At 37.3% G+C, this 144179-nt stretch overlaps 2 protein-coding genes across 2 annotated transcripts in view; both read left to right on the top strand.

The window, feature by feature from the left end:
• The first annotated feature begins 33982 nt into the window (after positions 1-33982).
• Positions 33983-94803, top strand: LOC149844900 (DEAD-box ATP-dependent RNA helicase 53, mitochondrial-like). The gene is made up of 8 exons (XM_089997384.1): positions 33983-34745; positions 50435-50562; positions 50702-51113; positions 51392-51490; positions 53097-53321; positions 77818-77979; positions 78263-78798; positions 94591-94803. The coding sequence occupies exons 1-7, from the start codon at positions 34335-34337 to the stop codon at positions 78794-78796; spliced, it is 1971 nt and encodes a 656-aa protein (XP_089853510.1). The 5' UTR covers positions 33983-34334; the 3' UTR covers positions 78797-78798; positions 94591-94803.
• Positions 94804-143319: 48516 nt separating this feature from the next.
• Positions 143320-144179, top strand: part of LOC149844899 (Protein kinase superfamily protein) — a 24096-nt gene continuing 23236 nt past the window's right edge. The window contains exon 1 of the mRNA XM_089995354.1: positions 143320-143451. The gene's annotated coding sequence lies outside the window, so the exon portion shown is untranslated. The remainder of the gene's footprint in view (positions 143452-144179) is intronic.

The following is a 144179-nucleotide window of genomic DNA, read 5'->3' as shown; positions in this document are numbered from 1 at the left end:
CTTGTTTTCATCGTGTCGAACTTTATTTGCATGCCATCTCATGTGTTTAGCTGTCTTTGAAGACATATACAATCGCTGCAATCTAGGAGTGATAGGAAAGTAGCGGAGCGACTTGTATGAAACTTCCTTTGATCTCGTGCTACCATTGCCTCTTGTCTTTGGCTTGAACCGAGGATGCCCACATGACGGGCATGATATGTCATTTTCCTGCTCCTTGAAATACAACATGCAGTGATTTGGACAAGCATCAATCTTTTTGTAACCCATACCTAGAGCGTTGACCATAACTTTCGCACGATAGAAATTTTTTGGCAATTTCTCATCTTTAGGCAACATACTCTTCACAATCATGCACAAACGGTCAAAACATGATTGACTCAAATTATACTCGGACTTCAAATTCATTAGTTGAAGAACTGCAGACAAGATAGTGTGACTCTCACAACCGTTCCAAAGTGGCTCATCAACATCTCTAAGTAAATCATAAAATCTACTAGCTGCATCGTTTGGTGATTTTTCATCTACGACAGTTCTTACATCACTAGAACTCATAGCAGAACCCAGTTCTGTTCCTGCAGCATCAAATATCAAATTCGTATATGGATTATTGTGCACCACATTCACCCGTGCATCAAAATCGTTTCTAAATTCTTCGCCATGAAACGTCCAGTTCTGATAATCACTCACAAAACCCTTCTTGTATAGGTGATGTCTAACGCCATGAGGTTCTACAAATCAATTATTCTTACAAATCTTGCAGGGACACCTAATCCGACCTGTGGGATCTACCGTACTGACACTTGCCGTTGCAAATTCAATAAAACTGTCGACACCATCCATATATTCATGCGATAACTCATTGTCCACTATCCTACGGTACATCCATTCACGGTTTGCAGTCATTCTGTCGTATGATGTTACGAATAGTATCCTAACCAGTTAAAAGAGAACCATCAGAATACTATGATGAAGAAAATATCAAATTTATCATGCAATATATGATGTCATACAATCACAAGAATTATGATGCATGCATTGATAACTTAATATTTTCATGTGCAAACTATTCATGACACGATACATTCATTTGAAGCATGCTTTCAGTATACAATTTCACATGGAAGACATAATCAAATTGAAAGTAACTACATGTAAGCATGGATACAATCACATCAAACATTGCAATACATCGAAATAATTCATATCAAACAAATATCAAACATGTACCTGCAGCAAACACACTTCAATATCCCACTAACTACTACCATGCATAGCATGGACTCCGTACTCCAAAAATAAGAACACTTCCATATTCATACATTAAAATCATGCTCAGCATGATCTCCAAACTCCAACAAAGTAGTCCTAGATATCAACAACTAAGTGAGTGTGTGAACAATAAAGTGTTATATTCAATAAATTAAATAACATGTGATGCGCTTGCATCACTTACTCACCACGGGTATTTACCCGATTTGCATTGTTTTTGTCACTTACTTACCACGGGTGGCGGGGCACAAGCGAGTTCTGTTGAGAAATCTGCAAAAAAAAATGATGTTTTAAAATGAAGTCACCATGAAATTATTCGACCATATTAAATCATAAAACCTTAAAATACAAGAAAATAAATTATAAATAAACCAAAACATCATAAACTATAAGAAAAATAAACCATAAAATTAAATAAAAAAGCCACAATTTAAACCTTAATCAAACAAGGAAAAAACCTGCCCAAATCAAATACAAAAAAATCCTTAATCAAATTAACTAAAAAGTATTAATTAAAAAAATGTGATTTAAATCCCTAATTATAGAAAATAAAAATAAAAACTCTAAATAAATAAAAAAAACCTAATCAAATTAACTATAAAAGCCTTAATTAAAAAATTTTGATTTAAAGTCCTAACCAAATTAACTAAAAATCCTTAATTAAAAAAATTACGATTCAAATCCCTAATCATAGAAAATAAAAATAAAAGCTCTAGTCAAATCCAAGAAAACCCTAATCAAATTAACTATAAAATGCCCTAATTTTTAAATTTTGATTCAAAGCCCTAATAAAACAAAATCAAATAAAAAACCCTAATTAAATTAACTACAAATAGCCTTAATTTAAGAAATTTGATTCAATTGCTTAATAAATGAAAATCAAAATAAAAAATCCTAATCAATGAAAATCAAAGAAAACTAAACAATAAAAATAAAATAAAAACCCTAATTTCTGAAAAAAGAAAAAAAAGAGCAAGAAACCAGGGGGTCGACCCCCGGCCGGACACGGCAGGGGGTCGACCCCCGGCCGGACATCAAAAGGGGTTGACCCCCTGCCGGACAAGGCAGGGGGTTGACCCCTGGCCGGACACGGCAGGGGGTCGACCCCGGCCGGACAAGGCAGGGGGTTGACCCCCTGCCGGACATCAAAAGGGGTTGACCCCCTGCCGGGGTTGACCCCCTGCCGGACACGGCGGGGGGTCGACCCCCGGCCGAACATGGCGGGGGGTCGACCCCCCCCCGGCCGGACACGGCAGGGGGTCGACCCCCTACCAGGGTTGACCCCCGGCCGGACACGGCAGGGGGTCGACCCCCGGCCGGACACGGCAGAGGGTCGATCGCCTGGCAGAGTCGACCCCCTGCCGGAAAACGCAGGGGGTCGACCTCCAATCCATTTAAGGTGAAATACGTACATGCGGTTGCTCCGGGCAGCGACGGCGGCAGCGGAAGGTTGACGGAGATCGACTTCCGGCGAACGGTGGGGGCCGGCAGAGAGGTCGACGGGATGTATAGGGCGGCCGAAGGAAGAGGGCGGCAGGAGGGAGAGGGCGGCGGGCGGGAGCAGCGAAAGGAGAAAGGAAAAAGAGGGCTGGGATTAGGGGTAATGCGACATTTAGCGACGGCTTAGCGACGGATTAATTCCGTCGCTAAGCCATCGTAATTCAAAAAACAAAAAAGGCGACAGAAAATATTTCGTCGCCTAGGCCGTCGCTATGTTGCGACGGAATTTTTAGCCGTCGCAATTCTGTCGCTAACTGTCGTATTTATTGCGACAAAATATTCTCTCGCACAATCCGTCGCTAAGTAGCGACGGATTTTGCGAGGGAATATAATCTGTCGCTAGTTTCGTAAAATTCTACAAATATAGCGATGGATTCATTTCTCTCGTTAATCTGTCGCTAAGTAGCGACGATATAACTCCGTCGCTAAATTCCGTCGCTAATCAACTATTTTTTTGTAGTGTGGTTCTATTGAATTTTTTATTTCTCCAAGCATTCAACTCGAGGAGTGGTGTCAATCAGAACAACCAATCCCATAATGACCCTAGAGGACGTTTCAACATTGAAAATAATTGATCAGCTACAACAAAATTTGGTAGAGTTTGAACTGAAGCTTGACAAACTTATACGGCATATGAGTTCGGCCAGCCACCATCCGCTAGTTGGACCCAATCATCCGACAGTCACTCTGCTCATCATGACAAATGGAGGATCTCCAACGGAACCCACCAAGGTTTCGTTGGTCTACATCGTTCATGGAAAGAACCAACCACCAGGCAGGGCCACTAGGCCGGCCAGAATCCAACTAGCATCGTCCCACCAGCTAGATCTAGGCGGCAGAATGTTGTCGGGTGGCCTTCAATGGCCGACGAAACGCTCAAAAGTTCCACCAAGTCATTCTCGTCTTGGAGAGGACAGTCGGTCGGGCGGTGCTCCAACTGTAAAACCTATAAATTTTTTATATTATAAATTAAAAAAAAAATAACTTTATTCTCGAGTTAAAAACTTATTTCTATCTTTTAAATGTCAATGATGGGTATTTTACATACTCAATTATTCATCTCTGACCAATAAGAGTAAAATAATCATTTTAAGAATTATTTCAAACAAAATATTGTTAAAATATTTAAATTATTATAAAAATATTTATTTTAGTGAGTCATAAGTCATTAAGGTATTTTCAAAGTGTTTTGAACTTAACTAGATGTATTTTGGTGGTTTATGAAAGAAATTTCATACATGGGTATTTTGGTTATAACTAATTTACATAGAATATTTTAATTAAATATAAATATTATTTTAGAAAGTACCAAAACCACAGACTATCTAGAGTTAGAATAGTTATTTTGTGTTAGCAAAATATAAGATTTTGTTTTGAGAAAAGAATTAGATTTTTAGTATGGACTTGAAGTCTATATGGGTTTGGACCCATATGGGTCAATCCAAATTAGGTTTATGGTTTTAAATAACTAAATAGAATTCGCATTTAATTCTAATTTGAATGATTAAAATAATATTAGTATACATATTACTTTTATTAGTTAATTGAGTTTTGGTTTTATTTGTTTTTAAAAGTCGTTTAGGTTGAGACCAAACTGGACTCGATTTGGGACCCGGTTTGGATTTGCACACTTAGGGTTAGGAATAGGTCATGTGGGGCCCACTAGGGCACCGATCCACCCTTAATTTGCTTTTCTTTTTAAGCCAAGGTTGACACTCCTCCATTTCACCTTCTTCTTCTTTAGTTTTTTAGAGAAATTGTATCTCTCTCCTTCCCACCTCTTCTTCCCTACTGTAACTCCTTCCTTCTGCCACACCACTGAGCTCCCGATGCTTAGAACCAAGTTCCTTCACCATGACGCCGATGCAAAGGCGAACGATGCCCTCTTTAACGACCCAGATCGTCCTTAAGAGATGCCATGTCCTTGGAGTTGTTGCCATAATTGAGGAGCTTATCTCTGGTTTCAAGTTTTCCCAATGTAGTTACCTACAAAGCCTTCTCCACCCCTGCACTTTCCGATCGGTATAATGTCATGCTTCGCTCCTCTTTTTTTGTGCCCAAATAAATCATGGGCTAACCAGTAATTGTCATCATCTCTCTGTCATGTTTCCCTCCTCCCCCCCCCCCCCCCCCCCGTTTATCAATGTATGTCGGGGTCGACCGGGAGAAGAGGGGTTGGAAATGATAGAGAGGAAGGGTAGTAGGGTTTTCTATCTCTCGGTGGCGACGATGCTCCTCTCATGTGCTTCCCTCTCAAATTAGATTCTCAACCAGAGATCACCACTCCTCTCACCAGTCTTTATCGATTGGCAGAAGGTTATTGGTTAAAGCAATCTTCGATGTCTCCATATGATGGGTCTATGTATCATGGATCTCCTTTGTTATTATCTCTTCTTGGACCTGCTTCAATTAATAGGATGCAAAGCCACCTAATAATTAGTTTGGTATATGTAGGTACAAATTTTATTTCTGCTATGCTTATTCATAGAATTGGAAAGAGGTTTTTCTTTCCATACAATCAATAGTTTATTTCTCTAAACCTTGCTAAGCCTGGCAAATTCTCAAGGATTGTAGATGTTGGTGATATTACTTGTCTTTTATACTTATTGAATCCATTGACAACACTGACATATCTGGGTTCAACAACTTCCCCTATTGAAAATTTGATTATCTTGTGCCTCTATAGAGAATGCACAAATGTTGCTTTGAACTGGTTGGCTTGTTTTCCCTTGACGACAAAGACGTTGATCTTTGATTTTTTTTTCATTAATGCACTTTCAAGTGAGGCTATTTAAGCGCTAATTCCCATTTTGGCTTATAAACCAAGTTGCTTAGATGATAGGGTTAATCCAAATGTGGTTTGTTCAAATGTTGAAAGACTATTGGTGATTTGCTTGGTTGGGTTTCAAGGAGTACGACGTATAGAAAAAGAGTGTTGCCCTTTATTCGTCATAATTGATTGTGATATCGAACTGCCTAGAAAATACAATTTGGTCTTTAAATCAAAGATGGCACAGGTGGTGAGTTCTATTCTTGATAAAGCTAGAATTGGGGCCAGATGCACTTTCTGCATAATGGTTCTTTAAACAAGTTTCTGCTCAAATTCTTGCTGAAGTTGAAGACAACACTGTAGCACTCTCCCGCTGTGAGAGGACGCCTCAACTGAACCATACTTATTGTTTTTACTTGGTGCTGCACATGCACACCAAGTGTTCGGTGAATTGCCAAAGAGACAATTTAGTGTAGAGTTTGTGAAACCCCATGAATTTTTGGATTTCGTCATACATATATTTCAAACCTACGAAGGTAAAATACCTTAACTAAACTTGTAAAGAACATGTTTAGGCATTAATTGTGTAATAAGTTATGTGCATACACTACACATAGTTGTGGATAGTTAGAGATACATTCTCAATTTTTGCCAACGATTTTGGTTTTCCATAGGCCAAGACTTCAGACCATGAGTTCATTCTCCCAACCACTGCATTAAAGGGTTGAATCACTCGAGAAAGAACCGGTTAAGATATAGAAAGACAAATAAAATACATAAAATAATAAATACTCCTATGATTGTTTTTGGATGTCTATACCCTCTTTTGTAACAAGAGAAATAATAAATTAGATTTGTAGAATCATTGCTATCATATGCATAAATATATAGATGTGAACATGTAGAGACTACTATATCATTGCATATGAATTTCATATGTGAATGAAAAAGACATATTTATGGTCATGTGATTGATTTGTTGATGCACATGAGGTGTTTGTGTGTGTGAGATACACAGGAAAGGTCAAATTGGATATGTGTATATTTTTTTTGAAGAAAAAGAATGTGAAGTTTATATTTTCATAGGTTGTTATGTCTTATTTTACTTGAAAACATGTGTGCATCAAGTACATTGGGATGGTTAATTGAGATTTTGACCTATTTGTTATATCTGTTCTTTTAGAAACATATACTATGTTTGTGAGGGACCCTAATGTCCTGAATTGTTTGAGAAGCATGTGCATGTGTTTTACGTTGGACAGGGTCAAATAGGATTTGGCTTAATTATGCTTATACAAATATGTATTAATTGTGTATTATAAAAATTTATGTAAATACCTACCATGGATATGAATAAGTGTAATATTTAATACCATGTACGAGAATGAATGCAATTTTAAATGTTATAGATGCAACTTACGCAATTATAAATGCCATGAAACGAATGATTATAAAGGTGAATGAATGTTAAGTGAATATTTCGATGTGGATTCCCTTGACCCTTTTTTTTTTGTAAATGATGGGAATCACACTCTAATTGTACTATTACAAACTTGATATGTATTCTTCAAGTTTAGTTTTTGATTTTCTACGGCCAAGTGGTTGATGCTCTAGAACATTACACATAATCTCTTGGAGAACTAAGGTGAAGTGCGGGTTGTTGCGCTGCCTAAGGCTCCAGTCTTACCTGATACGATCTATGAGAGATCCAAACAGTTTTGATAATTATAAACTTGTAACGATATAACTTTGTTATTTCTAGATCTTTAAGTTGAAGACTTTTAATATTTTAGAATGAGAATATTTGTAAATTTTGTCTTTCTATTTATGCAATGGTTGTGCATATAATTTAAAAATTTTAAACCATTATGTAACTCTTCAATTGTCTTAAACCTTTTTCTTTTTTTTTTTGCATTTTCTTACATGTGAGGATCATTAGAATAATAACCCCAACCGAGTTGTCTTTGTGGATGATTTTGTACTGGATCTGATAGTAAGAGACTAATATACGCTCGTGCTTGGGCTCAGGCGGGTTGTCCAGTATTAGTTGGAATGTAGCCATAGATGAACTCGTTGACATATTATTCTCGAGAATCATATAAAACTTTATAACGAATAAAAAGTTTTAAAAATTTTTCTCAAAAATTTGTGTTTGAAAAAGTTTTAAAAAGTTTGGATTTTTTATGGATGTTACATCAGTAATGGTCGAGATCAGACTGACAACCCTGCGTCGTCCGGATCCGGCCAGTCGAACCCCACACCATCGACAGATGGCCTACCGAGCCCATAACTGCGTGGACAATGCCAAGCCCCTGGCTCCACTATGAAGTTCTCCTTCGTGGAGGGACGATCGGTGGAATAGAGCCCCATTATTGACAGGGATCCACCCGACTAAATATGGCCAACCGACTCCTCCCTTTCCTGTCGGAGTCAACACTAGCACCAGCCATGTGGTGGTGGTGGAGGTTGAATCCTCCACCGTCGGGTTACAACAGGCTGCCATCAGGCCCACCGTTGATGGGAACATCAATGGCCCCCAGTTGTCGTGCTCTTGGACTAGCGACGTGGTCAGAAGCCCCTCCCTTGCTCCAACTCAGTCAGTGTCAGGGGGGGGGGCATTTCTTGCCCTATCGTGGGTGAGAACCTCCTCCTCGATGATAAGGGGAGGAATTTGTTTGGGATTGAACTGGTCCCTCCATCCATCTCACCTCTGTGGGGCGGTTTCAGGCCTCCAGACTTGAGTCTCACAGGTCTATCCTTGGTTCAAGCTTTCATTTACCATTTTAAATCAAGTTTGGTTTCTCATCGGATCGGGTTGAAGGTTGTGCACATCGGTTCGAACCTTCAGACCTTGATTCAATATTTAGTTGACCTAAGTTTTTCGATTTCTTTAAGTTTTTGGGTCCAGAGCCATATTCTAAACCAACGTTTGGATCGCGGGTTGACAAAGCAAGTAGTTCAGATCTCATATTCAATGATTTATTCAAGTTGAATCAAGGCTACATTGTGGTTTCTTGATCCAGATCAGTATAGGGATTTAGATACATATTGGAGCATATCTAGCTTGGTCTACTTAATTTGCGGTGTAGTACATATATTCGGTTTTTTATTGTTGACCCATAACCCACAAGGTGAAACGAGATTGAAAAAAGCGCAAGCAAGATCCAAACTTGAGGGCAAGTCTTTTTCAGTGTGGGAAGAATGATGTAGGAGCGAAGCAGAAGACTCGGGACTCGGGTCCATAAAGATTCATTTGGATCTAATTTTATTTAGATTTTTTATATAGATTTGAATTTTTTTATGTAATGGATCCATCTCAGATCTAAAGTAGAACTAGAGTTTATCCTATTTTCTTATAAATATTCATTATAGGGTTTATGTAGGGAAGAGAGAGTTGATGAATGAAAACTCTTATTTACATTGAGTTTATGCAATTTCTTTCATTATTTCTGTTTTTCTCGGTTTTCATGCATAGAAGTAGTGTAACATAATTTTATCATTAATCGAGCCCTCTAGATTTACATATACTCATGGTCAAATAAGCATGCCAACAGGTGTCTCCCTAAGCTAGACAGGGTGCTCGCGATTTGCTCTTTTATGGATATTGTCGCACGTATGTCAGAATTGGTAGCAGCTATCAAGGGAGTGGAGAGTCAGGGACAAACTTAGGTGGCAACAAAGGTCGTGGGTATCGTGGTTGCAAGGCGGGGATGATCACACACTATTTTTTCATAGCTATGCATCTGAGAGGAAGCTGGCTAACCACATTGAATCGATTTGTATTAAGGGCTCCACCCACACACAGGAACCTCGGTTTTGCCTGCTACAACTGCCTATTTTAGAGAGATTTATAGTGATAGCGACTCCACCGGTGGCTCTATCTCTTTCCATCTATTTTGAAAGCTCCCTGGTCATGCTATATCATTCTTGCAAGGGTTGTTTATGGAGGAAGAGATCAGGTTTGTTGTGTGGGGTCTGTCCAAGCTCAAGGCTCTTGGTTTAGATGGATTCTCCCCATATTTTTTTTAAGTGATTTTGGAATGAGACCAGAGCTGATCTCTCATTTTTTTAAAGAGTTTTATTGTAATTTTTGTCTGCCCAAAGCCTTAGCTAAATCACAAATCATACTTATTCTAAAATGGGCAGCTTCCAATGATATCTTTGCCTTGAGGCCGATCTTCATTCTTGGGGCTTGGTGTGGGATCTTCCTTACTAATAGATTGAGGGTGGTGGTCAATAATGTAGTCAATGAATCACAATACTAGGTAGGACGGTGCAAGAATGTGTTGTCATGGCTAATGAGGCCCTTCACAATATTGTGCACTCTAGGAGGCCCTCTTTCACGCTGAAGGTGGATCTGACGAAGGCTTTTGATTCTATATCTTAGGATGGTCTATTGAGCACCATGCAAAATATGGGTTTTGGTCAAAAGTGATGCAGGTGGATTAGGGCCATTGTCGAATCACAGGGAAAAACATAAGTTCATCCCCACCTCCATTCTCGCATGGGTTTTGATTTTAACCTCCATCCTTGTTTCATGTCCTTCATCCTCAGTCCAAACGAGATGAGGCAGGGTGGGGGCCCATTTTGTTAGAAAAGTTTTAAAATATAACTTAACTATAAAGTCTTGGTGATTTATTGTTTCCCATCAAAAGTGCTTTGAAAATGTTTAGTCTCATATCTAAGAGAGAAAAGTTTTTTTGGTGGTTTAAATAAAGGGTTTGTTCTCTATTCTTTACTTTGGTAATCCTTGAGTCTTTAGGTGGCTTGCAGACGTTGTTGTGCATCGTGCAACAATGAACGTGTCGTTCGTGCACACACGTGTGCGCGCTTGAGGCGCTTAAGGCACAATATGGCATTTTGATAGCGCACTTTGCACTTTTTGGGTTTTGAGTTGTCTGGCCATTTGAGAGGCTTTAAAATGCATTTATATAGAGATTAAGGTGCATTGTGGTTGTTGGACAGTTTTGAAGGCCTTTAATCAATAGCCAAAGGTGGGTGACCGTTCATGGACATTTTTGTTCTAATTTTAAACTGTCAGATTTATAACCATTAATCTCAATTATAGTAAAACGTTTTGGCCTTTCTAAAAGTCTATAAATCTCTTAGTTTTCCGTCTTTTGAGGCATACGAATTTCTGACTGTCCAGTTTTTCTCTTTTCTTTCTTCCCGATTTGGCTTGCAGAGTTCAAGTGTGGGAGAGGTCATCTGTTCTTGCGAAGCAGTGACTCTCTTAAGGTTCAAGCCTAGTTGTATCCTGGGAACTCAATTGTAACAAACCCCTTTTCGCATCTTCGAAATTTCTGGAGTGGGGCGATTGAAGTTCTAAAGATAGCGATCTTAAGAACGTGCCTCTAGACTTGAGATCTCCATTTCCTTAAATCCTTATTTTGTCACCTATTTGAAGTAACAATTTTAGAACTTCAATATGGCCTCTGGTTCGACATCCAACTCTATCAATCTGCTTAGCCGCGACCTTGAAAAACTCGATCGATTTGATGGGTCAAACTTCAAACAGTGACAATCAAAGGTCTCCTTCTTGTTGTCTGAGTTGCATATCGACTATGTCCTCAAAAAAGCATGTCCCACTGTTGTTGCTGGAGAAGTTGAGACAGAAGAACAGAAGAAAGAGCGAGAGAAGTGGCATATTGACAACTATCGATGCAAAGGGCATATTGTGAACACTTTAGTCGATTCTCTCTTTGACTTGTATTCTCCATTGGAGTCGTCTAGAGAGTTGTTGAATGCTCTCGAGATCAAGTACAATGCAAAAGATGGTGGTAACAAAAGGTTTATCGTAGATCAGTATGTTAATTTTTTTATTATTGATGATAAGTCTATACTTGCTCAAATTCATGAGATGCAAATATTGGCCTATAAGATCAAAGGAGAAGGTATATATCTTGATGATGACTTTCAAGTTGCTGTCATCATTGAGAAACTACCAGATTCTTGAAAAAAATATAGGAATCACCTAAAATATAAAAATGAGAAAATCACTTTAGATGGTCTTCTTAAGGATATCCGAATTGAGAAGGAGACTCGTCTTCGTGACAAAAAGACTTTGAGTCCTAAAGAGGGTTATCCTAAAGTAAATTTTATTAGTAACAACGGTGGCAAAATCATGAAAACCCAGAAAATAAAAATAAAAAATCGTGAAAGGGAAAAAGCCAACTGATAAAAAGAAAATCAGTTGCTATGTTTGTGGCAAGTTTGGCCATTTTGCTAGAGAATGCAGAGAAAGGAAGAAGACTGGTCCTAAGCCAAATGAGTCAGAGGAGAGGCTTGTTGCTGTAATCTCTGAAACCTTCATGGTGGCAGCAAATAAGAACTGGTACCTGGATATTGGAAGCATTGTTCATGTGGCAAACGACAGGAACTTGTTCAAGTTGTATGAAGTAGTGGGGGAGGGATGCAATCTCTTTATGGGAAACTCTTCCTCAACTAAAGTGCTGAGAAAATGGAGTGTGGAAATTAAGTTCACCTCTGAGAAAATTTTAACACTTGAGAATGTCCACTATGCTCCAGAAGTTCAAAAAAATTTAATCTCTACAGATCTACTGTCACAAAATAGTTTTAAGATTGTTATTGATGAAAGTGCTATAGGATCGAGCCAACGAGCACTAGAGGGGGGTGAATAGTGCTTTTAAATATCATCTTTAAAATTTTGAAGGATTTTGAGATTCGCAAGACAATCACACAAAGAACACAAGAATTTATCTTGGTTCGGTCTTCCAAACCTACTTTCAGTCCCCAAGCAAAACCCGCTTGAGATTTCCACTATCAACCTTGTGTAACTACAAGATCATACAAACCAAATCCGGTCTCACTTTCAGTAACAATCTCACTGAAAGCAAACAACTTCTTTAAACCAAAGAGTCCTTTCCTTTTACAGAAAAATGAAATAATCAACTTACAATCAACCTACGAGCTCTTCTTAAGAATGCAATTGGCTTTTGAGGTTGTTGAAATACTAAACTCACAAATTCATTGTCTCTTAAAAGAATTTGAGTGAAAATATCAAGTGAGTGAGAAAATAAATACTTGAATGAGTAGGAGTGAAAAGCAAATATTTTGATCTTTGTAATTTAATGTAATTTGATTTGATTTGATTCAATTCGATATTTTTTAGTGTGAAATGCACTCATATTTATAGTTGAAAGATTTTATACGTTGAGGGTATGAAAGGGTGTCAAAACAATTCATTTTGAATGATCAAAATGTTTGAAAATGAAAAGACACGCCTTTTAAAAGTTATAGAAAAATGGCAAAATTAGTCAATTGGAATAGTAGTTAGTCGACTGAAATCAAATATTAGCAGACTGACAGTTATCGTCAATCGACTAATGTGTTTATCATAGCTGTTTGAAAATCTAAAGTTTGAAACTTAGTCGACTAAAGAAAAAGTTAGTCGACTGATAATATCATCAATAGACTGAAAAATCTTTCAGTCGACTACTGCTAAATTTTCTGAAAACACACATTTTGTCCGGTCGACTGATAAAACCTTCAGTCGACTGCTACTAAATTTTTTAGAAAGCAAACATTTTGTTCGGTCTATTGATAAAACCTTCGATCGACTAATTTTATAAAAAATGACATTTTTGCTTAGAAAATTTGTCGCGAAAAGGTTGGTCGACTGGTGAGTCTATTGGTTGAGTACTAAACATGAAAAATTAAGTAAAGAGTTTTCTAAAATGATTTTGATGAAGGTTTCTTTTAGAAAAGTTTTTCTAAAGACTTTTTTAGGTGAAATGCAATCAAAATATGCGCTCTAAGTAAGGCGCTTACAAGAATCTAAGACATTTAATGGATTTTACATTTGCACACTAGTCTTCATAGATTCTTCATCAAATTCTTCAATTCTTGTTATCTTTCTTCATTGCCTTAGCTGAAATGCAGTTGATTCACTTGTTCATCATCAAAACCTCGTACTTGAAGTATCGTGTATGACTTATTGTCGTAACAATTGAGTCTGGGATTGTAACTATGATCAAAGGAAAAATCATTGTAGGAAAAGGATTTGTCATTGGTGGTATGTTCAAGATGAGCATAAATGAAGCTATTACTTTTGTTTATATGGTTGACTCATATTTTCTTTAGCATTCACGACTAGGACATATAAATTCTCGTTGTATTCATAATATGAATAACTTTGGTCTTCTTCCTTGTTATGTTAGAATAGAACATGATCATAAGTATGAGACATGCATTCAAACCAAGATAACTAGGCTCCCGTTTCTTAGTGTAGAAAAGAATTATAAATTGCTTGAATTAGTGTATTATGATGTATGTATGCTGGATAATGTTTTGAGTCATGGCGGTAATAGGTACTTTATTACCTTTATAGATGATTACTCAAAATTTTGTTATGTTTATTTGATGAAATATAAATCTGAAGCATTTTCAAATTTTATCATTTATCTTGCTGAAGTACAAAATAGGTTTAAAACAAAGATTATACAATAAAGAACAGATAGAGGAGGTAAATACTTAGGTGGAGAATTTGATAAATTCTGTGAAGATAATGGTATTATCCATCAAACATCTGCTTCTAAAACTCCTGAATAAAATGGAGTAGCAGAAAGAAAAAGCAGAACACTTATAAAAATGATGAATGTTATGCTTTTTAATATGGGTTTGCATTCCAACTTATGGGGCGAGGCTATACTTTCTGCTTGTTATATTCTTAACCACGTTCTTTATTCCAAATCTGAAAGATCACTTTATGAATTGTGTTTTGGTAAGAAACCTAATCTTAGTTATTTTTGTGTTTGGAGTTGTTTGGCATATGTTAAAATTCTAGAAAATAAAAGAAAGATGGTTGGACCTAAAGCTTTTAAATGTGCATTTGTTGGATATGCTGAACATAGTAAAGCATATAGATTTTTGGACATTGTTAATGATGTTATTGTAGAATCTAGAGATGCATCTTTTATAGAACATAAAATGCATTTGATTCTCTTCTTGATGACAGATATATTATAGTACATGAACATCCTGTTAATGTCACGATTGAATATTTTAATGATTGTGTTGCTGATCTAAAAACTGAAGTTAGGCACAGTAAATGCATTAGAAAACCAACTAATTTTGCTTCTGACTATTATACCTTTTTAATTGAGAATGATCGTGTGTCTTTTCGAGAGGCGATGTCTTCTCAAGATGTTGTCTTTTGAAGAGAAGCTATAAATGATGAAATTGAATCAATTATGTCTAATAATATTTGGAAATTAGTCGATTTACCTATTGGTTGTAAAACTATTTGTCGCAAATGGATTTTCAAAAAGAAATTAAAAGTTGATGGTACAATCGATAAATTTAAAGCTTGTTTGGTTGTAAAAGGATTTAAACAAAAAATGTATTGATTATTTTGATATTTTTGTTCTTGTAACTAAGATTTCTATTATTAGAATTCTGATTGCCTTGGCTGCCATATATAAGCTTCAAATTAATCAAATGGACGTGTAAACAGCCTTTTTGAATGGAGAATTAGATGAAGAGATATATATGGAGCAGCCTGAAGGATTTGTAGTGCTAGGGCAAGAGCGCAAAGTTTGCAAACTTGAGAAATCCTTATATGGATTAAAACAAGCCCCTAAGCAATGGCATACAAATTTTGATAGTTTTTTAGTAAATAATGGTTTTAAAATATATGATGCCGATAAGTGTGTCTATAGTAAAGTAGATTGTAACTCAATTATTATTATATGTTTATATGTTGATGATATGCTTATTTTGGGTTCCAATAGTGAATGCATAAATCAAACAAAAAGATTTTTATCTTCCATGTTTTGTATGAAAGATTTGGGTGTTGCAGATGTTATGTTGTTTTAGGAATCAAAATTATAAGAAATAATAATGGCTTTGCATTATGTCAATTACATTATATTGAAAAAATTCTTATATCGTTATTTTGTCACCTATTTGAAGTAACACATTTCCCCCCGGTCCACTGCCATTCTTATGGTTGAAGGTATCTCTACCTTGTTTTGCCATGTATTCGACGTCTGACTTCATTTCCACCCTAAACTTTCATGGATCATACAATTCGCGAATGATTTTGTTTTCTTAGGGGAAGCTACTGCTGAGCATATGTGCATGTTTCAATGCATCTTACAGACTTTTGGACTGATCTCTAGATTGCAAGTTAATGGAGCCAAAACTGAAGTTTTTGTCTTTAACAAGGACCCGCTTGTCACCGCCACTGCTTCCGCTATCTTCGGCTACAACATTGGCACTCTTCCCACCCGATATCTCGATCTACCACTTGATACTCAACCCTTAAGGGCGACCCATTGGCAGCCTGTACTCGAAAAAGCGGGACTTCCAATCAAAGGAAGGAACAAACCACCAAAACCACTTAGAAAATCGATTTAAAATGTATTTTTTTGGCATATATATATATATATATATATATTAACATAATAATATTCATAATTTTTATATTTAAATTATCAGAGACTTTCCCACACTTTTTCCTCAAACAAATGAAATCTTCTAAAATCTCATGAGATTTCTCACGGGGACGGGGTCGGCCTACCTAACCCCAGCTTGCCTATCAATAAAAGAAGAATCCAGGAACGAGCTTCATAATAATTCCTTTGTGAAAAAAATGTGAAAATTTCATTAGAAAATAAGAGGTCAATTCGGTCATCGGGTAAACTCAATCTTCTAATCGCCGTGTTCTTTCGGAATTTTGCCAATTCCTCGCCGGCAGCAAAGAACTCCAGCGACAACCGTGGTTAAGAGCCAAGGGGTTAGCGACGATACTTGAGGTAACCATGGTTAGTTGAGCGGTTGGTAGGACAGAATCTTCAGGAGTACCTAGCCCCGAAAGACAATCGTCTCACGCACGCTTACCTGTCGGTTGCGGACTGTTTGATCAACTCGACCCTTCACAACTGCCACGACATTTCCACATTATCACGAACGTGCCATTCCCTGCCCTGAGGACAAAGTCCCTGCAATGATTCTAACACCGCCCTTCAGTAAAGTCACATCATCATACATGTAACAAAAAGGGCTGCACCGGAACATGGTTATAAACAGGGACGGCAGCGGACGGGGGAACGGGGGGCTCCGCCCCGCCTCGTCCTGTTTTAACCGGAGATGGAGAACAAGGTTGTTAAGTGCGATGAGGCAAAGCGAGGCGTTGAGCATATTATGAAGCGGGGCGTAAGCCTCAAGGCATTGAAGCCTAGGCTTTATGATTAAAATAATAAAATATATAATATTAATAAAATAATAAATTTTGTAAATAAAAACCCCTAATTTGCTTTTAGTTATTTTAGTACAAAATCATAAGAAAATAAAATAAAGATGTTTAAAGAAAGACGAGGTAAGCAGTAAGAGGACATTGATTTTTCATTTTTAATTAATAAAACTTATTTTTGATATTTGATAGATAAACTTATATTTTTAGTGAAACACTATTAAAAAGCATCAAAATCATATTAAATATTAAAGTAATGTTTTACATTTTGAGCTTATGAAACCGTTTATCTGAGCAGATCCGTTTACATCAAGACCGAAGTCGAGTCCATATCGAATCTTGCCATCATTAGATTCATCACCGATCTCTGCATCTGCCATTAACTGATCGTGGCCGGACAAGGAGGTGACGTCAGAATCGACAGGTTAAGCTAAATTTACAAGTAAACCGGCTGAGCTGAGCAGAAACTAGGCTTGACCCATCAGAGCCCACCAAGAATCCACCTCCCTCCAAGCTCTAGGATAGCCGACCCCAGCACCCCCACAATGCATGAGCCAGTGCACCCTAGCCGTTCATCTTACCAACTCTAAGATGAACGGTCGACAGGTTCTCAAACCACAAACCTCTCCTTTTTAACACTGCACCACCCTCTCACCTGTACTCACAAGCAGGGGATGGATGTCAACGACATTTTATTATTTCTCAGGAGCATAATGATCAAATAAGCCTTTGATTGCACAACGTCGCACGTGACCCAACTACAAAAAAAACCTTCATTAAGCCACACTTTGAACTAACCTTACGCTTCAGGTATTGAGGGTGCGCCTCAGTACCTTGAGCGTGCGCCTCGCCTCTGAGGCGTACGCTTCAGGTACTGAGGCGTACGCTTCAGGTACTGAGGCGTACGCCTCTCACAACACTGATGGAGAACATGAAACGGGGATGGAGGTTAAAATTAAAACCGGTGTGGGGATGGACTTAAGTTTTCTCCTGCCCTATTCCCGCCTTGCCCCTCCATGTTCCCTCTTTTTCCCACTCTATCTTGTCCCTGATCTTTTTTTAGGGATGGCTGGGCACCGAGGGAGAATGGGGCCCCGCCCCGCCTCGACCGAGGATGGATGACATGAAAAAGAGATGGAGGTTGAAATCAAAACCTGTACGAGGTTGGAGGCGGGGATAGAGGGTAGGATTTTGAGACAGGGCGGGGGTGGAGACCTTGTCCCCCGCTCCGGTCCACTGCCATCCCTACTCATAAGACTGTCAATCGGTCAGACCTGGTTCGGACTCAGGTGAGTTCGAATCCTGCATACTTGTCACATCCATTTTGAATCGATTCTAAAAATTAGACCTGAACCCGACCCAATTTGATTTAAATCCTGTCAGGTCTGAGCATTATTGAACTTGTGGACTCATACGCGTTAATGGGTTCAGGTATAGATCAATGGGTATAAGTGAGTGGGATCTTAAATAAGCCCATTTATTAATTTGGGCTAAAAATTAGACCCAAATCCAACCTGACTTGGTTTCCGGTTTGGGCTCAGGTCTGGGTATGACTGAGATTGTAGACACAATAACAGTCAACAGCTTCAGGTAAAAATTAAGTTGTAATAATTAATAAATAAGTCCCTACCCAAATTGACTTAATTCGATCTTTCAGTTCTGGATATGACGGATTGTACACTATGATCTGGCAAATCGAGTAAAGAACGGATTTGAGTATATACCATTTTTTGGAGTTAAGTTCATTTCGGGTCCAAAACAGGTTTGGGTTCGGGTAAAGTACGAAAAAGGGTTTGAGAAAAAATTTGGGTTGAGGAGTTCAGAACTGTTAAGATACAGATTGTATAAAACTATTTGGGTAAGATATAAAAACGAAAAAAAAGTCCCAATATGAAACAGATTTAAGTACAAATCAGGTTCGGGTACGAGTCCATTCGGGTGCAAATTCTCTAGAACCATATGGGTCAGGAATAAAAAACGGGGTGAATCCGATATAACTGGATATGGAGTCGGATTAACAGTTGGGTAGGAAAAGTTACTGTGAATTCTTAATCTCGTCAGCTTAAAGCAGCTAATGGGTGCACTTTTTCCACCTGGTTGAATTCGGATATAAAACTTTAAGACTGAATCAGACAGCTTAAAACACTTTTTAGTGTACTTGGATTCGGATGTAAAACTCCAAAACCGAATAAGACCTGTTTAGCTAATGGGATATAGATGAATCCGACTGTCATGTAATCAACTGGTTGGGTTCAGACGTCAAACCTTAAAACCAAATCAGACCCATTTGTGTTAGCTAATTAATCAGATATGGAATTTGCTAGTGGGTCCGACTAAACTGTCATCAACTGGCTGGATACCCGAACCAAACCCGACACAACGATGAACATCCCTATCAGTAGCCGGGGCTTGCATGCGAGTAGGGATGTAAATGGATCAGATTCTGGGGTTGCATGCGAGTAGGAATGTAAATGGATCAAATTCAGTCAGGCCTTCAAACCAAACCCGACAAGTTATTTCTGTTTATGGATTTTAAAATAGACATAGGATCTAAAATAGGGATGGCAGTGTGGCTCAAAATCTGGAACTCCATCCCCGTTTCATGTCCTCCATCCCTGGTCCAAACGGGGCGAGGAGGAGTGGGGCTCCATTTTCCCTTGGTCCATTGTCATACTTAGAAGGACTGCGGATGGGACGGGGTAAGGCGGGGATGGGGCGGGGCGGAGGAAAGCGTAAGTCCATCACCGCACGGGTTTTGATTTTAACCTTCATCCCCACCTCCATCTCTGTTTCATGTCCTCCATCCCCGGTCCAAACGGGACAAGGCGGGGCGGGGCCCATTTCCACCTGTCCACTGCCATCCCTAGTCTAAAACCAATTTATGTGCTTGGGTATGGAAGTAATGCAACTCTTAAGGAAAATTGTGCAGCTCTTATGTATCCTAAAACCAAAAGCACTTTTGTCATTCTATTACTGTACCAGTGCACATTTAAAGTTTTCAATGATGGATGCCATTTTAGGAGTTTTAGAGATTCTCAAAATGGTTCTCAAGAAACCATAGGGCTTTATCAATCCAGTTTTATATTAATTAAACCCATCTAACTCCAACTTAGGCTTATTTTTATCAAAGCGGCAATATTTAATCATGTCCCTTCCCCAAAGCTTAGCATAAAACAAATATTGAATCAATAAAATAAACAACTTTTCATCCAACCACTTTATTCATTGAGATTTCTTTTGATTTTTTTGGTTGGTGTTATATGTAATAAAACAAAAATGGACTCAACATATTGAATGATCCTTGAGGGTCAAGGAGACAACAGTGGTCTTTCACGGAAAGGCCTTATTCTAAACTTAATGGATCATTGGTGACATTAGTTTCACCTTCGAATATGTGGAAAATCTCTAGGTTACCCTACTCCTATGCATGAAAATCAAAAGAAAGTAGAAAAATAATGAAAATTTAGAGAAAAAATAATAATGTTCATTATAGAAAAAAAAATCTTAATCTAATATGAATCCAAACTCTAGCTATAATCCAAACATAAAAAAATAAAATGGATCCTGAACCCGAATACATCTTGTGCTAGTCTTGCATCATTCTCCTAGGGTTGGCGAAGACTCACATGAGTCTAACTCGCTTCCGCTTCTTCCAATCTCTTTGAACATGTGCAAACTATTCATCTAATACAAATATTTATGTATGGATATTTGACACTGGTCGGATCCGATCCATAGAAGGGCCAAGCATGATGATCATAAAGACTTGATCCATTGGTTGTCGATCTAGGAGGGTGGCAAATGGATTTATATGTAAGATTTGGGTCAAACTAGAAGGGTTCATTTGAATATGTTTTTGGACCCAATTAGGTGGGATTGGGTCTAGATGTTCTTTAATTGGGTTTGGTATAGGACTGGTTTTAGGATGGGTTCGGATAAGGGCTCAACTAGTTTGGGTTTTAGAGCAGAGGAATCACAAGGCTTAAGTGGGTTAGGGTCTGTTTTAAGGTCCAATAGTGTGTTGGGATCTAAATCTCTTTCATTTGGATCTGGGCAACTAATAGGATTTGGTAAAGGTTCCAAATTAAATGTGTTTGGATTGGGTTCATGAGGAGTTACAACTAATTGGGTCAGGATAAACTTGGGAATCGGAGCATACAATGGATCATGAACGAAATTGGTCCTTATTAATTGCTTGAACGTGCCCTATGTTCGAATTCTTTCTTGTGTTTGACCTTCATAAGTGATCATCCACCAAACTTTGGCCAAGTCAAGGAGTGGAGCAGATGCCAAGATGACACGGTGATGGTCGGGAATTAGACATCACTAGAATATGCTTTCTAGTGCATGGATCCAATTAAAAACAAAATCTGCATCGTATTTACCCGTGAACTCTGGAAAACCCAAATTGATGGCATAAGCTTCATATGGATCTAGACCTATTGGTTACTGGCAGCAATCGATGTAGGGACCTATGGAATGTTTTGGGTTTGGGACATGGTTGAGACTTGTGGATCTTGAGTTAGGTTGCGGTTTGTATAGGTAGGAGAATAGGTTGGAATAGGACCCGGTTGGTTTGGATACAAATTTTGGTTATTTTGGACTCTTGAGGCATATTGGATAGGTGTAGGTGGATTTTGGGGTTGATTTGGATCCAAAACGAGGTTTAGTTTCGGATTTGGGTCTATACAAAAGTTTAAATGGGTTAAGGGGGTTGAAACCAGTTCTGGAACTTCGAATCCATTTCAAAAACTAGGTCAAAATGCCTGTTGACTATCATGATTGCCATTGATCCTGGCAATCGTAAGCCATAATCAATCGATGCTACTCCCAGGTTGAATACCCGGTGGATCTCCAAATCCGACAAGAATCCTCGAAAAAATTGAAGAAGTGATCACTCACTCTGATACCAAATTGAGGTACCTTCCATTTTAAAGATGCAAAAAATCTCTATGTTACCTTACTCCTATGCATAAAAATCAAATAAAAACAAAAAATAATAAAAATTTATATAAAATTCAAAGAAAAAAATAATAATGCTCAATCATCTATCTGCCCAATCCTCCCGCATAACAAGTATTTATAGAAAAAAAAAACTAATCTAATATGGATTCAAGATGAATCAAACTTTAGCTATGATCAAAACATAAAAAAAAAACAAAATAAATGCACAAATGGATCCTTGACCTAGGTGATAGGTGTCGGGGCCTAGGGTACAAATTTTTGATCTGGGGTAGGCTCGGTTAGGTTTAGTCAAGGTTAAATAGGCTAAATCGGGTCTAGGTTTTTGACAAGCTCAAAGCTAAAAAATCAGAACTCCAAAATGGTGTCATAGAAAAATTTTAAATTTCGAGGGATGTTTCTAAACACCTTAAACTTTGAAAGTTAGAGGACTCATAAAAAGGAAGATATGATTTTAGGAAGTGACAATCTTTTTAGGGTTCTGGGTTTTGAGATTGACAGACCCGAATTAAAAAATATAGTTCTTCGTGTATATATATAGTGCAAGTGGTTTGGATTTGGATTTTTAGCAAAAATCTGAATATGTTCCAAACCTTATTTCTAGTTATCTATTTAATGGATTGTGATTGGATTGGATCCAATTCCAATTCAATGTAATAGTGTTGCATTCCTTGTTGGGTTGGGTTTGAATGGACCCAAACCATATGTGAGACCCACTTTGGGCCTTGTTTGGATCTCCAATCCAAACATAGCCATTCATATATATATATATATAATTAAGTATTCATATATTTGAGAATTTGTTCATATTTCTTGATCCAATTCTAGACCCAGAATGTTTAAACATAAGGGTCTCATTTGGATCCAACTTGTTTTGAAGTTTGGATCTATCTAATTGATCCAGTCTTATGACTTAAAGGTTTTTAGTGATCCATATCTCTTCAGAGATCTGACTCTGAGTTATTCTAAACATGCACTGGGTTCATTGAATGGATCTGAATCCTTATTATGATGTTTCATAGATTCAGATCATACACTGGATCCAAACAAATTTAGGAGATTCAATGGATCCTACATATGTCAAATGTATGTCTTTGAACTGGGTTTCATGGGGGTTGATCCTCTTGGATCCTCCATCAAGATCCAGATCCAAAAGTATTTAAAAAGCTCTTATCAGTCAAATAACTTAATAATCATCCGAAAGTTCATCGATTATTAACTATCAATGAATTTCTCATAAAAATACTATAAATAATCTCTTATTATTTCTAAAAAATCCAGAAAATCCGCAGACTTTACTCCAATAGTTGTTGCTCTGGATCGATGATCCAAACTCAATACATCTCATAAGGACTGAATAAAGCAAACAGATTCTAGGCATACCCAAATTTGTTATCTGGGATCCAATAGATGGTGTTGCCTCAGCCAAAGTGGGATCGATGTTACCACCTCAACAGGCAACCACCTCAGCAAGTGGGCGCCCTTTGGATTGTGCCCTTATGAAGAGCATTGAATGGCAGTGGGGTGCCCATGGGATGTCCCTCTAGAGAGCTCTAAAAAAGGTTGTGGGCCCCACCTCCTTGGTGCCACCCAAGATAGCATTCAAGCTCTTCATGAAAACTCGTGTGACCCCTTTGGGGTGCCCTCCTTAATTGGCTTTGGTAAAACCCAAGTTGGCTTAGTGTGTTGGGCCCTCTTAAGTACCTTGAAAATGGTTTTTGCTTAAATTAGAATTAGGAGCTTAGGATTTTACAATGTGTTTTAATTAGTCTTGAGTCTTATAAGTTTGCATTAGTATTTCTTGTAATTGTGAAGTCAATTATGGAGCTCCTCTTGGCCTATATAAGAGAGTTCATATTAGTGTTTTGGGATATGAAAGAAAATTATATAGAATTGTCTCTTTCTCATTCTCAAGAAATCCCCCCCCCCTCCTACTCGGACATTTTCTCTAACTCTCTCTCTCTCTCTCTCTCTCTCTCTCACCGTCCCTTGGCTCCTAGGCCCTCACTCTCTTCCCTCTCTTCTACCCCCCTCCAAGTCCTTTCCTCTGTACTTGTTCACCTTGTCCTAGGGCTCATCCAGTTTGTGTAAGGTGGTCTCAATACTTTTGAGGATTGGAACTACGTAAAGCACTAGGTAAATCCAACTCCACTTAGTAAACTGCATCAACTCTCCCACATAATCAACTCAACTCTCACACTAAGGTGTTTGTGTGTTGCATTTGAAATGACCATACATTCCCTCAACCTTAGGACATCTGACCCAAGTTGTGGAAGTCCCTAGAACCTAGTCCCTAAGTCTCTCGAAGCCTAAAACCTCACTTAAACCCAAATCTGAAAACAACAATCTGTTGTTGTAATTTTCAAATTTTACTCTACCTTAGAATTTTAGTTTCTCTAAATATGTACCTAGTCTAGACCTGCCAATTTAACCTTAGACTGAATCATACATGAACCCAACTCATGTTCTAACTGTATTAATTTTTAAATCTCAAATCTGAATCACCGAGCCTTTAAAATTTCACTCAAATTTTTCCTAACCCATCCCCAGCCTAACCCTATTTTCTTGGATTTTTTGGAATTTTATTACGAGGGAAATAACTCACTCTCTCAAGGTCTGTCAGAAAATGAACATAATCCATATCCAAAACAGAACCCGAAGTTTGCAAAATTTTATCTCTGCAACCTGAATTCTCCTAAACCTCAACTTTTAACCCCCAGCTTCCCTGATGTGTCTTAAGTCATCCCCTAATTTTTTAGCATTTATAGAATTGTATTTGTAGGAGAAACTGATTTTTCTTTAGAACTTGTTAGCTTCATTCGAACCTATTTTCCTAGAACTTGACCTTTGACTTAACCCATGCCTACCCTAACCTAGTTTAACTCCTAAAACTGAACTTAGGGCCATTAGAATGTATCAACTTTAGTATTAAAGCAAACTTGGAGTGGACCATGCCGCATATGCAAGGCCAAGTCAGTCCACCCGCAATAAATTCCAAAGTCATCTACAAGTTTGGTGGAAAGCCTAACACCAAATCTGGTAGTATTCTTAAGGTTGAACTCGAAGCATGTTTTCAACGAGCCATTGATTTGATGTAGCAAGTCCTAGTGGACATGCAAGACACCCGACAACGATTTGAACCCTTTTGCAAAGGGGGTAAGTTTTTTGTGGTGAAGCATGATGAGCAGAAAGAGGAGAATGCACAAGGAACCGTTAATGAAGATTGTGTGAGAACGGATCTGACTCTCATGGATATAGAGCTTGATGATGGCATTGTAGATCTAGCGGAGACAAAAGTGCAGCAAGAAGGTGTTCCACTTTAACAAGCGGAACAAATTCTTTTTCTTTCTCCCTATCTCTCAGAAACAGACTCACTTGTTGAGTTAAGTGATGCAAGGCGGTGTATAAGCTTAACGAATCCTCACAAGAGGAGTTTGCAGTACACTTTTGATCACCTCAATGGCGAAAGCTTAGAGTGTAACCAATGGCTCGAGCATTGCCTTGGGACACTCATTGAGGTCGCATTGAGAAAGGCAATCCTACGAGAGTTTGGGCCCATGAACTGCAAGGACTCGTGTGTCATACACGAGGGTTGGGCTGAACCCACATCGGTAAGAGAAAGAAAACCTAGGAAAGTAGGGTGGATCGAGCTCTTGGCTCATAACCCCCAAATCCTAGAAGGGCACTTCACCAAGTCTGAAATAGAGAGGGATCAATAACAAATTTTAGCCTTCGTAAAGAGGCCTAGTCAACCCCCTGATTGGCCGAAGGTCTGTAAACCAAGAAAGGAGGTTTGCATTGAGTTTGAAACAAGTTCACCAAACTTGCCTCCTTCATATCCCCTTCAAGGAGCATGACTTCGTGACCCTATAGACCACCTGCAAAATAGGACATCCTCTAGTGTCCTATTATGACCGTGATGTGAAAGAACAAGGCAAAGGTGTAAAATTTGAGAAGACCGAGTTCATGATCTCTTGGCCTAAGCCCACACTCATCAAGTCCTTAAGAAGGTTCCTTTGACCCAACGGTGATAGTCAAAAGTTCATAAGAGGATGCAAACATAGGAATTCCCTCTCGAAAGAAATATGGGAAAAGAATGTCTATGTTTCGTCGGATAGAACCAAACTCAATTTTGTGAAAATCGAGCAAGTTGTGTGTGAGGCTTACATCCTAGCCTTGCTCAAAATTTTCAAATGGTGCATTGCTAAGTCCAAGGTGAGTGACATTGAGAATGAAGCCCATTTGATGATTGTGAATTCTGATGTGGGTGACATCGGAAATGGATCTCATTCAATAGAAGGCCACCAAATGATCTTCATAAACCTTGCCACCAAAACCTTGAACAACATAAAGGAATTAATCACCTTTACATTGGCATGTGAAAGATTGAATTCACATGGGAGGCACTATACGAGCTTTCAAAGTTGCATGGATCAACATGCCTCAACCTCACTCCAATTAAATTGGGTTGCCAAACTACCAAAATGCAATTGCAACTCTCAATACGAGGCAAGGAGGACTTCTCTACAAGAAATTTGAATCTCAATGAAAACACCAACTTAAGTGCAGAAAGCCTAAGTGGGCAAGCCCCAGTTTCTCCTACAACCCCAGTAGCATTTGTACTAGTGCACTTTCGTTGGATGGAAGTTGTCATTAGTACGAGGATCAAAGTAGCGCAACAAAAGCAGAAGATCCATCTCTCAATGCTTGTTCTTTATCCATTCACCATCTTTGATACAGGTAGAAGCTAACCACGCATCCACCACCAGTGAAGTGAGATCTCTTCTATAGAAGCTCACAATTGCATATGACTCACATATTGGAAGAAATGTGGGTATTGCATGGTGCTCAAGACTGAAAGCCAGACTGCCAAATAAGACGAATGCATCCTTCCTTCTTCGTGTTTGATTCCCTCCTTTGAGGGTTATTTCTCAAAAGTATGCCTAAGGGACTAGGCAATTCTCAATTGATCCAAATAGTATAGACCCGATCATGAGAGATCTAGTTCCAAACCTAATGCTCCAATTAATGGATAAGGATTCAAGATCCAAACTCAATCCAGCTTCTAAGGATCGAATGAAGCAAACATATTCTAAATCGACCCAGATCTATTATACGAGATCCAATGGATGGAGCCACCACAACCAAAGTGGGATCCATGTTGTCACCTCAGCAGGCAACCACCTCATCAAGTGGCCCCCCCTTGGACATCTCTCTATAAAGAGCAATTAATGCTAGTGGGGCCCCCATGAGACTTCCTTCTAGAGAGCTCTAAAGAAGGTTGTGGGCCCCACCGCCTTGGCGTCGTTCAAGAAAGCATTCAAGCTCTCCATGAAAACTCGTGTGGCCCCTTGGGGTGCCCTCCTTTATGGCATTGGTAAAACCCAAGTTGGCCTAGTATGTTGGACCCTCTTAAGTACCTTGAAAATGATTTTTACTTAAATTAGAATTAGAAGCTTGGGATTTTACAAAGTGTTTTAACTAGTCTTGAATCTTATAATTTTGCTTTAGTATTTCTTGTAATTGTAAAGTCAATTATGGAGCTCCCCTTAGCCTATATAAGGGGGTCCATATTAGTGTTTTGGGATAGGAAAGAAAATTATATGGAATTGTCTCTCTCTCATTCTCAAGAAATCGCCCCCACTATTGGGATGTTTTTCTCTAACTCTCTCATCCTCCCTTATCCACTTGGCCCTCACTCTCTTCCATCTCTTTTAACGCCTGCAAGTCCCTTCCTCTAGACTTCTTCACCCTATCCCAAAGCCCATCCAGTTTGTGTAAGGTGGTTTCAAATCTTTCGAGGATTAGAACCAATTTTTTCAGCATTTATAAAGTTGTATTTGTACGAGAAATCAATTTTTCTTTAGAACCTGTCTGGCCCATCAGAACCTATAAAAGTTGTATTTTTTTAGGATTATAAATAAATAAAGAAATCATCTTCATCATCAAGTTAGAAATGTATTTCTAGTTTTTTAATCTCATTTATTGTTATTTACATGCTCATTTGCTCATTTCTGACCAATAAGGGCATAATTGGTATTTTTAGAAAATTTTTGACAAAAAAACTATTTAAAATATTTAATTTATAATGAAAACTATACATTTTTGTGAGTTATAATTTGTCAAGGTGTTTTCACAGTGTTTTGAACATAACTAGATGCATTTTAAAAGTTTTTGAAAGAAATTCCATCAAAAGGGTATTTTGGTCATAAATAATTTAAGTAGGATATTTTAATCAAATATTATTTATTAATTCATAAGTACTAAAACAATGGACTGTTTAGAGTAGAAAAGTTATCTTTTTAGCAAAATGTGAGATTTAAATTTGGAAAAAAAGAAATAGATTTTCAATATGGACTCGAAGTCCAAAAGTTGTTGGACCCAAATGGGTCGATCCAAATTGGGCTTCATGAGATTTTTAATAACTAAAGATAATTATATTATTCTATTCTTAATCTAGGAATAAAAAACATAAGAAGTAAGATTTTAATTTTTAGTATTTAATTAAACTCATAACTTAATTTAGGTCGATTTGGATCCAACCCAGATCCAAATTAGACCCAGTTTGGAATAGGCGCACAAGGAGGCCAAAACATGGTCAGGTGGGGCCCAGTAGGGCACCCAAATCCCTTAACCCTTCTCTTTCTCTATAACGCCCAAAAAATTCTAACTCTAAATAACGTAAAATTTCAACCGAATTTCTTTTTTTTTTTTTTAAATGTAACACACCGGAATTAGTTGGGGTTCAAAGTTGGACAACTCTGGCGGGTTACAAAGATATGATGTCTAAGCTAGACTGGATCAAATTCTTACTCGAACTTGGATCTAGGTCTGCACCGAAGGTAATCTCAACGGAATAATTGCTTTCAAGAATCATAACCATACATAACTTAATGATAAATTAGACATTTTCAAAATGATAATAACATGTTCACAAGGTAAAAGAAATAAAAAACATCTCAGTCTAACTGAGATGAACAAAAGTTCCTAGGATTAGCAAGGAGTGATAGAAACATGGTTTCTGGCCTTGTCACCACATTGCACCATCGCACTTGTTCATTCATCACCTGCATTCCCATGAAACGGGGTCAGACTCTTTCAATAGGTAAGATAAACCACATATTATAAAATTTAAACAATGCCAGAACATTCATCACAACAAGATATCATAGTTGAATAGTTTAACGCAATCATGATCTCATAAAACATGACAGTTAACATAATCATGTTCTACCTTAGACAGAAGTTTTGAAACTATATAGCTCAGCATTGTCAACGGTTATAAATGGATATGCCAATGTAAGATTTGTTTCTCTTGATTACACCTCTGGGCACATGGAGGGTGAATCACATAATTTGTTGAGATCATTATGGGTGTTAGTTATGCTATATGATTTGTTTTCCCGTAATGCCTAACAAACCGGGTCTCATCCCCAAGCAGGCAGTTGGTGACTAAGAGAAAACCCGCAAGGTTCTAACATTTAACATGAATTGCAATCCAAACTATCTGCAGTAGTTGAAATATATCCCATGGACAACTCCGTCCTCCTTAACTTCGAGTGACTGGAGACCCAAGATACGTCATTGCATCCAAACAAGAAGTACAACATGTAGGTGAATCTACATATGATTGGGTCACTTGAAGTTGTACAGATCTACTTCACCAATAGACCATTAGTGTGAATGGGTTACAAGTATTTCTTAATTAATATGATTGTCAATCTAAGTACCTTCATTCATAAGGCAAACAAGGCTTAGTAACCTAAATACTCTCTTTGGGTAATAGTTATATGATGACACAATTATGTACTTAACCCATTCATGTTGCTCCAGTGCCTTTAGCCTGTATGAGTGTCTCGCCGATGAGAGTGAGGGATCAACCAAGTGTGGATGTATGCATTTGTAATTATACAACGTTGCATACCTTACGGGTCCTTAACCCACCCATGTTCTTTCCCAAGCTATCAAGCATAAATATGACATGACTCATATGCGTAATTGTAACAATTGCATATTCATAAATATTGAAAAGTTTCTTGAACCAATTACGCTTTACACAAGAAACAATCCCGTGAGCATGAATCACCAACATTGTGCATTCATAACATATTATCCTTTGGCATTTGCACCATGCACCACTCATAGCATAATCAAAATATGCAGTTTTAGTGCACATCATTCATTTTATACATGTTGCCTAAATGAACATATGGGAATGCCAAAACCCAATTTACTCTTTTGAGACTACAAGTATAAGTTCTGAACCGCATTTTCACACAAGTGTTATCCATATAAGTGAACGTGTATCATTGCACCATATGTGTATATATATATGTGCAAACATACGTGAATATGTATATATTCCTTTCCTTTAAAATCAATAACATAATTATGTATTTTTTAAAACTACATAAATGTGTAGTTTAGCACCATAGTGTTTTAAAATCATATTTTAACACCGTATGAGCTTATGTTGTTCTTTATTTTTTTTTCATAATGGATATGAGTCAAAACAATGTAGAATCATTATTAAAAACTCAAACACAACATTTTTAATCATAAGCATGTGTTAGAAAATGTTGAAATATCCTTAAAATTTAAACATCATTTTTGACAATGGCAAGAGTAAAAAATTTAGAGTCTCTTATGAAAATCCAAACACAATATTTTAATCATAGCCATGGATTCAAAAGAAAGTTGAAATCACCATTCAAATACTAATAACCATATTTTTAACTATGGCAAGAGTTAAAAATGTAGAATCTCTTATGAAAATCCAAATACCACGTTTTTAACCTTAGGCATGGGTTAGAAAATTTTGAAACACCCTTAAGATTTTATTTTAACTAAACAAGAAAGTAAATGATTTGTATATTTTTAGATTGTGGATTTTAGAATTTAATTTAAATTTAATAAATATATCTAAAATGTTATAATTAGATTTGAGTTTGATTCAAATCTAAATTAAGACTTAATTAAGTGTTAAATTAAGGTTGAAAAAATATAATAAACTATATACTTTTAAAAATTAAATATATGATTTTAAATTTAGTTCAAAAGTCATACATATGATTCTCTAGCTGGTAGAAGGTGTGGATCGGTCAAATCATGCAAAAAGAACTGTCGGATCCTACGAAAAACATTTTTGCAACAATAGGTGGGTGAATTATGATTTTATTGCAAGAACAAAGTTCTTGGCTTGAATTTCAATGTTTTTTCATGAGTTTAGACCATGATCAGACCCTCCTAACTATGGGTTTGACTTAGATCTAAAGATCCATGGAGAAAGAACATTTTTCCCAAAAGAAAACCCCTTTTGAAATCGATTTTTTTACAAAAACTGACTTCTCCGAAAAGAAATTTGTAAAATTTATAAATATTTGATTGATGCCATGATTTTATTAAAAGTATTGATTTGTATTGGTAGGATATATTGTTGTAGACCTTCTGTAAAAAATTTAAGAATTTCTATGATTGAAATCTTGAGATATTGCGGTTTTAGCAATATCAGGTTTCTCATAAAATAAATTGATAAATTTAGAAAGAGAGTGGATTTCGTGGTTGGATTCATGTAAGATTTGATGGTTTATGATAGATTATAATTTGTTAGATATTCTATGAATTTTGTAGATTTTTTAAAAAGTTTATTTCATGAAAATTACATATTTTAGTTAATTTATTGTGTATTCTTCTAAACTAATTCTTGAGAAAATAAAGCATATGCGTATCAGGCATATTTTTTGGCCAAAAGGCTGAGAAAAAATATGATCTATCTCAGATAAAATATATCAGATTTAACTATGTATCTTATTCTGGTATTTATTTAAAATATGCAAGATAAATCATGTGTGTACGGACTCGGGTGGCCCGACCTAAATGCATAGCCCAGAATTTCAATTTTTTGGCATGACCGTCGACCAATAAAATATTTGTATCTCCCTTATCCAGAAAAGTTTTGATGAACGGTTTGTTGCGTTAAAAAGCTAACAAAATTTCGCATCTATTATAAAATTTTGGGCTCTGTTCATTGACTGAGCACGACTTTGTGACAGTTAGAACAAAATATAACATGTTTGCATTAAAATATTCATAACTCTCTCATATGGAAAATTTTTTATGAACAGTTTGCGGCTACGGAAAGCTAGTGAAATTTTCTTTATACTATGAAAATATCAGGTCTGTTTACCGAATATAAAAATGATTTTGTGAGCTCTATAACAGTCTGCTAGAGTTATTGGTTTTATAAATCAAGACTGGTCTTTGGATCGAGGGTCGACCTATGCATAGTTCACATATTTTTGAGTAAATTTTTTTGTTTTGAATAACATGCAATATGTAAATAAGTATACAGGTCTGATCCTATGCAAAAGCTTATATGAATATGCCTATGAACTGAATAGTTAATAAAGCCTACACATTAAGATCAAGGATCAAAGGGTCTAATGAATGCAAGTTTATGTTTTAAATTCTGAATATGCGTTGGCTGCAAGTATGCTCATATTATGATAATGATGTGAATATTTCACTGAGATGAATGCTCATATTTATATTTCTTATTGCATTGACCATGTACATGCATATGTGTTAACAGAAGGAGGAAATTGAATAAGATTTTCATCTACGCATATGCTCAAGCTTATGTTACAAGTATGATTAAGTGAATATTTCCAATGCTTTATAAGAATGCATCCATTGCCCATAAAGTGACTAAAGTTTTGATGCTGCATGAAAAATATGTATGTAATCAAATAATCATGTGACATTAAAACTCAAGATACTTGCTAGGAGAGTGACAGGTGGTACAAAACTTCATGGGATAAGTATGTTTCGAGCACATAATGTTGCTTCTTTCCTCTCACAATTTTATGGGAAAACCTCTGCATTAAACTGCAGTGCAGAAGGCAAGGTACTCATGAGGAAAATTGGTGTATCGGGTTGAAAGATATTGGAAATCTCTCTCGTATTAACGTCCCTCACCCCATACTGGTGAATGGACCTGGCCAAACAAAAGCTACCCTTTTATGTAAAACACATCCTGAGCCATGGTTCTAATCTAAGAATACAAGACTGTGTCGTATCAACAATGCTAATAAGTGATAACTTAATATGTATGTACATTAGTTAGGCATTGCATGCATCATTTAAGAATGAAAATGTAATTAAAGATAAGAATATATGCACGCATTGAAGGGCTTCTGCATATGGTAAGTCATGCATATTAACTGCTCATACATTTTATTTCTTTAATGTATGAATTGATGTTTTTTTGTTAAAATTGTAAATTTTGAACATGAAAAATTAGTTGTGTAATTGTTTTAGTTAATTCCAAATGCTAAACTATGAAATTTCTATTGAAATTCCTGCTTTGAATCTCTATCTTACAAACTTAGCATATTTCTCTCTAGTCAGATATGTTTTGTCTGACCCTATATGGTTTAATATTTTTCAGGTAATGAGAAATAATTTACATGCGAAGGCGGGAGGTTGCGATGGGAACCGAGTCTACCATTCCTTCACATTTACAAGATTTTCACTCTCTAATTTATTATTTAATTTTTATGGCAATAGATAATTTAATTAATATTTTGCATGATTGTGAACATTGTTTTATTTTATGCAAGATGAAATATAATTATTTTAAGTTTCCACATTTGTATGGTTATGCATAAATTGAAAAAGTAGCACGCCAACTTTTAAACCTTATGAGTTTTTCTGCTGCTATTTGTTAAAATTTTTTAAAAACATTATTTTTTTTTTTACTATTTTTCAGGTTATAAAAATTAAGGTGTCACAGTGACTCACACAATCGACCCTCTTAAGGCTCTAAAGTTGGATTCTAGATCTTGACCACTAGATCTGAATATCTTCTAAATTTCAGGCCTTTACAATCTAATAAAGGTTTGATCATCCAAGTTTGAATCCACAATGTTAAAAAATAATGTCATGTTTTGGGTAAGACATCCAACCAAACCATATCCACTTCACCAAACAAAGAGATAAGACACAAGGTCAACCACACATGCTCATTTGTCAAACGAGGCCGACTGATCCCGTTAAGCAAATAAAAGAGCACATCACATGATCAGCCAAATTACAATGGAAAGATGCTCTACCACCCCCTACTTAGCTATGCAAATGGATCGGACTCTGTATTGGGTTTTTGTGATTTTTAGCTGTTCCAACTGGAGCCGGATCCGACTCTCCATTTTTGGTGATCAACAACCGCTGCTATGGGTAAAAAGGTCATGATGAAATCATCGCCTTTTTAATGGGGACCCTGCATGCGGGACAGTTGGATGAAATCAATTGAGGTGGGCATGGTTAGAGCCTTTCCCCACTGTGATATGTCCGAGATCCGATCTTCTCTTCCAAACTAACCGATCAGAGGTGGTGAGCGAGGGTCAAACTATTCAAGACTTATGTTTGACTGGATCCATATTCGGGTCGTGAAATCCAGATCCATTGAAAACCCAGCCTCGGTAAATGAAAGGGTACATCGGTAATTTCACCTTCACCCCCCGCTTCTTCCAAAACCCTTTCTTTCGCTGGCTCGGCGTTCCCAACCGCTCCCTCCATCTCTAGGGTTTTGCATGAGCATCTGCGGGGGAGCCGAAGAAGATGATGAACGCCCTCCTCCTCAGGAGAACCCTCAAACCTTCCTTCTCAGGGTCCCTCCTGAGCAAAACGCTAGCCTCTCTCATCTCTCTCGGCTCCTCCTTAGACCCTTTCCCGCCCCCCGTTGTCCCTTCTCCGAACCCTATCGGAGTTCCGAGCTTCTCTCGTTGTACGGAAACCGATGCCCTCGGATTGCGGCTCGATTACCGCGAATTTCGGACCTGCCCGGAGGTTTTGAATTTCCGGTCGTCGGTGCCTGCTTCCGCCGACTACGCCGTCGACGACCTCTCTGACGAGGAGAGGTCGAGCGGGAGGAAGGGCGATGATGGGCTGGAGATCTCGAAACTGGGGATCTCGCAGGATATCGTATCCGCACTGGCGAAGAAGGGGATCACCAAGCTGTTCCCCATTCAGGTGCGTAAATCCTGGATTTTTGCCATAGAATATACGGCCTAAGATAGTGTTTGAGGATACCTATTGGTAGTGATGAATCAAAGTTGTCAATTTGATGCGCGATATAATAGCTATTAGTTAGTGCTCAAGGTTAAAGTAAAAAATCTTCTTTTTTTCTTGAGATACTGTTTACCAGTTAAGTTTTTAAAACAAAAGCTTTTATGCTTCTATTTTTTGTGCTTCAAGGTGGTGTTTTTGTTATAATTTACATGCCTGCGCAAATTGTACCAATTCACTGTTATAGAATACCAAAAAGGGAAAAAAGTAGGAGCAAGATGGTCATCAAATGAGAAAGCATAGTCAAGTATTGTGTTCAACCTGAAGGTTTCTACATAGTCAAGTTTTAATAACATTCTTTTAAAATTATCATAGAATGGAGAATGAAAATTTTCATTCTGGACATGCCAGATCATGAATTAGTAGTGATATGCAAAGAAATTCAAGCATTTAATTTGAAGGTGGTTGTAGATGATGCCCTTAGTTTGTGAATGGGTTTTTTCTTTTTGAGTACTATGACATGACTGTTTGCTGGTTGCTCTGCTATTCATATAAGTTCCGTGGTTTTTGTTGATTTATGTGCTTCTCTTAATGATCCGAACAATCTTATTAGGAAGACCCTTGTAGTTTGTCAAAAACTGATTTATGTGCTTCTCTGCTATTCATACAATCCTAATCTCTCTCTCTCTGGCTTCAACCATCTCTCCTTTCTCTCTGGTTGTCTGACCTTCCTTTGGTCGTGGGAAGCCTCAGTTGGGTCTTTGGAAGCTGCCTAAGGTCCAGCCCAGACTTCACGCTACCAAGCTCGTAGTGGCTTATCAGACCTTATCCAGCAAGTTCAACCTCGTTGGGAAGCCTTCACGTAGTCCCTGAGGTCTGTGTAGGTCCGAGTCTCCTTCCCTAACCACCCAAACCTAGTCTAAACCCATGGTAATCAAATCCAGCTTACCTAAACCCTGCAGTCCCTAAAAAACCTGTAGGGAGTCTGGTCCTGAATTTTGGACCTAAGGTGCTTCCGAGTGTCCTTAGTCATCCCTCCAAATTTTAGAGCCGACTGAGTTCCCAATGACCAAAACCTATGTCACATAGGTGCGGGTACGGGTGCGGTTCGGCGATGCGGCACTTAAAAAAAACTTGGGTGTGAGGGTGTGGGGAGGGTATATATATATATATATAAAATTTTTAACAGTTTTAAGTTAACACTATGTTTATGTGTGTGCATTTATGTATTTATATATATAATATAGATAAAAATGGACTTGATTAGGGTTAACTGAATCTACTTTTGGATAGAAATGGACCTCAGTGTGGTCGACTTCACCTAACACAAAGGAAGCTGTGTCCAAGTGTCGCACCCGCCTGGGTGCGTGTGTGGTGCCCTGTTAGAAGAGTCCGTGTGACATAGACCAAAACCATATTTTACAAACATGACTGCCTGAACCTTAACCTGCTTGCCTCTGTCCTGTCTTGAATGTTCTAGCAACTTTAAAAATTCGTAACTCTTTTGTTCCTATGTCCTCTAACCTTGAATTTTGAATCGAACCTACCTTAAGATGTCCGAAGACACCCCACCAAATTTGTGATTTTTTTTGCTGCATCAATTGAGAGAACCAATTTTTCTCCAAGACCCTGTTGGTTTACGGTGGTTTGGACATATTCGGCGAAGGCCTAATGATGCTCCAGTTAGAAGGTTGGAGAAATGGGAAAATATATTAGTTAAAAGAGGTCGGGGTAGGCCTAGGAAGACTTGGATGGAGATGATAGGAAAGGATATGAATGCTTTGAACCTCACCGAGGACATGGCATTGGATAGAAATGATTAGAGGAAAAGGATTCTTGTGGAAGACCCAAAATGAATTTCTTTTTTGGTTCATATCGCTGACCCCAATTGTTTTGGGATGAAGGCGTAGTTGTTGTTGTTGTTGTACCCTGTTGGTACCCAGCCATCTTGAGTTGACCCAGTTTAGTCTTAACCCTTTAGGTGTCTGAACCCCTCGGCCCACGTACACATCAATTGATATTAGAGCGAAATCCCATGCGACCTAAGAAAACCAAGGACCAAACATCGGAGATGAATCTCGAGTTCATCAACAAGTTCGCCGAAGAGGTCAACACCAAGGTCAGTGGTATTGAAATCCACATATTGGGTCTCGAGGCCAACCTCCAACAAATCACGAATATGCTGCAACAACTCAAAGGGAGCTTCCAAGAAGTGCGACAACAATTCCTATCCGCTAACCATGGAAGAGGTTTCTGCGAGGAGCATGCCAATTCAGAAGACGAGGATGCACGAAAGTCCATTCTTGGACCGCACTCGGGAGAGCAGGGAATAGGCCCAAGAATGCAAAATTTTGGCGTTTCACTTTCGCGACCGATAAAAATTTTGTTTCTCACTTTCACGGGAAAGAACCTACAAGACTGGATGTATAAGGCCAAACAATACTTTGTAAGCCAATCAATTCTCCCCGCAAAACAATTAGGATGCGCCATAGCTCACCTCGATGGTGAGGCTTTAAGGTGGTTCCAGTGGTGTGAGCACTACCATGAGACACCTACTTGGTTCGAGTTCGAAAAAGAACTCTTAAGGAGGTTTGGACCCTCACCCTACGTGAATCATAATGTAAAAATAAAAGACATCAAGCAAAAGGGGTCTGTCCAAGAATATCAAGCGGAATTCAATGACCTATGTACCATGTGCTTGGATTGGTCTAAAACTGCCTTGATAGGTGCATTCGTGGGAGGACTTAGGGATGACATATAGGTCGTGCTAATGACTCTGGACCCCAGACCCTAGAAGAGTGCTTCATGAATGCTAGGGTGGTGAAAGAAAGATTAAAGAAGTCATCCTTTGTAAAAAGACCTAGTCGACCCCCCGACGGGCCGGGAAACCACAAACCAAGCAAGGAAGAGGGAGCCAAAACAAAATTCAATTCCAAAGTGAAGATTGAATTCATTAAGAAGATCCAAATGGTAGATAGGTGCAACAAGGGTTTATGCAATAATTATGACGAAAAATGGGCTTCCGGTCACAAATGTAAATCACTACGAATGTACGTGGTGTGTGAAAGCGAAGGTGAGCGAAGAAGAACAAGAGTGTGACATTGGTGAAACAAACAAAGACGAACAAGGACATGAAATCTCTTACCATGCCTTTGCTGGTGTCTCCGTCCCAAACTCCATGAGGGTAAAAGGGCGCTTGCATAAACAAGTGAAAGTGCTCATCGACACTGGGTCGACCCACAACTTTGTGCAGGATGACCTTGTGCAGGCTATGGGTTGCCATGCTAAGGAGCAACCAATTTTTGATGTTATGGTTTGGGATGATAGCCATCTCAAATACGCTAGTGTGTGCCCCAATGTGGAGTTGGATCTCCAAGGATCCAAGTTCAAATTGGATCTATATGTAGTGCCCATGAAAGGCACTTATGTGGTGCTAGGAATGAGTTGGCTTCAGAACCTTGGAAAGGTTAAGTAGAATTTTAGCAAGATGGAGATGCGTTTTGACAAGGATGTGAAAACGATGTCTAAAGGCCCATATACTTAAGGGAGGAGATGAAGTAGGCTCAGAGGAAGCTCTTAAAATTTATAGAGCTACTCAAGAGGCCTTCCTTTGCATGATCAATGCGAAGAATCAAACAAACAACGAAGGCGTGGAGGAGGTTCTTCCTGAAATGAAGGAGATTCTTGTCGAATTCGAGGTTGTGTTCGTTGAACCAACCTCCCTACCTGCCCAAAGATTTCAAAACCATCACATCACCCTCATTTCGGGTGCTGGACCGGTGAGTGCCCGACCATACCGATATGCTCATTCCCGAAAAGACAAGATCGAAAGACTTGTTCGGGAGATGCTTGATACCGTGGTGATCCGACCAAGTTTGAGCATCTATTCTTTGCTAATGCTCTTGGTGCGAAAGAAGGGCCATACATGGTGATTTTGTGTCGATTATAAGGCCTCCTATCTCAGTATCTCGCTCTCTCCTCCCTCTCAATCTCTCTTTCTTTTTCTCAGTATCTCCCTCTCTCTCCTCTCTGTCTCTCTCTACCAAAAGGAAGAAGAAGAAGACTGTTCTCGCCCTCTCCTTTCTCTCTCTCTCTCTGACGATAGGTAGTCTCTATTTTTTGTTCTGTTTTTTATATTTTTTAGGTTAGTTATTTTTTTAATATTAGCCACTATTTTTTTTTTGCTAAGTGCCAACACAAGGAGTAAGAAGAAGAACTGTTCTCTTCCTCTCCCTCTCCCTCTCTTTCTCTGCTGACATGTAATATCTTCCGGGTTCTATTTTTTTTTTGCATTCTGTTTTTATGTTAGTCATTATTTTTTTAATGTTAGCATTTATTTTTATTTTTATGAAGTACCAACACTAATTCTGAAATCTCTTTTGTCTAGATAAGAATGCATTTTGACACAAGAAGAGCCTAGGTCTTAATTCATATCATAGGACTATAGGCATTTCTATATTTTTTTGGGTCCTTAATTTGTACTTGTGAATATTGTAACACTCTCATTTTGGAGAGTTTTGGACAAATACATTAACATTTGGCTGTTAAATTGTCAGTTCTTATATGTATTTCCTAATGCGGACATGATGTTAAGAAATTTTATTGTTAGAGATTTTATCACTTACTTTTTTATTATATGTTCATATTTTATTTCTTAGATACATAGATCAAGTTGTTGCATTAATGTTACTTTTACATGTTAATCTCATATTTTTTGATATTTATTTGAGATTTTCTATTTTTTATTGGTTATTGCTTAATAAAAAAAGCATTTCTTCTATTTATTTGTATTTTAAAATATTTTTTAAAAAGTTTTTAAGTTAAAAAAATTAAAAATTTGAGGCTTACGCTTTATGCTTTCAAGATTACACTTTACACCTCGCTTTGGTTTTTGGTGGAGCGCCTCGCTACACCTCAACAATTTTCACAACATTGGGAGGATTACTTAGAGCATGTGAGTGTGGTTCTGTGCACCCTAATGGAGCACAAATTCATAGCCAAGAGGTCCAAATGCAACTTTGGACACCCTAGAGTATCCTACCTTCGCCATTTTATGGACGAAGGAGTAAGCACGGATCCCGAGAAGATCAAGGCCATGTTCTCTTGGCTTAAGCCCACATCCATCAAGTCCTTGAGAGAATTCCTTGGACTTACTGGGTATTATCGAAGGTTCGTAAGAAACTATGTTGAAGAAGAATGCATTTGCATGGTCGGAGAGGTTCAAGCTCGCTTTTGAAAAGCTCAAGCAGGCCATATGCGAGGCTCTCATGCTAGCCTTACTAGAAATTCTTAATAGTTCATTGTGGAGATTGATGCGTGTGACATCAGAATTGATGAAAAAAGGCCATTCATTGACTTTCATACATAAAAGCCTCACCAACCGTGCCAAGGCCTTCTCGACATACAAGAAGTAAATGCTTGCTATTATATTGGCGCTTGAGAAATGGAGACCCTATTTACTTGGGGGGCACTTTGTTGTCCGCACCAACCATAAGAGCCTTAAGTATCTCATGGAACAATATGTCTCGACCCCATTTCAGCAAAAATGGGTTGCCAAAATAATAAAGTACAATTTTGAACTCCAATACAAGAAATGTGTGAAAAACTATGACGTTGATGCTTTATCTCGATGAATAGAAGAAGCAAAATTGAATGTTTTTTCTGTTTGTGATGATGGCTCAACCTAGGAGTTCGACTATAACCTCCGAAAGCGATATCCTGGATTCTTGCCTAGTGGACTAGGCAAAATTCAATGAAGAGAGAATGATACAGATCAGGTAGAATCAGATCCAGGGTCCCCTGAGCTAGAGCAGTTAGGCTTGGTGGGGTCCACATATGGGGCCATCCAGGAGGCGTCATATTTTTAATCAGGCTAGAGGGGCGTGAAATCTTCTTGAAGGTGGGTTCTAAGAATAGGCAAGAAGCGATAAGAAGCTTGACTATTTCTCGAGTTGAGGATTCCAGAAATAGCCTAGTCAACTTAGAGTTTAAGTTGGCTTAACCAAAATTAGGATCTTTTTAATATTTTCTGAAATGTGTAAAGAACTTATGATGGCCTCCTATGCCTATATAAGGCCTTGTATTTTTCCTTGTTGAGCATGAATGCAAAATTGAAACTCTCTTTTTATCTCACGTCTTTCTCTCTCTCTTTCCTCTATCTCATCTTTCTCTGGCTTTCGCCTTTCTCTCATTTCTCTTTGGTTGCCTGTCCTTTTGTCCTTTTGTAGGTTGTTTGGAGCTTCACTTGGGTCTTTAGAAGCTATTCAAGGTCCAACCCACTCTTCACGCCACCAAGCTCGTAATGTCGATGTGATCCAACTGTCCCAAGCCTTCCCTGGCGTATCTGTAACGACCCCAACTCATACCCATGGAAAAGTGATTTTTTTTTTAAAACAATTGCAGAAACAAACCCAGAGACCCGGGGCCTTACAGTCATAACACATCCACAACCACCATTATCTAAACCAAAATAACTTTTATTTATCAATCAATAAAGTTTAAGAACAATAAGTAAAGAAATGTCAAGTAAAGCAAAATATAGAGACACTCTGTCCCCAAAGTAGAATGTCAAGTAGTCGCACTGTCCTCGTAGTTCTCTAAGGCAGTCCGTCTGATCACTGAGCATTAGAAGCTGTAAATAACATAAAATATACGGTGTCAGAATCATAGATTCTGCGTACGAATTCTTCTAATGAATCAAATAAACAAGAAGAACATAAATCAAATTTATGCAACATTATAGAGGAATACATGTACAACAAATTCATAATCCAATTAGCCATTTATGCATTAGAGAACAATCATCATGCAACATCAATATACTACAATGAAGAGAACAGATAAAGATGCATGATCTAATGCAGAACAAGATTATGCATGATATCTATGTACATGCATTAGTAACTTATTATCTTTTATCAGAGTTTTTTTTGTATGTATGACCCTATTAAATGCACACAATTTTAATTACACTTTTTATTAAAACCCACAGATACTAAAACACGGGCACAACCATTCTCGAGTTCAAGTTAGATTCTCAGTTGTAGATTAATACACAATTGTATCTTATTACTGCGTTCCACACTTGGCCCTCAACCGATATCAGGAATCATCACTATCCATCAGAACATTAAAATTCAGTATCTAATGTTGGGACATTAAGGAAATCAACATCCACAAATGTCATTTTCTTGGTATACCAATAACAACAGTTGTGTCTGCACACCACCTCTAGGCAAAGTAGTGGAATCACTCTAAAATCGTGACCGGGAGGTGAACCACCTAGTTGGGTTCAAGGCACAATTGCATACAGAGTTTTAGTATCTTCACGGTTCTCCAAAACCACCATCCATGATTCTCACACTGTAGAAAGAGCATACATGAAGAAACATTAATTAACTGTTTCGTTTCTTTTATCTTTTTATCAAAATACCGTTTTTTTACACAATATTCGTTTTACAAATCAACATGCAAAACACAAGATGAAACCTTGGCTCATTACCATATTTAACAGTGTAATTAGTTTAGTTTAGAAGACCAATAATTTTTTTTTTTAGATTTTGCAATGCATTCAACAAAAACGTAAAGCAACATTTGCTCGTGGCTCACCTGCAAAAGTCACAATGAGCATGCCACTTATGCAACCATTCAATTATGCTCTCAAACGCACATTCATACTCACAAAATAAGGATTTCCGTGAATAACAAATTTCATAAGTGTATGAACACAACATGTTGTATCATGCATATCATTCAAGTATGCACAGTGGATGCAACCTAAGCAACTTTCAAATATTCAAGTGTTCATACTATGCACATCTATGTCATTATTGTACTAAATCTCATGATAATTTTTGCTTTCAATGACCTTTTTACAACACAAGAGTGCATACTCTTATAGTGAAATTTCAATGCCCATGAACCATACTATGCATGATAGTCATATCAAAATATTCCTAACAATTACATGGAAATATGCATAATAATCACATGAAGGTATGCATGGGAACACACAATCTGGACAGGGGCTAAAAATACATAAGTATGACTATTCAACATGCACAAATCTGCATATTCAACAAGAATAAAACTAACCATTTATCACGTACAAATCTGAATATTTAACAAGTGCAATTGTGGACATTTAATATATAATATTCTGAACATTTATCATGTTTAAATCTGGACATACATGTAATATTTTGAACATGTAACATATAGAAATCTGAATATTTAGCATGTAATAAACAGCATATGTGACAGGTAAAAACTTGAACATTTATCCTGTGCAAATCTGGATATTTGATATGTAAAACTTTTGTACATTCATAAATCATGACAGGCCTATGTTAACACATCACAAATGGAAGTTCAAGGATTATTTGATGCTGGCTTACGTGGCAGCATCAGCGATGTTAGTTGGCCGCCCAGCCAATAACAGTCGGCTGGGCAAAAAAAAATCACTATCATCAGCTCTAGCCGATGTTTGCTGGCTGACTGAATGTATTTGCTCACAGCCCCCAGCCGATGACAGTCGGCTGGGCTGAATCTTAGATACATAATCAAGACTGCATGCACCGAAAATGAACATACTTACTAAAATCAGAATCGATGCATGATGAATCTCAAGACTGCATATATATGGAATTTAAGCACGCTCACTTTGAACAAAAACTGTGTATGCATCTTAGAATAAAAATCGGAACTCCATTCATATATATATATATATATATATATATATATATATATATATATATATATATATATATATACATGGAACCCCACGGCAGACACGGTTTGGGTCAAATCTGACCCCAACTGGTGACTGCAATCTAGGGAACCAAACCTTATATACATATACATATGTATGTATTCTCATATATATGTATATGCACATTCACCGTGCCATCACTATCAGCAGCGAGCATGGACAAAGGATTGTTCCGACCGGGTCTGCATGAGGCATCTACTCAGTAGATCTTCGTAGCTACCTATTCGAAAGAACCAAAATCACAAAATATTTTAAAAGTGCATAATCTTATATGCATATGTATCCACATGCGAAATTTAAATCAGACTAGTAAATGGTTGGCTATATGCATGTTAACGAAATTTCATTACATACAACAATATATATATATATATATATATATATATATCTGTGGCATGAACAGTAAAGATCCTTAATGCATCCATGGGTATACATGCCATACATAAGCACAAAAACATAAAAACAAAAATCGATATGCCTAAAAACATTAAATCTGAATATCGACATGTATATTCCTTTTGATTTTCTTGATGCACAAGAGGAACCTTTATTTATAAAGAAAAATAAATCTATATATACATATATAAATGTCATTCTATATTTATTTACATGTACGCACAAAATCAGATTTCCCTTTTTCTTTTCCTTACTCTTAATCTTTTTTCACCAAAACATTACATGAAACTAATTTATGCTATTTCTTCTCCATTCGAATTAAGAGAAGAAGCCCGTACCTTAGTTGGAATTAGAAAAAGATCGGAGAAATCGCCGGACGGCCGAAGAAGGAGATGGATCTTCTCCTTCTTTTCCTTTCCTCCTCCTCTCCCACGATTTCCCTCTCTCTCTTTTCCTCTTTCTTTGTTTCTCTCCTTTTTTTTTTGAGTTTATATAATAGAGGAGTCCTTAGAGGGTGACACCCCCTCTAGGGTCTCTTAAGGGGGGCTGTTCTATCTTCAATCCCGCTTTCCTACTTTTTCTCAACTTTTTTTTTGTTGACTTTTTCCAACTTCTTTATTCTTTCCTTATTCTTTAATACTTACCTTATTTTTACTTTTTATTTCATGGTAACTACGGACTCTTCTAGAAACCCTAATTAGTTAACTACCTCATCTAATAAATTTCAGAATTTATTAATTTTAATATTAAAATAATTAATTATTTAATAATTACCCAAAAATTTTCAGAGGGTGCCTTATCCCTTTGGGAGTCTTTTTAACATTAAATATCTTCAAATTAACCCTTTATTCTGATTTTAAAACTTTAATTTCATTAGGTCTGGATTTTGGATCTGGATCAAAGATCCAAATCTATATTCAAAATTCACCTGGATCCTAAGCTGGATTGGATCCTAATTAATATGGGTCTTGGATTAAGTTAAGATCCATATTAATTTGGATCATATGAATCCAGTAAGATCCAAACCCGGACCCGATCCCTTTGAGACGAGCTTTTTAAAAAAAATTGCGATTTTCGGGCCAGCCGTAGCCCGAATTCAGAAAAGTCAAATATCGTTAAACTCAGAATTTTGAGGCACATCTAACAATATATAATTCAATTTTTGCCTTTAAATTTTGCCTGAATTTAACCCGAATTTCGCTCGATTTTAAAAGTTAAAAGTAAAACTTTTTATCACTTCAGTTGGCTCGTTTAGGTCTTGTCAATGAGACTTGAGCCAAACCCAGACTCAATTATCACACCCTAACATCGAGGGTTCTACCAATATTTCTACAACACTTAGCCAAAATTTCAAGAGTATCTAAATTTAACTAAGTATAAAAACACATGATATTACAGCATCGGATCTTATCCAGCGAGTTCAACGTCGTTGAGAACTTTCACGTGGTCCCTGAGGTCTGAGTAGGTCCGAGTCCCCTTTGCTAACCACCCAAACCTAGTCTGAACCTGTGGTAACTAAATCCAACCTACCTAAACCCTATGGTCCTGAAAAACCCATCAGACTTTAAAAAATACCCTAAACAAAACCGTAGGGAGTCTAATTTTGAATTTTGGACTTAAGGTGCTTCAGTGTCCTTAGTCAACCCTCTAAAATTCAGAGCCAACTGAGTTCAGCGCCCAAAACCAAATCTTACAAACTGGATTGCTTGAACCTTAACCTGCTTGCCTCTGTCCTGTACTGAATTTTCCAGCAACTTGAAAAATCCATAACTCCCTGTTCCCATGTCTTCTGAGCCTGAAATTTGAATCGAACATACCTTAAGGTGTTTGCCCGCCCATCAAATTTCAGATTTTCTGCTGCACCAATGGGGAGAATTGGTTTTTCTCTCAGACCCTTTCTGTATCCAACTACCCTGTCTACTCGAGTTGACCTAGTTTACTCTTAACCCTTTACGTGTCTGAACCCCTCGGCCCATGCATGTATCAGAAACCTTGAAGGTACATTGAACAAGCGAATGTGAAAGGAAAAAGTTGTCCTTTTGAGACCTATATGCCCCTCTTTTAAGGGATTTCTTCCATATATTCAAGAAATGCAACTTTGTGTCTTTTTTCTCTATTAGATGCCAAGAAGATTAGGCTTGAAAGAGTGGCTACTATCACCATCTCTAACACATGCTTCTATCTCTACTTAAGGTTCACCCTCCTACCCAATGTTGTAATTATTGTATCGGAACCCGTATAGGAAGGGTCCGATACGGGTGTATTGTACTGTACCATATCATATTGCAAGATAAAAAAATCATTTTAAAAATTATAAAAAATAAAAATAAAAATAAATTAATTTTTTTTCCAAAAAATCAGAAAAATTTAGAAAAAATTATAGAATGTACTAAAAAAATCAGATTTAAGCATTATGAACAATTAAACGTACACATGTACTATTATAATATGCGAAACTGTATTGTAACAAACTAACAACTAACAAAACAATCACATAATTTAAAAATAAAATAAAATTTAAAATAACTATAAAAAAAATTAAAAATAACCACAAACAGAAATAAAACACATTTAAGTAGTCAAACATCAATATCAAGTAAACTTATGAAATAAATTGGGCATGAATAAATATGTAGCAACTGTCACTAAAGCTATAAGTATGATGTTATAATAATGTATCCATTACATATATCAAAAGAGTATGAAATTAAACATTAAAAAATAAAAAAAATGAAAGAAAGCAATAGGTCATTTCATAAGTAATAAGCATTAAAACAAAGAAGTTTCATAATGTCATTCACTAATTAGTTTCACTAATTACAATAAGCCAAAAAGTTGAATAATGTGTGCTCTTCCATAATTATACTTCTCTTCTTTCTTGTCTTCACTATTCACAATAAATTAAGAAGAAATTTCTACTTTTTTGTTCCCATAGCTTATGAAATAAGTGAATAGGACTCTACTAAAGCCTTATTTATGTAAAAATTTGTTACTAAAAGTGAAAAATGACCCAAAATAGATTATCTGTAAAATTTCAACAAAAGTTATGAAAAAATAGCTGTATCTTACGATACAGCGTGTATTGTATGATACGGTGCAATACGGTCCGATACATTGCATTTTCCTATTCAAGGGGGTATATCATATCTCATGGGCTAGCGATACTACGATGCACCACATCTTATCGTATGATACAATACGATACTGATAACATTGTCTTACCTTGTTGCTGACTTTGTATGGTTCAGAATACATATTGGATGAGGATTAGCTCAGCCTTCTAAAATCTAGAGTTAAATCCATGTCAGAATTACTGGCAATAGAAAATGGAATCATCTCACATGCATCGGGTCTTGTCACCTGAGACCAGAGTTTGCATCATTTATTGTGATCGAGTAACAATGCCCTCTTCTCCTCCATTCTCTCTTCTAGATAACAAGGCTTTATGTAATTCTTGTTTTCTGTTAGAATTTCCTCTTTAATTTAACAACTTGAACAACTATGTGATAGGTTAACATGAAGTAATACAATCATAACTTTCATCTTTTCTCTTCAGTAATTTGTAAGTTTTTGTCTTTTCCTTTCAGTAAATTTGTTGATGTATTTATATTTGGTTGTTATATGTATCCTTACTACATAAGACTACTTGCTGGAAGTTTTTATGGTGTAACGAATATCACATGGTAGTGTATGCAAGGGAGATAAATCTCATATATTTATGGAAGTGGAGCATCCAGAAAATAAGTCTTTTTTGAATGGCTCTGTCATCCTTAAAATGATCATGTGGATTATTTGTGTTAGACAACTAAGCTTTGTTTGGGTGTTTCACATATTTCACAAATGGCAATATTTGATTATTCTTTTGTTTCAAAAAGAGTAGTTTCCTAAAAATCATCTCCTCGGTTTGAATACTCTTCTATGTAGTCAAAAGCTCTAGTTGGCGCCAATGCGGTGGATTCCTAAATGGTCTAGGTGGGGGGCTAGTCGGCCTATAGTTGGTATATGCATAATTACACACAAATCTAAAGAACAGAATATATATATATATATATATAATGTATATATGTATATATATATCAGTGTCACCTATATCACAAATATTTTGAAAATATCGGGATAATATTGGCTATATCAAGTCAGCCGATATTATCTGCAATTTATCGCGATATTTTCAAAATATCGCCGATACATAAAATATCGTGATATTATTATTATCACGATAATATCATGATATTTTTGGGAACAAACTCATTTTTTAATATTTTAAGCATGCAATTTCTATTTTTGTTGTTTCTTTTATATTTTAAAACCATCTAAAACTTGATTTCCCAATTTTTGAAAATCTCTCTCTGAGAAATAGCCTCGCCGAGCAAATACCTTCAATGATATAGGTGTTATATATGCATATGATACATATGTAAAAAAGTTAAAAACAGATATATATATATATATACCTATATATATTTATATACATATATACATACATGTAACTGTCATATGAAAAAAACAAATATATAATATATATATTTATATTTATGTTTTAACATGTAAATGTATATATGTATGTACTTATATATGTATGGGTAAATATCTCGTACTAATGAAGGTAGGAAACTATTTAATAGAAATCACCTTTATTTCATATTTTTTGGACTTATTTGTAGTTCAGGCCTTATGGATGTGATCTACAATGTTTGTTTAGTAGGAAATGGGTTTTGAATCATATGATTGTGACATGTAACCGAGTTTTTCAAGGGCTTGAAAAATCAATGGCCCATAATGTACCAAAATTTCACAGCCCAAAGACTCATTTTTACATTGAAAAGACATGATCCAAGGTTCAATCTCAAGTAAACTAACCATGCTGAACATATCTATGTGGTCAGATTGTGGCGATACAGCTTGCATCTATGATTTCTAGCTCAATAGTTCCATACCTTCATTAGTACCAAATATAAACCCTATATATTATATATATGTATATATATGCATAAAAGATAGATATATAATTACAGGTGCTTCTATTGTGGTATTTAATCACCATAACCTATGGTGGTGCTCACTTGATTTTCATTTATGTTATCTCCAAAAACAAAATGGAATCTTTGGATCATGATTAGCATGCTCATTTTACTATTTTCATATATTAAAATTGATTCCAACGTGATGTTTTGTACCATTTGTGAACCACCCTTAATTTCATGAATAGTGAACTGTTGACTTTTCAACATCTCAGAAATTGAATCTTGTGGTGTATTAGGCATGATAAAACCTCCTAATATAGTAAACAAATTATGCTAAACACATCTGTACAGTTAGACCTAACATTTTGTGGCTACATCCATATAAATGATTGTGCAACACCATATGGTATCATGGTACAAAACCATCATATATTTTCTTTATAATTATAGATATATATATGCATAAAGTATATATATATATATATTTATATATATATATATATATATATATATATATATATATCTGTAAAAAACAGAGGGAGGGTGGTAGATGCAGGGGTGGGTGTTAGGGTTTTATGCCTTTTCCACCCCTCATACTAAATTAAAAAAATGCATAACTTTCCTCACCACATGGCCTAGGTGTTGAGTCTGTGCCGAGGCTGACTAGGTGACCAATCAGCTGCCTAATCCCGCTTTTGATAAGATAGGTACTCTTGTTTATCGATGCTCTTAAGAAAAAAAAATTGGTGAAGAACTAACATAACTTCATTTTTTGTCCACTCACATCACACAGACACTTCACTTATCATGCATATCTTTTGGCAACACGACACTCAGACACATCAGAACACATCATGGACACAATGCTATTTCCTTTTATGATTATGATTACTTAGTTTTTATTCACTTGTGTTCCTTTTCTTTTAAAAGTTGTCATCAATTACATTACATTTTGATTTTAACTTAGTTTTATTATTTGATGTTTTCAATTGTAGTATTTTAGAGATTGTTCAAGAGTTTGTGCTTGACATGATATTCATGTTTTATTGATTTAGATTAACAATTTTACACACATACACATGCATATATATACAATACTTAACTAAATCAATAAAACATGAATATCATCTTAATACACACACATACATAATATATATATATATATATATATATATATATGATTGTCATCTTGGGTGCAAACTCTTGAACGTGCATGTAGGTCTGGATGGCTGCCTATGTGTCCTAGTTTTTTAGAACTGCTGTGTCGTACCAAGTGTATCTGCTCCATGTCCCGTTCCCACATCGGTATCCATGTAATATAGCTGTCCACTGGTTTTGGAATTGTGGCAAGTAGTTATTTTCAGTTACTGATAAAAAAGTGTTGATGTAAGAGTTTCTAGCTATTTGGGTACCTGTCTTTATAGAATAGGGAATTACAATTATTGTTCTGTGTGTTATACTTTTCAATCCAAGTTCATCATCTTTTCTTTTCTGTTGATGTTGGCCATCTATGTGTGCATCAGAGAGCTGTTTTGGAACCGGCAATGCAAGGGCGTGACATGATTGGTCGTGCCAGAACCGGAACAGGGAAGACATTGGCTTTTGGAATCCCAATCATGGACAGGATCATACAATTCAATGCAAAACATGGGTTTGTTCCTTTCATCAATATCACATTATTATTTTTCATAGTTTCCATCACTGATTTTAGATGCTGTTTCCAATTCTTGCTGTTACTATTAGTTGCTGAGATGCTCTTTTCCTTTCTTCCCCCTTTTGCTGATCTACAGGCGTGGACGAAATCCTCTGGCCTTGGTTATGGCTCCAACAAGGGAGCTTGCTCGCCAGGTTGAAAAAGAATTCAGGGAGTCGGCACCTATCTTGGATACAATATGTGTTTATGGAGGTGTTCCCATATCTTCTCAGATGAGGACTCTTGATTATGGTGTGGATGTTGTTGTTGGGACCCCGGGACGCATTATTGATTTACTCAAGAGAGGTGCACTGAACTTGTCAGAAGTGCAATTTGTTGTCTTGGATGAGGCTGATCAGATGCTTGCAGTGGGGTTTGATGAAGATGTAGAGATAATTTTGGAAAAATTGCCCCAGAACCGTCAAAGCATGATGTTTTCTGCTACAATGCCGAGTTGGATAAGAAAGCTGTCTCAGAAGTATCTGAAGAATCCAGTTGTCATTGATCTTGTAAGCATTATATTTTGCCCCTTTTTATTCTGATTATCCTTCTATTATCATTGAACTTCTCGTGATGCCTCTTCTCTGCCTGTACCTTTAAAATAAAGTGTGCTTCTTTCTTTTTAAGTTTACATATCGGGTCCAAGGTTAAGTGTTTTGGCTCTGGAAACTAGGCTTCTTTTGAAGAGCTGTCCAATGTCTTGTATGTGCATATTCATATTTCATTTGTATGGGAAGCGGTATGATGTGTTTTGTGTGGACTTACTTGGTGTCAATTTTTCCTGCAGGTTGGTGATTCTGATCAAAAGTTGGCTGATGGAATCAGTCTATATTCCATTGCATCGGACATGTATTCAAAGCCATCAGTTCTTGGACATTTGATTACAGTATGCGTTTTGTTTTTGTTTTGGTGCACTTTTAAATTATTTGCGTTGGGAAGTTATATTTCAGTCATTTTATTACTTATAGGTTGTTTGATGACAAAGTGCTTTCTGTGTAGCGTTAGTTTTTGCCACTTTTCCAGTAAAATGACAGCATTTTCCTTTTTCTGAAGAAATTAAAAGTCACCTCCTTGTTCCACAAATATCATTTTTATAAGAATGTCCTGCATTGTGAGTAATTTGGCCAGCATCAGAATTATCTTGTGTTTGTAAAAGGAGGGTCTAAAGACTCTAAAGTTTAACCAAACACAGACCTTGTTATCAGGGCTTGAAAGCCGTATGAATTGTGGCCTAACATGTTCGGTCTTGACTGAAGACTTGGCTGAGTCAATCCAGATATTTGGTTGGCATTTTGTACATGTTATATGAACAGAAACTTTTGTATACAAGGGTTAAAACATTTAATATATGAGGAACAGTTAGGTAACATTTGGTGATATAACCAATATCCAAATATCAAAAAACATGATTTACTTAATGTCAATTCATCATATTTATGAGTCATTAAGCTAGTATATCAAGCATCACAATCAGATAATTACTACGGTTCCAATTCATCAATCAATTGTCACAAATAGACTTAGTTGTGAACTTTGTGATATTGATAGAGTAATAAAGTCTTTTGATGTAAAAACAATAACACAAATCTATAGTAAAAACTAATTATAATAGCTAGAAGACTTCGCCTTCCTGCCTATGGTTGTGCTTACCGGATGCCTGCCATTGTGCAGTTGGTGATGAGCATTTTTTCCCTTGACCTAGCCATGGAAAAAGAAGCTAGAAGACTTTATCGTAATGAAAACTGACATGAGAATAGGTTCATGTACAGATACAGCAAATAAAACTCCATCTGTACAATCATAATTCTCATATATGATGCTGATCATGTATAATTAAAACCTAAAAAAATGATTATATTAAGGTAGATGTGTGCCGTCTAGTCATCTAGGAGGTTGCTTGATGATTCCCCAGGTTTTCATAATATGCTTATTATCAATGACGTGGCATTAGCTACAGGTAATTGGTTTACCCTTGGTGGAGTATCTCATCATCATCCTGTTTTAATGTTATATTGTCAAGCTTAGGAAGTCATATCTGGCTGATGCACTCCACTAGTGTCTGTTCCCCTGGCACTGGTTGTGCCCATTTTGCTGGTTAGTGAAGACATGGAGAACATATTATGGTTCCTTTATGAATGTCACTTTGTTCACTAGGATTCTGTAGTGTAAATAATGAAAGAGGGCCGAGATACTCATGTGGATATTGCTCCATGAAATAATTGAAAAAATTTCTAAAATGATACATTAACTTGTCTAAGAAACAATTTTTACTTATGTTGCTTCTTTAGTTTATTTTGTTTTATGCTGCATCAAAAACTATTTAACCTGCAAATTTGAGCCAAGCCTATTCATTGAAAATGAATTTGCGCAGCTGTTATTTGGCCATAGTTGCAAACCTTGCTTATGTTTCTCTTTGGAATAAACTGCTTAAAAAGATTACTATGTTCCACCTTTCTCTTTACGCATCCTGCTTATGCTTTTTTACCTATTAGGAGCACGCGAAAGATGGGAAATGTATTGTCTTTACCCAAACAAAGCGTGATGCAGACAGACTCGCATATTTTATGGCTCATAATTTTAAATGTGAAACTTTGCATGGTGACATATCACAAAACCAGAGAGAAAGGACACTTTCAGGATTTCGAGATGGTCGCTTCAATATACTAGTTGCAACTGATGTTGCTGCACGTGGACTGGATATACCAAATGTTGATCTGGTAAGAACTTCTCCTCTTATTGCCATTGTTCTCATCATATTTATGTTTGTTTACTTAATATCGTTAGCACAAGGGATGCATGTTTACATCTATTTCATTTCTGTTTATTATGTCAGTATCATTTTTTTCCATATTTATGTTTGTTTATGTAATGTCACTAGCACAAGGAATGCACATTTACTTCTTTTTTATTTCTGGCTATTATGTCATTATCAATTTTTTTTCTATATGTTCCAGCCTATGAAAATGTTCTATAAATGAAACAATGATAATTTTCACTAATGTTCATTTGTGTTTTATTGATGGTTGTTTATCTTGCAGCTTGTGCATGATCTGGTGGTCTTTGTTTCATCGTGTATCATACGTGTGCATGAAGATGTAGTACACCATAGTCACCAATCTGGTCCATAATTTGAAAATATCACTTTTTTATGGGGATTTAATGGTAGCTATGAAAACATTAAAATAGTATTAATTTATCACAAAATACCTTACCTTCAGATTGTTTCATTTTTAAGATTTAAAAAAAAACTGATTTTGAGGTATTTTTCTAAAACAGCAACCAGCCCATGAAGTTTCACTTGATTTGATTTAACAACTAAAATCAAATCGAGTATATTTTTGTTAGATTTGGGTTTCTTTTCGAAACTCATTTTGATTTTAAAATATTTATAGAATCCATATTTCAAAAAAAAAAATGAAAGAATAATGGGCTATTATTCTTTAATAAAAATGACATCATTATCCAAAACTCTTGGATAATGAATGCATTCTGGAAAAGATTTTGGAAAATCCCCAAATTCTGTACTACCGAGTATTGGCGGATTTTCTTTGGAATCAGGGACATTTTCAGTATGGGAGGGAGAGGGGGCTTGATCATACGAGAGAAGACGAAAGAGGAGAAAGATGAAAAGAGAAGGAAGGAAAGGCAGAAAGAAGAGGAACCAAGGAACAGGAAGAAAGGGAGAAGGAATAGGAAGGAACATGGGAAGGAGAAATCTTTAGGGTTTTTAGTTTAGGTTTCTCTTTTTTATACAAGCCGATGTTGGATTGGTTAGGCTCCCTTGGGTCCAGTTTAATTTCTTGGTATTGGATATAACTTTGTGGTGGTGGGCACTGAAAGGAGCTAAACAAGGAATGTTTGTAGAGCAGGTAGTTAAGGAAGCTGATTGGTGTCTCGAGGAGGATTCATAATCAATATGGAATAAGATAGCGGGTGGCATGAGAAAGGTGGCTAAGGAGGTATTGAGTGAGTCTAAAGGCGGTGCACCGCTAGGTAAGGATACATCATGGTGATTTAGGATGTCAAATTAGCTATTAAGGTTAAAAGAGAGTATTATAAAAATCTAAGAGTCGTGATAATGAGAATTTGGAGAAGTATATGATAGCAAAGAAGGAAGCTAAAAAAGTAGTTCGAAACGCGAGGGATAAGGTATATAAGGAGGTTTATGACAAGTTGGATACCAAAGAGGGCGAGAAGGATATTTATAGGCTTGCAAAGATGAGAGATAGGAAATCGAGGGATCTGAGTATGGTTAGATGTATCAAAGATGAAACACAAAGGGTTTTAGTCAAAGATGAGGAGATTAATGAGAGATAGAAAGATTATTTTGATAAGCTATTTAATGGAAGTCATGCTCAGGATCTTGGAGACTTCTCCATTCTTTTTCATGAGATGAATCGTGACTTCATGCGCAAGATTCAAAAGAAAGAAATTACAGAGACTTTGAAGAAAATGAAATCAAGAAGGGCAGTTGATCAAGATGGTATACCTACCGAGGCTTGAAAATGCTTGGGTGAGAATGGTTTAGAATGGTTAACACATCTTTTTAACAAGATTTGGCGGACAAATAAGATGTCTAATGAGTGAAGGAAGAGTACTTTGGTGCCTCTATATAAGAATAAGGGCGATATATAAGATTGCACAAACTATCGTGGTATAAAACTCATGAGTCATACTATGAAACCTTGGGAGAAGGTGATTGAGTATAGGTTGAGGAAGGTTGTCATGATATCGGAGAATCACTTTGGTTTTTGGTTTTATGCTTGGAAGATCAACTATGGAAGCTATACATCTTCTTAGACAACTTATTGAGAGATATAGAGAGAGGAACAAAGATTTGCATATGGTTTTTATTGATTTAGAGAAGGCATACGATAGAGTACCCAGGGATGTTCTCTGGTGGACAATGATGAAGAAGGGTGTTTCTCTCAAGTACATTAGTATAATTAAAGATATGTACGAAGGAGTAGTAACCAATGTCCGCACTTGTGGAGAGGTGACAACCAATTTTCCTATAACGGTTGGGTTACATCAAGGATATGCATTAAGCCCTTTCCTATTTGCTATAGTGATGGATGAGCTTACGAGATCAATTCAAGAAAATGTGCCGTGGTGTATGTTGTTTGCTGATGATATTGTTTTGATTGATGAGTCTAAAGCTAAGTTAGAATTATGGAGACAGACATTGTAAGCAAGAGGTTTTAAGTTGAGTAAGAGTAAGACAAAATATATGAAATATCGGTTTAGTAAGCAACGAAGTAGTGATGAGAGTGTAGTGAAGCTTGGTGAGCAAGAAATGCCAGTGGATGACTGTTTCAAATATTTGAGATCTATCATTCAAAAGTATGGAGAAATTGATGGAGATGTAAATCATAGGATAAAGGTTGGGTGGATGAAATGAAAAAGTACATCTGGAGTGTTGTGCGATCGTAGAATGCCATTGCGGTTGAAGGGAAAGTTTTATAGGACGACAATTAGGCCCGCTTTACTATATGGTAGAGAATGTTGGGCTGCCAAGAGACATCATATTCAAAAAATGAGTGTAGCTGAGATGCGTATGCTTAGATGGATGTGTGGAAATACAATAAAAGATAAGATTCGAAACGAGGAGATACGTAAAAAGGTAGGCGTTGCATCCATTGAAAATAAGATGAGAGTGAATTGTTTACGATGGTTTGGGCATATTCGGCGAAGGCCTAATGATGCTCCAGTTAGAAGGATGGAGAAATGGGAAAATATATTAGTTAAAAGAGGTCGGGGTAGGCCTAAGAAGACTTGCATGGAGATGATAGGAAAGGATATGAATGCTTTGAACCTCATCGAGGACATGGCATTGGATAGAAATGATTGGAGGAGAAGGATTCATGTGGAAGACCCAGAACAATTTTCTTTTTTGGTTCATATTGCCGACCCCAATTGTTTTGGATGAAGGCGTAGTTGTTGTTGTTGTTTGTATTGGATCTAACTTTGTGACTTGATTTGGGTCTTTATGTAATGAAATACCCAATACACAAGTACACGCCTCTTATGGGTCCGAACAATACACATGAACAAGGACCACTTATGGGTCTAAATACAAAACTCAATCACAAATGCCTCTTATGGGCAAGAAGAACGCACAAAATATAGGAATTTATTGGATAATTGCTTGAGGACAAGCATACAACAAGATGGGGATTGCTCCCTTTTATGTAGAGAAGAGATGTTATATAGAGCTCTTGGGAACCACCCCAACAACTATAAATATAGCTGTTGAGACCTTGGGAACCACCCCAACAACTATATTTATAGCTTTCCAACAACTCTAATGACTACGTACCATTATATCCTTAGCTAGAAATAAAAAGTAAAAAGTAAAAATACTAAAGTGCCCCTAATGGGCACAACCTATTACACAAAGTGAAGTGACAACAATACCCGCAATAGGTATTGAAAAAGGTGCAAAGGATCTGACCAAGGATCCGATCCGATCCATGTAAAGATTATGTACAAAAGGATCCGAGCCATTACCGAGCCATGTAAACCTTTTTATTAATCGGGTCTGGATACACCAGACCCGGATCCATACCTCTCTAATGTAAATATAAATGCACAGTTTTAGGTCACGATTTCAATATAGAAATCGTGACAGCTGCAACCCCCTCCTATATCCTTTTCTTCGTCTCTCTCTCTCCTTTCTCAATACAGGTGCCAAGGTGGAATTCTAACATGGTATCAAAGCCGAGATCTGTCTAAGGGCCGAAAAAAGTTTTCGTCAGGTGCGACAATCGGAGTTTTGAGATTTTTCGCTTCTCCCCTTATCTACTCTTCTTCATTTCCCTTCTTCTCTCATTCTTCTCCTCTTTCCTGAATTTTTCTGTGTACCCACATCTCACGTGGGCTTGTTTCTCTCTTGGATCTGAGATTCATGTGAATCCTGTTCACGTGAACCCAGACCGTGAAAAGGAGTGGCTGTGTTTCACGTGAATCGCTGAAATCGACTCACGTGAAACACCAGACCAATCACGATCCCTATTTCATTTTTTTTTTATATTGCCTGCTTGACCTCCCTTTATTGCTATTGTCTGTTCGATCTTCCTCTGTCCAATCTTCTCCTCGCACCTATTATTGCACATTCAAATACATGTTTACTGTATAGTTCCCTTCCTGATTCTTATTTCTGCTACTTGCCTGAAAATATATTTAACGTGGGAAAGTTTATTTTATCACGTCAATCTCAGTTTTCTAGAGTGCTTAGGAAAAAGTTCAGTCCCTTTATTCTCTGAATTTGACAGCAAAAAAAAAGGCTGAGCATTTCGTGAAAACTCTTGCACCTCGTGAACACTCTTGTTGAATTTTACTCTCTATGGATCCTTATTCCTCTCAATCAAATCTTCAAGTTTTCTCAACCAACTCGTTTCTGAAAAGTTGAATACCTCAAACTTCTTGATTTGGAAGAGACAAATTATTCCTTTTATAAGGAGCCAAGGTCTCTTAGATCACCTGGATGGAACCACTCCAGTCCCACCAGAATTTGTTCCGAGAGAAGAGAAAGATGATCAAGGGGTGAGTTCGATCGTATATGTCAAAAATGTAGAATTTCTCAATTGGAAAAGGAAAGATCAATCAATTGTTGCATACATCACCTCAACTTTGTCTCAAGAGGCTCTTTTTGCCATTCCCGATAATTGTACATCACTACAACTCTGGGAACGACTGGTTCAGACATATTCGCAGGTGTCTCAAGCAAGGATGGTTTTTCTAAAAAGGGAATTTCAGTTGCTAAGAAGAGACTCCATGACCATCATGGAATATTTGAACAAGATAAAGATCATCACAAATCAACTTGCCGTTATAGGATGTGCAGTAAGTGTCAATGACATGGTGCAACAAACTCTGAGTGGATTGGGATCTGACTACAATATGATAGTCACTTCACTATTGTGCCTTCCTGTTCTCCCTACCTTTGATGAGCTACGAGCCAAATTGATCCAGTACGAAATGACTCTGAAAGGATTCTCTGAAGAATCTCACATTCACACAAATTCTCAAGAAGTTTTTGCCACAGGAGTGACTTATGGTAGAGGACGAGGACGAGGAGGACAAGGGCGAAGTGGACACAGAGGGTATGGTCTGCTTCCCACTCCAAATATGTTAGCTCATGTGCAAAGATCAAGATCCATTCCTACTTGCTTCCTTTGTAACAAAAAGGGGCATATCAAGGCGAATTGTTGGCATAATCTAGAGAATAAAGGAAAGGGTCCACAGACAGAAACCAAAAGGAAGTTCTCAAATACCGGAGACAGTGGAGAGACTAAAGATCTGCTGATATCTGCCTTGTCAGAGTTGAAATTGAAGCAGAGTGATGAAGGCACTTGGTTTATCGACTCAGGGGCATCGACTCATGTGACAGGTGATGCAGGTAAGATTTCTAACCCTATTCTTTATTTTGGAAAAAGTAAGATTGTCACTGAAGATGGATCCCACCATCCTGTTTCTCATGTTGGAAAAACTGTCATTCCCATGTCATATTCCACTCTTACTCTTTCTGACGTTCTTCATGCTCCTGACATTAAGAAAAATATTGTCTCTGTCTCCAAACTTATTGATGATAAAAATGCTTCAGTCAAATTCACTCTCTTATCTGTGCAGGTCAAGGACCTACGCACGAGGGAAACATTCGCTGAAGGAAAGAGACGAGGCAATATGTATATCTTTGAAGAAGCTCCATGTCATGCTGTTCGCCCTGTTCATCTGAATTCGAAGCCTTCATTAGAGTCGTGTTCATCCTCTTTTGCTAATGTTTTTAGTATTTCTGAATGTAATAAGCCATTCTTATGGCATAGTCGATTAGCACGTTGTGGGAGTCATTTTATTGAGAAACTTGTCTCTAATAATCTCATTCCAAAAGAAAGTCTCAATGGGGATGAGAGCAGTCACAAGTGTTCCGGTTGTCTTTTATGCAAGAGTCATGTATTGTCTTTTCATTCCATCAATAAGAGAGCTTCAAAACCTTTTGAGATAATCTGTTCTGATGTATGGGGACCCGCCCCAATTGCCTCTGGATCTGGGAGCAGATACTATCTAATCTTTGTTGATAACTATTCTCGATACACTTGGATATATTTCATAAAAAAATAAGTCGGAAGTCTTCTCTTTGTTTCAAAATTTTCTTTCCTTTGTCAAAAATCAATTTTTTGAGTCCATTCAATTTTTCCAATGTGATGGAGGTGGGGAATTCTCATCCCGTGATTTTATTTCTTTTCTTTAAAATAACAGAATAGGAAGAAGGGTGTCCTGTCCTCACACCCTTCAACAAAATGGGACTGCTGAACGAAAACATAGGCATATCGTTAAAAGTGCCATGAGTATGCTTCATGACAACAATCTTCCCATCAACCTATGAACAAAAGCTTTCCATTCTGCCGTGCATGTGATAAATAGACTGCCTATGGTTATTCTGGAAAATAAGTGTCCTTATCATTGTCTTTTTGGAGCTCATCCTAGTTATCATGATCTGCGTGTTTTTGGATGTGTCTGCTATGTGCATATTGATCAGTTCTTGAGAAACAAGTTTCAGGACAAGGCCCAGAAGTTTAGATTTGTGGGATATGCAGATGACTACAAAGGATATAGGTGTTATGATCCCACCAACAAACACATCAGAATCTCAAGAAATGTTATCTTTGATGAACAAACTTTTGATCACGGAGCCGACACAACGAATATGTCAACTGAAGTTTACTATCCTTGGCTGAGCTCAGAATTTTTTGCTGGCTCCAATGAAGCATGTTCCTCAGATTGCGTGCAGCAAGAAGAAGAGATGTTTGAGAACACTGGGACGTCAGGATCACAGAATGCAGAGGAAGTACTAGGCAAATACAAAGGCATTGTCTATTCTAGACAAAGACCGACAACATCAAGCCATTCAGATCATGTCTCAGTCGCCAATCCTATTCCTTCTCATACTCTTGAGGTCAGAAAATCAAACCGCATACGACATCCTATTGACAGGTGGGTTAGCTATAACAACTTCTCCTTGGATCTTCAACTGTTTTTAACTGCCATCAATAAGGAAGTTGAGCCCATCATGTACTATCAGGCAGCCGTTTTTACCAAATGGGTAGAAGCCATGAATGATGAAATGCAAGCCTTGCATGAATATGGAATCTGGGAAGTTGTTCCCAGATCATCAACAACAACAACAACTACGCCTTCATCCCAAAACAATTGGGGTCAGCTGGTTCATATTCATAGGGTATGACTAAGTTTTTATGCTGGCTGTCACAAGCCTACGCAACCTTCCTCCTTTATCCGGGCTTGGGACTGACAGTGTATAACTAAACAGTTATACACAGGTGGAGTTAAGTTGTTCCCAGACCACCTGACAAAAATGTTGTCGGATGCAAATGGGTCTACAAAATAAAGTACAAGCCAGATGAAACCATTGAACGATATAAGGCAAGGCTTGTGGCAAAAGGATTCACTCAAGAAGCAGGGCAAGACTATGTTGAGACCTTTAGTCCGGTTGTAAGAATGGGAACGATTCGAATTATCATTTCTCTGGCTGTTGAACATGGATGAAAGTTGAGTCAGCTTGATGTAAAAAATGCATTCTTGCATGGGGATTTGAAGGAGAAAGTATACATGGAGCAACCCCCTAGATATCAAGAACAAAATTGTAAAACCCATGTGTGCAGGTTAAAAAGAGCTATCTACGGTTTGAAGCAAACATCTTGCTCTTGGTTTGATAGCTTATCGCTAGAGATTCAGAAACATGAATTTTCACGTTCCATGCTGGACCACTCATTATTTATTTTTAAAAGTCAGCATGTGACCACTCTATTATTAATTTATGTCGATGATATTATCATCACAGGAAACTCTACGGGGCACATCCAAGAAGTAAAAGACTTACTAGGTCAGAGGTTCAAAATGAAAGATCTTGGAGTTCTACGTTATTTCCTTGGTGTAAAAGTTGATAACCAGGCTCATAGCTTGACACTCACTCAGTACAAGTACACCGTAGATGTTCTCAGCAAGACAGGCATGAAAGACTGCAAACCTCTAGGAACTCCGAGTGTGCTTCATAAAAAACTTAGCGCTCATGATGGAGATCTGCGTGATGACCCCACCAGGTATCGAAGCATAATAGGAATGTTACAATACCTCACATTCACTAGACCTGATATTGTTTATTCAGTCAATCAAGTGTCTCAATTTATGCATGCGTCACTTACTGGACATATGGAAGCGGTCAAGAGCATCCTTAGATATCTAAAAGGGACTATTGGGGATGGATTGATATATTCACCACAGTCATATGGCAAAGATGAGCACAAACTTATTGTATATTGTGATGCAGACTGTGTAGGAGATCCTGGCGAACAAAGATCTACATCAGGATATTGTGTCTTCATTGAAAGAAATTTAGTCTCTTGGAGCAGTAGAAAACAAAAGGATATTGTGTCTTCATTGAAAGAAATTTAGTCTCTTGGAGCAGTAGAAAACAAAAGGCTATTGTTAGATCAAGCACTGAGGCTGAGTATAGATCTATGGCTGCTGCTACTGCCGAAGTCACATGGATCAGGCGTCTATTAACTGAAGTAGGAGAAAAGATCTCCCACACTACCTTGCTATGTGACAACCAAAGTGCTATCAACATGTCATTCAATCCAGTACATCACAGTCGTGCCAAGCACATTGAGATCGACCAACACTTTGTGAGACAGAAGGTTGAAGAAAAAGAGATTGAGCCTGAGTTTGTCAGTACTGAAAGACAGGTTGCAGACATATTTACCAAAGGGTTAACAAATGATCATTTTTGGATGCTTAAAAGTAAGTTGTTCATGGTTCAAAACCATGATACAACCGCAACCCTCTCATGTATCCTTTTCTTCGTCTCTCTCTCTCTCTCTCCTTTCTCAATACAGGTACCAAGGTGGAATTCTAACATGTATTACCTATTACAAGCACAAGAAAATAAATAAATAAATAAATATATATATATATATATATATAACCGTATTATACACCTATATATGGATAATTTAACACTCTCCCTCAAACTTACAGTATAATCACCAAAAGTTTGTCAAGTAAGAAATGAAACTGGGGATAATGAAGCGCCTTTGTGAAAAAGTCAGCTAACTGGAATTTTCGATATGCTTAGTCTTTTCATGAAATGTGTGGTTGCTATTTATATAAATGGTGCTCTTGTTATCACAGCATAACCACGAGGGTGACTTCATCAACACTCTCATGTCTTCTAATAATCGTCTCAACCATACAATCTTGGACGTCGTGGTAGCCATGACACGATATTCAACTTCAGTTGATGACAAATAACTTTTTTGCTGCTTCTTGCACTTTCAATACACCAACAAGTCATCTATAAAGAACAAAAACCAGTGGTTGAACGTCTATCATTGGAATCTCCCCCTTAATCAGAGTCAGAATATGCAGTTAATTCAAGGGAGGAGGAAAAAGACAAAATAATTCCTTTAGAAACAAAATTTGTAAATATCTAACAATACACATAACACTCGTATGAACAGTAGTAGGAGAGTGCTGAAATTGGCTTGCTCTATGAACAACATGAGAGATGTCGGGTCAGGTAATGGTCAAGTAGGTAAGAGCCTCAATCGTTTGGCGGTACAGAGTGTGGTCATCTCGGGGTGTCCCATCTTCGATTTTCATCTTGACATTGATTACTTTAGGAGTATCCACACTCTTCTCATCTGAAATGCCGGACCTGTCAATACTCTCAGTAATAAACTTTGATTAAGTTGGAAAATATCCCCTAGCATAGTATGTTACCCCAATCCCTAAAAAATATTTAAGAAGGCCTAGATCAGTTATTTCAAAATTTTGTTTCAGAATATTTTTAATATGAATAACTCACTGATTATCTCCTCCAGTAATGATCATGTAATCAACGTAGAGAAGAAGAATCACAACACCTGCATCAGAATGCTTAACAAATATAGCAGCATCAGTATAACATTATTTAAAACCAATATTAAGCATAACAATACTGAAACGATCATACCAAGCCTTGGGGGCTCAAACCATACAAGTCTTTATGAAGATGAAGAACCTTTCTTGTAGAAATCTCATATCCTGACGGAGGATCCTTATAAACTTCTTCCTTTAACTCACCATTCAGAACGACATTTTTAACATCTATTTGGTAGATATTCCAATTTTTGCCTCTCAGATTGAAATTAAAGTGTAGATTGGAGGAATTGTGTTGTGAATTATTGATTCTGGCAATATCTTGTTATTTTTTTGGTGAATTATTGTTGTATTGATTGACCCAAGTACTCTCTTGCCTCTACGAGTTTGGATTATTCTTTTGTTTCAAAGATCTATCATGCTTCACATCTGGTAGTGTAATGACACCTAAATTCTGGCCATTTGTCATCGGAATCTGGCGAGAAAGTGACCAGAAAATGTTTTAGTAGTCCTGTTTGCAACAGAAAATTACAGAAAATCTGAAAGATTAGCTGGTGGTAAATGATAGTGTATCTTCTGTTGCTGAAATTTGGAGGACAGGTACTTCAGATATTGAACTTGAACTTAGAATATTATTTTGTTCAAATTGGAGTTGTAAATAGCTCTAGAAGTGTGACCAAAATCAGCACATATTCAGATTCAGTTTTTGTTCATGTTCTGTGTAGCATAAGTTGACCTGAATTAAAAATTCAAGTTCAGAGGGAAAAATTTGTTGTAAAATCCCAAAATTTGGAATGAGGATTGCGGAAGAAGTCTAGTTGCTGTTAGAATTTTTACTTATTGAAATTGCATTCCTGTAGCTGCTGAACCATTGGATTAACCAAACCCTATCCTGAACCTACTCTGTTCTTGAACTGTCTCAAAACCAGAAAATCCTTGAACTTGCATTATTGTCTAGTTCAAACCTTGTTCCATAGCCATTTTCCTAAACTTTGTTTTCTGTGATTGGAGTAGCAACATTCTGTCACAGAATTGAACTGTGTAGTATACCTAATTTCATTAACTTAGACCCTTCTCGAAATCACTTAAAAAATCCCAGAACCTAGCCAAGACCTTAGGGAAAGTGACAAGAACAAAAAAGTTAAAGTTTCACTTCAAGAAGGCTTCAAATTGGTCAGCTTATTACAACCAAAAAGCCGTTATTTGCAGCAGTAGAAAATTTCTTGCATATTGTGATTAATTGTAAAATGGCAAAGGTCCAAATCTCTCAAGGTGATTTGTACAAGGTTGTAAGTATCGTTTTGTAACCCGTATCGGTCGGTCCCAAAATAAGATACGTATCGTATCGTGAAAAAGTCATAATTTTTTAAAAAAAAATATTCAGAAAAAATATTAAAAATTCTAAAAAATCATAACACACGAAACAATGATGAAATGAACAAAATGCAACCATAAAATCACATATGAAGGATTTATGTCTCTATGAGCTGCATAAGACATCGTCAAACATCAACTATCTCACAAGAACAATGCAAAATATTAAATATCTTTCTATTAAGAACATGACACAAGACTCATACTTTCATGTTACAATGAACAAAAATATTATGGCAATAGTTACACTCTATGTCAAGGGACTCGACAAAGCAGGTGCCGCACCCGCGTCGATGCGACGTGATGCGGGTGCGGCACCGGGTGCGGTCAACACGACCTTGGGTGCGGTCAACGCACCCAGGGTCATTTTCGTCCATGTTTCAGACTTAAAAAAAAAAAAAAACCCGATGAAAACGAGGATTAGGGCAAATTTTTTTTGCCCTAATCTCTCCTCTCCTCTCCCGCGCAACTCAGCTCGAGCTCTCTCCTCCCGACGCCACCTCCTAGGCTCCTCCTCTCCCTCGTCGCAGGTACGTACCCTCCTGCTCCCTCTCGGTCTCTTCTCGTGTTGGCAATGGAGGGGCCGAACCCCCTGCTCTCTCTCTCGCTTTCTTGTTGGGTCGGTAGGGGAGGGGCTGAGCCCCCCCTACGCCCTCTCGCTCTCTTGTTGGGTCGGCAGGGGAGGGGCCGAGCCCCCCTGCTCCCTCTGTTTTCGGCAGGGGAGGGGCCGAGTCCCCCCTCTCGCTCTCTTGTTGGGTCGACAGGGGAGGGGATGAGCCCCCCCTGCTCCCTTTGTTTTCAGCAAGGGAGGGGCCGAGCCCTCCACCCTGCTCCCGTTGATTTAAGGGGAGGGGCCGAGCCCCCCCTCTCGCTCTCATGTTAGGTCTGCAGGGGAGGGGCCCCTCCCCCCTCTCGCTCTCTTGTTGGGTCGGCAGGGGAGGGGTTGAGCCCCCCTGCTTCCTCTATTTTCGGTAGGGGGAGGGGGTCGAGCCCCCGTCCATGCTCCCTCTTATTTCAGGGGAGGGGCTGAGTCCCTCCCTGTTTTTGGAAGGGGAGGGGCAAATCCCCCCTCCTTGCTCCTGATTTTATTATATATATATATATTATATATTTTTATATCAGGATAATGTCTGTATAATTGATTTAAAATTTTGAATGTATTTTTTTTTGTGTTTTCAGGATAAAAATGACGGATAAAGGGAAAGGACTTACGTCATCCTCATCCCAACATGCTGCTAGTTGTAGTGAGATTGATGATGCAGAGCCACTATGGGTACATGTAGATAAACTTGCAAAAACTGGAGAAGGAGGTGGTGGAAACAAGAGATTTCGATGCAAGCTCTGCAAAAGAGATTTTCTTGGGTCTTACACAAGAGTGAATGCTCATTTGTTGAAGATACCAGGACATGGCATTTCAGGATTTAGAAAAGTTGATGAGGCAATGCGATGACAATACAAGAAAATATAAGAAGAATATGAGAAGAGAAAGACAATGGCCGATTATTGTGCAGTTAGTGTGCCATTTGCAAGCCACCAAGAAGATGCTGAAAAAAAAAAGAAAAGTCAATGTAGGAGGTAGAGGAACGATACATGCAACATTCAATACATATGGGAGAAAAGAATTAGATAGAAAAGTTGGGAGGTATTTTTATTCTAGTCCACTCCCATTTAATGCGGCTAAAAATCCTTATTGGAAGGATTTAGTAACATCCTTGGCAAATTATAATTTGAGTGGCTATGTGCCTTCAGAAAAAATACGAACCACACTTCTTGCAGAAGAGAGGGCAAATGTGGAGAGGTTGCTGGAGATTAAAAAATATTCATGGGAGCAAAATGGAGTTTCTATTGTGTCTGATGGATGGACAAATATTCAAAGGCGTTCATTGATCAATTTCATTGCTTGTTCGTTTAGTGACCCAATATTCTTGAAAGTAGTTGATGCATCTAGGGAATATAAAAATGCAGAGTATTTGAAGGGTTTGTTTATAGAAGTCATAAAAGAAGTGAGTGATCAGAAAGTGGTACAAATCATTACAGACAACACTCCAGTTTGTAAAAGTGCAGCGTTGAGTTTGGAGAGTGAGTACCCTCATATTTTTTGGACTCCTTGTGTAGCACACAACTTAAATCTGGCCCTAAAGAGCATCTGCAACCCCAAAGAAGAAGAAAATTTACAAGCATATGCTTTATGTTCATGTATTGAATATTTAGAAAAAAATGTCAAAAGTATTAGGAATTTTGTTGTTAACTAGCATCATGCTAATGCTATATTTAATAGGCATTCTGACCTGAAATTATTGAAAGTTGCTGAAACACGTTTTGCGTCCATCATTGTGATGGTGAAGATGATTAAAAGAGTGAAGAATGCTTTGATTAACATGATGATTGATGAATATTGGACATTCTATCGTGCTGATGATGATATCAAGGCTCAAGAAATTAAAAAATTCATTCTTGATGATGGGTTTTGGGACAGAGTGGTATACTTCCTTCAATTTACGCAACCTATTTGGTAAATGTTAAGAGAATAAAGATGAGCCCATGTTTCACAGAGTTTATGAAATGTGGGATAATATGATTGAAAAAATATAAGCTATAGTTTTCAAGCATGAAGAAAAAAATCCTGCATTAGATGATTCCGAATTTTTTAATCATATTCATTCAATTTTAGTCAGAAGATGGGATAAGAGCAAAACTCTTTTGCATTGCATGACACATTCTCTTAATCCAAAATATTATGCAAATAAGTGGCGGGTTGGTGGTATTGGTCGTGTCCCTCCAAATTTAGACTCAGAGCTATCAAGACATAGAAATATGTGTATGACAAGACTTTTTCCAGAAGCATATCTTCTACGTCAAGTCACACAAGAGTTTGAAAATTTTTCATCTTCGAGATTATATGGACCGACATTATTCGCGAGAGAAGAGGATAATATAGATTCTATCACATGGTGGTCAACATTTGGATCAGAAACACCTCTTCTCCAACGTCTTGCATTATGATTGCTATCGCAACCTGCTAGTGCATTTTGTTGTGAAAGAAATTGGAGCACATATTCTCAAATTCACAACATGAAGAGAAACAAACTCACCAGCAAGCGTGCATAGGATTTAGTATATGTTCATTCAAATCTTTGATTACTTTCGTGAACCAATGATGAATACATGTACTAATTTGCTCTCTTAGTTATTTGATTATTTCTTAGTTTTTTATTTAAATATACTTGTATTGTATTTAACATTTTTAAATTGGGTTTGTAACACAGACAAGGAACATTCAAATTTTGGGATGTAAACCCAGAAGAGTGTGACTTCGAGGGAGAACATGATTTCAACATAACAAACATGGATTTAGCTGAGCCCAGTATTCCTTCTAATGATGCATTTGATGATGAATAAGAAAATGATTAAGATCCATTACTTCATCGGGATATACTTTAGTATGTAATTTAGTTCTTTTCTGCTTTACTTATTTGATTGATATTTAGGTTGATTTATGTAATTGCTTTCCTTATTTGATTGATATTTAGGTTGATATATTGCATGCATGATGAATGATATTATGACAATGTTAACTCTTAAATGTTAACTTTTAAAACTTCAAAATTATATATATATATATATATATATATATATATATATATATATATATATATATATATATATTACTTTTTTGCCCTGCCACATCCCCGCATCCAAGTTTTTTGAAAGTGCCACACCCCTGCACCCGCACCCATGTGACATTGGTTGCACTCAATTTTCAATCGGTTTTCACTCATTACTTGAGTGCCCCATTGCCATGCCAGATCATCTGATGCCATCTTTGTTGGAGGAGTGCTGAACTTGATTTCTAACTTGATATAAATCTTTAATTTTCGCATATTCAACTTTGCGGTAAGTTGGCAGGGGATTATAGGGGGGCAGCGCCAAGATTAAGACATAATTTTTTAGAGAGTAGCTTTGTAATTTTATTCATAATAAAGATTTTTTACCTTAATCCATTTTCTTGAGTGAAAAAATGAAAGCCCTCTTCCTGTTATAAAGATCGGCCCCCAAAATAGTCTCACGACTCCTAGGGTGTGTGGGAAGCTCTCCAGCATGTTCTATACGAATGATGGTTTCGGCCTTCAAAAGCTCTTTAAAATCCAAAAACATAAAAGTATGATTTTGCCCAATTTTAAGTTCGGAGGCACCGTATCGCACGCTATGGGCTGTATCGTTAGGGATGGTAGTAGACCGGGGCAGGGGCAAGGGACAAGGATTCTACCCCCGCTCTACCTCAAATTTTTGCCCTCTATCCCCGCCTTCATACTGCACGAGTTTTGATTTAAACCTCCATCCCTATTCCATTATCCGTTTCATGTCCATCCACGGTCCAAATGGGGCGAGGCAGGGCGAAGCCCCGATTGTTCGGTCCTTCTACCGCTGTCGCCTTCCGCCGTTAGAAGAATGAGAGGAGAGAAATGTGAGCTCACACGACTCGTTAGAGGAAGGAGTGAGGAGAGATTCGAGAAAAGGTTTTACATTAGGGTTAATATATATATATATATATATATATATATATATAGAGAGAGAGAGAGAGAGAGAGAGAGAGAGAGAGAGAGAGAGAGAGAGAGAGAGAGAGAGAGAGGATTTTATAATATGTATAAGGGTATAATAGTAATTTTCTTAATGAGGAACAGGGATGGGGCAAGGCGGGCCGGGGCAAGAGTAAGTCCATCCCCACACATTTTAACCTCCATCCCCAGTCCATTCCCCGTTTCATGTCCTCCATCCCCAATCCAAACGAGGCAAGACCCTGTTTATCCTGGTCTACTACCACCCCTACGTATTGTACAATAGACACCGTATAGAACTATACACCTACGATACACACCCATATCGAGATAGGTGTGTGTATCATATTGTTCTCTTGCATCGTCGTACCATATTGTACGATACAGTACAATACAAACAACATTAGATTTGTATACAATGATGGAAGAATTAAGGAAAGGGATAGCCAGATTGCGTGCAAGATGTGAGCAATTGGAAAGGCGAGTAGTAGATTTGAAGGTAAGTGTAGTAAAAGAACTTGAGCTTTCCGACTCGATTTCTCAAGAAGAGGAGAAGAGAGATATTCAAGAAAAAATACTGAATAACTCCATGAATGCAGCAGCTGAAGAACTATTATTTTAAGAGATGATAATGGTGCAATTTCAAGCCCAATTTAAGGTGATGGTAGACAATAAGGGCAACCTTCAATCTAAGGGGATTTGCAAGGATGTTACTCTAGACATTGAGGGTAAAAAAGTTAAGCTATAGCTCTATGTGATCCCCACGAAGGAAGCCAATGTGGTATTATGGGTCCAATGGCTCCAAGGCCTAGGGGTCATCTTTGGGGACTTCAAGAAGATGTCAAAGAAGTTCCCAATTGGCAATGAGCAAGTAGAGGTTCAAGCATCTCCAAGGGTGACTAAGTGACAAAGCAAAGATCTTAATGCGCAAGATTCTCCAATCCAAAGAGAGCTAAGGTTGATGCAAGCCTCTCAATTTGCATTCAAGGCAATTAATAAGTGGGAGTTTAACACTCAAAGTCAAACACAAAGAGAAGAGAAGAGGGGTCTTCTCCCATGCATTCTAGGCATTTTCACCATAGGAGAAGGAAGATGTGTACTCACTCCTTTTGTGGGTTCTCACCTTGGAAGTGAGGCATGAGAGTACCTCACATGTAAATGTGTAAACAGAAATAATGTAATAATGATGAATTGTAATCTTTATGTTTTGAGTTGGACGTGTTAAAATGTGTCTCCTAAAAATCATTATTGTAAATATAAATATATATATTTATATACATAGAGATACATTTACATATAATATATTATATGTACATATATCTCTATATATATAAATATATATATTTATATATTTTTACCCGAAAAGGGTATTCTTGTAATTTCACTGTTTTGCGCATATTCCATTTGGAATATGTTGTATTTTTTCCTTTTTTATTTTTTTGTAATTTTTTTTTACTTTTTCTTTTTTATTTTATTTTTTGTTCTTTATTAAAGTGCATTGGGGGTCCCCCAATAGAGTCGTTGGGGGCTCCCAACGATTCCTTTGGGAGCCCCCCCTTGTGCACCTTTTGGCACTTGTATAAATAGGGGTGTTCCCCCTTGTAATCTTCAAGCTTGAGAGTCTCAAGCATTTTTTGTTCTTTCTATAAAATACATGCCATAGTGCATGTTTATTATTTTTACGCTTAAGTGTTGTGATAGTGCTTTCGGGCACATCTTTTCTAAAGTATTTATGCTCGTATGCGTATTGTCTTGTCATAGACAATTTTACATGGTATCAAAGCAAGGTTGATTATTGAAGATCGTGGGATTCTCCTTTTTTCGAGTGCCTCGAAAAACGTGCCTTCCGATCTTTGAAGTTTGAAGTGGTGGATCTTTCTTCTCAAATATTTTAGAAGAATCTTGTGCAAAGTTGGTGTTGGAAATATTGTGTTGGTACGCCTTTCTCCCTCCCTCTTTACTCTCTAATGGGCGAAAAAGAGTCTCATTTTGCTCTTGGGTTCAAATTAAATGGGTCCAACTATCATGTTTGGGCCGAAAATATGGAGGATCATATAAAAGGGAAGGGCCTATGGGGATACCTACTTGGCACAATTCCAGAACCGGAACCCAAGATTACCGTGGTAAATGAAAGCGAAATCAAGATTCTTGAGGGAGAAGAAAGAACCAAAGCCCTTGAAAAATACTCCAAGAAACACGATGAATAGGAAATGAAGAATTTTAAGATTCTTTCATGGTTTTTCTCATCCGTGGAAACCAAGATTAATGCCAACATTATTAAGTTCAAAAAGGCATCGGAAGCTTGGCATTATCTTGAAAAAATGTACACATCAAGGGATCTATCTCATAAGTATTATCTTCAAAAGAAGGCTATCTCCCTTACTCAAGGTGAAATGACGATTAAGGAATACTTTGCCGATCTTTCCTCTATTTGGGATGAGCTTGCAATGCTTGAACCAAAATGGAGTGGAGAGGCAATTGAGCTCCGTCACAAGCAACTTGAAGAAGATCGGTTCTTCAACTTTTTGAATGGGCTAAAGCCCGAATTTGAGCAAATAAGGTCATCTCTTCTTTCCTCTTTTTCTCTCCCTTCTCTTGAAGATGTTCTCACCAAATTAAGTGGTGAAGATACTCGTATGAATTTATGTAAACAAGTAATAAATGTTCTTGCTGTCCCTTGTAATATTGAAGAAAATAGTGAGGTCAATGCCGTATCAAGACCCGGAAACAATGTAAGAACCTATCGTCCCCCTCACTTTAAATTTCAAAATCAAGGCGAAAATGGTGGTCAAAGAGGAAAAAAGGACTATAGCAAAACTATTTGTCATTTTTGTAAAGAACCGGGGCATATCAAACCCGTATGTCCCAAATGGAAGAAGCTCCTAGCCATGGCTACCACTGGTGTACCGCAAAAGGAGGAGGCATCTTCGAGTGGGACCCTCTCTATAAATCAAATAGTGGAAGCTCTTCAACCTCTCCTCAAGGGATCTACCTCCGGTGCGGCCGTATCCACTACTTCCTCTCCAGGTAAAATCTCTTGGCTTTTGGACTCCGGTGCATCCTTTCATATGTCCCCAAACATTTTCTCACTTACCGATTACTCGAAAAATGGTTCCCCATCTTATGTCTCCACTGCGGATGAAACCTCTCTTGAAATTAAAGGAATAGGTAATTTTGAAACTCAAGAGTTTTTTATTCCAAAAATCAGATTTATACATAAGCTAAACTTAAATCTCCTCTCTGTTTCTCAACTCACGGACCATGGCTGCGATATTAAATTCTCTTGTGATAAATGTTTAATACAGGATCGCCAGTCCGGAAAATTGATTGGGGAAGGCTTTAGAAGAGGAGATTTATACTATATGGAATCTCTTCAAGTTCCAAAAGTTTTGTGTAATGTTACCCGACATAAAGATATAAATGTGTGGCACAAAAGACTTGGTCATCCTAATATCACCAAGTTATCATATTTACATTTTGCAAAAGACCTATGTAAAAGCTCGTTTTCTTGTAATGACTGTATTCTCAAAAAAATGCGAAGTTTACCTTTTGAGCAAAGAACTATGTTCTCTTCTAAAACTTTCGAAATTGTTCATTCAGATGTGTGGGGACCTGCACCTGTTGTTTCAAAAGGAGCTTTTTCTTATTACGTAATATTTGTGGATGATTTTTCCAGATATTCGTGGATATATTTTCTTAAGTTTAAACATGAAGTGTTTTCGTGTTTTAAAAATTTTCATTCAATGATTAAGAATCAATTCAACAGTAACATAAAGATTTTTAGAAGTGACTCCGGAGGAGAATATCTCTCCAATCAATTTAAGGTATATCTTGAGGATCATGGAATTGTTCATCAAAGGTCTTGTCCTAAAACGCCTCAACAGAATGGGTTGGCTGAAAGAAAACATAGGCACATTATTGAGACCACTAGGACCCTTCTTATATCTCAAAATATTCTTAAAAACTTTTGGGCTGAAGCAACTCTTGCTTCTGTCTATTTGATAAATCACTTACCATCTAGGATATTAGGAAAAATATCTCCCTTTGAGGTATTACATAAGCTTGAACCTGATTATAATAGGTTAAGGGTCTTCGGATGTAAGTGCTTCATACTTACGGATAAGAATGACAAACTCTCTCCCAAGGCTATTCCTTGTGCCTTTCTTGGTTATTCTGAAACTCAAAAATGTTTTCGTTGTTATGACCTTCGAGATGATAAGCTATATGTCTCTAGAAATGTAACTTTTTTAGAAAATGAAAGTGGTTTTGAAAAAAATGTTTCTCAACAAGAAAATTTTGATTACTCTTTCTTATTCGACTTATTGTCTAGTAATGATGATATATCTAGTGATGATGATGTATCATTAAACCATGATGAGGAAAATGATGTAGATATTGGTGAACATAACTCACTCAATGAACAAGAAAGTAGATTTCCAAGTGAGCCAATAACCTACTCTCGTAGAAACCAAGACACCTTTAGAAGTGTTATTGATTAATATAGTGAGCTTACTCCTATTCTCGACCATAGAAGATCTGAAAGGAATAGGAGACCTCCAACTCGTTTTGTCTCTTTTGATTCTTTTTCACCTCGATATAGGGCTTGCCTTAGTGCCATTCACTCTTATTTTGAACCAAGAAATTTTGAAGAAGCTAAAAAATGTATAGAATGGCAAGAAGCCATGCAAAGTGAACTTAATGTCCTTAAAAGGGCAGAAACTTGGGATTTCCAAACTCTACCTATAGGAAAGAAAACTATAGGCTGTCGATGGGTCTTTAAAGTTAAAACTAAGAGCGACGGTTCTCTAGAAAGGTATAAAGCTCGTTTAGTTGTGAAAGGGTATGGACAAGAGTATGAAATTGATTGTGAAGAAACCTTTGCCCCTGTAGCCCGAATGGTTACAGTTAGGTGTCTTATTACTATTGCATCCATTAAAAATTGGAACATTTTTCAAATGGATGTTAAAAATGCCTTCTTAAATGGTGATCTTAACGAAGAAGTGTATATGGATGCTCCACCAGGCATGATAATTCCTAAAGATAAAGTTCTTCGTCTTCGAAAGACCCTCTATGGTTTAAAGCAGACCCCCAAAGCCTGATATGATAGGTTTACCAGTGTAATGCTGGAAAATGGTTTTTCCTCATGTTATACTGACACTGCTTTGTTTACTAGAAAATCTAATGCAGGGATTGTAATTTTGTTACTCTATGTTGATGATATGCTAATAACAAGTGATGATGTTCAAGGAGTTAAGGGTATTAAGTCCGTCTTGACTTCAAAATTTGAAATGTCAGATTTGGGTTTTCTGACATATTTTCTTGGAATTGAGGTTGCCTATTCGCAACATGGTTATTTTCTATCTCAGTCTAAACTTGCTTGTGAGATTATTGACAGGTCAGGAATTTCTGATGACAAAGTATGCGAAACTCCTAAAGTTGTGGGAGCAAAAATGAAGATTGACGACGGTGTTCCTCTAACCGATCCTACTCCTTACAGGCAGTTGGTAGGTTCTTTAATGTATCTTAGCATTACCCGACCTGATTTGTCACATGCTATACACATCGCCAGTCAGTTTCAGCATGCTCCTACAATCGTTCATATGAGTGCTGTGCTTCGCATCATCAGATATTTGAAGGGAACTGTGAATAAGGGAGTATTTCTATCTTCATCTTCTGAATTGAAATTACTTGCTTATACTGACTCAGATTGGGGAGGTGACCCTAGTAACCGTCACTCCACCACTGGTTTTTGTATTTGCTTAGGAGAATCTTTGATATCATGGCGATGTAAAAAACAACAAAAGGTCTCTTTGTCATCCACTGAAGCCGAATATCGAGCCATGACATCTACCACCATGAAAATTGTATGGATTCGACGTCTTTTGGAAGATATGAGAGTGGTTGTCAAAGAACCAACAAAGCTATGCTGTGACAATAAAAGTGCAATCTACATTGCCAAGAACCACACTTTTCACGAGCGAACAAAGCATATAGAGATGAACTGTCATTATGTCAGAGAAGAATACTTGAAGAAGGTCATTGATCTACCATATGTGACATCTGAGTATCAACTTGCCGACTTCTTCACAAAAGCTCTATGTTCGCCTAGATTTCATTTCCTTCTTGACAAACTTGCGGTTATCACACCGTAAGTTTTAGGGGGGGTGTTAAAATGTGTCTCCTAAAAATCATTGTTGTAAATATAAATATATATATATATATATTTATGTACATAGAGATACATTTACATATAATATATTATATGTACATATATCTCTCTATATATAAATATATATATTTATATATTTTTACCCGAAAAGGGTATTATTGTAATTTCACTGTTTTGCGCATATTCCATTTGGAATATGTTGTAATTTTTCCTTTTTTATTTTTTTGTAATTTTTTTTTACTTTTTCTTTTTTATTTTCTTTTTTGTTCTTTATTAAGGCTCCCAACGACTCCTTTGGGAGCCCCCCCTTGTGCACCTTTTGGCACTTGTATAAATAGGGGTGTTCCCCCTTGTAATCTTCAAGCTTGAGAGTCTCAAGCATTTTTTGTTCTTTCTATAAAATACATGCCATAGTGCATGTTTATTATTTTTACGCTTTTGCGTACTTTGTTCAAGTGTTGTGAGAGTGCATTCGTGCACATCTTTTCTAAAGTATTTGTGCTCGTATGCGTATTGTCTTGTCATAGACAATTTTACAGGACGTACTCATGTACTTGTGTTGAGGCAATTCCTTGTAGTTGGGTTGTGAAGCAATGCTATTAACTGGTTGAATTTCTGATATAAGGCTATCCTTAGGTAAGGAAAATGGAGAGGAAGAGGTGGGAGAGTGATGGTGAAGGGTGGAAATCCCAGACACTAGGGTGACTAGCTAGTGTATGAGCCAATCTCTAGCTAGTTGCCTAACTAGAGCAGATCCTATCTCTAGGAACTAGAGAGAGGGCAAAGAGACTCAAGAGTCTTCTTGGATTTAATAATGGATGATACAAATGAGTGGGCATGGGTGTATTTATAGGCCCCATGGTTCACCTAAAATGACAATTATGCTCTTCCTCACTTGGCTAATGTCGCCCATGTGCATATGATGCAATCCCAATACAAATACTTGACCCAATCCCAATGCAAGGCCTAGTCAACCCCCATTAAGCTTAGATGAACCAAGCTAGCATAGTACACTCCTCCTTCACAAGAGTCGTCCTCCATGGGGTAGGTCACAAATACAATCCACCATGCTTCCAATAGCCTTGTACTCAAGGCTAGTATAGTAGTAGTAGGAGGTGGTGTTGGGCTGGTCCTTTTTATCTTCACCTTCTTTTGGTCCACTTTGGCTTCCTTGACTCTTGTACAACTTGAGATCCTCTATGCTATCCCATACTCATGCCGTGACAACTATGAGTTTGAGGGCAGGAGAGGCCAGTGGGGTCTCAATGGTGGTAATACAAACCTACGTTAGACTCCCTTAGGTCCGGTTTATGTTCTTAATATTGAATCTACTTTTGTCACTTGATTTGGGTCTTTGTATTGAGGATGGGTATGCAAACTTATATCCATGGGCAAGATTGACATTTTGTATAGCCCATAGAGCCTATAAATAGAGGCTTATTAGTTCGTTGTATCATCTTTTGGCAGTGAATTAGAACTCTCATGAGTTCCTTGGCCTCTCTAGTCAGTGAGAATTTGGGCTCTAGTTAGGGGATTTCCTAGCTGGATATTTGCTCTTCCACTTAGAATATTTTTATGAGTTAGAGATTCCCTCCACTCTAACTACTTCTCCCTCATCACTAACTATTCTTCCCTCTCTTTCTTAAGCCGAACCACATCCATCTATCCTCCCTCACATTCTCTCTCAATTCTCTTCATCTACACGTCATCATCTTAATTTTCAGAATCTGGTATCACTTTTTTAGTTTTTTTTTTTCAAAGCTCCCAAGATTTTTTTTTACTTCTGAGAAAAGCCACAGTTTTGAAAATCTTTTAAGAAAAATCCTAGCTGAAAAATAGCCAATTACAGTTCTGGTTGCTTTAATGTACATCATACAGATGGGCACAGTGACACACCACAGTCCTACATCAGAATGTGTGTTCTCATCTCTTTGTTTCCATCTTTATGTTCATCAGTTTACTGCTCTGCACGCACTTGGTTTTGTACATTTAATATTTGTCTTGTACATGGTCTAAAGGTTGATCTTTTTTGGTTCAGTGCCATTTCAAGTTTTTCTGCATATGTATGCTTTTTCACCTTTGATATTTATCTTGTATTTAAGGCATTTCAAATTTATGAGGTGCCGCCTGTACATCCACATGTTTTTTTTGGTAATTTGGGACTTTACTGTTTGCCAGGTGATACATTATGAGCTACCAAGCACCTCTGAGCTCTTTGTTCATAGATCGGGCCGCACAGGGCGTGCCGGTAAGAAAGGACGTGCCATTCTAATCTATTCAGAGCAGCAGACTAGAGCTGTTCGGCTTATCGAGAGAGATGTAGGAGGCAAATTTAAGGAGGTATGCACTGTGTTTGCATCACTAGTATCATATTTGTGTATTTTTGTAAATTTTAGTTCAAATAAGTGTTCTGGGACTTTATGCGTTTGTTTCATGCTCTCATTTTCTGCATGGGGAATCTATTTATTGCTGCTTGTTTGATTCAAGTGACTTATAGATATGTCTCACCTTGATGGTGTTTTTTGCTTCTCTTCATTAGCTCTTTGTCTTTGGGTTTATGATGGTGCATGTAGGAGGAGAGGACAACTGATTAATTGATGGGTTCCTTTCTCCTTTGATTCAGCTTCCTAGAATTGCTGTGGAGGGTGGGAGTCAAGATATGTTTGGTGACTTTGGTGGCAGCCGCTATGGATCATCTTTTGGAGGTTCAAGAGGTGGTCGTCTAGGTGGTTCAGGCTTTGGTCGTTCTGGTAGTTATGACAATTCAGGGTTTGGTCGTTCAGGGAGCTATGGTGGTTCTGGGTTTGGCCGTTCTGGAGGATTTGGTCGTTCATCTGGTCGCTTTGGTGGATATGGTGATTCTGATTCAGGCCATTCTGGTTCCCATGGTGGACATGACTCTGGTCGATATGGAGGATTTGGTGATTCAAGCTCAAGCCGTTCTGGTGGTTTTCGTAGGTCCAGTCAATCTGGCAATTTTGGTGACTCCGGCTCAAGCCGGTTCGGTGGTCGTTTTGGGAGATCTAGTTCCAGCCATTCAGGTGGCTTCAGTGAATCTGGCTCAAGTCGTTTTGGTGAGTCTGGTTCAAGTCGTTTTGGTAGTTTTGGTGGCTTTGGCGGTGATGGTGATCACAGTTCTGGAAGGGATTCATTTTGAAGGTAAATTATGCTTTAATACTTTTATAATTGTGTACAGAAATAACAAAATGTAAATCCTTTTTCCCTTCCTGTTTTCTTTTTACATGACAAGAAAGTCCTAGGAAATTACTTGTACTAAATTTATGAATTTTCTTGTGTTTGTATTTGTAATTTCAGCATATTCAACCGTCTTAATTTGTTCTTTATGGGGTTCGGCTTGATAAGGTTCTGCAGCTTTACAACAATTGTCAAGTTGATCGGGAGTTTGATTTACCCTGGCTGTGAATTCTTCCTCTTAGGATATGTTTTCTTTGGTCACAGGTGGGGATGAGCAATCACAGCTGAGAAAGTAGAAGCTGTGATTGCTGGCCACAATGTCAATCTTGTGACCAACTTTCACAAGATTCAAGGCAAGAACAATCACAGTTGGCAATCACAATCACAAGTACTTTTCTTATGTTTCACTAACCTTGAGAAAGTGTTGTGATTGTGATTTACAATCACAGGATCTTGAGAAGATCCAAGAATCACAGGGCATTGCAAACATGCCCTCTTAATTTATTATGTTGTTTTTCTTGTATCAATATGATGCAGTTTTCTTCTGTCTGGACTGTGACTTAAACGAGTTAAGTTCAGAGACTATGTTTTGCCATTTCTTTTCTTTCCTCATATAACAATAACAATTACAATAATTCAGAAGACAATAACAACAATTTTTTATTTGGCATGCTCTTCTATATTTTTCTGGACATAACAGCATCCTGATAATATTTAAGCAATTGAACAACTTTTTTGAGCTTAACAAGAGATCTCAATGTTTTTTTTTTTATGGCTTTAGGGGGTGTTTGATTCACGGTCAACGCTGGACAAGGACACCATGTTCTGTCCAGTCTTGTCCTGACCCTGTTTAGGACAGTCACATGGTGTCCTTGTCTGCATCGACCATGTTAGAACACTACTATCCATGTGTCCTGCGTTTGATTCATCATCGTGGACAACTTGAACACAAATGCTTAAAATTTGTGTATTTTGATAAAAAGATTCATATTCTAAGCATAAAAAAGAAATTTAGATTTAACATGTATTCACTCTATACAACAACAACAACAACAACTACGCCTTCATCCCAAAACAATTGGGGTCGGCGATATGAACAAAAAAAAAAATCATTCTGGGTCTTCCACATGAATCCTTCTCCTCCAATCATTTCTATCCAATGCCATGCCCTCGGTGAGGTTCAAAGCATTCATATCCTTTTCTATCATCTCCATCCAAGTCTTCTTAGGCCTACCCCGACCTCTTTTAACTAATGTATTTTCCCATTTCTCCATCCTTCTAACTGGAGCATCATTAGGCCTTCGCTGAATATGTCCAAACCACCGTAAACGATTCTCTCTCATCTTATTTTCAATGGATGCAACGTCTACCTTCTTACGTATCTCCTCGTTTTGAATCTTATCTTTTATTGTATTTCCACACATCCATCTAAGCATACGCATCTCAGCTACACTCATTTTTTGAATATGATGTCTCTTGGCAGCCCAACATTCCGTACCATATAGTAAAGCGGGCTTAATTGTCGTCCTATAAAACTTTCCCTTCAACCGCAATGGCATTCTACGACCGCACAACACTCCAGTCGCACTTTTCCATTTCATCCACCCAACCTTTATCCTATGATTTACATCTCCATCAATTTCTCCATACTTTTGAATGATAGATCTCAAATATTTGAAACAGTCATCCACTGGTATTTCTTGCTCACCAAGCTTCACTACACTCTCATCACTACTTCGTTGCTTACTAAACCGACATTCCATATATTATGTCTTACTCTTACTCAACTTAAAACCTCTTGCTTCTAATGTCTGTTTTCATAATTCTAACTTAGCATTAACCCCAACTCTAGATTCATCAATCAAAACAATATCATCAGCAAACAATCTATAAATTGCAAAAATAGGATTAAAATACACTCAATAAATTGTTAAACTAGGGACTAAAATACAAACCCCCTAAAAATTTAAGCATACCCGAACAAAATTTCTGATTTAACTTACATTCACTCAATAAATTGCAAAAGTAGGGATTAAAATACAAAACAATAAAATCTAAAGCATATCTCAAAAAAAAGGATTTAGCTTCATTCACTCAATAAATTACAAAAATAGGGATTAAAATACAAAATCTCTAAAATCTAAAGCATACAAAAAATATCGGATGTAGCATCTACTCGATAAATTGCAAAAATAGGGATTAAAATACAAAACCCCTAAAATCTAAGCATACTTAAAAAAAATTGGATTTACCATACATTCACTCAATAAATTACAAAAATAGAGATTAAATCATTAAAATACAAAATCCTTAAAATAAAAAACATATCTAAAAAAATAGATTTAACTTATATTCACTCAATAAGTTACAAAATTAAGGATTAAAATACAAAACCCCTAAAATCTAAAGTATATTTAAAAAAAAATGGATTTAGCATCAATCACTCAATAAATTATAAAAATAGGGATTAAAAAGTACAAAATCCCTAAAATCTAAAGCTTACAAAAAAAATTTGAATTTAGCATCATTTACTAAATAAATTGCAAAATTAGAGATTAAAATATAGAACCCCTAAAATCTATGCATACCCGAAAAAATTGGATTTAACGTGCATTAACTTAATAAATTGCAAAAATAGTGATTCAAATGCAAAACCTCTAAAATCTATGTATAACTATAGCTGAAAAAAACAGATTTTAAACCCTAACCCTAGTTGCAAAATACACACACACATCTCTCTCTCTCTCTCTCTCTCTCTCTCTCTATATATATATATATATATATATATATATATATATATATATATATATATATAGAGAGAGAGAGAGAGAGAGAGAGAGAGAGAGAGAGAGAGAGACTTTGGTCAGCAGACGCCGGGTAGGAGGATGTCAGGAGCAGAGGACGCCGGCGGAAGCAGTGGGGTGAGAGAGGGAGCTGATGGAGAAGAGAGGAAGTAGTCAGGGGGAAGTGGGATGGTTATGATAATGGTGTCGGGGTATACCCCAACACGTTTCTTTTGTGTCCATCAGCGTTCGTTCCACTCTGCTATGTGGGAGGGGTGGGATGCTGTGAGACGCCAAAACAACATCTGCAGGATGCATCGTCCGGGGCATCCTGCATTTGCATGGGCGCACGTGGGCCCCATGCGGTGGGCGTCCTGCAGACATGGTGTCCGGGCGATTAGAACTCCCCCTTGTATAACACTTATGGAACTTAAAGACATGCATACTACTAATGGGATTGCTAGATTTTTTAAACTCTATATAACACAAAGAGAACCTGCTTTTTATGGCCTTAAGGTTGAACAAATATCTTAATCCTACAAATTCTTGTTGGGCACTGATTGTGAGATTCTAAACTCAGAACATATTGAAACAAAAAGCTGTTTCTTTACAAGGAAAAAGGTTAAGTACGAATTTTGGAACTCTTGACTGCTATTGTGGCAAGGTCCTCTGCCATGATTTTCTTCCCGTTAGTGCTGTCGACTGGTTGGATCGGGGTCAGGTTAGGGTCAACCTGGATCTCTGCCCCTATAATTAATAACCGAGTTTAGGTTCGGGTAGTTGTTGGATCAAGCATAAAAAGAACCATGTCTGACTAAATAGATTTTTCAAAATCCCAAACCCGGGTTGGCTTATTAATGGGTCAGATTGGTGTCGGGGACTGGATGATTGAATATAGAAACCAAACCTGGACCCAAACGTGGATGGAGACAAAAGATATTCTTTCTAAAGAGATTCACAACTATTATATTAATATGTTCAAGGTCCAAAATTGAAATCATTTCCTTATTTGTCAAAAGCGGTGCCTAGGCAGGCTGGGCACAGGGCTACTACCTAGGCTTATGGGTCTAGGCAGTAAGGCCTTGTTTGCCCGCCTAGGCGGCCCTTAGGTTGTTCCCACCTAGGCCGTGGAAACATGGTTGCCATTATCTTTTTGTTTTTTTTTTTCTTTTGTTCTTCCTCCTGCCCCAAACCTTTTTTTTCTCTCCTTTTTTTGTTCTTTCTCTCTTTTTTCTTTTTTACCTTATTTTTTTTAACTTCTCCTTTTCTTCTTCCTCCTCCTTTTGCCACTCCCCCTTATCTTTTTTCTCCTCTTCCTCCTTTTTCCCCTCTTTTTCCTTCTTTTTTCTCTATTGAAATTTCCTTCTTTTTCCGTGTCAAAAAATAAATTTAATTACCTCGATGCCTAGGCGAACAACCCCTAGGCGAGAAAACCTCTCTGGAGGTATTTCAAAATCATTTCCTTAAATTTCCTTCTCCCTTTCCTCTCCTCTCTCTCTCTTCCCCATCCTTCTTTTCTACGCTTCTTCCTCATGCTTGTAAATCCTTAAAAACCTGCTGCAAATTTCACGAGTTCTAGGAGGCCAGCTGCATCTCCTTACACCCTTAAACTGTAAGTTTCACTAAATCTCCTCTTCTTATCTCTTCTTTTTCTTCCTGTTTATTGCTTGGAACCATTCTGTTTTTCCAATAGATCTTAAACTGATTTTTCTTTTTTCACAAATCTGATTCAGACTTTATTTCTTCCCCTCCATTAACTTATTCCTTTTTTTTCTTTTCCTTCTTTCCTCCATTTTTCTTTTTCTTCATTCTTTCTGTACTAGATCTGGTAATCCATAGATCTAATTTAAAATCCTTATTTCTTTCCTCTCATTTTTCCTCTCTTCTTCTCTATATTCTTTTTTGTTCATCTATTCTTTATCTTCTTTTTCATCCATTCTGTCTCATATCTGGTATGGATCTGGTCACAGTCGTAACCTCACATAAGTACGGGTATGCGTGCGGATTCGGGGACACCTCTCTCTCTCTATATATATATATATATAAATATAAAGAGAGAAAGAGAGTTTGGGTCTGGTTCTGGATTATATATGTATCCATTATATTAGGATCCATATATAGCCATGTCCACACAGTTTCGGCTGCCAAACAGCCGTGTCTATGTGACATAGGTTGTAACTTGTCTCCTTGCTCATGTCAGCATCTCTGTCTCCTTTTTTTGTTTTTATTCTTATCTCTTTTCATGTGGGGGCATTGACAGCTTATTTATTTCAACTACATCCTTTTCGGATTGTTTGTTTTGTTTTATATTTTTGGACCCTCTGTGTGAATTGTTTGCCTTTGGATATAAATTATTTAGACCTTGGATTTGCATTGAAAGGTGTTTATCTGAATCCAGCTCATTCTATTTAGATCTTGAATCTGCAATAAAAAGTCTTTATTCATATCCAAGCTCTTTGTATCTTGGATTTGCACTAAAAATGTCCTTATTTAGACATGATCCATTTGAACTATTTTGGATCTTTAATATGCATTGAAGGGTTATTATCTGGTCTCTACTCATTTGGATCTCTTTAGATCTCTAGTTGCATGAGGGAGGTTATAGATCGCCTGAGCATCAGTTTTCTTGTGCTAAGCTTAACAAAGACCTGGGCTCACCTCATGCTCAAATAACAAACTCAAAATCAACTTGATTAGACTTCTCAGGATCTGCCTCACTCGCTGCTAGAAAATGGACTTCACAACATGGCACTATTTGGTTTTGTTCTGTCACCTGGGTACGGGTGCAGGTGCAGGTACGGAGGGTACGACACGACAATTCCAAAACATGTGGGTACAGTGATATATATATTAAATATCACATAAATACAAAATAAATTTAAATAATCAAATTCATAAATTAATTTAACATTTAACAACCAAGGTGCAGGTATGGGTACGGAGGGTACGACACGACAATTCCAAAACATGTGGGTACAGTGATATGGATATATATATATATATTAAATATCACATAAATACAAAATAAATTTAGATAATCAAATTCATAAATTAATTTAACATTTAACAACCAACTAAACTAGTGACAAGCTAACAACTTTTATTCAAAGAATCAAAATTCAAATAAGAATTGAGAGGCAACAAGCTACAACAAATCAACAATTGAAGAAACAAGTTATAACAAGCTGATAACAATTTCAGATAATAGTAATGTTAAGAATAGTGTTGTCTTTGTACATATTCTTATATATATATATATACATATGTGGGTATATACATATATATATACATATATATATAATATTCTTGTTATATATAATGATATATTATGTATATACATATATGTATACATCTACATATACATGTATATACATTATATATATGTATACATGTATATATCTAAGTATATCTAAGTCAACCAAGGTTGACTTGACTAGTCGTTGGGCTTAGTCCAACAACTAGTCAATCTTAGTCGTTGGACCTAGTCCAATGGCTAGAAATGACTTCTCTCTCCTCTCTTTAGTCTCTCTCTTCCTCTCTTTTTTCTCTATAAATGTGGGTGTGTGTGCCTATTGTGGGTGTGAGAGTGATGGGTAAATTTAGGTTTTCTCTGTGAGTGTTTTGTAGTTAAGTTCTTTGTATTTTGGATTTCTTCTTTGTATTTTTGAATTTTATTCTTAATGAAATTATTAATTCATAATACTTGTGTTTCTTTTTATTCCTTATTGCGAGCTCATATTCAAATATATTATATTTCTGTTCTTAGTGTTCATTTTGGAGTGCATCGGGATCCATGCCATCTCGTGATATAGTATCAGAGCAAAGCTATGTCACATAGGTGTGGGTGCGGTGCAATTTCAAAAATTTTGGACACGGGGACACGACTATATATATGTATATATATTTAAAAAATATAATAATAATAATAATAATAATAATAATAATAATATATCTAGTGTGTGCATATATGTGGATATTGTCCTCTAGGGGCAAAAAGGGATTTTTTTGAACTTTTTGAAAAATTTGGGGTGTTCACAGATGCCCCTCTTTGCTACTAAGCCGGTTGAAAGTCGAGCTTAGTGGCAAAGAAAACACTCCAAATTTTGAAAAATGCCCCAGTCAGAAAATCTGAACTGGGTGTGGAAAAGTTTGGCACCAGCATGAGTGTTTTTACAAACTTTGCAAATTGTACTTTTGCCCTTGCAGAAAGGGGGTCCGGGGGCTCCTCTCGGTGTGGGTCCCAAAATTTTTTTGGGGGGGCTTATGTTTGAGACTCATGCTATATATATATATACTTTTTAAAAAATATATAAAAATATCATTTTTTTGCCCTAAAAATAGATATTTTTGGACTCGGTCAACGTTGATCGAGTCCAAAACGAGGACGGACTCAGCCTCGATTCGTTGACCGAGTCCGCCTCGTCGTTGACCGAGTCCGACTCGTCGTTGACCGAGTCCGACTCGTCGTTGACCGAGTCCGACTCGTCGTTGACCGAGTCTGACTCGTCGTTGACCGAGTCCGACTCGTCGTTGACCGAGTCCGGGCCGTGTCCTAAGCCGCACCCGTGTCGGGGCGTGTTGACTTGGGTGCGGTGCCTCCCTAGCCGAGTCCGTGTGACTTAGGAGCAAGGCATCATGGTCTTGAAAAATATGTGTTAATGAATGTTATGGATTCAAGGATTTTACATTCCGGTATGTGTCTCTGGCTTTTCTATTTTAATATGTATGGTAGGTGTTTTATAAAAAAAAAATTGGAATATATAAAAATGATTGGATTTTGATATATAAAATATATGTTTTAGATTATGGATATGTATGTTGAAAAATTATATTTTGCAAAAATATTTGGTTTCTTAAAGTCTTATATGTGTTTCATGTTTTGCAAAATATTAAATTTCATGTTGTATTTTTTTCTTGAATGTCTTAACGTATGTGTACCAAGCATGAATTTTAAAGATATATTTCATGAACTCCATGATTAAGATTGTGAATCATAGAATTTTTTTCCATACTGATTGGTTATAACATAGATGTTTTTTATGCTCTCGTAGGGTCCTTCTATCATCCTGTGAATGTGTTATTCCATGTATGTTTGAGTGATATTGCTCTATTTTAAAAATATCTTATCTAGATTATTTTCAGGAGTTCTTTAGGTATATGCCACAAGTTACTATGATTGAATGGCATAAGCATGGCTTGTCATCATGTACTCAAATGCATATTTTAATAATATTAAGCATGTTTCTCTATTATGTGTTATATTTTTCTCTTAGTGGATTCTTGTGTTTATGCTTCTTCATGAGCACTTTTAAAACTTATATTTTTTTAAGACTTGTATGCTTGTCGTTTAGCCCTTAGTGGCTTTATGTGCTTTTGCTGATTGGTGGCTTATTGATTTGTGTACTTGTGCACTCTTGTAAGCCTTAGTGCTTTTTTTCTTGTGCATTGATATTTTATAACATGCTTCTTAGAGATTTTATATATGTTAAAATTTCTTGTATACATATGTGGGTTCATGGTTAGAGATAATTATGTATATTATTGAATTTCTATATAGCTCTTTGTGAATCTCTACTTGTTTTTCTTCAATTGTCTTATTAGTAGACTTATCATTTAGATTTAACTTCTTAGAAGCTATTCTTTAATAAGATCATATATTCTTGTCTCTTTATTGAGATTTATTAGATCTTTTATATGTAATGTGCCATAGCGCACGTGTTCCTTGATTGGTGGATTTATGATTCCATTATCTTTTGAAGGATACTCAAACTTCATAATTCCATGTCCTTTATGTAGATTGCTTATATTGGGCATGATCCTTGTCTCTTATTTGCTTGTTTAAGTTTGTAAAATTGTCATGAGGCATCATGTGTTTCATATGATTGCACTTATTTCTAAATTTATATTGAACTTGATTTGAAATTGTGACTTTTAAATCAATTTATGTATTTGAACTCACCTTATTTGAAATTGATCTTTTCGTGAGTTCGTTATTGTCTTTCTATGGCTTTTTGCTTTGACCATCATAGAATTTTGTTTGATGCATAATCTTTTTTGGCCTTGTTATCGGGTTAGGGTTAGCCGTTGAGGTGAGTTATGTGTACACCTTATGTCATCTTATCAGTTTAGATTCCCAAGGATTATGAGTGACATGTTGTTGAAAAGAAGTCTGGTTACGGGTCATGGATCTGAAGATCCAGACCCGTGACACCCAATTCCTCATTAATGGCATTGTGTAATATTGATTATTGTAAAAAGGGTATTCTAGTAGCCTAATTTTGTTTGTAATCTCATGTTAATATAAAGTAATACACTGCAACCGACCCATGTACAGCAGGGTATCGGTTTTTCCCAAACCTCTCTCTCCCTTCCTTTACCTCTCTCTGTTTTGCAGCTCCAACGTGGGACAGACTGGAGGTTGCAAAACTAACATGGTATCAGAGCCACGCTTCAGCTGAAACTGGGATCGATTCAAAAAGACACGTCTGAAGATCCTCTTCTCCTCTATTTCCTCTTCCAAAGTCTGAAAATAAAAAAAAAAGGTACGGCTGTTCCTGTTTTCCTTTCTTTTTGGATTCACGACTGACCCAATCAGTCTCAGCAGATCCTACACCTATTCCCTATTCTTTTCTGGAATCACGACTGACCCAGTCAGTCTCAGCCTGTTTCTCGTCTCTTCTTGGGTTCTCGACTGATCCAGACAACTGAGATTTTCTTTTCGGTTTCTGGGAATCACGACTCCCCCTCTTTTCTCATCCAGCCAACTTTGGATTCATCCTCTTCTTTTCTCAATTTTTCTTTCTACAGTTTCTTTTTCTCCTACGTTGGTGGTGGTCGAACCTTGGTTTCGCCACTGTTTGTTTTTATCTCTTGAGTGCTTCAGCCCAGATTCCCTCATTCAGCCATTAACAAGCTGACATTAGGAATACATATGCACATTTTTTTTTGGATTTTCATATCCGACATTCCATTTCATATACAAATCAGAAATCTGATTGTCTTTAAATTTCTGTTCCGTATCAGCAATCTGAATTAGTTCATGCAAAAAAAAAAAAGGAAAAATTACAGAACTGCAGGTGTAAGTAGATTGTGCTGAATACATTCTTCATTCTGTGAAACATGAATTCTCTTCCTAACCAGTCAGTTCTTTCTTCAAGTTTCCTCAGCCAACTTGTGTCTGAAAAATTAAATAATGGAAATTTCTTGACTTGGAAGAGGCAAATCATACCTTTTATTAGGAGTCAAGATCTTTCTGGACATCTGGATGGATCCATTCCAGTTCCTCCTGAGTTCATATCACAAGAAGAAAGGGACAGCAAAGGGGAATCTACTACCGTATATGTTAGAAATCCTGAATTTGTGGCTTGGATGAAAAGAGACCAAGCGCTTGTTGCTTATATTACATCAACACTCTCACAAGAGGTTCTTGTAGCCATTCCAGATGACTGCACTGCCATGCAACTTTGGAACAGACTTGTTCAGACATACTCACAGGTTTCTCAGGCCAGGATTATGTTTCTTAAAAGAGAATTTCAAATGTTAAGAAAGGAGTCCATGACCATCATGGAATATTTGAACAAAATGAAGGTCATCACAGATCAGTTAGCAGTTGTTGGAAGTACAGCTTCTGACAAAGATTTGGTACAACAAACCCTCAGTGGATTGGGACACGACTATCATATGATTGTCACTTCTCTGTTATGTTTACCTGAGCTGCCCAATTTTGAAGATCTGCATGCAAAATTGTTACAATATGAGATGAATCTAAAGGGATTTTCTGAAGAATCATCTATGCATACTGGGGCACAAGAAGTTCTTGCTACAGGGGTTACTTATGCACGAGGACGAGGAAACTATGATATCAAGGGAAAAGGAACAAAAGGTAGAAGTGGTCATGGAGGTCGTGGATTATTGCCTACCTTCAACTCATATACCAACCCACAAAGACAAAGGCCAATTCCTACTTGCTTTCTGTGTAATAAAAGGGGGCATATCAAAGCTAACTGCTGGTTCAATCCCCTAAATAAAGGAAAATCAACACAAACTGAAGCAAAAAGAGGCACAGACAATACAAGGACCAACAGAGAAGTAAAGGAGTTGTTATTGTCAGCCTTAGCAGAATTGAATCTGAAACAGAATGAACAAGGCACTTGGTACGTAGATTCTGGCGCAGCGACTCATGTTACTGGAGATGCAGGTAAGCTCCTAAAACTTGTTCCTTACATTGGTAGAAGTAGTATAGTTACTGGAGATGGATCACACCACTCTGTTTCACATATTGGAAACTCCATCATACCCTTACCTGAATCTTCCATCAATCTTTCAAATGTTCTTTATGCTCCTAATATCAAGAAAAACATTGTTTCAGTTTCTAAACTTGTTGATGATATCAAAGCCTCAGTTGAATTTACTCCCTCTTTTGTTCTTGTTAAGGATCTCTGCACGAAGGAGACGTTCGCTAGAGGGAAACGACAAGGCAATATGTATGTTTTTCAAGAAGATCCTTCAGCACATATTCGCTCTGCAGACCCAAACTTGAAGCTCCAATCATCATTGTCTTCTTCTGAAAATCCTACCTGCGTTTTTAGTGTCTCTGAAATCAATAAGCCAAACCTTTGGCATGGTCGTCTAGGTCACTGCAGTAATAATTTCATTGAGAAGCTTGTTTCAAGTAACCTCATTCCCAAGTCAAGTTTAGGAATAAATGTAAATGACAACAAATGTTCTAGTTGTCTATTATGTAAGAGTCATGTTTTACCATTTCATTCTATCAATAAAAGAGCTTCAAGACCTTTTGAGACTATTTGTTCTGATGTTTGGGGGCCTGCTCCAGTTGCTTCTATGTCTGGAACTAGATACTATCTTTTATTTGTTGACAGTTATTCTCGCTATTCCTGGATATTTTTCATGAAACATAAATCTGAGACTTTCAAGTTGTTCCGTAACTTCCATTCCTTTGTCAGAAACCAATTTTCTGAAAACATCCTAAGTTTCCAATGTGACGGAGGAGGTGAATTCTCTTCCATTGACTTTACTAACTTTCTTCAAAGTAATGGGATAAGGAAAAAGGTGTCTTGCCCGCACACACCTCAGCAGAATGGGATTGCTGAAAGAAAGCATCGCCATATTGTTGAGAGTGCGATGAGCATGATGCATGATAGTAATCTTCCGATCACTTTATGGACAGAGGCTTTTCATTCTGCAGTTCATGTGATAAATCGATTGCCCATGACTATTTTGGAAAACAAGTCTCCTTGTCTCTTTTTGGTATTCACCCCAACTACTATGATTTGCATGTGTTTGGCTGTTTATGCTATGTTCATGTTGACAGTTCAAAGAGACATAAGTTTCAGGACAAGGCTTTGAAGTGCAGGTTTGTGGGTTATGCCGATGACTATAAAGGGTACAGATGCTACGATCCGGTGAGCAAGCGCATCAAAATATCAAGAAATGTCATCTTTGATGAATTGAATTTTGATTGTCAATGTAAATAGTTCTTCAGAATCAAAACATGAAGTTCAGACTTACTATCCTTGGTTGAACTATAAACTTCTCACAGGAGCTAGTGATGCTTGCTCAAATTGCACTCAAAAGGATAAGATACCTGTGTCTACTGATGGGATGATTGATCATGAAAATACAGACTCAACCTTGAATCCAGGAAGATATAGAGGTTTTGTATATACTCGACGAGAAAGAGAGTCACCCACTATAGTTGATTCAGACATGGACACATCCTCAACATCCAACATTGTTGATACTAGAAGATCCACACGTCCTCGCCATCCAATTGAAAGGTGGGTCAGTTATGAAAAATTCTCATTAGATTTTCAACTCTTTCTAACAGCCTTGAATAAAGAAGATGAACCCACAACGTTCTCTCAAGCATCAAATTCCAGAAGATGGATTGAAGCTATGAATGAGGAGATGGAAGCTCTACATGAATGCGGTACGTGGGATGTCGTATCAAGACCACCTGACAAAAATGTTGTTGGTTCGAAATGGGTGTACAAAATAAAGTACAAACCAGATGGGACTATAGAGCGATACAAGGCGAGACTTGTGGCCAAAGGTTTTACACAGGAGCAAGGACAGGACTATGATGAAACCTTTAGTTCAGTGGTGAGGATGGGGACAATCCGAGTCATACTTTCTTTAGCCATTGAACACCAATGGACCATTAGCCAACTTGATGTGAAGAATGCCTTTCTTCATGGAGATTTGAGAGAGGAAGTTTACATGGAACAACCCACGGGTTACGCAGAAGGTAATCCTACAAAATATGTCTGCAGACTAAAAAGGGCGATATATGGATTGAAGCAGGCATCTCGATCTTGGTTTGATAGCTTTTCTCTTGAAATACAAAAATATGGTTTTAAGAAATCTCTTCTTGACCACTCCTTATTTATATTTAAGGACCAAGACACAACTACTCTGTTGTTGATATATGTGGATGATATCATCATTACTGGCAGTTCCAATGATCACATTGAAGAAGTCAAACATCTCTTGAATCAGAGGTTCAAAATGAAGGACCTTGGCAAACTACGGTACTTTCTTGGAGTTGAAGTTGACAGTTCCTCTGAAGAAATGACTCTCACTCAACATAAGTATACTATTGATGTTCTCAATAAAGCGGGTATGAAAGACTGCAAGCCCTTAAGCACTCCTAGCGTTCTTCATCAAAGGCTTAGCTCTCAAGATGGAGATCCATTTGATAATCCCACACAGTACCGTAACATAGTGGGTATGTTACAATACCTCACTTTTACTCGCCCTGATATAGTATACTCGGTGAATCAAGTTTCTCAGTTTATGCATGCCCCATGTGAAGGGCATATGGAAGCAGTTAAATGGATACTACGATATCTCAAGGGAACGGTTGGGGATGGTCTCATATATAAACGAAATACAAATGGGCAAAGTGCACATGAGATCACTATTTATTCTGATGCGGACTGGGCGGGAGATCCAGATGAACGCAGATCAGTATCCGGCTATTGTGTATTTATTGGGATGAATTTGGTTTCTTGGAGTAGTAAGAAACAAAAGGCTGTTGCCAGATCCAGTACAGAGGCTGAATACAGGTCAATGGCAGCCGCCACTGCTGAGGCTACTTGGGTTAGACATCTACTGACAGAAGTAGGAGAATCGATATCTCGTTCACTTCTTTTATGTGACAACCAGAGTGCCATTAGTATGTCTTTTAATCCAATTCATCACAGTCGTGCCAAGCATATTGAAATAGACCAGCATTTTGTGAGACAAAAGGTAGAAGAGAAAGAGATTGAGCCTGAATTTGTTAGAACTACAGATCAAGTGGCGGATATATTTACAAAAGGATTGACTAAAGACAGATTTTGGACGTTAAAAGGCAAGTTGTTCATGATTCAAGATCATGCACAATTTGAGGGAGGGTGAAAATAAGTCTGGTTACGGGTCATGGATCTGAAGATCCAGACCCGTGACACCCAATTCCTCATTAATGGCATTGTGTAATATTGATTATTGTAAAAAGGGTATTCTAGTATCCTAATTTTGTTTGTAATCTCATGTTAATATAAAGTAATACACTGCAGCCGACCCATGTACAACAGGGTATCGGTTTTTCCCAAACCTCTCTCTCCCTTTACCTCTCTCTGTTTTGCAGCTCCAACGTGGGACGGACTGGAGGTTGCAAAACTAACAGTTGTCACTAGTCTTAGGTTTGATTGATAGTTGATTGGCCTCTGGATCCATGTTGCGTTTGTTGAACCAAAGATGTTTGTTGGGGTGAGTTGTGTGCACTTCAGTTTTTGTTAGTTTTGATTGTCGGCTTATTAGTTTGGATTTAACTGATGGTTGTTTGATTTCTGGTTCTGTGAGTATGTTGTATCACTCATTAATATTTTTGACCAGTGTTATTATACTGGATGCTTTTAATTATATTTATCTAAAACTTAGTGCTCTCTTGCTCGCAAAGAAATCAAATCATTATGTATTAGATATGCAATAGTAGCATAAAATTTGATATACAAACTATAAAGAAGTATGCACAAATTTTTTGGCTACCTATATTCTTCTTTGCTTCGTGAAAGCAATTGGAGGTTAGATGCACGAACACCAAATGCTAGTAAGTTTGTTTCTTCTAATTGTGAATTTGTGCATATGCGTTCCAATTTCTTTCACAACAATAAGATGTAGGCTATGCTAGTAGCTTGAAAACAAGATACAACCCCTCTAAACCATAAAATAGTGTCATATAAAACTTTGAAAACACACTATATAATTTCATATTTTGTTCTACATCTCAAAAAATCCTATTAAAACATAAAACCCTATTTCTTGCTAACTTTGAATCCTCATGTGGTGGCACTCAACCAACACTTTCACTTAGCCATTTTTTTTCATAGTACTTTGGATTCAATGAATGAGCCCTGCACTATAGGGGGTGTTGCTCTTGTCCCATCGTGCTATCAAAATTTTGTGCACATGAGAACTCAAGAAAATAAATGACTTTGTCCCACCACGTCATCAACAATGCATCTCTTGATAGCTTGGGCTTTTCCAACATCATCATAACAATAGAAAACCCAATCATTGTCAGTGATGATTTGAAATAGTCGATGCCACCATAGATTTTGTTATCAGCATTTTCTTGTTCCTTTGGTTTGACCAAAGGAGGTTCGGATCTGCGTTGGACCCAACCTGCGGTGTACCCGCACTGTGTCCGGTACCCGCCCCCGTCAACATGGGTACGCCGACTGAAATGGTGTGTCCCAGTTACAGTTTTGTTGCTTCAATAAATGAGCGATTTATCTTCATAATTAGGGATTTATCAGTTAGCAATTTTCTGTCAAAATATTTTCTTCCATTTCCCACTCTGAGCATGAGCATAATGGTAGTACAATTCCTTGCATTCATGTTCCATACATCTTGGATCTCTTTCTCTCATGCATGGATTGATCCGTCTCTTTTTGTGATTTTTTGGCAGGTAGCCGAATATTCAAAGGGATAAAGTTTGCTGAGAAGGTTGTATGATTTCTTCAACAAATTTTAGGACTAGTGGTCAATTTATGTAGGTATATGTATTAAAATGTTCATATCATGGAAAAGAAAAAAAACCCACTTTAGTCTTCCTTTTCATATTTTTCTGCGCCATATGTAAATATCACCAATCAAATCAATGTTATCCTCTCTCTCTCTCTCATGCTTCTCTAGCCATAACCACATACTGAATGACCATAGTTCGGCATTTTCTACAAAACTGACTCTACGGCATTCTATGTGCCCATGAAAAGAATGACTTGGTGGGGTATTCAGGCCATTGCTGCTGTTGCAGTGGAAAGATGGAAATAGAATAGCAGTTAGCTGTATAGCGATCAAGTAGCAGTTAGCACTGAGATTTCAATTGCGGTGATAGGAATCATTCTGTTTGTTGAGTGCTTGCTATTTTAAAAGCTAAAGAGCAAATAAGTTGATATGTTCATTGGGCTATTCTCAATATGTTCTGTGCTGTGCTCTATTTTGTCAGGCTATTCTCAATCTGAATTTAACCTTGAAGTATTTTCGATAATTGTGTCCAAATATTTTATCCCATACAAAATTGGTGTATGCACTAGCAAATTAGGAGGTGCGAATTGATAGTTACAGGTTGTCAACCATTGTAACTTTTGGATAGTTACAAGTTGTCAACCCTTTTAAATTTTTTTTTTCGCTTGTATGATCATTGATTCCTCATCGTTTGCTATTATTTTTAGAATGTTTGTTGCACATTGTTAGCATAGCATTTGCCTTATACCCCAACGTCGTGCGCCATTATTGCCCTGATTCTGGACATGCTCAATTGATTCTTGGCGCCATCATGGTCATCATTATCTATCAGCATAATCACCCTGATTCATGGATACCCTTATTCTCCTCATTTTCATTCCTGTATGCAACAAGCAATTATTGTATACATCATTCTCATTGCCGAAAGAACAAATGTCTCATCCTTCGTGATAGTGGCAGTCACATCTTGAGCCATCAGGTCATCATGATCATATGCATCTCCCAGTTTTTGGGTTGCTGTTTAGTGCTGAATTCTCTGGGGCTTCACTCTGTTTTGTATCTGCTTGATCCAAAGTAGCAACTTCACGGGATTCTATTGCTGCAGCCATTGAAATGGTGAAAGAAATGGTCTTAGCTATCAATCATTTGGCCAGTGTTTTCTGATTTATTGTTATATTCAAAATGTGACATGATTTTGGTGCTGGAATGTGCAGAAAATGGTTGATATTCCCCATTTATTGTAAAAAACAAACTCTTCAGACTATCTTTTACGGGTTGTTTGGATAGCATAATAAGGTTTTACAAACGCCATACCAAAGGTATTATATAATAGTTTTCATCAGTAGTGTTATACCTCGATTATAGCTGAATTTTTTTTTTCAAGTTGTGTTTTGCCACTCTTATTTTTTGAACCGGATCCCGAAGCTACCCAATTCCATGAGCTCAAGCACAATCTTAATGCAAGCTCTACGCTCAAAGTATTGTAGACAAGTATTCAAGGTTTTGTTTTCTGTTTGGTACTTAACAGTGGCAAAAAAGAGGAAATTAGGAAAAATTGAGTAATAACACAAAATTTAATGTGTTTCAACGTGATGACTGAAGATTGGGGGTGGCAATCGGGTCAGGTTGGCGGGTAGTGTCGGCGGGTCAGCATACCTCAACACGAACCCGACCTGTTTTGGCAAACACGAACTTGACCCATTTATTAAACGGGTAACCCGTTTATAAATGGGTCGGGTAAACAGGTTGGCGGGTCGGGTTCAGGGTTTTGACGGCCTTTAACGGTTTAACCCTATCAATTTTGGACCACACAGGAATCTTGACAGCCAAATAAAGTGGCTGAATTAACTTGTCCCATTTTTTTATGGGAGGTGATTGGTGGACCCCCCAAGCATTAAAATTTTTAACTTGTTGCATTAAATCATAAACACCGTGAATTCAAAACTTTGGGGGGGGGGGGGGGGGGGGGGGGGGGGGTAAGGGATCGGTGGACCCCACAGTCATTAAAATTTTTTACCCGCTAAAAGTTTACGGGTTGGCAGGTCAGGTTCGGGTAAACGGGTTGGTGGGTTGGCATACCCCTAACAAGAACCCGACCCGTTTAAAAAATGGGTTGGCATACCCCTAACACGAGCCCGACCCGTTTAATAAATGGGTTAGGCGGGTTGACCCGTTTATGACACGAACCCGTTTAAGCCAAACCCGAACCCGCCTAAGAAGCGAGTTGGCGGGTCATGTCAGAAATTGTCACCCCTACTGAAGATACCACATTCAACATGTCATTTTTTCTAATCACGCAAAGAAATCATGTTTTTAATTGATTTTTCATTTTCAAAGCAATGAAGGTTTTTTAAATTGTTCATAGTTAAACTTGTCAGTAATCAAACTCGTCATTGACTCCGAAAGATGAATTATAAGTGTAGAGGCAAAGAATGAGAGATCTCCCATTCTATTGGGCAATCCAAAGATTGCTTAATATGAGTGCCCTGCCCGTTAGCATAGTGTTTCTCTCTCTCTCTCTCATATATATATATATATATATATATATATATATATATATATATATATATATATATATATATATATATATATATATACTGCAGGGCCTATTTGCCCAATTTTTAATAAATATAAAAAAATAAAAAAATAAAAATAAATTTTAAATATTATTTTTAAATTATTTTAATGGTTTTAACAGTCACGTAATGAATGGCACATAATATTTTTTATTACTTTTAGGCTGATACAGAATGATTCAGCTGAGTATCGGTATTGGTTGATACTATTGAAGCAGCCCAATGATTCAAGACCAATACAGATACTGACAACATTGTCATTTAATAATAGATGAATTCAAGTTTATTAAAATGTTTAAAATATCTTTAAAAGAATTTAAAAATGTACTGTTATTTATTTTAGCATTATAAGTCTTTTGAACTTCGAGGGAAATGAAAACTCAAACAATCAAAGTTACCTTTTTAACCTCAACAAGTAACATATGAATCTATCAAAGTTACCTTTTTAACCTCAAAAAGTAACTGTGCATTTTAAAAAATATAATTCTTTAAGGATATTTTAATAATTTAAATAAGGATGAATCTATCTAATGTTAAATAGCAACAAAAGTTTAAAAACGCCAATTTCTCTACAGTGAATTTCTTGACAATTTTGGCAAAATCTCAAGAAAAAGTTAAAAAAATCAAATGAATTTTCAAAAAATCTAAAAAATAAAACAAATAAATAAAATAAACTAATTTAATTTTACATGAAAAAAATTATAAAAGCTATTTTCAATCCCACTAACCATATCTAAGAAATATTAAACATCAAATAAGTATCAAGCATGTGCATCAAATGTACTCCAATTCAATCAAGCATCAACTAAATCATTATTATTAAGTATTAAGTTTAAAAAAAATGATTAGAGTTCATGAGAAAACAAACATCATAACTATTTAAGTTTATACAAAAAGACAATGGGGCAGGCTTTGTTTCAGGACTAATTTTTTTCCTTTCCTATACTTGAAATTTCCATCAATCAATTTGTTAAAGAGACAATAAAACCAGTTCTTATTAGATTTTGTTTTATTTACTAGACATCCACTTACAATGGTGAACTTAAGAGTTTATTTAGGTTTATAAAACTAGTTTCAATATTTTTTAAACCAGTTTCATAAAAGCACCACGTACTAAATTACTAATATGCCCGGGACATTTAGGGCAAAGTAGAGTTTATATGCAACTATGAGTTTTTTCAGTCCGTTTTTTAGGAAACATGATAAGCATGCAACTGTCAATCAAGAAATTAAGAGCTTAACTCCTGAAAATGAGAAATATTGTACACAGTTTACATTGGTCCCACGGTGAAAATTAAAAGTTTCTCTTTTCTGTCATTTACAAGACTAAAAGTCCTCAAAATTAGTTCAACCATTTACTCAATATGAGCAGGCCGACTATTGCACACAGTTCTACCATTTACTCAATTCATCAGAAAAATGAGAAAAGTGGGCTTAAGAAAATTCACTTAATTTCCTTGTCATCAAAACACATCAAATATTATTGAATCCACCATTAAAACACATCAAAACAAATTAAATATTTGGCAGAATGCATCAAAACAGAACATTTTGCATGCACTAACTACCGAAAATTTGCTAAATGCGTTGCCGAAAACCCAAAATCAAATGAGATTCACGTGTGTGGGGAACTTAGCATTCTGGAAGATTGTAAGGAAGATTTGTTCCAATGAATTGATTGAGCACCATTATGACCGGTTTAAGTCTTTGGTGGTGGAGGCAAAGATCCTTCAAGGGATCTCCAGAATGTACGATCTAAGGATTTTTGTGGTAGCATTCTCCAGGAGAGAGATATTTGAGGTGAAATTGGCGATTGAGAAGTTCACGAGTCATCGATGCTGTGTTATCTATGGGGCTCTGCCACCAGAGACAAGGAGGCTCCAGGCCAATCTGTTCAATGATCAGGATATTGAGTATGATGTGCTTGTGGGAATGTGTTTGAATCTTAATATTAGGAGGGTGGTCTTCTATGGTTTTTCAAAGCATAATGGGGGACAAGATACTCCCTGTTGCAGTCACCGGTTGAGAAAGAGAGAGATGCACCGGTTTATGGCGGTTGCCAGTTGTAGTCACCCCTCGCCGGTTGCAGAGTTCGTAAATCGTATTTGTAAGTTTGTAACTAGGGTTTCTAACATTAAGTTTTGCTTTGTGCATTTTGAAAGAACCGTGAAAAAAAAAGTGCGACAAAAATAACGAAAAAAATATCGTGAGATTTACTAAATCTCATGATATTTTTGCAAGAAATTGTCAAAAAATAAAAATCTCACAAGTTTTTTGTAAATCTCGTAAGATTTAGCCGTTTAAAACTTTTACAGTTTTTTCTCACAAATTTTTATGAGATTTTTGTAAATATCGCGATATTTGTCACCATGAATACAACTAGTATAATGTACATGTATAATGATTAAAAAAGTAAATGCATTTTAAAAAATATGGATATAAGGTTGAATTCATCTAATGTTAAATACAACTAATTTAATGTCACATCAACATATATATATATATATATATATATATATATATATATACACACACAATTGATTATACTTACAATCTAATTAGAATATCACGATTTAAGTTGTTTAGAATCTCCCCAAGGGGGGTTGGCGTAGTGGGGCCTTGGCTGCTAGATGGGCAGTCAAGGTACGATTCTCATGGGCATCACTCATCTCTGCAAGCCAATGCATAGCATAGGTCTCAGGGGCATGGGTCCTAGCCTCAGAGTTTTATACTGCTGGCATAATGACCGTAGGTATGTCTGTTCATGCTGGGTGCGGTTTCTTTAGGTTATAAATAAAAAACAAGTTGTTTGGACCATGGTTTTAAATCTCGTTGACTCATCACTCGGCTTGTCTTTGAATGATTCATGGGTTAGCCGGGTCAACTCGGTGACTCGATCAGGTCATACTAACTTTATATTTTATACAAAATATATAAATATATATTATGTATAAATTATAATATTTTATCAAAATATTATATATAATATACATTATATGATATTTTTATAATATATTTAATGTATAATTTTATTAGTATATGTATAATCATATTTTTATATATAATATACATAATATATATATATATATATATATATATATATATATATATATATATATATATATATATATATATATATATATGCTTGACTTGCCAATGACTCGCACCATGACTCGGTCGACTCATCTATGACTCGGTCGGGTAAACTCGTTGACTCAGCCAGGTTTTATTCAAAACAAGTTTGTACAAATTTTTGACCCAGTGACTGAGCAATACGGGCCGAGTCAACCCAATCATTGGGTTGACCCAACGAGTTTTTAAACTATGGGTCAGGTTTTGTTCAAAACAAGTTTATACTCATTTTCGACCCAATGCCGGGCAATCCGGGCCAGTCAACCCAATCATTGGGTTGACCCAACGAGTTTTTAAACTATGGGTCAGGTTTTGTTCAAAACAAGTTTATACTCATTTTCGACCCAATGCCGGGCAATCCGGGCCAGTCAACCGGTCGAGTTACACTATGGTTTCGACTCAATCTAACCTTGTAAATGTGTTCAACATCGTCAGTTTAGTGAGAATCAACCCTTGGTTTATGCTTTTTTGATGAAAAAATATGTTATTTTGAGTTGAGAAAAATCAGTGCTTTTATAGCCATTAATTTTGCATCACCCAGAAAACCTGTATACAGGTCAGATTTTGGCAATTGAAAAGTCAATTCCCAATAAGAAAGGTGTAATCACATTCATGTGGTCAGTTTTACAAAAAAAGGAAAAAGAAAAATAAAAGTAATGAAGCTTGCTAAGTTATTTGTACATAAAAAGAATGTAGCAAACTCTTATCATATATATATATATATATATATATATATATGAAACCAAGAAAAATGATTATGTGACTTATGAACTCGTGACTTGACCTTTTAAGTTTTCATTTTAGAAATTTAGTGGAATTGAAGTCCATTTTCTTGGAATCAAGAAATTTAGTGGTGGAATTGGAGTCCATTTTCAATATATTGCTTTGTTCAGCTTCCAGACAAGCGAGAATTTAGGCTACGATTTAGAGCAGAGAGTCGAAAAGAGTTTATGGATTTGGAGAAATAAAACCTATCAAATTCTAGTTTCCAGTGCGAATACAAATTAGACCCTGTCCCACCTCCCTTGTCATTTCCATAAACTAGTCTCATAACGTCATTTCCCCGAACAGTCATTTCTCAATTCCCATCCCAGCTACTATCCATAGTGACAAATATCGCGAGATTTATCAAAATCTTGCGATAATATCGCGAGAAATTATTGCCTGAAAGTTTAAAACAGCAATTTCTTGCGAGATTTTCAAAATATCATGAGATTTATCAAAAAAACATAAATACCATGATTTAAATGAGATATTTATGTTTTAAACGGCTATTTATCACAAAAAAACATGTATTTTTTATTTTAAATATTTTTTATTAATATTTTATTATACAAAATAAATTTTATATTTTTTAATTTATTTTTTTATTGCCGAGATTTTGCCCAAAAAAATGCAAGATTTATGAAATTTTTTCAATTTCTCACAAGTTTTTGAAAAACAAGAAATTGTGGATAAAAACGTTTGTCACTATGCTACTATCTCCTAAAGAGAACCTTAGTTCCTATTGTAATTGGATTTTGACTGTAATGAATTCCTTGATTCCAAACACGACATGTGATCTTTCTTTTTGAAGTCAAACTCAAGGTAACCCTCTTGCAATCGAACTTGGGACAATCAAAATTGCAAGTCAACCATGTCATTTTGGAGTTGTTGGATCATCAACCACTACTTCTACTTTTATGGTTGACTTGTCATATACAATGTATATTTAGTGTGCATAATATATTTGGGTATCAAAGATGATAAGATGTTTTGCTTACCTACCTTTGCTGACAGACTACACAGCGGATGCTTGTGTCATTCCACTGCTGTTAGCTCTTATGAAACAAAACCCATATAGCAGGTTCGGGTCAGGTACCCAATGTAAGCATCTCAGACCCGAACATGCAACTAAAACTGATCTAAAGATATTCTCAACAGTCTAGACCTGTTTATTTGTTTATTTTTGTTACCTTGGCTGGCCTTCTCTTACCCAAATCTGCTTCTGGATTTGTAAGATACCCAACCCGGAACCGACCCCTTGGCAGCCCTAATTATTGACGAGACGGATCACTACCCAGGTCTGAAGTTCTGAACCCATGAATATAAAGAAGGTCCGCCGTGTAAGTTCGGTAGATGAAAGTGTTCCTGCAATGAGATTGATAAGGTTTTTCGGTGGACTCTATAGAATCCGAAGCCGCTCAGTCCTGGTTCCATTCAGAATATATTCTGAACTGAATCTGGATCCATATATATGGCTCCCACTGGCTTCACTTGTACAATTTGGAAAAACAACTAGGCATGCCCCAGATTAAAATGGGCCTGATCCAAGGATTCTGAAAGCAGCATGAACATCTTCACCCATCTTGACCCGATAATCTTACCTCGTAGCATAGTGACAAATATCGCGAGATTTATGAAAATCATGTGATAATATCGCGAGATTTATGAAAATCTCGCGATAATATAGTGAGAAATTGCCTGAAAGTTTATAAGACGGCAAAAAACATAAATACCACGATTTAAACGTGATATTTAAGTTTTAAACGGCTACTTATCATGAAAAAACCATTGTGTTTTTATTTTTAAATATTTTTTATTAATATTTTATTATAAAATTTCTTTTTTATTGTCGAGATTTTGCCGAAAAAAACACGAGATTTATGAAAAATTTTCAAATTCTCATGAGTTTTTGAAAAATGATATTTTGCGTTTTTAACTTTTGTCACAATGGTCTACATCTCAGATCATTTATCTTTGTCTCAATTTTGTCAGGGAACAAAAAACATGAGATTTATGAACTTTTTTCAAATTCTCGCGAGTTTCTGAAAAACGATATTTTGCCGTTTTTAACTTTTGTCGCTATACCTTGTAGGTATCTCCATTCTTTATCTGGATCTAGCCAATTCTAACTACAAAACAACAACAACAAATTAATAATAACCACAACCACAGACGTGGACCACATAAGGCAGGGTGGCAGTGGGGCTCCACCCGGGGTTTTCCTTGCTTCGGCGAGGGTGAACAGTGTGGACCAAGTGCTCAAGAAATACTTTGGACGCTTGAATCTCGCCGATATTTTGAATATCTTGCAAAAAAACACGATAAATATTCAAAACGAGATATTCATGAATAAAACAAGATATATTCAATATATCGCCTGTATTGAGTATCTCACGATTTTATGACCATTTTTTTTTAAAAGATGCGAGAACACAGGGCCATCTTTCTGATGGCGTGATTCTCCACTTTTTTTTCACAAGCATTCAATGCTGCCTTGCCAAGGCAGCATTGAATACTGTAACAAGTGGTTTAATGTAAGCGTTGAAAGGGTTGGGGAGCCCTCCTTTTATATTGGATATGGGACTATTCAATAGTCCATCGGAAGTGTGTAAGGATCTTAGTATGGCCTGAAATATGCTCTCAATCCTAATAGGTTATATATATATATATATATATATATATATATATATATATAGAGAGAGAGAGAGAGAGAGAGAGAGTAATGTGTATGTGCTAAATGAAACATGATAAATGAGTTTTTTAGGGTTTTTTGTTTTATTTTTAAATTATAACCCTACAAATGTGATCTATGTACTTGATTTTATAAGATCAGCTCTTGAAGTGTTCAGTTCTGACACATGGTTGGGTTTTTATAACGTTTGAAAAATCAACAGTCCAAAATATTTGTAAATTTTTTAGGCTCCAAATATCATTTTTTTCATAAAAAAAACACATGATCCAGGTGTGAATTTCTCGTAAATCGACCGTACCCAACACATTTAGCACATTTCATTTAACATATTTCATTTAGCACGTTTCATTTAGCACATACCTATTTTTTTCTCTCTCTCTATGTATATATATAGTTTTTCTTATTGCTGAGATTTTCTCAAATTTTCCTAAAAAATACTCTTTTTTTGAAAATCTCCTGAGATATTCCTTTGCAGAGAATATCCCAAAAACAACAATGAGCAAAAAGTCAAAGAATGGTAGTTAAAACTTATCTTTTCTACTCTAAGGGGGGAGTTTAAAACTCTCAAAGCTAACATACGAGGATTTGAACTGGCATTAGGCCTACTGATGTGGCACAAGCTCAACGCCAAGATCCGAGTTCTATCAAACAAAAGATCTCATGTGTGGCATTTGTAATCCCTAATATATATAAAGTGGGTCAAGCAGAGAATGGAGGATCTCTTGTCCCGTCCTCCAATGTGGGGGTCAGTCGAGATCTATGGATCTTCTCCTCTCATCTTCTCTAAGGGCACATTTGAAAGCAAGAAAAACTCTCTTAGAAAAAGGAAATTGTCTATGAGAAGTTTTGATATGATTACTTTTCTAAATGAAAAGTTTTTGCTTGTTTGTGTAGCATGAGAAAAATAGAGTGAAAAATGCAAAAAAATCGATCAGCCCTCCTTTCAAAGAGAGGTGGTTCGACCAGATAGATAGAGAGGGGTGGTGGACCACACCCAAGAGAGAGATCTGAAAATGGTGGTGGGCGGTTCTTAGAGAAAGGTGGTTCGGCCAGAGAGAGAGAGAGAGAGAGAGAGAGAGAGAGAGAGAGAGAGAGAGAGAGAGAGAGAGAGAGAGAGAGAGAGAGAGATGAAAATTGTGGTGGGCAGGAGGAAGATGAAGATGGATGAAGCTCTTCTTGTGGCAATCCTATGAAATGAGGTGTATTGTGGGTGAATGGTTATCCTAATGCAAAAAAAAATTGATAGAAAAAATTCCTCCACCCCCTAGGTGGAGGTGGAGATGGAAGAATTTTTTCTATAAAAAATCAAACTTTTTAGAAAAAAAAATCCTTTAAAAAATTCTCTTCTTTTGAACTGTTGAAAAAGTTGCCATTTTTTTTTACTTGCATTTTTCTTATCATTTTCTCGCTTCCAAACGTGCTGAATCTCAAGCATTTTCTTATCAAAATATTCATTATATATGTAGTTTTATAATAAAAGACCTAAATAAAAATTTGCAATACTTCTAACGTGAAAAAAACATTTCCAATATTATAGAATGTCCCAAGCCCGAATAATGGAGGAGGGTTGCGGTAGGCCAGTGACAGCCAGCGTAAAAACTTAGTCACACCCTATGAATATGATGCCTGATACAACAAGTATAATTTTGAAATTTTTTATTTGGGAATTTGCAAGTGCTCGATTTTATGAATCTATCAGATCAAGAATCATAACAAATGGGTAGAATATGCCCAAGACAACATATGTATTGCTCAGTGTATTGGATCATGTTGTGAAAGAGGTTCAACCTAAAAATAATGTTTATGCACCTCAAATCGGTTTACACGATTCCATTAAGCGTCAATTTTGGGAAGATTTAGACGGAGTAGTACAAGGAATATCTCATGGAGAAAAGATTTTCATCGACGGAGACCTTAATGGACATGTAGGCATTAGTAGGGATGGATTTGAGAGTATCCATGGAGGCTATGGTATAGGAGAAAAAAACGAAATTGGAAAAAGGATTTTAGATTTTGGTTTGTCCTATGATTGATCTTACCCAACACGTGGTTTAGGAAGAGGGAGTCTCACCTAGTAACGTTTAAAAGTAGGGTTAATAAGAGTCAGATAGATTTTTTCCTACTCAGAAAGAGAGATAGGGGTTGTTGCATCGATTATAAGGTTATACCGAGAGAAAGTATAGCTACACAACATAGAGTCTTAATTTTAGATCTTAAAATTAGAAAATACCACAAAAGGGATAGACATATGATAGATCCTAGAATTAAGTGGTGGGCACTGAAAGGAGCTAAACAAGGAATGTTTGTAGAACATGTAGCTAAAGAAGCTAATTGGTTTCTCGAGAAGGATGCAGAATCAATGTGGTATAAGATAGCGGGTTGCATGCGAAAGGTGGCGAAGGAGGTTTTAGGTGAGTCTAAAGGTGGTGCACCGCTAGGTAATAAGGATACATCATGGTGGAACGAAGATGTCAAATTAGCTATTAAGGTTAAAAGAGAGTGTTATAGAAATCTCATTAAGAGTCGTGATAATGAGAATTTGGAGAAGTATATGGAAGCAAAGAAGGAAGCTAAAAAAGTAGTTTGAAACGTGAGGGATAAGGTATATAAGGAGGTCTATGACAAGTTGGATACCAAGAAAGGCGAAAAAGATATTTATAAGCTTGCAAAGATGAGAGATATGAAATCGAGGGAACTGGGTATGGTTAGATGTATCAAAGATGAAACACAAAGGGTTTTAGTTAAAGATAAGGAGATTAAGGAGAGATGGAAAGATTATTTTGATAAGTTGTTTAATGGAAGGCATGCCCATGATCTTGGCAACTTCTCTATTTCTTTACATGAAATGAATCGTGACTTCATGTGCTAGATTCAAAAGAAAGAAATTATTAAGGCTTTGAAGAAAATGCAATCCAGAAAAGCAGTTGGCCCGGATGGTATACCTATCGAGACTTTGAAATGCTTGGGGAAGAAAGGTTTAGTATGGTTGGAAAATCTTTTTAAAAAGATTTGGCGGACAAATAAGATGCCTAATGAGTGGAGGAAGTGTACTTTGGTGCCTCTCTATAAGAATAAGGGTGATATACAAGATTGCGCAAACTATCGTGGTATAAAACTCATGAGTCAAACTATGAAACTTTGAGAGAGGGTGATTGAGTATAGGTTGAGGAAGGTTGTCATGATATCGGAGAATCAATTTGGTTTTATGCCTGGAAGATTAACTATAGAAGTTATACATCTTCTTAGACAACTTATTGGAAGATATAGAGAGGGGAACAAAGATTTGCATATGGTTTTTATTGATTTGGAGAAGGCATACGATAGAGTACCTAGGGATGTTCTTTGGTTGACAATGATGAAGAAAGGTATCTCTCTTAAGTAGATTAGTATAATTAAAAATATGTACAAAGGAGTAGTAACCAATGTCCGCACTTGTGGAGGGGTGACAACCAACTTTCCTATAACGGTTGGGTTACATCAAGGATCTGCATTAAGCCCTTTTGTAATACCCACGATTTTTATCAGATAAATAAATTTAGATTTTTAAGTCATTAAGGTGATACACAAATATTTTATTGTTTATTCGTAATTGGATCTTGGATGACCTATTTGGATCTTCATTGTTGGATCCCAAATATCCTGTTTAGAACTCCGATATTCCATTCGGATATTAGATATCGAACCACGAACCTTAAATTGAAATCATAAAGATCAATGCACATTTAGCTGGATCCATAATAGTTCATTTGGATCCGTAGTTCTAAATCAGAGTATGATCAAAACTTCGGATTTCTGGATCCGAATTTATTAAAAGGATTGACGAAGCACAATGGATCTTGGATCCATATTAATTTATGTTAATTTTTGGATAACGTAAATGGATCTATATTAACCTATGAAAGACCCATAAGATCGTATCGAAGAATAAACCAAATGTATTAAGAATATGGTATTTTAAAGCTAGTAACATTTTGAATCCTTAGACGGATCCAAATTGCCCAACTAGGGGGTTTCATTAAAAGATTTGGGTTGCGGCTCTCGATGGTGGCCAAACCGAAACCGTACCCAATTGAAGTGTAATATATATATATACACATAAGATAATAATAACAATACTAAGTATAAATAAAAATATATGGATCCGTAGTTGGATCCATATGGGTCTAAATATCGGACCCAAACCATCGATGAGCCGCATATTCAAATCGGGGCAAGAACACGGGTCATGGATCCGGTCGATCCGCGCCCCGCACCGTACCGTGCGTTAAGTAAGGGCCCCTACCCGATAAATCGAGTGTTAGGGTTCATTTTTGAACCCTAACTCGTCGTGAGGGGTGGCTAGGGAGCGTGGATGCGCAGCCGAGAGGAGTGAAGGAGGTAACCTCCTCCTTCCGTTTCGGGGGCCACCATCCTACAAAATCCCCCTCCCGAGTCTCTTCCTCCCACCTCCCTCTCGTTTTTGCACGCGCCAGCAGGGGCAGCCGACACCCTCTGCATCTCCCCCTGCGATCTTCCTCTCTCGCCTCTCTCTCGGCTCTGCACTCCCAGTGTGCGACTGAGCCGGCGCTGGTGCGATGTTGGTCGATGTCGTCGCCTGCAACCTCCCAGCAACCCGAGCCACTGTCCTCTACAACCTCCCTGCAACTTTTCCCCTTTGCGAGCTCTGGTGACAACGCCACCACCTTCGTTTCCCCTTTCTTTGGCAGCACCGACGGGGTTCGTCTGAGCGACCATTGCACCACAGCAACCTCCTATCGTCGGAGAAAGGTAGGATCTGTAACTTATCTTGTGGGTTATTGAGTGGCTCTGTGTGTGCTTGTATTGGTCAAGAAAAAAAAAATTCTGATAACCTAAGCCGAGAACCCAATTTCTTAGATTTGGAGGGGGTTTCTCGTGTGTAACCCTAACTCAAAGAATGGGGGGTTGTATTTCGGATCTTTACCTTAAAATATGTACCATCCCGAGTGTGTATTTCTTTTTAAATTTCTGTAAATAGCTTCTTATTTTTTTTTCATATATTCTGTTTGCAAATCCTGCTAAATTCTTTGTTAAATTATCAATCATGACGGAATTTGGATTTTTGGTTCTAGTACACTACAACCCAGTCGATCCTTGTAACTGCATTAGTCTGTATAACGTTAAATAATTGATAGTTCAATTTGGGTAATTTCGGTAATTGTTCCTAGCAAAAAAAAAAGATGTGCATATTGAACCCTGAATACAATATTCATTATTACCGGATGATTTTCAATTAATCTGTTCAGATATGTATATTTTGAATTACTCTACTTATTTATATATATATATATATCAGAATAAAGACTGACCTGTGAATTTTGAGTGAGTATTCAATATTTTCTAATATGTTTGTGCATGTGTCTGTAGGTGCTTATGAGGCTGTTGAGCATCATGTATGCTATAACTATATTTTGAAGGCCTGACCAACTTATAGATTTTATTTTCATGTTCCGTACAATGATAGTGAACATGTCATTTAGTTAATTAGGTTTACTCTAATGACAATACTGCGAGATCTTGACGCGAATGCTGGCTGGGTTTGTCATCCTTGCCCAAGAAAGAACAAACTTCAACACTTGAAAGACAAAATAGGTTGAATTTTTAGTATTTTGGTTGATTTACATATTTGGTGTAATGGACCATCTTCTATCTGCAAGTTAAATGGGACACCTTGATTTCTTTGTAACACGGGTTGTAGTAAGTTCAATCCTTAGTATGTGACATATACAATGATTACATGTTATATTATTTATGTTCAAATTATGAATATGATCCGCATAACTTAGGGTTCTGTTATGTTTACCAATATATTTATGAATAGTCAGATAGTAAAACCCGATCCAAACGGATTGTGGATATGCGATTATGCTGCATGGCTTTCAAGAAAAATTAAAATCTGGTTTGCCTGTTTCCCAGGTTGAAGCAGCTGATCAAAATTTGTAATATGTTTAAACAGTAAATTGCGAGTTTGTGTGATTGACATATTAACACAGTTAATCAGAAATGTGTGTTTTTGTTAAAATAGCAAATCTTTAAGTGTATGATAGTCTAAAGATGTTATATTATTTTGACGGTTTTAATACTTGAGTAATACGTTATTTTGTGGATTGCTATTAAGTCTGATTTGCCTATTATTTTGTTGGTTGTGATCCGATCTGAGTACTTGTGATAATGTATAAGCTTATACAGTTGTATGCATGATGTTGTGTGAAATTAAAAATGTTGCAGTCTCCTAAGCTTCTTTCTCATAGTTTAAAGTATGTTGGTTGCGATTTGTTTTAGTAGAACTCATATGCTTTCTCAGATGAAATCTGATTCAGTCATGTTCTTCTCAGTGATGTTTGAGATACATTCTCTTGTATGTCCTGTTCAGTTGATATTGCTCATTTGGGACTCAAGTGCATAGTAACTTGTATATTAAGTTGATATTTAGTTGCATATTAAGCTGCATAATTTATGATGTTTAATTGCATATTCCTTAAATTGTTTCAATGCCCATTATGTGCATATCATCTAGAAGATTCAAATGGCCATTAAGATGCTTATTCTCCAATGTCCATATGCATGATAAACTGTATATTTTTCTGAAGTATTATTGCCTAACACTACATACTTGTTGAAAGTATCAAATGCCAACTAAGCTGTATATCTTGTGGAATGTTCAAATGAGAATGTGTGGAGAAAAGTATTTAGTTATATTACCAAATCTCTAGGATTACACTGCATGCTCAATAAAGGACACCGACAATGTTTTTGCTTGTTGGCAGAGTTTTTAATACATGCCACCCTGTGTTGGGATGTCACAAGTCAAAACCTAATGGTACGTTGTGGCAATTTGCAATTGAAGAATAAATAAATAAATAATAATGATGAGGAATGATGATCTGGTAACCGAACCTATGGGTCGGTTTGTGGTGGGCATATGAATGTCAAGCCAGTGTATTGAGGGTCATGCATAGACCATCGAAGTTATGATGTGAATCCACATGAAAATGAAAATATAATATTGTTGTCCGACTGGTTTAAAGGCACCGGGGCATTCGTGCTTGACTGGTTTAAAGGCACCGGAGCACTTTGGGTGGGTTATGCAATCAATATGACAAAGGATTGGGACTGGTTTATACACCTTGGTAAAATGACTAAGGTTGGGAATTCTTCTGCTATGATAGTAGAAGGAAGTTGGGGAAAAACCCCATACTTCGGGAACATAATTAAATGAAAAGATTAACCCACTCAGAGTCGGGCTTACCTTGGAGAGGGTAAGTGGTACAAAACTCCGGGGACATGTGTTTTACTGTTTCGAGCTAAAGTGACTCGATGGTCCCCAGTCCTCGGAGTTGGGGGGGGACCCGGACTACCAATATGTCCTAGGTGGTAGATCTTTGTTCTTCTGCAGAAGTTAGGGATGCATCCTATTTTAGTTTTGGCCTTTGGGAGGTTCTCTCGGTCACTGACCGCTCCCTTGGGATTTCAGTCTCAGTTAGAATGTTCGGGTTAATAAAACAACTTTGAATAATATACCCCCGAACGTTCTCTTCTGTGATGGTTGCCTCGGCCCGTGTGTACCCGCGGGATAAGAAAAGATAAACATCAATTAGAACAGTTAGGTATCACTGTGATGGAGTCATTAAAGAGACATTTGCATATTTTTCAGCATGTTTTATATTGTAATGATCTGAAATCCTGAAATGGGTCAATACGAGGTGATTGAACTATTACATGAAAGTTATGTATGTTATTATTATTGCTGTTGCATCGCCTACCTCACTTGCTTATTCATGTTGCATACTATGCCTTACCTGCTCAGTTATTGTTATTACATAATTGTTTACCTGCTCATGTATATGACTGTTGATTATTGTTGTTGTTTTACGTGCTATTGTATATACTAAAGATTTATAGTTGACACCCACATCACATACTAAACTCATGATGTACCTGCATTAAGAGTCACAGTTTTCCTACTTAGACGTGGTAGTCTAATTCCAATCAATTTACTATTTTTCAGGTAAAGACTAGGGTTTATGAGCGGCTGCGGGATGAGGCATTGGATTGAGATTTTTGGATTTATTGTTCCAGGGATGGTTGAGTTCATTTTATGTTTTTAAAACTCTGATGTCATTATTCCTTGATAAATGGAAGGAAATAAATGTGTTGGGTTTTCTCTCCACCGTAATGTCCCGAAATGCTTAATCCTATATTATTTCTTGTTTACGCTGTTATAAAAGAAAAAAAAAATCCTCTTAAATTTGGGTTAAAAATTTTGGGGCATTACAAATGGTATCAGAGCTTGGGAACAATAAATCAAAGATCACGGTCATGCCACACCCTACGAGCGCTCTGTGAGTATAATTTATTTTGTTTTGTTATTGGTTATATTACTTGTTCTTTTATGGTGATTCTCATATTAACCTATAGGTGAATTCACGCCTATAATTGATTGATTTTGACTTATTAACGAAGGATACTTCACGCCTACAAATGATTTGCTTTTAGGTTGTTTACTTATCACGCCTATATAGTTTCTCGGTAGATGACCGTATTATGATTGTTTGAATGTATCTCTCATACTTGTATAGCATGATTGATGTGTGTATTATGGATATTTAACTAAATTTCTTAGTAGATATGTGTGTGTGCTTCATGTCAAAATAATCGAATGTGATATAATGTAAGAATTATCAATGCACATAAAATGAGTAAATGATCTGAATGTCTCATATACATATATGATTGGAATCCTATCTGCATAACTCGAACTACGTAGAAGTTATGCATCTTGAAGTTTAGTTGATTCTTGATATATACAAGATCTCATTATATTGGACACATGTTTTGATTACGCATGCTTCGATGTTGAATTTGGAAAATGCCATGTTCCTGGTGACAATGATATGATACATAGGATAACATGCTTATGTCTGATATGATTGATATGCCACGTGATCTAAAATTTTGAAAGCATACGCTATATGCTTAAGTTCAATAGTGAACTATGATTCATGGAACCTCATTGGTGAAAGGTATAATTTTATGATTTATGTGCCAACTGAAGTAATGATGCATATTGAGGATATAAATATATATATATATATATATATATATATATATATATATATATATATATATATATATATATATATATATATATATATATATATATATATGCTTGTGGCCATATTAGTGGCTACCGACTTTGAGAGCAGTAATTTGTAGTATCACTATTTTGTCACCTATTGAGGACCTTTTCCATTAAGGATTCACTGTGAGGGTATGTTTGGCCAATATCAGGTAATTCGTCTAGAGCGGTAGATCTCCGTGAGGTAGTACATTGTCTAAGACCGGGCAACTGCAAAGACGGTAAGTTCCTGTGAGGAAGTGTAATGTCCAAGACCGGGTATACCATCTAGGGCGGTAATTCCGTGTGAGGTTGTGCATTTCCTAGACCAGATGATCCAACATGGATCTTGTTAACCTTTAATTTATAAAGAGTTATGTCAAATTGAGAGAAATTGTTGAGATTAATTGATATAGCCTATTAGAGATCAAGAGATTTGGCTTTGGTTATAGCAGAATTAGATCATTATTGATTTTAGGTCTTGATATAATGTTATGTTTATGTCTTTCGTGGATAGATGAGTCATTCTGTGAGAGAATTATGCCTTGGGCGAGATCTCGATTGGAGATAACTAACCGTGAAAAGCCTTGAGAAGTATGAATAAATAGAGGTTAATCAGGACAAAGAGTCTGTTAGAAATAGCGAGGACAACAAACAACAATGTGATTATGATAAAAATAAAGGAAAACTTCACTCAATAATCAGAACAATCTAAATGAATAACATGTTGTGTCTATCATTTGTGACTAAAACAAGTAGGAAGTAGTGAACATACACTCCAACTGTCTCAGGTTAAGACCTTTCTGTGATTTAGTACATTTTGCCATCAAAGAAATCATGTATGAATTCTGTCAAGACCAAATTTTAGCTCTAAACGTCTCTTAGAAACTCATTGTGTGTTGTCCTGCTCCTTATATGCTGGGAGCTTGCACATATATGTGCATCCTTGTCGATAACAACTCCCACGGACTACGATCTCTACGGCATTTTTATAATGAAATTTCGAGGACGAAATTCTTTTTAGGGGGGAAAGGATGTAATACCCACGATTTTTATCAGATAAATAAATTTAGATTTTTAAGTCATTAAGGTGATACACGAATATTTTATTGTTTATTCGTAATTGGATCTTGGATGACCTATTTGGATCTTCATTGTTGGATCCCAAATATCCTGTTTAGAACTCCGATATTCCATTCGGATCTTAGATATCGGACCACGAACATTAAATTGAAATCATAACGATCAATGTACATTTAGCTGGATCCATAATAGTTCATTTGGATCCGTAGTTCTAAATCAGAGTATGATCAAAACTTCGGATTTCTGGATCCGAATTTATTAAAAGGATTGACGAAGCACAATGGATCTTGGATCCATATTAATTTATGTTAATTTTTGGATAACGTAAATGGATCTATATTAACCTATGAAAGACCCACAAGATCGTATCGAAGAATAAACCAAATGTATTAAGAATATGGTATTTTAAAGCTAGTAACATTTTGAATCCTTAGACGGATCCAAATTGCCCAACTAGGGGGTTTCATTAAAAGATTTGGGTTGCGGGTCTCGATGGTGGCCAAACCGAAACCGTACCCAATTGAAGTGTAATATATATATATACACATAAGATAATAATAACAATACTAAGTATAAATAAAAATATATGGATCCGTAGTTGGATCCGTATGGGTCCAAATATCGGACCCAAACCATCGATGGGCCGCATATTCAAATCGGGGCAAGAACACGAGTCATGGATCCGGTCGATCCGCGCCCCGCACCGTACCGTGCGTTAAGTAAGGGCCCCTACCCGATAAATCGAGTGTTAGGGTTCATTTTTGAACCCTAACTCGTCGTGAGGGGTGGCTAGGGAGCGTGGATGCGCAGCCGAGAGGAGTGAAGGAGGTAACCTCCTCCTTCCGTTTCGGGGGCCACCATCCTACAAAATCCGCCTCCCGAGTCTCTTCCTCCCACCTCCCTCTCGTTTTTGCACGCGCCAGCAGGGGCAGCCGACACCCTCTGCATCTCCCCCTGCGATCTTCCTCTCTCGCCTCTCTCTCGGCTCTGCACTCCCAGCGTGCGACTGAGCCGGCGCTGGTGCGATGTTGGTCGATGTCGTCGCCTGCAACCTCCCAGCAACCCGAGCCACTGTCCTCTACAACCTCCCTGCAACTTTTCCCCTTTGCGAGCTCTGGTGACAACGCCACCACCTTCGTTTCCCCTTTCTTTGGCAGCACCGACGGGGTTCGTCTGAGCGACCATTGCACCACAGCAACCTCCGATCGTCGGAGAAAGGTAGGATCTGTAACTTATCTTGTGGGTTATTGAGTGGCTCTGTGTGTGCTTGTATTGGTCAAGAAAAAAAAAATTCTGATAACCTAAGCCGAGAACCCAATTTCTTAGATTTGGAGGGGGTTTCTCGTGTGTAACCCTAACTCAAAGAATGAGGGGTTGTATTTCGGATCTTTACCTTAAAATATGTACCATCCCGAGTGTGTATTTCTTTTTAAATTTCTGTAAATAGCTTCTTATTTTTTTTTCATATATTCTGTTTGCAAATCCTGCTAAATTCTTTGTTAAATTATCAATCATGACGGAATTTGGATTTTTGGTTCTAGTACACTACAACCCAGTCGATCCTTGTAACTGCATTAGTCTGTATAACGTTAAATAATTGATAGTTCAATTTGGGTAATTTCGGTAATTGTTCCTAGCAAAAAAAAAAAAGATGTGCATATTGAACCCTGAATACAATATTCATTATTACCGGATGATTTTCAATTAATCTGTTCAGATATGTATATTTTGAATTACTCTACTTATTTATATATATATATATCAGAATAAAGACTGACCTGTGAATTTTGAGTGAGTATTCAATATTTTCTAATATGTTTGTGCATGTGTCTGTAGGTGCTTATGAGGCTGTTGAGCATCATGTATGCTATAACTATATTTTGAAGGCCTGACCAACTTATAGATTTTATTTTCATGTTCCGTACAATGATAGTGAACATGTCATTTAGTTAATTAGGTTTACTCTAATGACAATACTGCGAGATCTTGACGCGAATGCTGGCTGGGTTTGTCATCCTTGCCCAAGAAAGAACAAACTTCAACACTTGAAAGACAAAATAGGTTGAATTTTTAGTATTTTGGTTGATTTACATATTTGGTGTAATGGACCATCTTCTATCTGCAAGTTAAATGGGACACCTTGATTTCTTTGTAACACGGGTTGTAGTAAGTTCAATCCTTAGTATATGACATATACAATGATTACATGTTATATTATTTATGTTCAAATTATGAATCTGATCCGCATAACTTAGGGTTCTGTTATGTTTACCAATATATTTATGAATAGTCAGATAGTAAAATCCGATCCAAACGGATTGTGGATATGCGATTATGCTGCATGGCTTTCAAGAAAAATTAAAATCTGGTTTGCCTGTTTCCCAGGTTGAAGCAGCTGATCAAAATTTGTAATATGTTTAAACAGTAAATTGCGAGTTTGTGTGATTGACATATTAACACAGTTAATCAGAAATGTGTGTTTTTGTTAAAATAGCAAATCTTTAAGTGTATGATAGTCTAAAGATGTTATATTATTTTGACGGTTTTAATACTTGAGTAATACGTTATTTTGTGGATTGCTATTAAGTCTGATTTGCCTATTATTTTGTTGGTTGTGATCCGATCTGAGTACTTGTGATAATGTATAAGCTTATACAGTTGTATGCATGATGTTGTGTGAAATTAAAAATGTTGCAGTCTCCTAAGCTTCTTTCTCATAGTTTAAAGTATGTTGGTTGCGATTTGTTTTAGTAGAACTCATATGCTTTCTCAGATGAAATCTGATTCAGTCATGTTCTTCTCAGTGATGTTTGAGATACATTCTCTTGTATGTCCTGTTCAGTTGATATTGCTCATTTGGGACTCAACTGCATAGTAACTTGTATATTAAGTTGATATTTAGTTGCATATTAAGCTGCATAATTTATGATGTTTAATTGCATATTCCTTAAATTGTTTCAATGCCCATTATGTGCATATCATCTAGAAGATTCAAATGGCCATTAAGATGCTTATTCTCCAATGTCCATATGCATGATAAACTGTATATTTTTCTGAAGTATTATTGCCTAACACTACATACTTGTTGAAAGTATCAAATGCCAACTAAGCTGTATATCTTATGGAATGTTCAAATGAGAATGTGTGGAGAAAAGTATTTAGTTATATTACCAAATCTCTAGGATTACACTGCATGCTCAATAAAGGACACCGACAATGTTTTTGCTTGTTGGCAGAGTTTTTAATACATGCCACCCTGTGTTGGGATGTCACAAGTCAAAACCTAATGGTACGTTGTGGCAATTTGCAATTGAAGAATAAATATATAAATAATAATGATGAGGAATGATGATCTGGTAACCGAACCTATGGGTCGGTTTGTGGTGGGCATATGAATGTCAAGCCAGTGTATTGAGGGTCATGCATAGACCATCGAAGTTATGATGTGAATCCACATGAAAATGAAAATATAATATTGTTGTCCGACTGGTTTAAAGGCACCGGGGCATTCGTGCTTTACTGGTTTAAAGGCACCGGAGCACTTTGGGTGGGTTATGCAATCAATATGACAAAGGATTGGGACTGGTTTATACACCTTGGTAAAATGACTAAGGTTGAGAATTCTTCTGCTATGATAGTAGAAGGAAGTTGGGGAAAAACCCCATACTTCGGGAACATAATTAAATGAAAAGATTAACCCACTCAGAGTCGGGCTTACCTTGGAGAGGGTAAGTGGTACAAAACTCCGGGGACATGTGTTTTACTGTTTCGAGCTAAAGTGACTCGATGGTCCCCAGTCCTCGGAGTTGGGGGGGGACCCGGACTACCAATATGTCCTAGGTGGTAGATCTTTGTTCTTCTGCAGAAGTTAGGGATGCATCCTATTTTAGTTTTGGCCTTTGGGAGGTTCTCTCGATCACTGACCGCTCCCTTGGGATTTCAGTCTCAGTTAGAATGTTCGGGTTAATAAAACAACTTTGAATAATATACCCCCGAACGTTCTCTTCTGTGATGGTTGCCTCGGCCCGTGTGTACCCGCGGGATAAGAAAAGATAAACATCAATTAGAACAGTTAGGTATCACTGTGATGGAGTCATTAAAGAGACATTTGCATATTTTTCAGCATGTTTTATATTGTAATGATCTGAAATTCTGAAATGGGTCAATACGAGGTGATTGAACTATTACATGAAAGTTATGTATGTTATTGTTATTGCTGTTGCATCGCCTACCTCACTTGCTTATTCATGTTGCATACTATGCCTTACCTGCTCAGTTATTGTTATTACATAATTGTTTACCTGCTCATGTATATGACTGTTGATTATTGTTGTTGTTTTACGTGCTATTGTATATACTAAAGATTTACACTTGACACCCACATCACATACTAGACTCATGATGTACCTGCATTAAGAGTCACAGTTTTCCTACTTAGACGTGGTAGTCTAATTCCAATCAATTTACTATTTTTCAGGTAAAGACTAGGGTTTATGAGCGGCTGCGGGATGAGGCATTGGATTGAGATTTTTGGATTTATTGTTCCAGGGATGGTTGAGTTCATTTTATGTTTTTAAAACTCTGATGTCATTATTCTTTGATAAATGGAAGGAAATAAATGTGTTGGGTTTTCTCTCCATCGTAATGTCTCGAAATGCTTAATCCTATATTATTTCTTGTTTACGCTGTTATAAAAGAAAAAAAAATCCTCTTAAATTTGGGTTAAAAATTTTGGGGCATTACACCTTTCCTTTTTGCTATAGTAATAGATGAACTTGCGAGATCATTTCAAGAAAATGTGCCGTGGTGTATGTTGTTTGCTGATGATATTGTTTTGATTGATGAGTCTAAAGCTGGGGTTAATGCTAAGTTAGAATTATGGAGACAAACATTGGAAGCAAGAGGTTTTAAGTTGAGTAAGAGTAAGACCAAATATATGGAATGTCGGTTTAGTAAGCAACAAAGTAGTGATGAGAGTATAGTGTAGATAGTTGATCTATTTGTATTGTAAATTTGTTGTGTCTGATGGCTTACTGGTTAGTATTTTAAATGATGAGAAGGAAAATGTTTAGCGAGGCAGTTATTGTTATAGCTTTTTGGTGCGTTTGTTTTTTGTTCATGTCGATTGGACTTGGCAAGGAGATAGATCTCATATACAGAAGTTAGAAGTCTGAGGCACATCATGCTTGTTATCAATGAATAAGGGACGACCCATGTCAGCATGTGAGTTATAAGAAGATATAAATCGACATCATCCTGTGTTGGAGACAGTACGAAGCAGCGTCGATGGACTGCAAGAAACTGGAGTCATTTCCTGCCAGCCTTCCACCATGGGATTGGGTGTGTTGGGGAGTGGCGTTATTGATGAGGATGCTCCTTCAATAAGAGAAACGAGGTTGAGTAGCCGCGATGGTCATGAGACTTTGTTGGTGGGATCGAGTGCCTTACAAAATGGCGTTATCGGTGACAATGTTGCTTTTGAAGTAGGGACAAGTGGAGCAGAGATGTGCTATGTTAATCACGTTTGCTTGGGTAGGTTGGGGGGTGGGTTTGTGTTGTTTGTGTGTGTATTTAGGTTTAGGTTCGTAATAAACATATTATCTTTGTTTAGATGGATGTTATCAGACTCTGCGGGTGTCTATAGGCAGATCAGATGGTATACAATATGGTTAGGCATTTGACAGTTTGGATATGGAAGATGATAGGTTTCCGATTGTGGAGAAGTGTGACGATGATGACATCACTGATATCGACACATATTTGGACCATCCATATGACGCGGCTGCATATGGTATAATGGATCGTAATTGATCATGTGTCATAGGTTACATGGTGTTTAGGTTTAAATTGTTCTAAAGTACTGATTGTCACAGGCATTGGTCACATCGTAGATGATTATGGGGAGGGTTCATCTTTGGACCTGCACTGCATTGGATCTAGGAATGATGTCGAGTTCATGCTCTCATTACCAACTTTATGCTGCCATTGTGGTCCAACACTATTTTGGTATGAGAGTTCGGGGATGTGTTGTTCTAATGGCTCTATTTCATTACCGTCTCCTTCACCCTCTGCTCCACTATACGATTTGTATGTGTCCGACTCTTCAGATGAAAAACATTTTGGTAGATACATACACAAGTATAATATGGTGTTTGCCAAAGTTCTTCCAGGTATACATCTATGATCCTGATCATGAGGTGGAAAACAAAGTAACTTTTTTCAAAATATTGCGGCCAATGATTGTCTGTTAGTTGCACAAAATCCTGGATATACCACTATAAGAAAAACGTTAATTAGCAACAAAAATTTGTGACAGAAATAATTTATCGTAAATTTGCGACGGATTAGCTAGAGAAAACAAGTCATCTCTAAAATTAGAATTAGTTGTGGAATTAGCGACGGAAAAAATCTGTCTCAAAATTCATCTCTAGTTAGCGATAAAAATATTCCGTCTCAAACTCCATCGCAACTTCACGACAGAGGAGCGACAATTTTTTTTGTCGCTACTCTGTCCCTAATTTGCGGCCGCGTTTGAGACAGAATGTTTTCGTCGCTAATCCGTCGTTACTTTTTGATATAAAACAACCCATCTAGGGTGCAAAATTCTCCCTCCATCTCTCTCTCTGATTACCCCCAAATCAGCTTTCCGATGGGAAAGAAGGCGACCGTCCTCCTCCCTTTCCTTTTTATTCCCTCGCTTTCCCTTTTCTAGAGTGTTTCCCTTTTTGTCTGAAGCAGCAACAACAACACAAGGATATGAGGGCTTCTCGGCCTCTCTTCCTCTTTTCTTCGCAAACCTAATCTCCATTCACAGCATGCCCTAACCTTCATCCAACGTTCGACATCCTCTCCCTCTGACATCGTCCAATCGGTGACAACGCATGTATGTCATCTATGTGTGTGTGTGGCTTGACAAGGGTGGAGGTGGGCCAATTCGATCTCCAGCATTCACTTTCTTTTTTTTTTGTTTATGTTCATGTCGTTCTCATTCTTTTTCAGTTATATTTGAGTGGAGCAGTTGGTACCCTTCTCTCTCTCTATGTAATTAATTTTTTTTGGGGTGAAAAATTAAACTTACATCTTGAATCAAAAACTCAAAATGGGGAACTCCAAGTTTTGAGACATATAGAGCAATTGGGTGATGGTGGTTTGAGGATATCACATGGTTTCTCTAGTTCTAGGGTTTGTTCCCAAATTTTCGTCATCACTATTTTTGTGTCCTCATTCCCACCATGCATGCATAGTTGAGATAGAGAGAGATTCGGGGGAAATTTCTAAAATTTATGGATTTTGATTGTGAAAATAGTTAGAGTTCATAATTTTTTCCCCCTTTCTTTCTAAGAGACAGATTGTTTGAAACACTATATTGGATTTGCCTCTCTAGGTGATTTTTTCCTTTTGTTTCTTCAATTGTGGGCGATGATAAGAAAATTTTGGTGTGGAGTGGTTTTAAACGATGGTTTTGTTGACGCTGAGGTTTTGCAAGGGATGGATTGGTTTTTTGTAAGAGGGTTTAGCATATGCCAATGATCCAATAGCATATACCAATGATCCAATAGCAAGCATCACTTCTTCATGGGCAATGGTACTCCTACAAGCAAACACCCCAAAAAATAGGCTCATAATTCAATCTACTGCCTGGTGAATAGTGGCTTTAGCAGCCTTAGATGCAATCATCTTTTGGATGATCACCTGGATTACACCACAGAGTAAAGCTTGTAGGTCCCCTTGTTTTTCTCTATCATCTGAAGAGATTATCTGCATTTTCATGGTTTGTTCTAATCTATCCAAGATAACAGAAATTAGTTGTTCAATAATCTTGGCATCTTCCAACAGGTTTGCACATCTTATCACTTCATTCAAGGTCTCATAACCAGCAAATCTGAGCTGAGAATCTATGGCATCCTTCCAATCAACTACTAAGAGGAGAGAGCTGATTATTTCATGAAGATATGGTGACAGAGCCATGGAAGTTGGTGAGTCCTCAAAACCTTGGGCAAGAAAGTAAATTGCACCGCAAACATTTTCAGCAACATTAGAATATGGTTCGTGGAGGTCGCAGTGGTCGAGCACCCAGTGGTTGAGGACCAAGTGGAGGTTGTGGGACAACATTAGGTAGATGTCTTTGTGTTATATTTAAATATAGGCATTCATTATGTTTTTGGTTATATGTTGATATAAAAATTGTTAATTGTTAATTGTTTTTATATGATCCCAACTTAGTGATCGCCAGTATCAACCTTCGTCTTCACGTATAGCTTCGATAGGCATATCATTTAAATAATTATATACTTGATTAGTTTAAATATGCATTGTGTGAATTTCTAATTCATTATTCTATATATGATGTTTTACTTACATATCACCTACCTATACTAGCTACTCATATGCATCACGAGTCAACGTCGGTTGGTATGTATAGTTCTAGAATGGTTAAAGTTATTTACTCAACATGCAGATAGAATGTGTACATGAATTTTCTTATTTTTGTACAACAGTCCAAGAGAGTCGTACGAATGTTGGGTCTTCTCGGTCTAACACATGATGACTCATTGAAATAGTGTATATCAATAGTCGACCGTAAGTATTTCATTGTCACTTGTCCAATACTTATCTTATAAATAGTGTATATCGATAGTCGATTGTTAATGTGTACCAATTCATATGCAGCGCAAGGTTCGAGCCACAAGAAGTGATTAAAGAAATTAAGAAGTCACTAGTTCAACATCTTCTAAGATCGATCGCTCAATGAAAATAGTACCCAAATGAGGTGTTAGACAGATTATGGTCCTCATTCATGGTATATAATCATTTATCATAGCTAATGTGTTTCATATTTAATTTTTTGTTATAGTCATGTGTACTAACTTTCTAAAATTATTTGTAGGCTTCGAATCACTTCACGACTGTGAAAAAGGAGCATGACGCGAGGCTAGTGTGGCAGAAGGTGACTGTCGGTCGATTTGCTAACATGCTTCATAATATGAAGACTGCAGTAATAAAAGCAGCTGGTGGGATAGACGATCCACTGCAGTGGAAGGGCCATGACCTTTCTACTATCAGGACAGATTATTGGGATGCAATGTGCGACAAATGGGTGAACCATGAATTTCAAAACCGCTCAGCAAAGGCTGCACAGAACCGAACGAAGATGCCCGATACCCATCTACACACAGGTGATTTTAAGACTTTTGGGACCCACTAGAAGAAAATGGTAACTCGTCAATATATATATATATACAGATAATTTACTAAAGATAATGGCCATGAGCTTGATAAAAAATTGGGTTGTGATACCCAACACAGGGGATTTCTATCCTAAACTTATACCTCTTCAATCAAAAAATCAAAAAATCAAAACTTTAAAAAATTAAAAACCCAAAAGTATGTCTTTGTCTTTGCTAGAAGGTGACACTAGTTTCCCCTCGGTCAAGAATTCCTCTGTTTCTATGGATGAGAATCAAGAAATCTTAGAATATTGGCAAAGGATGACAAAAGATGTTTTGAGATAAGAGGATAAGCCAATGACTTGTCTCAAGTTCCTCGAATTTTATTTTATTTTTATGAAAAGTACTTTACAAAATATGTGCAAAGAACAGAAGAAAGTTGAGTTTTTAGAACCTCTGCAAGGAAATAAAATTATAGCTCAATTTCCCACTCACATGGTCATGGATGAAACAAAAAGGGCAAAAAAATTTAAAAGAGGGCACAACCAAACATTAGGAGCAAAATATCACCTTTGAAGCTAAAAACACACACAAAAGTTTTGGACTGCACATAATAGTAGAAAGAGATTTTGAGGCAATTCAAAAGGCAAGGGATCAAAAGAAAGGAGCTCACAGAGCCAACCAAAAACAAAGGGTAGATCCAATTGAAAAGATGATGCTTGCTCAAGGTCCACCCTAAACTTGCAAGTGATATGGAAGGTTTTGTGACACAAGACCATGTTAGACACAAGAGCTTATTTTAGATGTGGTAAAGTGGGACACCAGATCAAAGATTATTCTCTAATACAAGAGAAACAACAACAAAAGGCTGGTGCAGTCAAGCAGAAGCTAGGAGTACAAGGGATGGTCTATGCAATCACAAACCAAGATGCTCAAGACTCTTCATCAATAATTAAAGGTACCCTTTCTATCTTTTATAGTGTAGCTTAAATTTTAGTTGATTCTGGATCTACACATTCTCACCTAAAATTAACACCTAAACTATTAGAATATTTCCTAATTGTTGCTACACTAGTGGGGGATACATTAACTGTTGAGTAAGTATACAAGTCATGTATCATAAATATAGAAGAGAGAGAATTATTAGTAGATTTATTACTTTTAGATATAAAGGGTCTTGATGTGATCCTTGGCATGGATTGACTTTTTCATATTATGCTAAGGATGATTGTTATAAGAAAATAGTCACCTTTTATATCCCAGACCAATCTGAATTTTGTCTAAAGGGTAAACAATAAAATTCTCCTCCCTATTTGATCTTATCATTTTGTGTTGAACGATTACTTCAGGAGGGTTGTTAAGGTTTCCTAGTGTAAATGGTAGAGAAGAAAAAGGAGAATTAAATTTGAGAAGATATCCCAATATTTCAAGTTTCTAATGTATTCCTCTAAGAACTACTAGGACTACCACTTGATAGAGAGATTGAGTTTTTAATTTACTTCTAGGGACTACTCCAATTTCTAAATCTCCTTATCATATGACACCTACTCAACTCAAAGAACTCAAGGTCCAATTGCAAGAATTGTTGGACAAAGGCTTCATACGACCCAGTGTATCATTGTTGAACGCTTCTGTTGTAGGCACCCTAATTTTGATCAATCATATCCTAATGATTTTTGTCGAAATGTTTGTTTTCTTGAAGCACTAATGTCATGTATCCAAAATAAATAAATCTAATTCAAATATATTTTGTCCAGGAAAATGATGTTTTCAAGCATTCTATCTAAAGTAAAAATAAAAAAGGACATCATAAGCTTTCAAACGCGCCAAAAATCACCTCAAACGGATTGGGATCAGAAGTTATTCACAAAACACGGTTCTTACCCTAATATGGATTTGGACCAAGATCCAATTCAGGTTATCACCCAAACCTCAGTTGTTGTCCTTGGTTTGGACTTGGATCCCACTTATCGTCTAAACTATTTAGATCTGGACACTAGTTGTCATCCTTGGTATGGATCAAGACCAACAATGTCACCCATACTAAGTGGATCCAGATCAGGTCCAACTCAGTTGTCATCCAAGCTAGATCTGGATCATATCCAAACCAAGTTAGCATTTCTCACTAGTGGACTCATATCCAATCTAGACCAAGTTTTCACCCATATTGTTTGGATATGGATCAGATCTATGTTGAGTTGTGGCTCATACTAGTATAGTTGTTGTTCTAGATATGGATCTGGACCCACCTCAATAAGGACAACAATCCAGGTTACCCTGGAGTGGTGCCCAAGCTTGGGACCTCCCATATTTGGTTTGGTTCATGTTTGGAAGGAGTTTTGGACCCTAAGACTTACCAAAAAGTCAAAAACTCACCTCTTCAGCCTTTCAAATTTGATTCTTTAGCCCCCTCACCTTGCCAAACCCAATTTCTTAACCCCTAAGCTAAAAAACCTTGGCCAATAGGATTGCACCACCTCAAATCTCTAGCCAATCAGATGCAAGCACTTGTATGGCACCCTGCAATTGGTTTCTGTGGCCTAAAATTCGTTAAACCTAGGTTTATGACAACTATAAATACGATCTTGTCTCTTATTTTTAGGAATCTAAGATCTAGATTAAGAGAAGCCCTGTTTTCAATAGTTCAACACCTGTAAGCCTAAACACTTAACACCTAGTCTCTGTCCAACCTCGCCTAGCACATACTTACCCATATTTTGCAGGACGCCCCCTTAGTCTAGATCCAGATCCTTGTCTCACTAATTCTAGAGCCTCTGCTTAGCTGAAACTCTGTTAGTTCACTGTTGTGCTCATCATTGTGGTAGAAAGGGACACCTAAGCCCAAGGTGCATCACATACTCATTTTCTCATTTTCAGTCATTATTTTTGTGATTAAGTATAGATTTCGCTAATGTTAGCATATTTTGTGTGTTTTGGCATTTTTCGAGCTTAGTTAATATTCTTACACCATCACGATCACTTTGTCATAATCCTTCTCTATTTGTCGTGAAATGGCTGTTGTTAGTTTCTGGACTGCAAAAAAAAAAAAAATCTCCAATAGTTCTGTTTCTGAAGACTGTCTACCGGAATCTGGTGTTTCTAGTGGTGTCAGAAAGTTTTCTTAGTGCTTGACATAATTTCTGTGATTGGTATTTGTTCCTGGGAAAGTTTTTATAATTTCTGTGATTCTTTTGGGTGTGTTATGAAATCTATTCCTATATAGGAAATAGGTTTCAATCCAGAAAAGTCCTGCGGTGGGCTCACTTTCCTAAGATCAACTTCGGTCATAAAAGCTAGGGGTGGCAATCGTGTCGGGTTGGCGGGTCGACCCGACGGGTTGGCGAGTCAGCATACCTCAACCCGAACCCGACCCGTTTATTAAATGGGTCGGCTGTGGCAAACAAGAACCCGGCCTGTTTAATAAACAGGTAACCCGACACAACCCGCCAACCCATTTAATAAATGGGTTGGATCGGGTAAACGGGTTCTCAGGTTTGCGGGTCAGGTTGTCGGGTCGGGTTGGCGGGTTGACCCACCCACCTAACCCGTTTATTAAATGGGTCAGCCGGGTTGGCGGGTTGGCATACCCCTAACATGAACCCGACCCGTTTAATAAACGGGTTAGGCGGGTCGACCCGTTTATTAAACGGGTTTGTTTTTTCCAAACCGGAACCCGCCTAAGAGGCGGGTTGGCGGGTCGTGTCAGGTTTTGCCACCCCTAATAAAAGCCTTATTTTTTGGGTCATTTTAAGAAATAAATTGAGAAGATAAGTCAATCCTCAACCAACCTAGCAATTTCCTGCTTTCCTTCTCCAAAAGAACAGATAAAAACTACATTTTGTTTTCGGTAAGCAGCTAAAAACTACATTTTTTTGAAAACCTTTCAGACTTGGTTCAGACCAGCTGACTTGCCCAGTCGGCTGAGTGAACCGATTCCAACCCAGTGACAGTCAAGTTTTTTGGCCCAAACCGAGCAAAATCCGAACTGCCACTCGGCCCGGGTTGGTGAGTCAGCTGGTCAGAACCAGCGAGCTCGCCAACTATGCTGGTAACTACGGCCCAGACTCAATTCTAAGCCCTTAGCTTTCTGGCTGAAATGCGCTTTTATGCTGGAAGGAGGCAACATCATTTCTAAATGAAACGCCAGTGGATGCATTAATGGTGACAAGTAACCTGACATCAAGTCAAGCCCAAATAAGTCTTTAAGGTCGGACCAGGTCTCTCAACGGGACGGTACTTCAACTAGGGGTGTCAACGGGTGGGGTTTGGTTCAGACTCAGGTAGAGCCAGACCCAAACCTCATTTGAGATTATGGTACTGGGTCAGGACTCCAGTCTAATGGGACCCATCATAAGATAAATCATACCGGATCCTGTAAGGATTACATGAACCATACCCAGTAAAATAATATTTTTATCATTTTTACATTGAAAGATTGTGGATCTTAATCGGAACTCGGGTGAGGCCCGGGTCTGATATGAAATTTCACAAACCATATCCAGATCCAAATATTAATCAGACCCTTTGGGTCCGACCTGGATTCTAATCGAGCCTTTTTATTCACCAAACCTTGACCCTATAGGGTTTGGTATGGGTCAAACCCGACCCGTTGACACCCCTAACCTTACCCCAACATGAATTTTCGGATATGGGTATAAAAATGGCAACTGAATTATAACAATTCTTAAATATCTGATTAAACTCGACCTGACTTGAGTATTTTATATGTATTTTTTAAGTAATAATTTTTTAAAGTCTCTTTGAATTGTTCATTGATCCAACATGACTCAAAACCTGACCTGAACCTGATTATATACTATCTGGCAGATTTTGGTGCACCCAGGTGGGTCGGATATCCATTGACGACCCTTTTTCTTACATTGGACAGGTTGAGTTAAGACCTACCTAGTCTTGGGTTGTCATGTCCGAGTCATCAACTTTTATTCCAAACCGAGGTCAATGGGACACAGGCTGATGCTGGTTTGTCTCAACATGAGAATGGAATGAATCCCATGGACCCAAACAGCTCAGGCCCTTGACCTAGTGAGAGTAAGATGGAGTTGTGTTCCTTGTGTGGTTGCAGAAAGATGGATATCCATTTATTGACCGAATCCAAATCCAGTTGGTTGGATTTGGAAAAACAAGTTGAATTAGAAGGGTTTTACATCTGAATCTGAATGTGTAAATTCCATAGTCGAAACTACTCTTTTCTATCTAATTTGAATCCAACTCTGAATCTAATTAGCTCATACCAAATCTTATTTTTTAATGTTAATAATTTCGAATATCCATCAAAACTGATGTGTTCCTGTTTTCGGCTGGGCCTGAGTTAGGAAATTTAGGCGACAGGAAGGCTTGACTAGGTCTAGTTTTAGGTTCAAAACTCGGTAAAACATGATCCGTAAACTGACAGATTTTGGTAGAAAAATTGGTTAGCCCAAACGATGCGTAAAAAAATCTCAAATTTGGAGGGATGATTTCAGATACCTTAATGAAGGTACGGACCAAGTTTTAGGGTTAGGCGACATCGGTACATGTATGTATAAATTTAAGAATGGGAAGGACAGGCGAGACAGATCAAGGTCGGGTTCAGTTTGGTTTTGACAAAGTTCCAGAGAAAATTCAGTTCTCTCAATATATTGCACAAAAAACTACCAAATTTTAGCAAAAGGCTCTAGACACGTGAAAAAAGGTCCTGTCAAAAGCTCAGGGCCTAGATCCACTGGGTTTAGGAGATATGAGCTTGGGAACAAGTGACTAGGATTGGAGTTTTTGATTGGGTTAGAATATGTTTTGACTCAACAACTGGGATAGAGATAAAGGCTGTTTTTTTAGGGTAGGCTGGGACATGTTGAAGAACCTAGGGTTAAAATCTCTGCGCTAGATCAGCTCTGGTTTGGGAGATATGACTTAGACGAGTCATACCAGTTTCTGCAGTTCACAACAAACAAAAACGTGGCCAAAACTAGGTTCACTCAGTTTAGGTGAGTTCAAGGATGGGTTTGGGCCTAAGGTAAGGGTTGGTTCAACTTAGTAAGGTCAAGTAGACTTACTGGGAATGTCTACTTATGGGGCGGATGGGCTAGAAAGGTCGACCTTGATGGATGTTGGTTCAAGAAGGGGTTAGCCACCAATCTAGCTTAGTTAAGTACACCGTTCAACCCTTGGAACTTTGCAGCAACCAAGGTTGAAAAGTGCAGACATGTAGTAGGTCAAGTTGACGTGCCTTTGAGCACAGAGAGAAAGTGAGTGACTAGGGTCACTTAGAGAGAGAGAGAGAGAGAGAGAGAGAGAGAGAGAGAGAGAGAGAGAGGATCACACCCAATAGAGAGAGTCAAGACTCTATTTCATTTTTGCATGCCTTCAAACGAGGGCTTACAAGCCTATATATAGGCCAATGAGAGATATTTACAACCCTCACAAGTTTCAAAGCTTAAATTAAATCAAATACTAAAATCAGATAAAACCTAAACTAAAATTAGACAACACCTTATTGAGCTTAACCTATTCTAAATAAAGACCTCTCAAGCTTTATGTAGCACCTCATTGAGCTTTAGTTAATTATAGATAACACTTTTTTGACTTGGCCAAACTTACCCAAGCCAGTTTTAGGCAAGCCTACACATTTTTTTATTCTTTCAGAAATATGGAAGTCGCCTACAAGTGGGCCCCACAAGCTTCCTTCCTTAAACCAAGAGGGGCACCCCACGTGTGGGGCCCACTAGAGCCTTCAATGCCATGATGAGGTGGCTTTCCTGAAGCAGGTTCCACTTGGCATACTTGGTGCCTCTGATGGTGTGGCATCCTGATGATAGCTGGTTGCAGCTTGGAACTTGGATCTGGAGAATGAATCTACTTCATGTAATTGATATAATGGACTTGGACTTGGATTTGCGTTAGCAACACATGGGTCCATTTTGAGAACTTGAGACAACGGATGTGAATCAGGTTCCTCCATAAGTGGGTATGCATCATCCACTTTCCTTAATTTGCCTAGTCCACTAGGCAAGGATCCACTTTGAATATTGCAGTCAAACACGAAGGTTGGCGCACCACTTCATAGTGTTGGGCATATATATATATACCGTCTTCCAGCCTTGAACACCACGCGACACCCGTCTGTCATTCCAGGATCTGAGTTGTTTGCATTCGTGAGCCTCAAGATGGAAAGCTTACTTCACCGATGGTGGATCCATTTGTGATTTCCACCAAGATAAAAAAAAAATAGTGAATGAGTTTAATTCAAACATTATAAGTCTCACCATCAAGTTGTCCTTCCCATTGTCAATTTTTTCATTGAAATATAGACTCATTCTTTGATGTGCACTCACCCATAAGGTGGAGTGGGGCCACATGCAAGATAGGGCAGGGTCTAGTTCAGTTTGGTGATGAGTTTAGGAGAGAATTCAGTTACCTCAAACTACTACACAAAAAATTACCAAATTTTAGAACAAGTCTATAGAAACATGGAAGGTCCTATCAAAATCTCAGAGCCTAACTCCACTGGGTTCAGGTGATATGAGCTAGAAATATGCAAGTGGGATTAGGGTTTGGGACAGGATTAGGATTGTGTTTTGACTTACACAGGTTTAAGCATAAAATCAGGATCTAACAAGGGAGATAGAGACAAAGGTCTGTTTTTGGAGGGTAACATGGGGGCACATTGAAAAACCTACGGTTAAAATATTAACCCTAGATCAGATCTGGTTTAGGAAATATGACTCAAATAAGTTAGACTAGTTTTTGCAATTCACAGCAACCAAAAACGTGGTTAGAACTAAAGTCACTCGGCTTAGATGAGTTCAAGGATGGGTCTGGGTCTAAGGTAAGGGTTGGTTGGACTAACTAGGTCAAGTACTCGAAAGGTTGACATTGATGAATGCTGGTCTAGGAAGGAGTCATTCACAGGTCTAGTTTAGTTGAGTTCTCCATTCAACCCTTAGAGCTTTGCAGCAACCAAGATCCAAGAGAGTAGACCTAAAAAAGGTCAGGCTCATACGCCTTTGAGAGTAGAGATTAAAGCAAAGAGAGAAAGAGAATAACTAGGGTTACTTAGAGAGAGAGAGAGAGTCATACCTAGTAGAGATAAAAGAGAGAAGAGAGGAGAGAGGGCTGCATCCAATATATATAGAGAGAATCAAGATTTTATTTTGTTTTTGCATGCCTTTAAATGGGGGGGGGGGGGGGGGGTTACAAGCCTATATATATAGGCCAATGAGAGGTATTTACAACCCTCATATATTACAAAGCTTGAATTAAATCAAATACTAAAATAAGATAAAACCTAAACTAAAAATAGATAACACCTTCTTGAGCTTAACCTATTCTAAGTAAAGGCTTCCCCAAGCCTTAGGTAACACCTACTTGAGCTTGGGCTATATATAGATTACACCTTTTTGACTTGGCCAAACTTAGCTAAGCCTCTTTTAGGCTAGTCCACACATTTTTCTATTCTTTCATAAATATGGAAGTTGCCCCTCAGGTGGGCCCCACAATCTTCCTTCCTGAAACCAAGAGAGGGCACCTCACCTGTGGGTCCCACTTCAGCCTTCATTGCCATAATAAGGTGGCTTCCTTGGAGCGGATTCCACTTGGCATACTTTGGTGCCTCTCATGATGGGTCCTACAGTTGAATGGAGCTTGGAGCTTGAATTTGGGGCAATCCCAAATGGATCTACTTCAAGTAATTGATGCAGTAGACTTGGATTTTCTCTAGCAACACATGGATCCATTGTGATCTTGGGACAACGGATGCCGATCAGGTTCCTCCACTATTGGGTTTGCATAAAAAACCATGGGTTTTCACAGACAAGACAAAGGAAAACCTTTGGTATTTGATAGCAAAAAGTCTGATCAGATTCAGTCCCATAAAAGATAAAATCTGATCCAATAACATCCCTAACTCCATGTCAAACTTAGCCCAACATTAAACTAAGTGGCAGAGAAATGATCGTATTGGGTCTAAAGTGGCAAAAGTTTGGTAGTTATTTTGAAAATTTTGACGACTATGGTGGGTATATTAATTTTAATAAAAAGCTTTAATTGTGGTTATCAGATATGTTAAAGGATCGGGCAGGAACTATATTTTACTGAACCCAAATCCATTTAATCAAATTCGGTAAGGGGTGTAACATTACATTGCATGTAACATGCCCAAATTACCTCTTTAAGCTAATTGGATCAGATTCGTAGTAACTTTTTTATTTGAACCAAAACCTAATTACTCTGATCATTAATGCCTGCATCTAAACTGGACCCACCCGATTTACGTACCTTACTGAGTGCCCAAAAATTACCCGTTTAAATTGGAGATGAAATTAATCAGCTCTGACGGTAACACCATAAGAGCTCATTTGGATGCCGTTGATCTCAAGATGAACAGCATCTCTCACTTGTTCACATGATCTGAATCCAGTTCCAAATCCGATGATCTTTCTCTGACAATATCTAACTCAAGTTTGACTTGTTCACATCCCTCAATACTCCCTCACCGTTATGCCTTTAGGTTTACATGTACAATAACCTCACTAATATTTTGTGTTTTTATTTTACGCTAATTTTGGTTGATGGATTCAAGCTTGAAAACAGAATGTCGTTCTTGAGTCTGAACCATTTACCTCCCGAGAGCAAGAAACAACAAAGAAAAGAGTCAAGTCGCTATAAAATGGTAGCTAAAAGTTGTCTTTTCCACTTTAAATAAATTTCAAGCCTTTTTTATCAAAATATTTGATGAGTATGCACTTTTCTAATAAAAACATACCGTTTGAAAGAAAGAAAATATAATTCTTTTAACATGAAAATGCATTTTTGATATCATGAAAATTCATGTGTTCTGTTTAGGTATCTATGGATAAAGCAGCTACCACTTTTTCACAAATGTGATTATTTAGTTAAAGGAGATTTGCATGTTTTGAGGACCTTAGCAACCATGAGTTATGAAGGTCGACCTCAAAATGTGTGAACCTCCTTTTAACTAAATGCTCTCACATTTATGAATGTCTCAAACATTTACACACAAATATTTTTACACATTTGTGAATGTCTTCACAAAAAAAATGGCACAGGCAGAAGAACATTCACAAATACAATATGACATTTGCAACTCATAGTTGCGATGGTCGTACTATATTTGTGAATGTCTTCTTTCTTCTCTTTTTTTATAGAGGTTCGCATATTTTGAGAACATTCACCAGTAAAAGTTGTGAAGGTTGTACTATATTTGTGGAGGGATAAAAATAAAATAAAAATTGAGAATCAAAATTTTGGATATGGGAGAGATTTTATCAAATTGCTAGGTATTTAAAGAAACATGCCATTTTGCAAGGACAATACGATCATTCTTCAAAAAACATTTCATTAACCAATCCAAAAAAGTCCTTTTACAAGACATTTAGGTAATGGAGAAGTTGACCAATAAAGACTCAAAATGAGAGATGCATGAAGCAAACAATTGGTACAAATGTTAGTTTTTAGGACCGGTGGTGTGCGCAGTGCGTGAGAGAGAGGAGAATGGAAGTTGAGATTTGATTAATGGCATACTTCAAGGGAGTTCCTTCTTTGTCATAACTATAGTATGCAGGGGTTGAGAATATATAATTCTCCCATGGGTAGCCATTATCCCTGTCATGAATGGGGTTTTTAATTTCCATTCAATATGTTATTCAACTCATATGTTATGTGAGTTACGAGCCTACCATTATGTGACTTCGGATTCCGGTGTTAAACCCTATGGCCATAATGAATCTAAATTCAGGATACAACATCTCTCACTTGGCCATATGGGGTGAATACCCATATTGTATCATAACTGATGCATCATATATAGCATACAACACTTCATGATAAAACTTGCATCAAATAACCATGTAGAATTCCTTAGATTATATCAATGATTTTTTTCTCATAGGTTATAGTACATTTTTTCATCATTCAATTTCAAATGAGGTTTTCACACAGGCTATGAGTTATTTTCCACGTAGTCATATGGATTTTCTTCATCATTATATTCAAGTATGAGGTTTTCTACGTATGCTATGGGTTATTTACCACATAGTAATATGATTTTTTTATCATCATATGAACCATGACACTTTGGGTTTAACCATGACATCATGAGGTTTTACATACACTAGCTAGACTTTTCCTTCATGATATATCACCGTCATGAGAATTTTTATAAACTATGTTCATTTTCATAATGATCCTTTTATGCACTCATTTCACATAACTATATGGGTTTCTCACCATGTCATAATTTTTACCATAACCCTTAATGTGCAATACAATATTCATCATTCGATGCATACTTAATTAACTATGCAATCCATAGTTCTAGAGTAAAGTGAATATATCATAATATCAGTCTCACATAGTTATGAGCTTTCATATTATTTTTTCATGATCATACTATAGGACATCATAATGTGTTAATAACCTTACACAAAGTCCACATATATAAGAGTGGAGTACCATGGAGTTTTATCAATTCATGGATCTATGATAAAGTATGATTTGTCAAACATAACAAATACTCCTATTTTTTAAACTTTCACCATAGTCCATACTCCCAATATCCATGTGCAATATCACATGCAACATGTTTAAATTCATATCAGATTAATCACTACTTGATCATCTTAGTTCAGTATATCCAATCCATATCTCATGAGAATAATCTTATTACCATTTGGATATGCCAAACATGATAAGCAAATTTCAAGGCTTTAATTCAACTACAAGCTTGTGAACATATAATTTCATACTTATTATCATATCCACTAAAAAATTTAGCTCCAAATCCATTATATTTGCAAGAGTCCATATCCAAATCCGACTTAAGATGTTATCCATCAAGTCCAACACGATCTATATTAAAATTCAAATGGACTACAAAAGAATTTGTACATAATTTAAATCCATATCTATATGTTTCAAATTCAAATGGATCCACATTTTACGTACAACATAATTCTTATATGGATCTATTCAAGTTAAACTAGGACCCATATAGAATATATTATTGGATCCAAATATCTGTCTTGATAATATTTGAATTCATTAGTAAATCTGAATTAAATCTAGATCTATATTTGCTAGTATATTTCTTGATCCATCTCTAGATCAAATCTCATATCCGGGCATTATACTATCTGAATCCAACATAAACTCTTGATCAAATCTAGATCCATATCATATTAACTAGATATATTTAGATCTATTCAAGTTCAACAACATTCAATGGCATTGCTTGGATCCAAACTAATTCAACTAGATAAAAAACTTATTAAATTAGATCTATCCAAATCCATAGAGGTTCAACCCGATCCAATATTGCTTCAGTGAATCAAACCAGGTCTATGCCACCTTACTAGATCCAAATATCTGACCTAATACTGATCAGATTCAATATTGATCCAAACATTATAGCTAATGGATCCTAATCCAATTAAACTTGATCTATAAAAACTAGATCAATACAAAGCTATATTGAATCAAGATCCATATATAATAGGATCCAAACATTAAAAAAAATATTGCATATAAAAATAATATGCAATGATGCAAATCATTTCAGAATCCAATAAATACATGCTAAAAAAATTCTTCTCTTATGTCGGGGTAGATATCAATTTAAACCATAACTAGATCCAAAACATACATTGAGTCTTGCGTTCAAAATAATATTTAAAAGTAGATCTCAGAATTCAGATTATTCTACCAAACATGAAAAAAATCCCACAAAACTCATAAATTTGCCCATGAAGATTACCTTAACCGGATCTCAAACTCATGAAATGATTCATGATCTAAATTTGTTTGAATAAAGCTATGAAAGGTATTTTGCAAACTAAAAGTACTTTTTTGTAAAATAAAAAAGTCAGAAAATAGTTTTGGGAAAAATAAATAAATTAGAACCCCAAAAAGAATATTTAATATTTTTTATTTAACCAACAATTTTAGGCAATTTTAATAATTTTTAAAAACGTTTGAGAACCATTCTGAATAAAACAGAAAATATGAACCTATCTCGGGCATTTTCTAAAGAACAAACATGTTTCTAGAATTACTAAAAAGTAGAGCCTCTGTCTTGAAAAATAGAAGGACATAAATAAAAACAATTGAAAAAATTAAGGATAATTAAATAATTTTATCTAAAAATGTAACCTTCTGTTTTTTTTTCTTTCCTTTATATCTTTTTTCTTTACGAGAGGGAAGAGGGAGAGGCGACAACTGCCACCCTCTTCCTCTTCTCAGTTTTTTTTTAGATGTTTCCTCCACCGCCGCCGAACTCCAGCAGCCGCCGGCTGGCGGAGGGATATCCACCATCGCCTGTGGCACAAGGCACCACCACCATTTGACGGCAGCAGCACCCACCCGACGGTGCCGTAGGGTGCCATATTTCTTCTGCAGATTCCTTTCCTCTGTTCTTCTCCGGCGAAGACCAACGACAGGGTCATCCTCCTCTGACGACAACCACTGGCGAAGCCCTTGGCTCCGACACCTACGGAGACCTGCGAACATGGCAGTGGTGCGTGAATCTATCCAGCTTGCCAGCATCTCAAGTCATTACCCCTGCACCGTGATGTCGCCGAGCAACGCCTGTTCCCCGCCGACGGGGGCCCTCAGCCTGTTGTACCTCGCCCTCGCCAGCTCTGTTGGCTGCATCGATGGGAAGCTGACAAACCCAACTCCAAGCTTCCACCCCAACTACAGATGGAAACCAACATTCTGATCTCTGCAAGTGATTCCCAGAATACAGAGGAGACCGGTCCAGAATTTTGACATCCGGATTTTCCTGTGTCGCTGCCTCTCCCGCAGCTTCACCACTATCACCGACATCGTCCGTGCTTCTCTCTCTCTGAGCACCTCCAGGGCCATGAAGAAGGGTGTCCGACGACCTTCTTGATCCCCTTCCTGTTGCTGAAGCCGTGGGGAGAGCCGAAATCGGGATCACCCTCTTCCCTCGCCTGAACCGCTCTATCATCTTCGACAGACTCTCTACACGCTGATCGGGTCATCGCAGCCAGGAGGGAGGAGCGACTCCCTGAGGGATAAGGTCTTGTCGATCAAACAAAAAATTTGCTTGGAGGCATCTATATATAAGTGCTATATTTAAAGCAACGGTTGTCACTCTAGTATGCAATAGGGTTGACTTCAACCTTCCTTCTGCCTTCTCGCAATAAGCATATTCTCAACTTAGACTATGGACGTTGCCTACTATTAACATGATCACTGATACAGATCTAATTGAAACCGAATTTGTATTGGCAATGATTGATACAAATAAAATTGAACCAGAATCCAAAGTGGTAGCATACAGAGCAGATAAAAAAAACTCAAACCTCACTTGAAAGGACCCTAATCCAAGAAAGACTTGGGAGGGCCAGCTAGCCCTAGTGGGGCCCACATGGATGTCAACCTCTCTTTGGGAGGAGCCTTTGTAGATGTGTAGAGGAAGTAAATAAGGTTGAAATTAGGATTTTCCTAATTCAAGCTAAGTCAACAAGGTAATACCTAAGCTCGGAGTGGTCTTACCTATTCTTGAGTAGGAGCTCAGGAAGTGTTACCTATATTTAGGCTTTGGTCAAGGAGTCTCTTATTATTTTTTGGAGTTATCGATCACCAAGATTGTTCTCACAGGATTTATATAATCAAAGGAGATGGATAAGGTCTTGCCGGTCTGAAGCTTATATGGAAGACCTCTTTCCTGAAGAACCTTACCCTTGAGGCACAAGTCTACCCAAATAAGATGGATAGGTCAGAACATGTTGAAGAAAGTGATGATGAATTTGAAGGGCTCCATTTTAAGCCCTACCCAATTTCCAATCTGGCCAATATATGATGCATCAATAAATATCAGTCCTATGAACTAACCTGCTATTTGGATACAACCATAAAAGTTCAAGCACAATATAATGAATGGGTGAAAGAAAATCAAGCACAATTCATATTCGAAGAAGTTCAAATTCATATCCAAAACATATTAGAGCAGATGAAAGAGGAAAACAGACAAATCCCTCTTTCCCCTCTAAAATCAAAAAATTCATGGACAGAAGAACAGGTTCCCAAATGCGAAGATCCTTATCTTGCCTACCTAGAGGCCTAAGGATGGTGTTGGCAGCACATGCTGGCAATGAGTCTGAATCCACAAGAGGAATTGAGAAGACCAGTGAAAACTGTTGAATAAAATTTGAGAGAATTAATGTCTTGGATTCTATAAGAAGCAAACTTATCAGTATAAGCCATTCGAAAAACCCTTATTTGGCTGATTTGTTCACCAAGTATCCTATAAGAGGTGCTGGAGAGAGCAACCAAATCCCTTTGACTTATAATAGGTCAACTTCGAACTACACAATCTCTTCCAAATGGATCAAGATCTTATTCACATCCCTCCCAAAAGGTTTCAGAGGATTCCCCGAAAGGTCAAATTCATTCCCACTTCACTTGGGGCATTTGACAATGTGGATCCCAATTTTCTAGTAGCTCCCATCAAAATCCTTAAACACCTAGAGGATAACATGATCATAGACTCAAATCTTAAAGCCTTAGAATTGAATTTGCTATTCTCTAAATTATCTTTTAATGCAGGTTCTACTTCTATAGTCAAAGATTCTACTAAGGAAGATGATCATGAGTCTGATAAAAAACTGGGTAGCGATACCCAAAGAAGGTGATTCTGATCTTGATTTTGTATCATTTAAATAAAAAACTCAAAAAAATTAAAAAAAATAAAAAAATAAAAAAATAAAAATATGTTTGTCTTTTTCTGAAGATGGCATTACTCTCCCCTCATTCCAAAATTTCCCTATTTATGTGGACGAGAACCACCCAACAAGCTTGAGCATGAGTATATCTAGACTAAGAACATTTTGTGCTATTTTGAGCTACAAGGCACTTGTTCCGTCTTCATTTGACCACTTTCAACAAAGACTTTTTTGTTCATCGCATCGAGTTCAAGGGAAAGCCCTTGTGTGAGACACAATACTAGCTTAGTCTGCAGTCCAACCTCATTTGGCAAAACATTTCTGCCTATATGATAGGCACCACAAGGAGACCCTAATGTTGAGCTACGTGCATGCCTTTAATTAGCCATTGTCTTGCGCCGTCAAGACGTCTTTGTCTTTGTCAAGATCTTATTTTTTGAACAAAATTTTCCAAAGCCAATCTTTCTCTCTTTTGAGCATGGTGTGTCTACTTCTTTGGTATCGATTAAGCTTCACATGCTTGACAACAAAGAGGTGGGATTCTATAGATACCCAATTTTGGACCAAGATAATTTGTCATACAAAAATTCTTTATTTTCTCACCAATGCTTATTTCAATATGATTTTGAACCATTAAAGCCACCTTTTCAAGGTTTTTGATCAAAATAAAAGTTAAAGAGAAAACTTTTAGCTTTTCAACTAAAAAAATCAGGTCAATCTGACACTGAGATCAAAGGTTATGGCTAAAGCTAGTTTCACGGTTTAACGACAAAATCATTTGTTGTTAATGTACCTGAACTACCGTCATTGATCATAGAAGTCGTTAAACCTCCCATAATGTGTCATCTTTGTCCTTCCTTTTCTGGTTGTATCGTCAGAGTATCTTTAACGATACATCAATTATTGTTATTTTCTGGCTGGCCCACCTATGGATTGTCATTAACGATTATGTTTAATGATAAACTCATTTGTCGTTAACGTTAAAATTGATGATAATGTTCATCCTTGTCGGCAGACCATGACCATTTCAAAAAATGCACGCCCAAATCCTTACCTGCACCATTGGATTGCTAAACATAGTTTTCGAAAAACCTCCCCCCTTAATCTCATTTACAAAATTAATAAACTATTCTAGGAAACCCTTCCAAGATCAAATCCTAGCCCCTCATTCAAATCTCCTTGAATGTGAGCCACCCATCCTACTTTGGACCTCAAATAAAAAAAAATGTATCCGGATCAGATCCATTAAAACTCTATAAATACAGAGTCCTTTCCCTCCTTCAAAAGGATCACCTAGCCCACTTATGCTATAAGGTTATACCAATTTGGACACGCAGAACAAAAATGACCAAAGCTTATCCAACCTAATTCCAAAGAGGGTCTCCTCATCTGATGTGAATCAAGATTGACCAACACTGATCCGGATTCCAACATTTTCTACATCGCAAAATTCAACTCACAACCAATTGGCCAGTCATAGGCTTCCGTTATCTGAAACGGATATGGGAGCGGATCAGCGTCCAGCCAAACCCATGCAAAATTGACCTATGGATCTAGATCCATGCCACGCAACTTTGTATTTCCTCAAGTGGCTCCGCCGCCATACTAATATTGCATTAGGTGCAAAACAAAAGATCAACACTTTTTACCAACTTGGGTGAGGCTCTCATTCAAAGTTTGTGTACTAATTGCTAACTTGTGATAGGAGAGTACCTTATCGTCCTGCACGCACCGTTTGTGTTTTGCCAGGGAAAGTTGGCAACTAGTACAACAACTTTGACGATACCAATGCTGCGTTCTTTTGTCCTTCCTTCCCACTAATTTCTTTGAAGAGTCAACGGTTTTGATCTTGAAAAGAAAATTCACCAAGCCCGCCCGGTTGTTTTTTCCACCAGTGTTATGATCAGAATTGGATCCAATCGGCCGGAATCATCAAATTGGCCGTAAATCGGTTCACTTCAGGTTGAATCGAGCCCTCCTAAAAAAAAATGGCCGATTCGAACTCAAATCAACTTAAATTTCGTCCGAACCAGCACGATTCAGCTGAATCAGGGTTAATCGAACATTTTGTTTCATATTTGATTTTTTTTTTTTATTTTTAATAAAAATAAAATAAAATTGACCGATTCAACTCAATTCGATTCAAGCTTGAATTAGCTTATTCTTTGAATTTTGTTAAAAATAAATTCAGGTTAGAAACCAATATTGACAACTTTGTTTTCTAGTTCTAAAAGTCAAGCCATGCCTTTAACTTGTGTAAGAGAAGAGACTTTTAACTTTCTGTAAATGTGTCAATTTTGTGACCAACCTTCACAAGATTCAGGACAAAAACAATCACAACTGGAAATCACAATCGCAATTTTTACTCTTGTTTCACTAACCTCGACAAGTGTCGATATCTTGAGAAAATCCAAGAATAACATGGTATTGCAAGCATGAACGACCTCTTCTAGAGGGAGTCTTTCGTCTTCATGCGTAAATAAACAAGTTAATGAACTTTCACTTTTTTACCAGACGGGCTGCCATTTTCTGTTCCCTTTTTAAGAGCAAAAAATTTGTGTGCGTCCTTACCCTTTACATGAAACTAGGGGTGGCAATCGTGTCGGGTTGGCGGGTCAGCATACCTCAACCCGAACCCGACCCGTTTAATAAACGGGTAACCCGACACGACCCGCCAACCCATTTAATAAATGGGTTGGGTCGGGTAAACGGGTTCTCAGGTTCGCGGGTCGGGTTGACGGGTCAGGTTGGCGGGTTGGCAGACGGGTTGGTGGGTTGACCCGCCCGCCTAACCCGTTTATTAAACGGGTCAGCCGGGTTGGCATACCCCCAACCCGAACCCGACCCGTTTAATAAACGGGTTAGGCGAGTCGACCCGTTTATTAAACGGGTTGGCTTAAGCCCAACCCGAACCCGCCTAAGAGGCAGGTTGGCTGGTAGTGTCAGATTTTGCCACCCCTACATGAAACACCACCAAGTTCATGAACTCGGCCACTACAAACTTGGAATTCATGAATTTAGTCATGTTTGACAGATCAGATCTCATCTGCTTGAGCACAAGATCTATTTCTATCTAGATCCAAACGGTTGTAAGAGATCATAGAGAAGATGGTGGTTGACATTTCCTCTTTATCAATTTAAAGAACTGCATTTATGTCTTGCCTTCATATTTATTTCCTCCGCGGAAGTGTTGGTGGAATAGCAGTCTTGGGCTCCAATGTGAAAGCTACGGGCCTCTATGTCATAAAACGAGTGGTCCAGGGCTCTTATCTACACATTCTACCCCCACACAACATGGTTGATTATTTGTCTATGCCAGCCAAACTTTCAAGGTTTCATACTTTCATTATGCAAGCAAAAGGCCTTTTCTTCAATGTGTTTATGCACTTTTTCTTTAAGGTTAATATCGCGGACAATATCCCTGACCAAACTCAAAGCCCTTGCCAAAAAAGCAACCGATCCAAAACATTTGTTTTACTAAGCTAAGTATATAAGTAATTTCTATGGGTTTGCATATGTGAAGAATGTGTGAAGCGGAGTGTAGTCAGTATCTTCCCGATAAAAAAAGGGTGTATGTACCATGCCAAATGCTCTCTCTCTCTCTCTCTCTCTCTCTCTCTCTCACGCACACACAGAGATACCATTGCCAAATGACTTCACAATGCTTCCATGGTTACCACTGGAAACAATGTTTTTATGATTACCACATGTTCAGGGCTACCAAACCTCCCACAGTCCACCCTCCTATATTCCCAAATTGGTGGCAAACAAGGGGTGCTTGACCCACTTTGTCCTTGATCCCTGGAAGAATACAAGAAAAAATAAAGATTGGAAAACACCTCTATTCTGACCCAGTCAACACCCAACAGGGGCAAAACTAGACGAACAGTGAACTTGAGCATAGGATGATATAGGGACAGCAGAAGGAATTTTGATTGTTCGGACATACTGGTAACAAACTGTATTGATTCCTTTACTGCTAAGAGTTGATTCACTGATTTATCTCATGGGGATTTGCTGTTCTTTTATCAATATCGTTGTGCTAAGACAACTCAAAAAGGCAAGCTTTATTACCAACGGTGGTTCCGCATGTGTGGGTAGAGAGGCTATTGCACGTCACCTTATGATGGGACGTTGCAGGTTAAAACCCAATGATATAGTTGTAAACTGGTAGGGTTTGCCTAACCCAGCTTGCCTTTAAAACAAAGAAAAAGAAAAGGGCAAGCTTGTTCTCGAGGACAAAGAGCTTGTATTTTTGTTTAGGGAGTGGTGTGGTGTCATGAGAGTTGTTGAGGCTGGAAGGGTACAACGGTAATAGTCGTATTATGCAGATTTTCAATCTCTGGCATGCATGGAGGCCTGTTGACCTGTTTTTTCACACGTCTCTTTGACATTTTTTGCCCTCCCCGTCGAAATTTCCATGGATGGAGTCTAGCAGTAAATTATTTTGCGTTTTGTATATAAATGATTACAAGGTATATTTTTTAATCCCGGGTTTTGGAGTCTCTGTCGGATCCTGGCCTCTGCCGAGTGCACCCATCCTGCAGGTGAACCATCGCCCCCCCCCCTTTTTTTTGTGAAATGGGCTATGCCGAACTTTTCTCTGTTTTTGTTTTTCTTTTTGCTGGTGCTTGTCTTGTGCATAACTTGGCCTGTGATTAAGATCTGCAAGACTGTCTTGAAATCTGTGCAGTGGAAGTCCAAGATGGTTGTTTGTATATTCTCTTTTTTTTTTTTTTAAATTTTTAAGTAACTATTGAGTTTCTTTCGCAGATGGGTTTGTTGGCTTTTTGTTTTCTTTTTGTGTTTGTTGATGGGGTTGTTCAAAAAATTCCTAAAGCTAGGAGGAAGATGCAAACATTTGGAAATTCTCCTTTTTTTTGTCGTTGTTGTTGTTGTTCTTCCTCTTTTTTCTTTTTCCCCTTCCTTTTTCCCTTTTCTGGTTGTGTTTGGTGGTGTTCTTGAATGACAAGGTGACTGATTCTATGTCTAGCGTATTGAAAAATACAGGAATTTATCTCCAAATATTATGATCTTTTCTTAAGGTACAAAATTAAATATCACTTGAAGAAATTCCATCGCTGTTATAGAAATTAGATAATTCCAAATTGCTTTATGAATTTGCGTACATGATGGAATTTATGATCTAAATCGTGTTTTCTGTTTTACGTTAATGCCAAAAGCCATTTTTTTTTCCTTTTCAAATTATTCTGATTGACCTTATTAGATGGAACTAGTGTTTTATGCGAATGCCATGCAGTACCATTCTCGTCTT

The sequence above is a fragment of the Nuphar pumila genome, chromosome 2 (genome assembly GCF_984573655.1).
Source record: "Nuphar pumila chromosome 2, dmNupPumi1.hap1.1, whole genome shotgun sequence".
Taxonomy (NCBI): domain Eukaryota; kingdom Viridiplantae; phylum Streptophyta; class Magnoliopsida; order Nymphaeales; family Nymphaeaceae; genus Nuphar; species Nuphar pumila.
This window is presented reverse-complemented; position numbering and strand designations above follow the sequence as displayed.

Bases quoted from the DNA above. Each gene is read 5' to 3' on its own strand.
- LOC149844900 (XM_089997384.1), top strand. From the start codon at position 34,335: ATGATGAACGCCCTCCTCCTCAGGAGAACCCTCAAACCTTCCTTCTCA. The intron at 51,491-53,096 runs GTATGCGTTTTG...TTTACCTATTAG, and splicing joins TTCTTGGACATTTGATTACA to GAGCACGCGAAAGATGGGAA. The intron at 77,980-78,262 runs GTATGCACTGTG...CCTTTGATTCAG, and splicing joins TAGGAGGCAAATTTAAGGAG to CTTCCTAGAATTGCTGTGGA.